Genomic DNA, 144179 nt, shown 5'->3' on the forward strand with positions numbered 1-144179 from the left:
CAGTCCAGAAAAACAGAAGTAGCATGGGAAGCATTTGTCTGAAGGAATACATCTAACAAATTGAAATTCCTTTTTGTCAGATCATTTTGGCCTGAAGGAATCACAGTGGTTTGCTGCATACTCTAAGCACTTCCAGATTGGAGTTGCCCTGTGGCACTTCAGGTTGCATAATCAATCTCTCTCAGTGCACTCTCTCCATTAGAGCTAGGACAAAACAACCAGAGTAACATTACACACCAACGCTGAAGACAAGGCTCCCAGCACACATCCATCTTTTACTGGCAGATTTCCATTAATCTAAAAAAAAAAAAAAAAAAAAAAAAAAAAAAGAAACGCTCCCCAGCTTTAATTGTTGGGTGTTACAATACGTTGGTGGAATGAACGCAGCACTTTAATCTGGAGCTCGTCGCCATGTTCAGCTTTGCGTTGCGCGATCAGCTCAAGCATGTTTTGTTCTTCTCAAAGTCCAAAGACGACGTGTCAAATCTTACGTCTAACACCACCAACACAAACTGTGTCGAAAAACTGACGGTGAATGTAGCAGAAGATCCGTCTGCCAGTAGCATTTATGCTAGCACGCGGTAAGCTAACCGTTTTATGCTAGCCAGCTTTTGTAGAGATAAAAGTAAACAGAAGCGGTAAATACGTGTTGTGTTACTCATTTCATTAACACCATAGCATCATTCTTATACTCAATATCTAACAAAGCACAAATGCTGAAAAGTGGTCCTGAACCCAGCCCAGTTCAATGTGATCCAGATAACATGATACCAGTCTGAAAACCATCAATGCTGGAATACCAGGAAAGGTTTTTAGCTGGGTTGAATGGTTTTACAATTGATAAGATCAATTGACAGAAAATAAAAAATAGGGTGGGGAAATCATTCATGGCTAATTTAAGTTCTATGAAATCAGAGTAAGTATGAGACTGAATCACATTGGAGAAAGTCCACCAAGATGATTCTACAGGACCACAACCTCTCTGCAGGACCACAGACTCTGCAGGACCACAGACTCTCTGCAGGACCACAGACTCTCTACAGGACCACAGACTCTCTGCAGGACCACAGACTCTCTACAGGACCACAGACTCTCTGCAGGACCACAGACTCTGCAGGACCACAGACTCTGCAGGACCACAGACTCTCTGCAGGACCACAGACTCTCTGCAGGACCACAGACTCTGCAGGACCACAGACTCTCTGTAGGACCACAGACTCTCTAAAGGACCACAGACTCTCTAAAGGACCACAGACTCTCTGCAGGACCACAGACTCTACAGGACCACAGACTCTCTGCAGGACCACAGACTCTGCAGGACCACAGACTCTCTGCAGGACCACAGACTCTCTACAGGACCACAGACTCTCTGCAGGACCACAGACTCTCTGCAGGACCACAGACTCTGCAGGACCACAGACTCTCTGCAGGACCACAGACTCTCTGTAGGACCACAGACTCTACAGGACCACAGACTCTCTGTAGGACCACAGACTCCCTAAAGGACCACAGACTCTCTAAAGGACCACAGACTCTCTGCAGGACCACAGACTCTACAGGACCACAGACTCTCTGCAGGACCACAGACTCTACAGGACCACAGACTCTCTGCAGGACCACAGACTCTCTGCAGGACCACAGACTCTCTGTAGGACCACAGACTCTACAGGACCACAGACTCTCTACAGGACCACAGACTCTCTGCAGGACCACAGACTCTACAGGACCACAGACTCTCTACAGGACCACAGACTCTCTGCAGGACCACAGACTCTCTACAGGACCACAGACTCTACAGGACCACAGACTCTCTGCAGGACCACAGACTCTCTGCAGGACCACAGACTCTTCAGGACCACAGACTCTACAGGACCACAGACTCTCTGCAGGACCACAGACTCTTCAGGACCACAGAGTCTGTGCAGGACCACAGACTCTTCAGGACCACAGACTCTTCAGGACCACAGACTCTAAAGGACCACAGACTCTACAGGACCACAGAGTCTCTGCAGGACCACAGACTCTTCAGGACCACAGACTCTCTACAGGACCACAGACTCTCTGCAGGACCACAGACTCTCTACAGGACCACAGAGTCTCTGCAGGACCACAGACTCTTCAGGACCACAGACTCTAAAGGACCACAGACTCTACAGGACCACAGACTCTAAAGGACCACAGACTCTCTACAGGACCACAGACTCTACAGGACCACAGACTCTCTGCAGGACCACAGACTCTCTGCAGGACCACAGACTCTCTGCAGGACCACAGACTCTCTACAGGACCACAGACTCTACAGGACCACAGACTCTACAGGACCACAGACTCTCTGCAGGACCACAGACTCTCTGCAGGACCACAGACTCTACAGGACCACAGACTCTCTGCAGGACCACAGACTCTCTGCAGGACCACAGACTCTACAGGACCACAGACTCTCTACAGGACCACAGACTCTACAGGACCACAGACTCTCTGCAGGACCACAGACTCTCTGCAGGACCACAGACTCTCTACAGGACCACAGACTCTACAGGACCACAGACTCTCTGCAGGACCACAGACTCTCTGCAGGACCACAGACTCTCTGCAGGACCACAGACTCTACAGGACCACAGACTCTACGGGACCACAGACTCTCTGCAGGACCACAGACTCTACAGGACCACAGACTCTCTGCAGGACCACAGACTCTACAGGACCACAGACTCTCTGCAGGACCACAGACTCTACAGGACCACAGACTCTACAGGACCACAGACTCTACAGGACCACAGACTCTCTGCAGGACCACAGACTCTCTGCAGGACCACAGACTCTACAGGACCACAGACTCTACAGGACCACAGACTCTCTACAGGACCACAGACTCTCTACTGGACCACAGACTCTACAGGACCACAGACTCTACAGGACCACAGACTCTCTGCAGGACCACAGACTCTCCGCAGGACCACAGACACTCTGCAGGACCACAGACTCTCTGCAGGACCACAGACTCTCTACAGGACCACAGACTCTCAGCAGGACCACAGACTCTCTACAGGACCACAGACTCTCTACAGGACCACAGACTCTACAGGACCACAGACTCTCTGCAGGACCACAGACTCTCTACAGGACCACAGACTCTCTACAGGACCACAGACTCTCAGCAGGACCACAGACTCTCTACAGGACCACAGACTCTCTACAGGACCACAGACTCTACAGGACCACAGACTCTCTGCAGGACCACAGACTCTCTGCAGGACCACAGACTCTCTGCAGGACCACAGACTCTACAGGACCACAGACTCTACAGGACCACAGACTCTCTGCAGGACCACAGACTCTACAGGACCACAGACTCTCTACAGGACCACAGACTCTACAGGACCACAGACTCTCTACAGGACCACAGACTCTCTGCAGGACCACAGACTCTCTACAGGACCACAGACTCTACAGGACCACAGACTCTACAGGACCACAGACTCTCTGCAGGACCACAGACTCTCTACAGGACCACAGACTCTACAGGACCACAGACTCTCTACAGGACCACAGACTCTACAGGACCACAGACTCTCTACAGGACCACAGACTCTACAGGACCACAGACTCTACAGGACCACAGACTCTACAGGACCACAGACTCTCTACAGGACCACAGACTCTCTACAGGACCACAGACTCTCTGCAGGACCACAGACTCTCTGCAGGACCACAGACTCTACAGGACCACAGACTCTACAGGACCACAGACTCTCTGCAGGACCACAGACTCTCTACAGGACCACAGACTCTACAGGACCACAGACTCTACAGGACCACAGACTCTCTACAGGACCACAGACTCTACAGGACCACAGACTCTCTACAGGACCACAGACTCTCTACAGGACCACAGACTCTACAGGACCACAGACTCTCTACAGGACCACAGACTCTACAGGACCACAGACTCTACAGGACCACAGACTCTCTACAGGACCACAGACTCTACAGGACCACAGACTCTCTACAGGACCACAGACTCTACAGGACCACAGACTCTCTGCAGGACCACAGACTCTCTACAGGACCACAGACTCTACAGGACCACAGACTCTCTGCAGGACCACAGACTCTACAGGACCACAGACTCTCTACAGGACCACAGACTCTACAGGACCACAGACTCTCTGCAGGACCACAGACTCTCTACAGGACCACAGACTCTCTGCAGGACCACAGACTCTACAGGACCACAGACTCTCTGCAGGACCACAGACTCTCTGCAGGACCACAGACTCTACAGGACCACAGACTCTCTGCAGGACCACAGACTCTCTACAGGACCACAGACTCTACAGGACCACGGACTCTCTACAGGACCACAGACTCTCTACAGGACCACAGACTCTCTACAGGACCACAGACTCTCTACAGGACCACAGACTCTACAGGACCACAGACTCTACAGGACCACAGACTCTCTACAGGACCACAGACTCTACAGGACCACAGACTCTCTACAGGACCACAGACTCTACAGGACCACAGACTCTCTGCAGGACCACAGACTCTCTGCAGGACCACAGACTCTACAGGACCACAGACTCTCTGCAGGACCACAGACTCTGCAGGACCACAGACTCTCTGCAGGACCACAGACTCTGCAGGACCACAGACTCTACAGGACCACAGACTCTCTGCAGGACCACAGACTCTCTGCAGGACCACAGACTCTCTGCAGGACCACAGACTCTGCAGGACCACAGACTCTCTGCAGGACCACAGACTCTCTGTAGGACCACAGACTCTACAGGACCACAGACTCTCTGTAGGACCACAGACTCCCTAAAGGACCACAGACTCTCTAAAGGACCACAGACTCTCTGCAGGACCACAGACTCTACAGGACCACAGACTCTCTGCAGGACCACAGACTCTACAGGACCACAGACTCTCTGCAGGACCACAGACTCTCTGCAGGACCACAGACTCTCTGTAGGACCACAGACTCTACAGGACCACAGACTCTCTACAGGACCACAGACTCTCTGCAGGACCACAGACTCTACAGGACCACAGACTCTCTACAGGACCACAGACTCTCTGCAGGACCACAGACTCTACAGGACCACAGACTCTCTGCAGGACCACAGACTCTCTGCAGGACCACAGACTCTTCAGGACCACAGACTCTACAGGACCACAGACTCTCTACAGGACCACAGACTCTCTACAGGACCACAGACTCTTCAGGACCACAGACTCTAAAGGACCACAGAGTCTGTGCAGGACCAAAGACTCTTCAGGACCACAGACTCTAAAGGACCACAGACTCTACAGGACCACAGAGTCTCTGCAGGACCACAGACTCTTCAGGACCACAGACTCTCTACAGGACCACAGACTCTCTGCAGGACCACAGACTCTCTACAGGACCACAGAGTCTCTGCAGGACCACAGACTCTTCAGGACCACAGAGTCTCTGCAGGACCACAGACTCTTCAGGACCACAGACTCTACAGGACCACAGACTCTACAGGACCACAGAGTCTCTGCAGGACCACAGACTCTTCAGGACCACAGACTCTCTACAGGACCACAGACTCTCTACAGGACCACAGAGTCTCTGCAGGACCACAGACTCTGCAGGACCACAGACTCTTCAGGACCACAGAGTCTCTGCAGGACCACAGACTCTTCAGGACCACAGACTCTAAAGGACCACAGACTCTACAGGACCACAGAGTCTCTGCAGGACCACAGACTCTTCAGGACCACAGACTCTAAAGGACCACAGACTCTACAGGACCACAGAGTCTCTGCAGGACCACAGACTCTTCAGGACCACAGACTCTTCAGGACCACAGACTCTCTACAGGACCACAGAGTCTCTGCAGGACCACAGACTCTGCAGGACCACAGACTCTTCAGGACCACAGAGTCTCTGCAGGACCACAGACTCTTCAGGACCACACACTCTAAAGGACCACAGACTCTACAGGACCACAGAGTCTCTGCAGGACCACAGACTCTTCAGGACCACAGACTCTAAAGGACCACAGACTCTACAGGACCACAGACTCTACAGGACCACAGACTCTACAGGACCACAGACTCTCTGCAGGACCACAGACTCTTCAGGACCACAGACTCTAAAGGACCACAGACACTACAGGACCACAGACTCTAAAGGACCACAGACTCTCTACAGGACCACAGACACTACAGGACCACAGACTCTAAAGGACCACAGACACTACAGGACCACAGACTCTAAAGGACCACAGACTCTCTGCAGGACCACAGACTCTTCAGGACCACAGACTCTAAAGGACCACAGACACTACAGGACCACAGACTCTAAAGGACCACAGACACTACAGGACCACAGACTCTAAAGGACCACAGACTCTCTACAGGACCACAGACTCTACAGGACCACAGACTCTCTGCAGGACCACAGACTCTCTGCAGGACCACAGACTCTCTACAGGACCACAGACTCTACAGGACCACAGACTCTCTGCAGGACCACAGACTCTCTGCAGGACCACAGACTCTCTGCAGGACCACAGACTCTACAGGACCACAGACTCTACGGGACCACAGACTCTCTGCAGGACCACAGACTCTACAGGACCACAGACTCTCTGCAGGACCACAGACTCTACAGGACCACAGACTCTCTGCAGGACCACAGACTCTACAGGACCACAGACTCTACAGGACCACAGACTCTACAGGACCACAGACACTCTGCAGGACCACAGACTCTCTGCAGGACCACAGACTCTACAGGACCACAGACTCTCTGCAGGACCACAGACTCTCTGCAGGACCACAGACTCTACAGGACCACAGACTCTACAGGACCACAGACTCTCTACAGGACCACAGACTCTCTACTGGACCACAGACTCTACAGGACCACAGACTCTACAGGACCACAGACTCTACAGGACCACAGACTCTCTGCAGGACCACAGACTCTCCGCAGGACCACAGACTCTCTACAGGACCACAGACTCTCAGCAGGACCACAGACTCTACAGGACCACAGACTCTCTGCAGGACCACAGACTCTCTACAGGACCACAGACTCTCTGCAGGACCACAGACTCTCTACAGGACCACAGACTCTCTACAGGACCACAGACTCTACAGGACCACAGACTCTCTGCAGGACCACAGACTCTCTACAGGACCACAGACTCTCTACAGGACCACAGACTCTCTACAGGACCACAGACTCTACAGGACCACAGACTCTCTACAGGACCACAGACTCTCTACAGGACCACAGACTCTCTGCAGGACCACAGACTCTCTGCAGGACCACAGACTCTCTGCAGGACCACAGACTCTACAGGACCACAGACTCTCTGCAGGACCACAGACTCTCTACAGGACCACAGACTCTCTACAGGACCACAGACTCTCTACAGGACCACAGACTCTCTGCAGGACCACAGACTCTCTACAGGACCACAGACTCTACAGGACCACAGACTCTCTGCAGGACCACAGACTCTCTGCAGGACCACAGACTCTCTACAGGACCACAGACTCTCTACAGGACCACAGACTCTACAGGACCACAGACTCTCTGCAGGACCACAGACTCTCTACAGGACCACAGACTCTCTACAGGACCACAGACTCTCCGCAGGACCACAGACTCTCTACAGGACCACAGACTCTCTGCAGGACCACAGACTCTCTGCAGGACCACAGACTCTACAGGACCACAGACTCTACAGGACCACAGACTCTCTGCAGGACCACAGACTCTCTACAGGACCACAGACTCTACAGGACCACAGACTCTACAGGACCACAGACTCTCTACAGGACCACAGACTCTACAGGACCACAGACTCTCTACAGGACCACAGACTCTCTACAGGACCACAGACTCTACAGGACCACAGACTCTCTACAGGACCACAGACTCTACAGGACCACAGACTCTCTACAGGACCACAGACTCTACAGGACCACAGACTCTCTGCAGGACCACAGACTCTCTACAGGACCACAGACTCTACAGGACCACAGACTCTCTGCAGGACCACAGACTCTACAGGACCACAGACTCTCTACAGGACCACAGACTCTACAGGACCACAGACTCTCTGCAGGACCACAGACTCTCTACAGGACCACAGACTCTCTGCAGGACCACAGACTCTACAGGACCACAGACTCTCTACAGGACCACAGACTCTACAGGACCACAGACTCTCTGCAGGACCACAGACTCTCTGCAGGACCACAGACTCTACAGGACCACAGACTCTCTGCAGGACCACAGACTCTCTACAGGACCACAGACTCTACAGGACCACGGACTCTCTACAGGACCACAGACTCTCTACAGGACCACAGACTCTCTACAGGACCACAGACTCTACAGGACCACAGACTCTACAGGACCACAGACTCTCTACAGGACCACAGACTCTACAGGACCACAGACTCTCTACAGGACCACAGACTCTACAGGACCACAGACTCTCTGCAGGACCACAGACTCTACAGGACCACAGACTCTCTACAGGACCACAGACTCTACAGGACCACAGACTCTACAGGACCACAGACTCTCTACAGGACCACAGACTCTCTGTAGGACCACAGACTCTCTACAGGACCACAGACTCTACAGGACCACAGACTCTCTACAGGACCACAGACTCTCTGCAGGACCACAGACTCTCTACAGGACCACAGACTCTCTGCAGGACCACAGACTCTACAGGACCACAGACTCTCTACAGGACCACAGACTCTCTACAGGACCACAGACTCTACAGGACCACAGACTCTCTACAGGACCACAGACTCTACAGGACCACAGACTCTACAGGACCACAGACTCTCTGCAGGACCACAGACTCTACAGGACCACAGACTCTCTACAGGACCACAGACTCTCTACAGGACCACAGACTCTCTACAGGACCACAGACTCTACAGGACCACAGACTCTACAGGACCACAGACTCTCTGCAGGACCACAGACTCTCAACAGGACCACAGACTCTACAGGACCACAGACTCTCTACAGGACCACAGACTCTCTACAGGACCACAGACTCTCTACAGGACCACAGACTCTCTGCAGGACCACAGACTCTACAGGACCACAGACTCTCTACAGGACCACAGACTCTCTACAGGACCACAGACTCTCTGCAGGACCACAGACTCTCAACAGGACCACAGACTCTACAGGACTAAAGACTCTCTGCAGGACCGCTGACCTCCTGACCTTTGACCTGAGGCAGTGGGCGCCATGGCGACGTGACGCGGCCGTGTGAGATGCCAGAAGCAGCGTTTCTTCTCTGCTGTTCGTCTTCAGAACAAACTGGAGATTTTAGAACAAAAGTAGCAAAGAAAAACAAGACATGTCTCCTGTCCAGACGCTCCCTGTGAGGGACGTGAGACACGTCTCCTGTCCAGACGCTCGCTGTGAGGGACGTGAGACACGTCTCCTGTCCAGACGCTCACTGTGAGGGACGTGAGACACGTCTCCTGTCCAGACGCTCACTGTGAGGGACGTGAGACACGTCTCCTGTCCAGACGCTCGCTGTGAGGGACGTGAGACACGTCTCCTGTCCAGACGCTCACTGTGAGGGACGTGAGACACGTCTCCTGTCCAGACGCTCACTGTGAGGGACGTGAGACACGTCTCCTGTCCAGAGGGACGTGAGACACGTCTCCTGTCCAGACGCTCGCTGTGAGGGACGTGAGACACGTCTCCTGTCCAGAGGGACGTGAGACACGTCTCCTGTCCAGACGCTCCCTGTGAGGGACGTGAGACACGTCTCCTGTCCAGATGCTCGCTGTGAGGGACGTGAGACACGTCTCCTGTCCAGACGCTCGCTGTGAGGGACGTGAGACACGTCTCCTGTCCAGAGGGACGTGAGACACGTCTCCTGTCCAGACGCTCGCTGTGAGGGACGTGAGACACGTCTCCTGTCCAGACGCTCACTGTGAGGGACGTGAGACACGTCTCCTGTCCAGACGCTCGCTGTGAGGGACGTGAGACATGTCTCAGGTGATTCCGAAGCCGACACACACACGTCAAAGACAGAAAAGAGACGATGCTGGTTTTCAGAGGTCTGTCTCATCCTGAGTCCTGACATCACGTGACAAGCTGAGTCAGCAATATGGATGAAAGTTCACACGTGACTCAGACAGTCGTCATGATCCAGATCCTGCAGGTGTCATGATGAGCAAAAGCAGATCAGAATTCCTTTCACACATTTCACTCAACTTTTACACGCGACATGAATCTTACTGGGCGGAAACCCGTGCAGCCAGTAAAACACACTGGTTTAGACTTTCCCTCATCCAGAATCCACTTCCACGCCATGTCAACCCTGCAGACTAGAAGTCTCACACCGACAGTCCGGGTCGCGGTGACCTGCAGCAGCAGCTGGCAGGTGCGCGCGCAGAAAGCTTTAAAAAAGGCAAACATCAAACAATCCTGCGTGTTTTCACAGCAAACAGGAGCTCAGGTGTGCGTTCACCGCAACATCACGCACACATTTCCCACCTCTGACCCTCTCAGTGCGTCTCCAGTCACCGTCAGAGGCAGCGTGCGCGAGCCTGCGCGGAGCCTTACCGGCTGTCCCGGTCTCCCTGCGCGCACCGGAGAGGCCGCCTGGTCCCGGTCCCGGTCCTGGTCCCGGTCCTGGTCCTATCCACAGGCTGTGATGCGTCATGTTTTACAGCGTGTGCTCACGGCTCGCGCACGTTCAGAGCGGGCTGTCTCCTCTGAGGCTGAAGCCAACATGAAAAATCCATCTAGAAGCGGCGCAGCTTCAGAGTGAGAGGCGCCTCCTCCTGCTCCCTCTGTGCCTCCTGTCAAGGCCTCCTTCAGCACCCTGAGCGAGAAAAGGAGAGTGGATGGTGAGGAGTCACATCCCGCGCGCGTCTTGGTTCGCAGTAAAATGTAAAGCTGAGGAAACAGCTGAGATCAGACCTGTGGCTTTGGGGTTTTTACGCAGATCAAACAGTTAAATGTGAGTCTGAATCTGTGGAAAAGACTCAGTTTAGATTCTTTCACTTGTAAATTCTCCCAGAAAGTTTAGTTTAATAAACTACAAGCAAGAATTCTCAGGATTATCTCAGTTTTAGTGTTTTTCAGGGCGACTTTGCAGCGTTTGGGAGGGACGTTTGGCGGGCGGGAGAGGGGTCCATGCCGGGGAAATAAACTTCAGCCATCAGGAGTTTGTTTGCGGCGACATAAACAGTCCAGCGGAGAGAGAAGCAGCAGGACAGACAGACAGACAGACAGAAGTGTAAGAAATGTTTACTCTCTATCTACTTGTGTGAGTCACGTCTCCGCATCGCGCGCTGACATGAAGCCAGTTTTTCAGGCACGACTCCCCTTTTCTTACCTCCAGCAACCTGTTCAGTCTTGTCTCCAAACTCTTGGTGGGGTTAATGCGTAAATAATAACAGAAAAATTCCCCTCAGCCTGAAAAGTCAAGGTCGACACTGTGAAAAGCGTTCGGGTCGAGCGCGCGCGCGTCCACGCCACGGGGAAGCCTCCTCTTTTACGTGTCAGCTGTGGCTGAGACAGTCAGCGACGATGCACCGTAGTTGGAAACGTTTTCCTGTCAGAACAAAATGTCCATGCGTCACGCCTTTACGCGGCTCCGGTCCGCGTCTCCAAGAACGCGCGCGCGTCCTTAATTACGCTTAAAAACTGCCAATCTTCTCATTTGGACTCTGGTATCCAGTTCCCAGCACGCGCCGCTGTCCTTGCGTCCACAGCAGGGTACCACAGGGCTCCTGAACGCGTCGCGGGACTGGAGGTTTGTGCGTAAAAGCGCGCGCCTCTCCGCCTGGCAGGGACTGGATGAAACCGGAGCGCGTGCGGCCTCACAAAGCGCTGAGGATTGTCCTTCCCATCCACATGTCTCAGATGTCTTTTTGTTCCTGGGAGCAGGGAGGGAGCAGGGAGGGGGGGTTGTCACACAGGGCGGTCATGGAGGCTCCAGTGGAAGAATTCAGCTACAGGCAGCCTCCAACAGACTTTACCCGCTCCAACGGATTCATGTGGAGCATTTCACCTTTAAATGTGCAGACAGTGAGCGTGGATTGGCCCATGTGCCTCATCACTGGGCAAATGTATCATGGCCAACCTATACCAGGATAAGGCCATCAGACTGGACGAAGGGGGTTCTGTAAACCCTTTCCTGGTGTAACTGCTCCGCCTGAGGTCCATGTGGGCTCCTGGCTGAGCGCCCAGCAGCTCCAGAAGCCCAAATGGTCTGCCGTCTCCACGTGCCTCTGACTGTGTCACCTGCTGTGTAGCCTAAATGATGGGTACAGACCCAGGCCGTGTTTACAGGTCTGTCTCTGCTTTATAGGTCACCCGACTCTCCCCTGCAACTCGCTCACCTCCACCCACCCCCCCACGGACACATGGTGAAGCCTTAAAGCCGAGGCACTCCCTGCAGGGCAAACAGCGAGGACAAAGGCTGAGTAAACAGCTCCTTAGCTTTCTTCTCCGGGTCCTCTCTCTGCGCCGAGGCAAAAACAAATGCAGGGAGGATCCTGCTCTCTGCCACGGCACTATTTATAGCAGCAAGCAACAATGCAACAATGCATACAGCTGAGGAGCCTGACATGCAGGAATGTTCCCTCAGATAATACCGACGAGCTCCACGGTGGAGGAACCCGGATCTAAACGTTGTGACAAACACCTGAAGCGCTCTGGCTGCCAGTCAGACTCCAAACGGTGACGAATGAGAGGAAAGGTTCATCTCTACATGAATCAGCAGTGAACGTCAGTCTGGGAGCTGGTGGCAGCGTTTCAGCAGCGGGTACCACCGATACACCCCAGGGTGCTTGTGGGAAGTGTGCCTGCATCATCCATCAGTGTGAGCCATGCTGAGGAACTTGTTCTGCATTGTAAAAGGGATTTGCTGCATGACACTGTTTGTACACCCACAGTTAAGCCCCATGCAAGCAAAATACACATCTACCTTCAGCACAAACACACACACACACACAGGCGCGCTGCCTCTCTGGCAGCAGCAGCATGACGGCTGCTGTGGAATTTTTCATTTCCTCATAAGAATATAAAACTGAATTTATGAGGAGAGCATTTTTTTTAATGAGAAAATATGAGTCTTTTTTTATTTGATCAGTTTTTCATGTGTTGAAACTCGACTCTGTTCTTTAACACGCCCCCCCCCCCCCCCCCCCCCCCCCCCCCCTCGGGATGTGCACAGAGGTTTCCATGGATACAGGGTGCAGGTTCGGGGATCTGGAGCCGCTGAGCCGGTCCAAGTTGAGGTCAGGATGGGAGCGATAGCAGCGAGTGGGTGGTGATGAGGAGAGTGTGGAACGGCTGTGATCCTCCAGATGTGATGTAAAGGAGGGTTAAAGGTCACTCCTTTACATCCTCCATGCTTTCTCCAGTTTCCCCAGTGAAGGCACAGGTCAGCGCTTGTCCTTCCTCTCTGTCCTTTTTTCCCTGCTTTTCCATCTAAAGGTGGTTTTCTTTTCTTGGGCCTCTTCCAACCTCAGAGTTTGTTTTCACTCTTCGAACGGGGAACTGTGTTTGGCCCCGCCCAGGTCAAATCTGCAGGACCGCCGCTGACTGAGCTCCAGCTCGGGAAGAATCTGCAGCCACATCTCAGAGTGTAAAGCTGCTTTCCTGCAAGCAGCGTCCAGATTCACTCCGTCATCTCTTCATGCAAACAAGTCTTAAAGCAAAGCGTCAGCGTGCGGCTTCATTAGGACCAGACAGACAGACGAGGGGCGGAGCTTAACAGCAGCCTCTCCTGCTTGAAGTCACTTTTATTCTAAAATATCAGGACGCTGAGTCTAACCATTTATATTTGGATGGATTTATGATCTTTTCCTCCCAGTGGAAAATAAATAACATGTCAGAGGGAGAAAGTGAGACATTTCATCATCTGATGGAAAATATGAGCCGATTGTGAATCTGTAAAAAGTAGTTCCTGGTGTTTAGCATTGTGTAGCATCCCCTCCTCTTCGCAGATGTGGAAGCTGCTTATGTCATAGGCGAAAATGTGACCCCAGACCGTCACCATCAGGTTTCCACTTTGCCTCAAAACGTTTTAAATTAGCTTTGCGCCAGGGAAGACGGTGTTTCTGGATCCTGTTCACATACGATGGAGCTTCAACCTGCACGGATCTGTGTGGATTTCAGGCTGAACTGTTTGTAAAAACACACTAAACCAGTTTTTAATGTCGATGAACAGCAGTGTCCACCATGCATACAGAGATTCCTTCAAAATTATCTGACGACATTCTACGCTGTTGACAGAGAAGATTTTTTAGATGCAGTTAAGCTCCATCCATCTTTCCACCTGAGAGACTCTGCTTCTGAAATGCTCCTTTCATACCCAGTGATGTTCCCAGTTAAACCAGTAAAAGCTCCTCCAGGTGTTCTGCTGCCATCAGATTCACAATCAGCTCATTATTTTCCACAGAATGATAAAAAGCCTCAGTTCATCACCGCATCTCCTGGGAAGAAATGTGACGTAATGAGATTAATACGTTATCAGACCGGACTTCTTTCAGAACGGAGCTTTTTATTCTTCTTTAAAGTTAACTAACTGGTATGATACTAACATGACACCAACTCACATCACAAGTTCATTTTGTGGCTCTTTAGAAAGAAAGTCAACTAGTCTAATTACATAGAGCCAGTTCCACTGTAATCTGATTACACTGTGACAGCAGATGGCTGGATGAGCTCGCAGACAGGTCAGGCTTCAGTGTCACAGTCCAGGATGCTTACTGCTGGGGAGCCTCATGTTATGCATTATAGATCAGGTATCAGCTGTCGGCTTGTTTCAGAGCTTAGTTCAGACAAGATGGAGCTTTTCTGGGAGCAGCCTGCAGATCCAGACTCCCCTCTGCCTACTGGACCTCCTCCTCTGCTGGGTTCATGTCCCACACGTCTCTCACTCATTCTGCCTCTGTCTGTCAGGCTTCGTGTTTGTAGGTCACTTTTCCTGCTCCGCAGCATCAGGAGCGAGCCATCCAGCTGTGGAGCCATCCAGCTGTGGAACCATCCAGCTGTGGAACCATCCAGCTGTGGAGCCATCCAGCTGTGGAGCCATCCAGCTGTGGAACCATCCAGCTGTGGAACCATCCAGCTGTGGAACCATCCAGCTGTGGAGCAATCCAGCTGTGGAACCATCCAGCTGTGGAGCAATCCAGCTGTGGAACCATCCAGCTGTGGAACCATCCAGCTGTGGAGCCATCCAGCTGTGGAGCCATCCAGCTGTGGAACCATCCAGCAGTGGAGCCATCCAGCTGTGGAACCATCCAGCTGTGGAACCATCCAGCAGTGGAACCATCCAGCTGTGGAACCATCCAGCAGTGGAGCCATCCAGCTGTGGAACCATCCAGCAGTGGAACCATCCAGCTGTGGAGCCATCCAGCTGTGGAACCATCCAGCTGTGGAGCCATCCAGCTGTGGAACCATCCAGCAGTGGAACCATCCAGCTGTGGAACCATCCAGCTGTGGAACCATCCAGCAGTGGAGCCATCCAGCTGTGGAACCATCCAGCAGTGGAGCCATCCAGCTGTGGAACCATCCAGCAGTGGAACCATCCAGCTGTGGAACCATCCAGCAGTGGAACCATCCAGCTGTGGAACCATCCAGCAGTGGAACCATCCAGCTGTGGAACCATCCAGCTGTGGAGCCATCCAGCAGTGGAACCATCCAGCAGTGGAACCATCCAGCTGTGGAACCATCCAGCTGTGGAACCATCCAGCTGTGGAACCATCCAGCAGTGGAACCATCCAGCTGTGGAGCCATCCAGCTGTGGAGCCATCCAGCAGTGGAACCATCCAGCAGTGGAACCATCCAGCTGTGGAGCCATCCAACTGTGGAACCATCCAGCAGTGGAACCATCCAGCTGTGGAGCCATCCAGCTGTGGAGCCATCCAGCTGTGGAACCATCCAGCAGTGGAACCATCCAGCTGTGGAACCATCCAGCAGTGGAACCATCCAGCAGTGGAACCATCCAGCTGTGGAACCATCCAGCTGTGGAACCATCCAGCAGTGGAACCATCCAGCAGTGGAACCATCCAGCTGTGGAACCATCCAGCTGTGGAACCATCCAGCAGTGGAACCATCCAGCTGTGGAGCCATCCAGCTGTGGAACCATCCAGCTGTGGAACCATCCAGCTGTGGAACCATCCAGCTGTGGAGCCATCCAGCTGTGGAACCATCCAGCTGTGGAGCCATCCAGCTGTGGAGCCATCCAGCTGTGGAACCATCCAGCTGTGGAGCCATCCAGCTGTGGAACCATCCAGCAGTGGAACCATCCAGCTGTGGAGCCATCCAGCTGTGGAACCATCCAGCTGTGGAACCATCCAGCTGTGGAGCCATCCAGCTGTGGAACCATCCAGCTGTGGAGCCATCCAGCTGTGGAACCATCCAGCTGTGGAACCATCCAGCTGTGGAACCATCCAGCTTTAGGCCCACCAAAGTCACGCCTCACCGACACCAGCGAGCTCCGGCTACACCGACTCGACGGTTCTCCAGCCGGTGGGATCCGGATCTCAGGATCTCCCAGAGGCAGCTGGCCGGCTGGGGGCGGTTGTTCCTGTTAGTCTAGCGGACGGGGGGGGGGGGGGGGGGGGGGGGGTGCGCCTGCACCTCCTCAGCTGACCGGGCTCTTATTCTCCACGACAGGTTCCCCACCCCTCCTCCTCTCAGAAGAGTTGCACCGGAGAGGCCACGACCTCCGGGCCTGAAATTTAAACTCCTCGTAAAAAGACCTGGAAAGGGAGGAAAAAACCCATTCAGACACCTTTTTTTTCTTTAACAGTGTGTTTACTTAGTGCTGTGTGAGCTGAGATGAGGGGAAATAACATCCCCGTTGCAGCGCTGCGTCCTACTTTCTGTTTGCCCTCCATGCGACACACCTACAGGTCTGCTGCAGCTCACACCAGACAGATTCTCCGGTTGCGTTCAGGCCTCGGAACTCTGCTCATGTGCAGATGAAACAGAAATGACCTGGTTTAAATGAAGACAAACATGGCAGGAACATGTGTAGCTTGTACAACAATCACTAAATCGCTTTTCTACTTTTTGAAGAACACATGTATATTTTTTTAAATACATTTTAGCTAAAAGGAGGATTAATGAAGTTTTTCTGTTGTTCTTTTACAGGATTTTAAATCCCAGAACAGCTGGGATGTTGTGTAACGTGTAACATAAGACGTGAAAAGTTTCCTCTGACAGCATGGACGGCGTGTCCTGCAGACTAAAGAGGAGAGGGAGCATCCAGCTTGTTATCAGCCTGCATCTCTGATGGGATGGGGTTGCATTAGTGCCGATGGCGTGGGCAGCTTCCACATCTGGGAAGCTCCATCAATGCTGAAACATCTGCTCCCATCCAGACAACGTCTCTTTCAGGGAAGACCTTCCACCATGCTGGACCACATCCTGATGGTGGAACAGGAGAACCGGTCCAGTAGGGCCACGCTGGACCACATCCTGATGGTGGAACAGGAGAACCGGTCCAGTAGGGCCACGCTGGACCACATCCTGATGGTGGAACAGGAGAACCGGTCCAGTAGGACCACGCTGGACCACATCCTGATGGTGGAACAGGAGAACCGGTCCAGTAGGGCCACGCTGGACCACATCCTGATGGTGGAACAGGAGAACCGGTCCAGTAGGGCCACGCTGGACCACATCCTGATGGTGGAACAGGAGAACCGGTCCAGTAGGGCCACGCTGGACCACATCCTGATGGTGGAACAGGAGAACCGGTCCAGTAGGGCCACGCTGGACCACATCCTGATGGTGGAACAGGAGAACCGGTCCAGTAGGGCCACGCTGGACCACATCCTGATGGTGGAACAGGAGAACCGGTCCAGTAGGGCCACGCTGGACCACATCCTGATGGTGGAACAGGAGAACCGGTCCAGTAGGGCCACGCTGGACCACATCCTGATGGTGGAACAGGAGAACCGGTCCAGTAGGGCCACGCTGAACCACATCCTGATGGTGGAACATGAGAACTGGTGTCTGTTTCTGTTCTACTGGGAATAAAACATGGATTCATGAGTTTTATAAACCATTTAATTATGGTTTTATTAACCTTTACATAGTTCCAGCCTACCTTTTTAACATGGATAATATGAACATACACGGTAAAATCTAATTATTTGGCTTTACGTGAAATTCTATGCAACTGAAAAAAGAGTGACTAAGAACAGTTTAGTTTGTCAAAGTTTTAGATTTAACTATAAATTCATGGGATTGCAGGTAAAAATTCAAATTTATCAATGTCATATAAATAGGAATAAGTGCTTTGTAAAACTATGTTTTTATCTTTAACATGATGATTTCATGTCAAACCAAACTCATAGCAGCTCTATGATGCTATGTCTAGATTTCAGAGCTTTCTACAGTGTTTGTGTTGAATACTCATCAGACATATGAGCGCCGCCGTTTTTTTTATCACCTAAACCAGCAGTTTTCCAGCACTCGCTACGTTCGGTTTCCATGGCAACGTAAACGATTGGTTTTACGTTGCCAGTTTTTTTCCACTTGGAAATTTTAGTGATGTCACGGGGAAGGGACTCAGTGATTGGTCATCTTCTGTAGACTCTGCACGTCCACTGGAAGAAAGCCACGCCCACTTTCACTGCTCTGTATAACTACTCCTAGCAGCTGACCAATCAGATGCAGCTTGCAGGATATGGGGAGGAGCTTTCTCTGTTGGCATGTTTCTGGCAGAGGCGGATCTGAGAGGATCAATACAAAATAAATAAAGGTTTTGAAAATGATTAATTATTTCTGGCCCTTCTGGACTTGCATATTAGAATACATAATAAATTATAAATAATAAAATAAAGTAGACTGAAAAGTGCGACATAGAGACGCTTTAAAGTCATTTGTGCTCTGTGAGAACATGAGGAGGGCGGAGTTTCCACTCAAACTGATGTCAGACATGTTTGTGTTGGTGCAGCAGCTGCCTGGATAACTGGATGTGAACACTGTTTCGGTCCAGTTACTGGTGAGTAGAATGTGTTTTTCCTCTGGTGAAACTGGTGAAAGGTGGATTATTGTTGATATCAGGTCAACATGGAGACCAGAACATGTTTTCCTTTGAGCTTTGCAGCTACTGATCAATACTGACAACAGATGATGTTTTTTTTTCCCTTTTTAACCATTTTTAAGAGAAAACTTTTCGATATTTTACTGTGATGATTGGAAAATGGATAAAGCCGTTTGTTTTGGATGTTTTATGAAATCAAAGCCTTTTCTTATAATTTTAAACAGTATTGTTTCATTTTAAGTTAAATGCCAAAGTAAAGGTTTTATGGGTTCATACATTAAATTGGCTAATTATGTCCCGCCATCATCACTATTCCACATTTATTTATTTTAATTATGCTGATTCAACTTCATTTTTTAAAACATTTTGTCTCCAATGTTCATATAATTTATTTCAGATTAGTATTACTAACTAGATTAAAATGAAGTTACATCTACATAATTAATCCTCTTAAAAACAATGTTACATTTATTGTAAAATATTTATGAAGACAATTTCAGTGAAACAGAAAACACAGTCAAAAATAATTTTAGTTCATTTTTATTTGAATTGCTGATAACAATCAGATCAGAGTAAATCAACACTTTCCACGTCTGATGACAAAAAGAAAGCTTTACAAACCGATCAATGAGAATACATTCCGCTGTAGGAACAGACCAAGAGTGATGTGTGTTCAGTCAGTCTGAACTTTTCCAGCATGAAACACAGAAACATGAAAACCCAAAACAAAGATGGCGTCTGCTGCACATCTAGCCTGCAGGTCCGAACCACTGGACCCAACCTGGGCTCCTAAACCTCTGATAACATGGCGGTTCTGGTACCATGTGGTCCTAGATACTGGTCATTTCTGGATACCGGGGGTTTCTGGGTATGGTTTAGTTCTAAGTACTTTGTAGCTCAGAGTACCATGAGGTTCTGGGTACTATATGGTTGTAAATACTAACCATATGGTTCTGGTTTGAATGTGTCTCTGGGTACCATTTAGTTCTGGATACCATGTGGTTCTGGGTACCATGTGGTTCTTGGGACCGTTTCGATGTGGATACTTAGAGCATCTGGAACTCATTATTTCTGTCTTAAAGACACAAACTTTCTGCCTGAAAGTTTTATTTGTAGTTTTTGGGGCGGACCACGTAGAACCACCAGTACTGGGTTCAGGTCTGATGGACCTGCAGGCTACAGCTTCCAGGCGATGCGTTGAGGCACCGGGAGTACCTCCTACACCGCCCAGCACCGCCACATGACCCAGAGGTGTGTGTGTTCCATGTAATGTACATGTAACACGTCACGGAGACGATAGCAGCGGAGAACAAAGAAAAAAAAGTGTTTTGATAACGTTCATGCACGTGAAGCTGAAATAAAATACAGATATTTGTCATATAAGATGCTCTGGTGAAGCAGAGCTGAATACGCACCATCACTATGTAAAGCTGAGGACATGGTTCAGCTGATAACACACATTCAGACCTTCTCAGATTCCCAAACAGGGACCAGGACCAGAACCAGGACCAGGACCAGGACCAGGACCAGGGACCAAGACCAAGACCAAGACCAAGACCAAGACCAGGACCCAGGACCCAGGACCCAGGACCCAGGACCCAGGACAAGGTCAAATAACTGGCCGGAGCTTCATCTCCATAGTGCAAGAGGCCCGGTCACCACACACACTCTCTCACACACTCTCCATGTAGAGAGACGTGTCCTTGTAGAGGAGGGGCGTGCATGGCGGTGGAACCGTAGACGAAGACGGTCTGAAACCGATTCCAGGAAGAACCTGCCCGCCGAAAGATCCAGAACCCTCTGAACAGAAGAACCAGGCTGAGAGCGGTGAAGATCACAGAGCAAAATAAATAACAGAAGCCCGAGGCGGCGGCGGCGGCAGTGGGGGCGGGGCTTGAAGTCAGGAGGATGCAGAGAAATGCATCGTGGGAATTTACATTTTCTCATAAAAATAATCCTAATTTCTCCGTCAACTTGTCACCAGGAACTTGTTAAAGGATGACTGAGGTCGGTGCTTTCAAGCCGCTGCGCCGGAGGAGGATATTACCGACTTCGAGAAGCGACTCGAAGGTTGGCGTTGAAAGAAAGTCGTGAAAATACTGAGAAATAAATAAAATAAAAGAAGAAATGAGTGGGATTTTAATTAAATAAAGTGGAGATTTGAAGGGAAGTTGACACTCTGATTGTTTTTATTCTGGTTGCCATGGCGCCAGGCAGGCGGCGACGTGTCATCCTCTGGAATAAAAGCTGACACAGCACTGCAGTGAGTAAAAACACAGTAAATCATCTGATATTTACACTGAGTGTTGTGAATACATTCAGGCAGCAGAAAGGAGATGGGGGGGGGGCATCTCCCCCCTACGAGGTACGTTTGGCACTGCTGAACCCAACCAACCCACCCTCTGCTCCAACCTCAGATTAAGCGGAGAATGAAGCCAAACTTGGACTCATTCTGGGGGGTTGAAGTGGTTAAAGCGGGAGTCCGGCACGGCTTCGACCAGATCCAGTCCTGAAGTCCATTCCGCCCCCTCCCGCCTGTGTGAGCAGCAGTCTTTGGTTCTGAAGGCACGTGAGTGCGTCATATGATAGTCTCCTGTGATGCAACGACCCGGCGACCGGCGGTTGCTGCGAGCGCCGTCGTCTCCACGGGCCAATCCGCCTCCCAGATTCCAGTTCGTGTCCTTTGGGAATACCAGAGGAAGACTGTGGGCGGAGAAAAGTCAGATGCCGTTGGTGAGATCTGCGATGACGTTGGCCTTTACCAGCTTACGGAGGAACTCCTTCTCCTTGGAGATGTTGTGCGTCCATGACTGCAGAGAGAATCAGAGGAAAGAAGATCACGCCAGGAATTTGCTAAACACCAGATTCTATTCTTATCCACTTTCACATGACCGGGTCAAACCTATAGACTATACATAAAGAGATGGGCGGAGCCTCAGTGACGTCATGGTGGATGATTGACAAAGCAAACATTGACAGCAAACTCAGAGCTTTCTGTAGCTAAGAGCTAACCGAGCTAACCCAGAGATAACAGGAGCTAACCAGCTAACGGAGGTAAGCGGGCTAAAGCTAAGTCACGTTGTTAACTGGCTAAAAACCGCGGTTGTTCTAGATTTTTCTTACTTGAAGCGGGAGATCAGGTACATGTCAATCAAAAGGACACGCCCCTAAATATGCCGAACTTTGAGAATAAATTACTTTTAAACGGGCGAGTTAGAAAAAAATTTAAATAAACCTGACCTATTAAACCTAAAATGGATTTTTGTACCAGGCTGTAAACATGTTTATTCCTGCTGTAAACATGTTTATTTCTGCTGTAAACATGTTTATTTCTGCTGTGAAGTTGGTCTTTTTAACATGGGAGTCTATGGGGATTTGTTCTGTTTTGCAGCCCCTAGTGGATGAAGGGGGGAACTACAGTTTTAGACACTTCTGCATAGGCTTCACTTTAAACCACCAGAGGCTCCGTCCATCTTTCATATAGGGTCTATGGGCTAACTATTAGCAGGCTAACCCTGGAGAACGTGGAACCGTTGTGGAGCGCTGCGGAGCGAGAGCGCCGAGCTTTCCACCATATTCCACCAGCAGACTTTGCGTCATGGCGCCACAGCTGGTGTAGAGCTGCTTAAAATGCTTCATAAAAAGGCTTTAAAGTGAACAATAAACCAGCAAATAAAAAGCAGGACCAGTGCGACCACGTCTCGTGTGCCGCTCTGTTGCGTCAGAGCAACACGATACAAAGCGATGCGGCTTTCCTCCTCCAAGGTAAATGCGTGTTTTCCACGCGGTCATTTATTCAGTCACACCGTCTCGCACAGAACGGCTTGGTGATGAGGAAACGATGTTTCACAATGCATCTAAAGTGGACATGTAGTCTTTTACTGGCAAAATCCACTGGTTTCCATCAACTGGTTTCCTGCCTGATCGGTCCGCTCTGGATTGACAAGGTTTCAAAGCAGCAAAAATAGAACCGACGCGTATTTTAGAGAAGCGGAAAGCGGTTACGCTTCAGAACCGCCGTGCCTGGTAGAACCAGTCCTTTTACTGGTGCTGCCGCGTCAGTGTTCCGCAGCTGCAGCGGCGTTCGCCACAGCAAACACCATGACTGCACCGTGACGGGACTTAAACTTTGTCATGATCAATACTTGGATCAATCAACGTCTTCATTACAGAGCGTCCTGTACAGGTCCTGGTCCAGGTCCAGGTTCAGGTCTTGGTCCAGGTCCAGGTCTTTGTTCTGGTCCTGGTCCTGGTCCAGGTGTTGGTCCTAGTGCAGGTTCAGATCCAAGTCCATGTCTCATTCCAGGTCCTAGTCCAGGTCCAGGTCCATGTCCTGATCCAGTTCCATGTCCAGGTCTCAGTCCTGGTCCTAGTCCAGGTCCAGGTCCTAGTCCAGGTCTAGATCCATGTCCTGATCCAGGTCCAGGTCCTGGACCAGGTCTTGGTCCTAGTCCAGGTCCTAGTCCATGTCCAGTTCCTGGACCAGGTCTTGTCCTAGTCCAGGTCCAGGTCCTGGACCAGGTCTTGTCCTAGTCCAGGTCCAGGTCCAGGTCCAGTAGCCGTTTCCTGTGTTTTCTCAGAGGAATCCAGACGAGTTCTGCAGGATTTATTCGTTCAGCAGGTTGAGTTGAAACGAGACTTCCACTTTCTTCCTTTAGTTTAGTTTTGTTGCAGTTTTACACATTTAGAATGTCGACAAACAAAAGAAAAACCTTCAACGTTTAAAATGTTAAATTAAATCCTGCTCTGCATTAAAAGATACGTTGTGAGTATTTTTACTTTCCGTGTGTGTGTGTGTGTGTGTGTGTGTGTGTGTGTGTGTGTGTGTGTGTGTGTGTGTGTGTGGAGGGGGGGGAACCGGGAGGTTAAAACGGCCGCTTGCTCGCTGTTGCATTTCCTGAACAATGAAACATTCATGTGGGGGTTAATAATGTCGTCCTGGACCTGAGATCCTGGACTGTGTTTAACATATTCCCAGAGTGCAGACATGACTGTGTGTGAAAACATGTCTGAAGTCAAAGCCAGGCGGCGCTTCCTCCCGCTGGCCGGGAGGTTTCAGGCGGACCAGCTGACGTGTAACCAGACCTCGGAGATCCTGTGTGGAGCGCTGCGGTGAAGAGATGAAGGAACCAACAGACAAGCAGACGAGGAAACATCCAGGAGGGATCCAGAAGAGGAGAGAGATCCATGAAACCTCCTACGATGGCGCCGTGGGAACAATGAGCTTCAGTTTTACTGAAAAGGAAACGAACCTCCTGAGGGAAGGGTCCCGTACCTCTAGTCACCATGGCAACCACTTTCAAGAAGAGGAGAGAGATGCATGATGGGAAAACACTGCTGCCCGAGTCCAGACAGACGGATCAGTGGATCCAGAGAGGTCGACAGCAGACCTCTGGCCATCCCAGCATGGTTTCCATGGTTACGCCTCAGGTAAACATGTCGTCTGCAGAGTTTCTGCGTCGTCAGGCAGATTCTCTAAAATCTGCTGAACAAATAATTCTCAACTAAATCCGTTCATTTAACTCACGAAATGGAAATAATGGGTGTGTGTGTTGGGGGGGGGGTAATATGTAAAATCACGTTTGTGGTTTCTCGTCTTGTGGCGCAGCCTGGAGTCACATGACCTTTATTCCCTCCACCCCCATGATCCTGATGTATCTCTGTTCTTGTCTGCTACGAGGCGGCGCCGGTAAAACTGTCTGCGTGCTTTAAGTTTTACTTTGGTTCTGTGTTATTATTCAGTCATTAATGTTACATGTCTGGATGTCAAACCTTGGACGAGCTGGCTTGAACTTTGAATTTCCCCCTCGGGGATGAATAAAGTCTCTTTGATTTGATTTGATCAGTAGAAATTAAAATATTTCTAAATATAATTAAATAACTTAAAATGGGTGAAAGTGTGATTTTTATTTTATTTATTTTTAGGGGGAAATATATTTATTTTTCCATCATATCATGAATTATCACAGAAGTCACACCACCTTTAGTTCCTACAGCGCTGAAGGTGACAAAGCTGTCTGCACTCTGAGTCCGTCGCATCCAGTCAGCCATTAATAAAAATAAAAAGTTCCAGTTTTTTATTTGTTATACTTGAAAGTCCCGTCCTTATTCTTATTTCTTTTATTCTAAAGTCAACGTTTCCCCTCCTGCAATAAAAAAAGTTCATTCCATCTGTTCTTACATTATTTTAAATTTATGACAAACAACTTTTTCTTTTTTTTTTAATCTCAATTCTATATTTCTATGAATTTTTTTAAATGAATTTACTTTGATGTATTAATTTAATTTCACATTTATGTTTGAATGAATTATTTGAACATATTTAATGTTAATTTATTTAATATTTAGATATATTTTGCTGTACTGAAGTAATTTTTATCTAATTTTTTACATGTATTTATATGTATTTAGTTTTAATATGAGTGTAATAAAAGCATGTCTTCATGGTAGCGTGGCGTTGCTACGATGTGTGGTCTCCCGTCTGACTGGCAGCGACTCGCTTTTCCCTTCTTTCAAACAGAGGAGCCCAAGTGTTCCCATCGACAGGCTGATGATGACAGTGTTGATGAAGATGATGATAATAAATGCCGAAGGTTTTCTGGGAGTTTAGACAAAGCTTATCATCATTCTGAGCTCATGGTTTACAAAGCTCCACACAGAGGTGACATTGCTGCTCCCAGCAGCTCCCAGTGTAAACATGGAGACGAAGGCGTGACGGAGAGGACACGTCTGTCGTGAAGCCGTTCAGCGTGATCGCTTGCATCATGACAGACTGATGATGTCATCTTCAGGTCGAAATGAGAGCGATCGATGCTGATGTGTTTTTATTATTACTGTTACTATAACAACCGTTTCACTGTCAATCACCTCTTCATCATCCTCTTCATCAGGACCTTCTAGTACCAGGTCCTCCTCTTCATCTGGACCTTCTGGTACCAGCCTTCCTCTTCATCAGGACCTTCTGGTACCAGGTCCTCCTCTTCATCAGCACCTTCTGGTACCAGCCTTCCTCTTCATCAGGACCTTCTGGTACCGGTCCTCCTCTTCATCAGCACGTTCTGGTACCAGCCTTCCTCTTCATCAGGACCTTCTGGTACCAGCCTTCCTCTTCATCAGGACCTTCTGGTACCAGGTCCTCCTCTTCATCAGGACCTTCTGGTACCAGGTCCTCCTCTTCATCAGGACCTTCTGGTACCAGGTCTTCCTCTTCATCAGGACCTTCTGGTACCAGGTCCTCCTCTTCATCAGGACCTTCTGGTACCAGGTCCTCCTCTTCATCAGGACCTTCTGGTACCAGGTCGTCCTCTTCATCTGGACCTTCTGGTACCGGTCCTCCTCTTCATCAGGACCTTCTGGTACCAGCCTTCCTCTTCATCAGGACCTTCTGGTACCAGGTCCTCCTCTTCATCAGGACCTTCTGGTACCAGGTCCTCCTCTTCATCAGGACCTTCTGGTACCAGGTCTTCCTCTTCATCAGGACCTTCTGGTACCAGGTCCTCCTCTTCATCAGGACCTTCTGGTACCAGCCTTCCTCTTCATCAGGACCTTCTGGTACCAGGTCCTCCTCTTCATCAGGACCTTCTGGTACCAGGTCCTCCTCTTCATCTGGACCTTCTGGTACCAGGTCTTCCTCTTCATCAGGACCTTCTGGTACCGGTCGTCCTCTTCATCAGGACCTTCTGGTACCGGTCGTCCTCTTCATCTGGACCTTCTGGTACCAGGTCTTCCTCTTCATCAGGACCTTCTGGTACCAGGTCCTCCTCTTCATCAGGACCTTCTGGTACCAGGTCCTCCTCTTCATCAGGACCTTCTGGTACCAGGTCCTCCTCTTCATCAGGACCTTCTGGTACCAGGTCCTCCTCTTCATCAGGACAGTTTAGTTGGTTAAATTTAGCACCTGGTGCACATCTGGCCTGTTTTCTGTTTTGATTTTGGTTAATTTGATTGAAAGACCAACGTACAAACCGACAAACCAGCTGTTTGTGTGGAAGAGACTAGAAGTATTGTAGAGCAGTCCAGGACCTGTTGTTTCCTCTTTTATCAGGGGAAGAAAACCATGTCGCAGCTCAGTTTTTCGCTGTTTCACACCAACTAAAAAGTCATGTTCAACACGTTTAATGAGTGAGTCTGATGAATAAAGTGGAGCATGAGGAAATAAAAAGTTCCAACTGACGCCCCTCTTTTCATGGACTGGGTCTTTGCTCTCACATCTGAAGAACCACCCAGCATACGAGGAGCCTGAATAACAGATCCAGTGTGATCATCAGGCTTCAAAGTGCCATACATATGGTTGGAACCTTTGAGAATTCTTGGACTAATATCACCATCAGCCTAAATACCGAAAGCTTTGTAGTGAATGTACTTTGGCTTGAGGCCAAATCCCCTCCCGCGCTCTCCTTCACAGGAGTGGTGGTCCCTCCTAATCAAATACTACAGTTATTTGCTTCTTTAGTTGTTCCTTTAAGGCAAAACATGCCGATAATTTGATACATCTGGAGTGAAACCGGCCCGATGTCCACTCACCTCTTTAATGGCGGACATCTTGACAGTCTCGTAGTAGTGCAGGGGAGCGTGGGGCGTGTTCATGTCGTAGCCGAAACCAGCCACTGCCACCTCGTCACAGTTGTGTAGTGCCATCGTTATGGCAACTGTTCCCAAAGTTGGAATGTTCTGCAGTAAAAACAGAGATGTGGTCACGCTACACTCACGCACAGCAATGGCATTTGTTAACAAGAGCAGACTGCATGCCTCCATCAAGGCTGAGGTTAAAAAAAACCTTCAGATCTGGAACAACATCACAAGTTAATCACTTCTTCACTTGATCCACGTCGAACCGACAATTAAACCTTCATGCAAATCAGTCCATACATCCTGCAAACAAACAAACAGCCACACAACCACATCTGTTCCTCAGACGGGGCAATTCATCCAATTTTATTATCAATCCGGCTCCTTACAATTATAGAAACAAGATGATGGAGATAAAACACGGAACCCTGCTGCTTTAACTTCCCGACTGCCAGGATGCATTCAACGTTTCGTTAAAACAAAAGTCTTTTGATTCCCAGAGTCAGAAACAACAAAAAGACTTTTTAAAGATAAAAGATGGCGTCGGCGTTCAGTCTTCACACTCACAAAGACACGGTCAGAAACACGAAGGGCTACATAAAGCATACCAAAAGCTACGTGGAGAACATGAACAGCAACGTAAAGAACATAACAGCAACGTGGAGAACACAAACAGCTACGTGGAGAACATGAACAGCAACGTAAAGAACATGAACAGCAACGTGGAGAACATGAACAGCAACGTAAAGAACACAAACAGCTACGTGGAGAACATGAACAGCAACGTAAAGAACACAAACAGCTACGTGGAGAACATGAACAGCAACGTAAAGAACACAAACAGCTACGTGGAGAACATGAGCAGCAACGTAAAGAACACAAACAGCTACGTGGAGAACATGAACAGCAACGTAAAGAACACAAACAGCTACGTGGAGAACATGAACAGCAACGTAAAGAACATGAACAGCAACGTGGAGAACATGAGCAGCAACGTAAAGAACACAAACAGCTACGTGGAGAACATGAGCAGCAACGTAAAGAACACAAACAGCTACGTGGAGAACATGAACAGCAACGTAAAGAACACAAACAGCTACGTGGAGAACATGAACAGCAACGTAAAGAACACAAACAGCTACGTGGAGAACATGAACAGCAACGTAAAGAACACAAACAGCTACGTGGAGAACATGAACAGCAACGTAAAGAACACAAACAGCTACGTGGAGAACATGAACAGCAACGTAAAGAACACAAACAGCTACGTGGAGAACATGAACAGCAACGTAAAGAACACAAACAGCTACGTGGAGAACATGAACAGCAACGTAAAGAACACAAACAGCTACGTGGAGAACATGAACAGCAACGTAAAGAACACAAACAGCTACGTGGAGAACATGAACAGCAACGTAAAGAACACAAACAGCTACGTGGAGAACATGAACAGCAACGTAAAGAACACAAACAGCTACGTGGAGAACATGAACAGCAACGTAAAGAACACAAACAGCTACGTGGAGAACATGAACAGCAACGTAAAGAACACAAACAGCTACGTGGAGAACATGAACAGCAACGTGAAGAACACAAACAGCTACGTGGAGAACATGAACAGCAACGTGAAGAACACAAACAGCTACGTGGAGAACATGAACAGCAACGTGAAGAACACAAACAGCTACGTGGAGAACATGAACAGCAACGTAAAGAACACAAACAGCTACGTGGAGAACATGAACAGCAACGTAAAGAACACAAACAGCTACGTGGAGAACATGAGCAGCAACGTAAAGAACACAAACAGCTACGTGGAGAACACGAACAGCAACGTAAAGAACACAAACAGCTACGTGGAGAACACGAACAGCAACGTAAAGAACACAAACAGCTACGTGGAGAACACGAACAGCAACGTAAAGAACACAAACAGCTACGTGGAGAACACGAACAGCAACGTGAAGAACACAAACAGCTACGTGGAGAACACGAGCAGCAACGTAAAGAACACAAACAGCTACGTGGAGAACACGAGCAGCAACGTAAAGAACACAAACAGCTACGTGGAGAACACGAGCAGCAACGTAAAGAACACAAACAGCTACGTGGAGAACACAAACAGCTACGTGAAGAACACAAACAGCTACGTGGAGAACATGAACAGCAACGTAAAGAACACAAACAGCTACGTGGAGAACACGAGCAGCAACGTAAAGAACACAAACAGCTACGTGGAGAACATGAACAGCAACGTAAAGAACACAAACAGCTACGTGGAGAACATGAACAGCAACGTAAAGAACACGAACAGCTACGTGGAGAACACAAACAGCTACGTGGAGAACACGAACAGCAACGTGAAGAACACAAACAGCTACGTGGAGAACACGAACAGCTACGTGGAGAACACAAACAGCTACGTGGAGAACACGAACAGCTACGTGGAGAACACAAACAGCTACGTGGAGAACACGAACAGCTACGTATATAATTTTTTTTTTTTTTATCTCCGATAGTATTTCAGATGTAATGCTCATTTTACATGATTTTTAACTCATTGCTCCAGTTGCCTCACAAATAAACTCTGTGGATTGTAGGAGAATGTTATAAAAATCCATCATTCTGAAACCAGAACTGGCAACTTTCTGGATCAAATGGTTCCAGCTTGATGAAGTGGTTGCTTGTCTGAAACCAAAGTTGCTGTAAGTGTTTCACAGGCTTCCACACAGTGTGGGAACGTGAAAGAGTAGTACCAGGTTTCTGGCTCCACGTTATGATGGAACCGGTTAGAGCCCAACTGATTTATCTGCTGGCCGATTAAAGAAGCCAAATATAGCTCTTTTCACAATCGGGTGGAGTTATGCTAATTAAATCCTTGTTTGTTCCTAATTTCTCATAAAATGGTGTGAAGTGTCGGAGTCCCTCTCCAATAGATGGACCTGACTACATTCAATCCTCAGTCCTCACCACTGTCTCTCAGTAACGTAGCTGAAATCAGGCAAATCAGGCAGAGCGGAGCTTCATCACAACTCAACATGTTTGCATTCATATTGCATTGCTAAAGTTGTTCTAACTTATCTTAAGTTAGTCCCTGTCTGTAGTACAGGTACACCTCACCTGATCTGAATGTCATCAAGAGGAAGATGAGACACACCAGACCCGACCATGTAGATGACCTGAAGGCTGCTATCAAAGCAACCTGGACTTCCATTACACCTGAGCAGCGCCACACGCTGATGGCTTCCATTGCCACGCCACATAAATGCAGTAATTCATGCAAAAGGAGCCCAACCAGGTACTGAGGGCATGGAAATGATCATACTGTTCAGAAGCCAGACATTTCTCTTTAAAACATCCTTTTTTTTCCATTTATCTTATGTCATATTCTAATTTTCTGAGACGCTGAATTTTGTGTTTTCATTATCTATAAATCACAATCGTCAACATTTCAAGAAATAAATGTTTGAAATGCTTCACTCTGTGTGTAATGAATCTATATAATATACAGGTTTCACATTCTGAAATGAGTGACGGAAAATATTGAACTTTTCCATAATATTCTAATGTTCTGAGATGTACCTGTGTATAGTTCCGCGCACTGATACCAAGTGTGATCTGTGTGTGTGAGATGCAGTAAGTGCGTTCGATCTGTAACTTAAAGAACCATAAACATCTCCATAAACAATCACAAAGCTTCCCTGTTATTCCACAGTCCTCTCAGACAGCAAGAGATTTTTACAGCATCTGTTTGTCAGCAATAACATCGATGTAGTCATGCTAACCTAGCATAGCTGACAGTGTAAAGCCAGAAAGTATCTGCAGAAATAAACAAGTGTACAAAGTATTTAAGGGTACAGAACGATGTTCTTCACTCTGTTTGTCGCGTGTTGAGACGTAGTTTCAGAGGAGCAACGTGAACACTGTGAGGAGGTTTAATTAATGCAGGACTGAAATGTGAAAATGATTCATATTACTGTCTTCAGCAACTGTTGTGTTTAGCTCAGAAAATACTATGACGTGTGCATTAACTGTGTCCCAGATTACCTATTCTGATGCCTGAGAAAAGACCCCCTCCACACACACACACACACACACACACACACACACACACACAATCAAAACTATCGTTTCTACAGAACAGATTTATATTTACAGAAAAAAGCCCTAAACCGCCACCGGCACACAGTAAATATAAAGTTTCATGAAGTTCAGCTGAGGTTTTCCACTCCTGTTGATCCTTCCAGATTTCCCTGACATGGTTCAGACAGCAGCAGGATTCTTCTTCTGCCAGTGCTGGAGGGTCTTCTTCCTCTCAGTACTGGTCTGTAATCAGAAAGCTTTCCTGCCAGCATCAAGCCGCTCGGCCTGTTTCTGCTCCTCCCGTCTGCTTCTGTCTTTGTTCTGCTGCTAACTGACTTTGAGCGCATGGTGATTAACTATTACCGTTACGATGTGACCCCTGCAGACCCCCACTGCAGCACCGTGGTCCACAGGGTTCATGTGCTTCCTAACAGCCTTGGGCACCTTCAGAGTTGCAGAAAAGTATTTAAAAAAAAAAAAAGAAGAAGAAAGAAAAAGTTGGAAATAAATGCAGGTGGAGGGAGGCCCCGTTTAAATCATTACCCTGATTTGCAGCCCTCGGGGTAGGAGGAGCTGAAGCAGCAGCTGGCCAACCTCCTCCTGCCTGGTCCGAAGCAGATTACTTTACACGCGTGCAACCACACACACACACAACATAAACACCAGCGAAACAAATAGAGCTTCTCATTCATTTTCTTGTGCATAAACACACGCTATGATGGAGGAAGAGTAAAGTGTAGGGAAAGAATGTGCCACATCATACAACTCTGCAGCTTTTAGTGAAAACACACACAAGCAGATATTCACATGTTCAACACATGTTGCAGAGGGGAGTTCACGCAGCGGTGCTCTGGTGGCCCCAGAGGGTGAAGTCAGGGTGATACGCCCCTCGTACCCCCTCCAATTCTGAAACTAGACCCCCTTTCTACTGACCACCAACACATAGATGTGTGCTGCTTCTCAGTCTGAATTATCTTGAAGAATATTTCAGTGAGGATCACTTGTTTGCATTCAGGAAACAACAAAGGATTTCTGATTTAGTTAAGAAGCAAAGACTTAAGATTAAATTTGCAACAAAAATAACTTTAACAGAATAAGGCCCTTATCTGAGGCCCCTTTCATCAAGAGAAGAATTTTCTCCCATATAAGATAAAGCAGACATCCTTTAAATGACTCCAGACACTAGGTTGTGCAATGTTAAAAGACAGACACACATGCAGTGAAGAGGAGCTGCGACACCCAAGTTACTGGTTCCCAGTTGTCCCAGTTGAACAAAGCCAATGTATAAAAGAGCGAGCGTCTTACCCCTTTCCCCATGACGCCGTTGTTGAATGGCAGGCCTATGAACTGGAAAGCCGCCTCCTGGATGAAGTAGGGATTGAGGATTCTCATGTCCGCTGGATCCCGGGGGACATAGTGAGCCACCGACTTCCAGAAACCCTCTGTGCCTCTCTGGAGCGTTGAAAAGGAAGCAAAGAAAACAAACATTCGTTTTAAACATCAACTTTTTACCTTTTTCACACAGAAAACAGACACATGACACCTCGGCCGGGGAAATTCGCCAAGCATAGCATCAAAGTGGGATTATCCTCTGCAACACTGACATAAAACACAGAAGCTAACCCAGAGCCAGACTCCTTCCACTCATTAGGGAAATGGCTTTTTGGCCTTTAATGGATGAAGTAAGCCGGTCAGACATCAGTAATTATGACCTGTCAGTTGGGAAGTCTAACAGTTTATGAGGGCTGCAGCTGCCCCAAAGTGTTAGCAAGGCCACACGGTTCAGTACAGGCTGTTCAAATGGAAATAAAAACACAATGATTAGCAAACCTCATCAATTCATATTTTATTCTCAGAAGAACATAAACAACATATCAGATGATGAAACTCAGACTCTTCTCCTGTGATGCAGGATGTGGTTCAGCATGGTCCTGCTGAAATCTGCAAGACCTTGTGTGGATGGGAGCAGATGATGCTCTAAAACCTCCATGTTCACATGTGGACAAAATTATTAGTGCCCTTCGGTCAATGAAAGAAAAACTCCCAATAGTCCGAAATAAGTTAAATCTGACTAAAGTAATGATGTGTAAGATTACTATGAAATTCAACCAGTGAAAGTCAGACACTCCTTTTCAGCCATGCTTCAATAGAATTATATATTTAAAAAAAAATTTGTCCACATCTGTACTTTTCAGCAATGATGGAGCTTCTAGATGTGGAAGTTTTATTAAAGCTCTAGTAGGTAACGTTGCTCAGAGACATGTTCCTCTGGGTGAAGTGGTTCCTCGTCCTGATAGTAGTCTATACATTCTGTAATCATGAACAATGTGAAATATAGTTAGACCCCTCAGTTTACTGTAAATCTGTAAAAACTCTGACCAATCCAAATGTTCCGACCCAAATGGAGTTGTTCATTTCTTATATTTCCTAACGTCTTCTCCCGGCTCCCCTCCTCCCCCTCCAGCAGTGCATACCTGATAGCCACACCCTGCATATAAACAGCGTGTTAGGATGAAAATACAAAGTAGTGAAGAAGAAACTCAGAAGGCAAACATGGCTGAGAAAATGCAGGAAGGATTTCCCGATCCGGCTCGGTTTATTTGCCTCCTCCTGCTAAACAGCTGAGAAAGAGAAAATCGTTGGTGGAAAAAGCTGCGAATAAAAAAGCCTCGGATCACGCAAGGAGCAGAACCAGAGGGGGAGGAGCCAAGCCAGGGGGAGGGGCCAGTACAAGGGGAGGAGCCAAGACAGTGGGGGAGGAGCTAAGACAGGACACCACTTTCACATCCTGCTAGCTCCCCAACATTACCTACCCCAGCTTTAAGGATTACACCATGGTCAGTGATAACACCAATGCCAGCTGGCTGCATTATTTTTGTATACATGCACGTGTCGTTTGGTGAGTTAAAATTAGTTAAATCACTCCGTTACAGGTGTCACCATATTACCTTGTTAATCAGCTGGTTCAGATCAGCTGGTTTTTGATAGATGAATGAGAGAAACGTGCTTAACAACGGTTGTTTGGCATTAAAACTACATCATGGCCAACATAAAGTAGTTCACATGCTTTGACATATTTAGTAAGTTTAGTAAAAAAAAAAAAAAACAAAACAAAACAAAAAAAAACATTTGTTCTAAAATGCATCTTGGTGTTTTAGGCTCCCTGTCGTGCAATAAAACTGTGTAATGCACGGCTCCTTTTTGTTTATTCCTTATTTATTATTAGCTTTTATTTTGGCAACATTTTTAAAATCTATTTATTTAATGATTTTATCAGCTAATTTTTCTACGTTACTATGTTTATTAGGTTTGTGAATGCTTTTATTGTATGCATGAGCAACTGGTGTTAGGAATTTCTACAGGCATTAATAAAGTTAGTTTGCTTATCGATCCCTCTCTTGATCTCTAATGGCGGTTTAACCTGCATGTGTGTGTTTCAGGGTGAACCGTGTTCACACACACACTGAAGTCTGGGAGTCGTCCTGAGTCCATGCAGTGATTTTCAGTAGAGAATCATGTCTGCAGCAGATCACCAGCATCCATCCTTGTACCATATATACAGAGATTCTTCTTGAGTCTCTGAATTTTCTAATGAAAAAATTAGAAAACATTGTAAGTGGAGAATCTTTGAGATCTGAGGAACAACTGTCACAGATGTGTTGCTGCATTAGTTTCATAATCAGCTCATATTTCCATCAGATTGTAAAATGTCTCATTTTCATTTGTTCATCATTTCCTGGGAAGAAGATGACCTGATGAGATTTAGAAATAATTAAGTTTTTTAGATAAGAAGCAGACAAGTTGTGTGCAAATAGATGAGGAAATCACTCAGTTTCAGCTTTGTAACTTACTTTGTAGGGCTCCTGTGGCCTTCAGTTTACAATAAGCTGGACAGGAAAGTGGTCAGAGAAAGATAGGGAGCAAAAAGAAATATGTCTGGACCTGACCCTTATGTAAAGCTGAGAAGTCACATATCCCTAACTAGAACTTGATCCAGCATCAGTGGTTAAATGACATTAGAGGGGAAATGGCTGTAAAATCCCACCCTGACCTTAATGCATTTACTGGGAGACCTCAGGTTGTTTTTAGCTTGAGCTGTCATCATCAGCTGCTACAACAGCCTGTCAGGCAAAGCGGTCAAAATGCCAACACAGAAAGCAATTTAATATCTAAATCTGACTTTTTAAACACACAAGATGAGTCAACTCCTTCCCAGCCGTAGCTGCAACCGTGGAAGTACATGAAGAAACGAGCAGTACGTGATTGACTTGCCTGATGGTGTGACTTCCTACAGCCGTGAAGCCATTACAGCCAGCAGGTCTCAATGGAAATCACCTGTTCAAATAGTCAAGTACCCGCCCAGCCACCTTTGATAAAGCCATGCACGGCTCTGTGGGAGAGTGCGTTGGCAGAAGCAGCAGCAACAAGTCTGCTGGCTTTGTGGCTCCACGGCGGCGGCTCTGTTTGAACCCCAGCCATGTACAATACCGTTGGCAAGCTGTGACAGGAAACTCATCTCTCCTGTCAACACAGCTTGTGTTTGCCAAGAGTGTATTTAACAGCACTGTTTGGAGTTTTTGTGCGTTCCCCAATAAAGAGTGATGCATTTTTTTCTCTCCTTTCTAAGAAAGAGAGCAGCTCATGACACACAACACACCTCTTTGCTTTACAGAGCAATGACCTAACATGTACACAGGCACAAATGTCACTGGGCGGGGATCTTTTCTGAAGATCTTCAGATCAGTACAAGTGAAATGTGACAGCAATTAGCATGTAATGATTCAGAGATGATGTGAGGGGGGTAGGGAGCGAGGGGCCGTGCGTGCTGTTATGAGTTCAGGAATGTGGGAAGTTGCTGACATTAAAAAGAACAGCAACTCAAAACATGCTACATGGTTCTGGTAGCTGAATATTAACCCTCCAAACTACAGCAGTAGAGCTTTAACCTGAATATTAACCCTCCAAACTGCAGCAGTAGAGCTTTAACCTGAATATTAACCCTCCAAACTACAGCAGTAGAGCTTTAACCTGAATATTAACCCTCCAAACTACAGCAGTAGAGCTTTAACCTGAATATTAACCCTCCAAACTACAGCAGTAGAGCTTTAACCTGAATATTAACCCTCCAAACTGCAGCAGTAGAGCTTTAACCTGAATATTAACCCTCCAAACTACAGCAGTAGAGCTTTAACCTGAATATTAACCCTCCAAACTGCAGCAGTAGAGCTTTAACCTGAATATTAACTTTCTAAACCACAGCAGTAGAGCTTTAACCTGAATATTAACTTTCTAAACCACAGCAGTAGAGCTTTAACCTGAATATTAACTTTCTAAACTACAGCAGTAGAGCTTTAACCTGAATATTAACTTTCTAAACTACAGCAGTAGAGCTTTAACCTGAATATTAACTTTCTAAACTACAGCAGTAGAGCTTTAAACTAATTATTTATTGTCAACACTGCCGCAGTAGAACTTTTAACTTGTTTTTTACTTTCCAATCTGCAGCAGTAGAACTTTAAATTTGAATATTTACTCTTTAAACTGCAGCAGTAGAGCTTTGAACTGATAATTTACTCTTCAAACTCTAGCAGTGGAGCAGTAAAGCAGTAAATAATCTGTGGTAGCTGTTACAGTCTAAAAAAAAATCCGCCCCTAAAGCTGCTATAATGCGTCTGGAAGGTTGGAAAGCTTCAGCCTACAACATACAGTTGAGCAGCAGTGTGTACCTTAGAACTTGCTAGAAGGAGGAAATGACCATTTCCTCTTTGTCTGCAACAGCTTTATGCTTAAATTGAGTTCGAATTATTCAATTTAAGTGTGTGCAAAACAGTGTGTGCTCCAATGAAGCACCTGTTAAAACAGCCATTCACTGGGAGGGTTAACTATCGCCCATTTAAGGAGGTGGACACCATCACACAGTCAGAAGACAAGTTAGTGGTGCAAAGAAAGGATCACTAAGCCCAACATCAAACAGTATTTTTTTTATTGGATTTATTTCAGGAATTGGTGAATTATTCACTGGTTAGATAAAACTAGGATTATGCAGCCTTTAAATGATGTGCTATCAAAGTGTGTGTTGCTGTTGTGGATGGAGAGAAGTGTAAATATTTACACCAGCTATGTGTAACATTGCCAGAGACCACCCATTTCTCACTCTCAGCAGCACCAAGGTGCTTGTGCTTTTACATTTAGTAGATGACATTACTATAAAGCCTTGTTCTCTGGTCTTCCAAAACAGAGACAATTCTAAATCTACAGTTACTCCAGGACTTGGTATGATGAGTTCTGGTGAGACTAGGGGCCGGGAACACATCACACCAGTTTCCAAATGGCTGCAGAGACTGTTGATGTTTTAAAGAAGCTCAAGACTTTATAGTTCTGTTTACAGCTGAACTTTGTTTATATATTTTGGTTGTTTAGTGAAATTTTAGGTGTTTATTTATTATTTATTTATTTATGCTTATTTTTCTGCTTTTTCTTCGACGCTTTTTAATTGTTCTAATTTGTTCTTGCTGTTTTTAAGTTTATTTTGTTCTTATTTTAACTTCTTAACTCCAGTGTTTTCCTCAGCATTGAGTCATTGCCGTGGAGTTAGTCCTGCTCAGGGTAGTTGGTGGGTCCTGCGCTGCAGCCCTGGCTGTGGCGTGGACTCCTGCCTGCCCTGACCTGAGTGGTTGCCACGGTGACACGCTCACCTCAGCGTTAAGCCGCTGTCTTCTGCAGCAGACGCTGCTGAGTATATGCACTTTCAGGTTAATTACCAAATATCTTCAGACACAATAACACATTGATAATCGCTTCCGCTTTAATCACGAGTTGCTAAAGAGAGAGAGAGAGAGAAATGGTGCCATGTTTATGAGGACAATACATTTTGTGGGATGAGCAGCTGAGCTTATGTGTGTTGCACCCACGAACAACCTCCCAAATTGTCTCTGCCAGTGGCAAACATCTATCTTCATGCCTCTGCATTGAGATTACCTCCAACAAGGCCCAGCCCACACTATCACACTGTTTCCCTATCATTACAGCTTTTGATCTGTGCAGGCAGAATCTGGACTGTTTCTGAGCACAGATAACGAATCTGCAGAGATGATACACAGCTTTTCTCTGTAAATTAATTTAGCAGATGCTTTTAACCAGTGTCTTACAGTGAGGTTGTTGCACTGAAGGAGTTTCCAAAAGGCTTTTAGTTCTGAGGAGTGAGACCACAATGCCTGAGCTGCAGAGCTCAGCTCCGTCAGAAGAGGGAAAATAAATAAATCAATTTGTAAATTCAAACATGTTCAGGTTTTCATTAGTCTTGTTTGCAGTCTGTGAATGCTACGCTCAAATATTCATAATTACTGAAGAGAATTTTCTGCTGGACTGCGCCAGGTTGTCAACAAGAGCAGAAGGTTTGCATTTTGTCTTGTGACTCCACAGCTGCAGGAACATCACAGCTACACAAACCATCACACAAAAAGAGCTTAAAGTCAAGGCCTGGATGAAGACAATGCCGCGGAGTGAGGAGAAAACCCACTGTAAGCAAAGACAAGCTCCAACAGACTGAAGAAGGAAGTAAAAACAAAACCCTGCTGAACATCGACTTCGAAGCGACATGATGCCGTGTGACATTTTCCTGCTGCATAAAAATTAAAAATAAACCCCAGTTTCACTTCCTCACTAAAAAATGTAAAAAATCCAGAATTAGAAACGTCTCGGTTTAAAGGCTCAGTTTTATCGTTTTCAGCGTGGCTTGGTTTCATTGTGGCTTGAAGCACAAGCCAATGAAATTGGACTCACCTTTAAACTAAAATACATCTCAGTGTTGAGCGAAGCGGGGCGTTGGGTTTATGGCTCCTGGGGGGGCTGAGCAAAAACTAAAGCAGCTCTATCGGGGGCCAGTTAAAGCACTCCTCGCTGTAAATGAACACAAACTTCTGCTTCATGACAGGTCAAAGTAGTAAAACTGAACCATCTTGTTGGGTTTGCAGATTTTCTAATGGTGTTTTATTTGACAGAAATCTATGAATCAGTTATAAACCCCATGAATCCATTGTTTCTTCCAAACAGGAGATCAACAACATATCAGACGATGAAACTGACATTTTACTGTCTAATGGCGAAGTCGAGCTGCCTGTGAACCTGATGCAGCAGCACATCTGTAAAAACGTCGTTCCAGGATGATGTTTAGTGCTTTATGGCATCCCCTCTTCCCAGATGTGGAAGCTGCCCACGCCATCGGCACTAATGCAACCCCATCCCATCAGAGATGCAGGCTGATAACAAGCTGGATGCTCCCTCTCCTCTTTAGTCTGCAGGACACGCCGTCCATGCTGTCCACAAACTATTCCACATCTTCATCCAGGTTACAACCTCATCTCTGCTCAGGGAAGGGGGCAGCAACATCAAAGATATAAACGAATGTGGTATAAACACAAAGTTTATTACCCAACAAAAAAAACCAAACAAGACCAAGGACGAAACAGCCCTTAAGGTCAGAACAGCTTAAAGTACTCAAACACCACAAGACCTTCCAAAAAGTCCTCTATAAGAACTCATGGAAACCATGTGGCAACCAGCTCTAATCATAAGCACAGCTGTCCTGAATGTTCATCAGCAGCCTGGTTATATAGTGGAGCTGAGTGGGCCAATCGCATGCCATATTTCCCAAATCCAACCAATCGCGGTTGGGTGATGGCACAGTCGGTTGAGTTTTGATGGAGTCAGTCCTGGCTTTTCCCAAATAAAACAAGAGGCCAAGGCCGGAGGCCAGAACAATCCAGGTTTCCACTTTGCCTCAGAACATTTTAGATGAGCTTTGGTCCAGAGAAGACGGCGTGTTTCTGGATCCTCTTCACATATCAGATCTGAACAGACATGCACTGCGAGCACCTTTACTTCACCAATGCAACAACACGAAGTGAAATACTCCAAACTACCTCTTGCACATGTAGCCTACATTTGTATTCAGTGTATATTTTCAATTGTGTTTACAATGTGTTTCTATTTTTTTATTTAGCTTATATTTCTACTTATTTATCTTCTATTTTTATTTATACTTTTATATAGTTTTTATTAGTAAATTGTTGTATTTCCTTCTCTCTGCCACTCCCGACACCTCGGTTCAAATTTCGCATCTCTGACATGTGAATGTGAGCTGATATGAAAATAAAGTTCCTTGAATCCTTGAATATGATGGAGCTTTAACCTTTTTACCAGTGATTTATGGAATCTTCCTGAGTCCATGCACTGGTTTCCAGTAGAGAATCATGTCTGCCCTTAAAGCAGCAGATCACCAGCATCCAGCCTTGTCCCATGCATATGGAGATTCTTCTTGAATCTGTAGATGATGTTCTACATGGTAGATGGTGGATCTTCAAAGTCTGAGGAACATTTCCATAAATGTTTAGATCTCATTTGTCACAGATTGATGAAGCTGACAGAGTCTGCCTGGACCGGTGCATTCACATCAGGATAGTCCGCTAGACTTGGTCCAAATGGGGATTCGGCTCAGTTGTGGGGGGTTCCACGCGGACGGAGACCGCATTCACGCTGCACTTTGGTCAAACCAGCCAAACCATTAGAATAATATATCCCCATTCCCACCAGAGGTGGCGCTGAACTGGTATTTAGCAGAAGAGAGGACCAGACCGGCATGAAGAAGAAAACTCTGTTTCCTCCACCTGCCAGTTAAACATGGAGACCAAACTATGGCTGTTTTGGGTTTTTATTGTGTCTTATGCAAGTATCCTGCAGAAATCCACTGCAACAATGGACGCAGTATGAACACCAGGCGAGGCAGAGGACCCTTAACGCCATCGCTATGGATTTACCCACAATGCAATGCTACGCCACATGCAGGAAGGGACTTTGTTTTTGTAGTCCTCTTCCTGTATTTGGTCCACTTGAAACGGGTCGAGACCTGTGTTAGTAGGCAGACCGAGTCCACTTCTTTGGTCCGAATCAGAATTCGTTTGGAGCGGTCACATTTCCCCAAACGAAGCGACTTTCCAAGCAAACAGACTCGGATTCGAATAAAAATGTAGGGGATGAGCCCTGAAATACTTCTTTTACACCCAGTTATGTTACTGACCTGTTCCCAGTTAAACCAGTAAAAGCTCCTCCAGATGTTTTCCAGCCTTTTGTTGCTCCTGTTCCTTCTCTTTACAGATGTTGCTGCATCAGATTCACAATTAGCTCATAGTTTCCATCAGTTTCATCTTCTGATACGCTGTTTATCTTTTACTGGGTAGAATGGATGAGTTGGAGTTTCTAAAACATTAAATTCTGCTTTTATTTACATTCGCGTCCCAACTCTTTAGGAAATGGGGTTGTGCTTCCTTCCTTGACTGGCAGCTATCATAGAGTTTGGCTCTATCTGGGTTGTGGGTAAAGCACTGGGTGAGGATGTGGTTTCATGTTTATGAGAGGACGACTCCATAACGAGGTAGACTGGAATCCAGAAAGCACAACTTTAAGCAATTTAGAAGCAAACATGCCAAACAAGCACATGTCAGGTTGTCTGGAGGTCTTAAGCAGTGGGTAGACTTCAGAATTTACAAGGTGCAGAGTCTTACCACACAACTACTGAAGAGGAACAGTGTCGGAGAACATGTTCATAGAGGGGAGAGGAAGGCGGGAAAGGTCAGGTGCACAGCGGGGGATTACAGTCAGATCAAAAGCTGTGAAATTCAGAAGTGCGGTTATTTCAGGAACCCGAAAACTCCCCGTTTCGCTCTCTTGAAACATACCGCAACCTTTGGCCTCAATGGGGTCGCAGTGGTTTCTCAGTTCCCTGAGGTTATCCGGTGTGTGAAACCACGTTCCCATGACAACCAACCTGAGAACTGGTGACACTGTCAACCTGAGCACACGTATGTTCAATGTCGTGGAACAATGGGTGACATCCTGGCGGGCTCTGAATCGACTAAAACACAAAGAAGAAAGAAGTTCTTCATCACATACCATGAGAGAAACCCGATCCAGGTTAGGTGAGTTCTTTCTGAATCACAGCAACATCCGGACACCGTCTCGGTCTTCTGCTTCTAAATCTATGTTTACAAGTATGTAAATATTTACATATGCATGTATGTACGGTATGCTGGACTTCTCCACATGTTTGGCCTCATAAAAAAACCACATATTGGATGAAACCAAGCAGAAACCTGAACATTAGAAACGTGTCATTTCATCACTGTGCAGTGTTTTATAATTCTGACCTGGATAATATTTTAGTCCTGCCTGTATTACAGGAGAAGTACTCTCTTCCTCAAACTCCATCCAACCAGCAGCGAGCAGGCAGAGCTCCTGTAAACAAGCAGCAGATACGAGCAGCGACTCCAGCTTCTAACCTGTGTTTACCAGCAGCTGTGTATCCTGTACTGCTTCTGTTTAAAAATAACTCCAAATGTACAAACAACTGGCTGCGTGAGCATTAACCGTAAGCCCGCGCCGTCGACGGAGGCTAAACAATCCAAATTGAATACAGGGAAAGGAGAAGCCAATGGTGGAGATCATGTTTGAGCACACGTGTAAACATCATGTAACCTGGCTGCTGCTGCATGTGTGGGGTCAGATTTTCATGCAGTGAAGCTGAGCTGCAGAATAATCACGTAACAACGTTGTAATGATGGAGCCAGGCGACTTCTGAAGCTGCCGCTCTGATTCCCTACGAAGACTCAAAAACTGATCACGCTGGGAAGTCTGGATTTAGGCGGAAATCGTGCCAGCAAGTCCGAGGCTTATGTGTGTTTGTTAGTGAGAACCAACAGAGCTCTGAATGGCACATTGGGAAATTGCTCCATGTTAAAGGCTACAACAACTCAAAATACTGAAGCGAACTCGTCCACCAGCGAGATAAATCACTGTGTACCACCCACTAACACCAGAAATGACAGAACGGAGAGGCTGAAATGAGAAAGAGAAAAGAATACACTTGCATGACCACAGAAGGCCAATGAAAAGCTTTTTATGTGTCTTCCAGCTGCTAGTGTGCAGTTCACACAAAGATCAACAGCTGTCAAAGCTCTGTCACGTTTTCCTCTGGGACTCACAAAAAATGGTCAAAAGAGGGAAGCTTGTTGTGACTTGATGAAGATTTGCTGAAGTTCGGGATGTCTCTTTCTCCACACTGCTGTCTTTAACGGCTTCAAACGTCTCCCGTCTCATATGAAGCGGAACAAAAGCTGCTACAATAACTATTTATGAGTCAGTGTTTATGGAAATATTTCTCTAGAGTTCCCAGAAGGTACATTTAGATCCACAGATAGCTGCTCCTTTATGTCTCCAGTGCATTAGTCTTTGCCGTGTCTCAGCCATACACAATGAAGACAGAAAACCCGAATACCACCTTTTAAAAGCCACCGCAGCTCCGTTTGACAACCGGATTTTCATCCACACTTCCATCCCAACTAAATAAGGAAAACTAATGATCATTATATATATATATATATATATATATATATATATATATATATATATACTGTTTAAAAAATAAAGGAAAACTAAAGTAACACGTTGTAGATCTGAATGAATGAAATATTTTTATTAAATACTTTGTTCTTTCCATAGTTGAATGTGCTGACAACAAAAACACACAAAAATTATCAATGAAAATCAAATGTATCAACCCATGGAGGTCTGGATTTGAGTTATACTAAATGAAAGTGGAAAAACACACTACAGGCTGATCCAACTTTGATGTAATGTCCTTTAAACAAGTCAAAATGAGGCTCAGTAGTGTGTGTGGCCTCCGTGTGCCTGTATGACCTCCCTGCAACGCCTGGGCATGCTCCTGATGAGGCAGTGGATGTTCTCCTGAGGGATCTCCTCCCAGACCTGGACTAAAGCATCCGCCAACTCCTGGACAGTCTGTGGTGCAACTTGGCGTTGGTGGATGGAGCGAGACATGATGTCCCAGATGTGCTCAACTGGATTCAGGTCTGGGGAACGGGCGGGCCAGTCCATAACATCAATGCCTTCGTGTTGCAGGAACGGCTGACACACTCCAGCCACATGAGGTCTAGCATTGTCTTGCATTAGGAGGAACCCAGGACCAACCGCACCAGCATATGGTCCCACAAGGGGTCTGAGGATCTCATCTCGGTACCTAATGGCAGTCAGGCTACCTCTGGCGAGCACATGGAGGGCTGTGTGGCCCTCCAAAGAAATGCCCCCCCACACCATTACTGACCCACTGCCAAACCGGTCATGCTGGAGGATGTTGCAGGCAGCAGAACGTTCTCCACGGCGTCTCCAGACTCTGTCACGTCTGTCACATGTGCTCAGTGTGAACCTGCTTCCATCTGTGAAGAGCTCAGGGCGCCAGTGGAGAATTTGCCAATCTTGGTGTTCTCTGGCCAAACGTCCTGCACGGTGTTGGGCTGGAAGCACAACCCCCACCTGTGGACGTCGGGTCCTCATACCACCCTCATGGAGTCTGTTTCTGACTGTTGGAGCAGACACATGCACATTTGTGGCCTGCTGGAGCTCATTCTGCAGGGCTCTGGCAGTGCTCCTCCTGTTCCTTGCACAAAGAAGGAGGTAGCGGTCCTGCTGCTGGGTTGTTGCCCTCCCACGGCCTCCTCCACGCTCCTGATGTACTGGCCTGTCTCCTGGTAGCGCCTCCATGCTCTGGACACAGCAAACCTTCTTGCTTCAGCTCGCACTGATGTGCCATCCTGGATGAGCTGCACTACCTGAGCAACTTGTGTGGGTTGTAGACTCCGTCTCATGCTACCACTACTAACTGCTGTTGTCATCGGAACTGAGAAGTGGTCAGTGTTGCTTCCTAAATGGACAATTCGATTTCACAAAAGTGTGGTTGACTTGGAGTTACATTGTGTTGTTTAAGTGTTCCCTTTATTTTTTTGAGCAGTATACATACATATACACACACACACACACACACACACACATTATATATATATATATAATATATATATATATATATATATATATATTATATATATATATATATATATATATATATATATATATAATATATATATATATATATATATATATTATATATATATATATATACATATATATATATATACATACACATATATACGTACGTGTATAAAAACAACAAACATACAAAGGGCGTGGTAGCATGGTACCATGTTATGGCGTTAATGCATTAATGAATTATCACCATTTATTTATACACACATCAACACACTTTCTTTTTTTTTTTTTTTTTTTTTAAGTCTTAGGTCACTGGCTCCGCCCACAGATTACCTCAGGAAGACCCTTGCAGGTAAAATACCTCCACCTCTCATTTTCTGTCTGGAACTTCCGAAGAAAAGGAACTGGCACATCTGTCCAGTCAAACTCCTGTAACTGGGCAGAAAACTGCGATTTTGTATGATAAACTGATTTCAAAGCACAATGAGAAATACAACTTTCTTTTTTAACCTAAATGGTTTCATCCTTCTGAATGTAAGGTTAAGAAGTAGGACAGCTAAGACATATCTTATGGCTGTATTTTCTAAAGGTGAAGCATAAATTCAGACTTGTTTTGTCACGCTGGAGTGGAGGTGAAGACCTAAATGCAAGAGACAAGAGCCACAAATGCAGAAAAGCTGTCTTTAATTTAAAAAAAACCCAAAACTGATGGTATGCAGAAACAGCAGGTAACGAAGACTAACTAAATGAACCAGCAATGAGGAACCCAAACCAAGGGGTATAAATCCACAGGAACAAAACAAGACAAAGGTGAAGTGAATGAACTAAACGAGACCAGGTGAACTAACGAACAGGAACTAAACAATGAAAACTACAAGCTAAAACAGGAAACCAGAACTAAGATAAACACATGAAACGTCACATCAGGACATGTTTTGTCTCTGGTTCGGTGAATCATCGTCATGGCGACATTAAGCTGTGATATCTATGAGATGTGCTCTCAGTAGCCGTTTGTCCCTGTCCATGTCGCCGGGGGACACGGGAATCCACAATGTGTTTTCATATTTTTTCCCACACGTTTACCTGGTCATGTTATTGTTTACGGTCCCAACTGTGTTTGTTGGTTGTAGAAATGGGTTTTAGTTGAGGTTATAGACTTTCTGTGGATACCACACAGCTATAGTTACATTTCAGACCTGACATTAGACCTGGGAAGCCAGATATTAACCTTTTAATCCCAGGTACTGGATGGTGCATGAGGCTTATCTTACCAGACAAGGTAAGGATGCAATGCTAGAGAAGTTACAGGACAGAAATCTGGATAATTTATCACTAAAAGTTCATGGATGGAAGTTACTGTGCATGTTGAGAAGATTTATCTCAGCTTACAAGATTCTAATCCTGCTTTCTGTCCGTTTTCACCATAAGGCTGGAAATTAATCAGATTATTCCCTCTGTGTTTAGAGTGAAGCAGATCCACACAGCGTTAAAGTTGCAGTGTTTCGCACAGACCAGGTAGCACCCTGGGGCCGGTGAGGGAATCAAGTGTTGTGGTAGTTGGTGGAGTTGGTCATCAGGGTGTATGCATAGTGTGCACAGCTGGTGGTGTTCAAATGCACTTTCTGAGCTGCCATATTAAATACAAACCTGTCTGTTAATCTACTGTTCCTCGGACTCACCTGAGATGATTTTAAAGCTGTGAAATTATTCAACTCAATCCTAATTTTTTAAATTAAGTTTTCTAGGAGATGACAACTAAAACCATTTTTACCAGTAAAAACAGTTTTATCGCAACCAGGAGTTCCCGTGATAGACACAAAGTTGTAGTCATAGACACTAAATTCGAAGAAAGTTACCAAGAAAGACAACGAGTTCCTGTGAAAGACGAGTTCCCGTGAAAGACAACGAGTTCCCGTGAAAGACACCGAGTTCCCGTGAAAGACACCGAGTTCCCGTGAAAGACACAGAGTTCCCGTGAAAGACACAGAGTTCCCGTGAAAGACACAGAGTTCCCGTGAAAGACACAGAGTTCCCGTGAAAGACACCGAGTTCCCGTGAAAGACACCGAGTTCCCGTGAAAGACATCGAGTTCCCGTGAAAGACACCGAGTTCCCGTGAAAGACACCAAGTTCCCGTGAAAGACATCAAGTTCCCGTGAAAGACACAGAGTTCCCGTGAAAGACACCGAGTTCCCGTGAAAGACATCGAGTTCCCGTGAAAGACACCGAGTTCCCGTGAAAGACACCGAGTTCCCGTGAAAGACACCAAGTTCCCGTGAAAGACATCAAGTTCCCATTAAAGACACCGAGTTCCCATGAAAGACACCGAGTTCCCATGAAAGACACCGAGTTCCCGTGGAAGACACCGAGTTCCCGTGGAAGACACCGAGTTCCCGTGGAAGACACCGAGTTCCCGTGGAAGACACCGAGTTCCCGTGGAAGACACCGAGTTCCCGTGAAAGACACCGAGTTCCCGTGAAAGACATCGAGTTCCCGTGAAAGACACCGAGTTCCCGTGAAAGACACCGAGTTCCCGTGAAAGACATCGAGTTTCCGTGACACCGAGTTCCCGTGAAAGACACCAAGTTCCCATGAAAGACATCAAGTTCCCATGAAAGACATCAAGTTCCCATTAAAGACACCAAGTTCCCATTAAAGACACCAAGTTGCCATGAAAGACACCGAGTTCCCATTAAAGACACCGAGTTCCCATTAAAGACACCAAGTTGCCATGAAAGACACCGAGTTCCCGTGAAAGACACCCAGTTCCCGTGAAAGACATCAAGTTCCCGTGAAAGACATCAAGTTCCCATTAAAGACACCGAGTTCCCATTAAAGACACCGAGTTCCCATGAAAGACACCGAGTTCCCGTGGAAGACACCGAGTTCCCCGTGGAAGACACCGAGTTCCCCGTGGAAGACACCGAGTTCCCGTGGAAGACACCGAGTTCCCGTGAAAGACACAGAGTTCCCATTGAAGACACAGAGTTCCCATTGAAGACACCGAGTTCCCGTGAAAGACACCGAGTTCCCGTGAAAGACACCAAGTTCCCGTGAAAGACACCAAGTTCCCATGAAAGACACCAAGTTCCCATTAAAGACACCAAGTTGCCATGAAAGACACCGAGTTGCCATGAAAGACACCGAGTTGCCATGAAAGACACCGAGTTCCCATGAAAGACACCGAGTTCCCGTGAAAGACACCGAGTTCCCGTGAAAGACACCGAGTTCCCGTGAAAGACATCGAGTTCCCGTGAAAGACATCGAGTTCCCGTGAAAGACATCGAGTTCCCGTGAAAGACATCGAGTTCCCGTGAAAGACACTGAGTTTCCGTGAAAGACATCAAGTTTCCGTGAAAGACATCAAGTTTCCGTGAAAGACATCAAGTTTCCGTGAAAGACATCGAGTTCCCGTGAAAGACATCGAGTTCCCGTGAAAGACACCGAGTTCCCGTGAAAGACACCGAGTTCCCGTGAAAGACACAGGTCCTATGAAAGACACAGGTCCTATGAAAGACACCAAATTCCCATGATTGACAGAGTTCCAATGAAAGACACCAATTTCCCATTAAAGACACAGAGTTCCCATGATACACACCAAGTTCCCATGATTGACAGAGTTCCCGTAATAGACACCAAGTTCCAGTGAAAGACACAGAGTTCCCATGATAGATACAGAGTTCCTGTTAAAGACACTGAGTTCCCGTGATAAATATGCAGTTCCCAGGATAGACATGAAGTTACCGTGACGAACATTCAGTTCCCGTGACGAGCATGAAGTTTCTGTGACGGACATGATGTTCCTGTGTGATGAGAAACGTGTCTGATTTTCAGCAGGTTGACGTGTTTCCTGCAAACCAAAACGTTTTCTTTATTAAACAGAACTTCTAAAGGAAAAGGACATATTGTTATAACGTGCAATTAATTGCAAACTTTCATGCAACTAATTATTGTTAAATATTGTAATTGTTCCACAGCAGCAGTAAATCAAATGAAATACGTTTATCTGGCATTTTAAAAACATTAAAATAAGTCATAAATGTAGCAGTGACATCTCTTGAGCGGTGCTTTCTCCTTGGATAAACCTCCGACCACTCCTATATCATGTGTGGTCCAGGACCTGAGGAGACCACACAGTGTAATCTGTCTCACATGTCTGAGACTGCCATGGCTGACTGGGCACCACAGGAGAAGGCCACCGGTCACAGCAGAGTAAGCCAAGCAGACGAATGTCAGTCCCACCTCACTGAGTCATCAGCAGCAAGTTTCACTGGGAATGCTGCATCCCAGCATGCATCTACCAGCCTTTAGGATGGTCACATTGAACCTACCTTCCTGTAAAATGATCTCATTCAATATCAGTCTGATGAGGAACCTGTTGACATTGACTGATAAGAAACGTCCTGTAGCTCAGAAGTGAAGTACTCACCTTTTCCCTCATGTATTGCTTTAAACTCTGCCGTGTTGGGAGTTAACGCTTCATGCACCAAACATGCAACAAGCACCAGACCGAAGATCTGTTACCAATTTGTGAAGGAGAGATACCACAGGTCTTTCCTTCCTGCAGTGGTCAGACTTCAGACTTAAGTGTTTACATATTTATATAAATGTTTATGTACATATTTATTTAATGTACATATTATTACTCAATATTTAAATGTTTTTTTTAAAACATCACCTGCGTTCCTCTGTGTACTGCACCTGCACTGTTGCAACCACTGAGGGATCGATACAGGTTTTCTTTTATTCTTTCCATCACTACCTGGTGGACATCGGTGAACCGAGCTTCCTCCTCCTCCTCACTTCCACAACCCATCAGGAACTCACAAGTCCCTCCTGGAAACACATCTGTACACACTGGCTTTTCATTAATTCCTGTTCTCCTACATAAAGCATCTGGGTGGTTAACCTCTTCCAGCCCAAGGGACTTTAGAAGGTTTTAGCTTGAAAAAACACAAATAGAATTGAATATTTCTCTGTGACTATACACTCTACATAAACCATTGTGGTAACAGATTAAAGTTAAGACTTCTGGGATTTTATCTCAAGTGAAATTATCACAACCGATGCTACTATTTTAACATAATTGAAAATGGAACATGAGAGCATTTTTATATTTTTTTTCCTTGCCTAAATATTTACATTTCATCATATATAAAAGCTTTAAAATGTAGCTTCTGTAGACAAAAACACCAAGAAAAACATGCCTCAACATGTAGACAGTGCAAAGTTTCATGGAACTGAAGCCGAGTACAACAAAGTTACAGGGATTTTAGTAAAGAGGTGGCCAAGTGGTTTTCAAGTCTGCACAGTTTGACAGAATTCGGCACAGTGCGGCACAGTTTGGCGTCATGTGTGAAAATGGAGATTTTTTTAGGTATTGCATGGCAGAAATGATCCAACTTCATTTGCAGGCGTTTAAATGTTGTTTTCTGAATATCTGTAAAGAATTCCTCAATTATTTGTCACCCCATTTATATAAAACCATCAGAATGATGATGTTTGACCAAGCGGCAACCTCCGGTAGTTAAAAATTAAGTCTATAGGGAATTACATAAAACTGCAGTTCCTTCTTCGTCCACTAGGAGCAGCAAAACAGAGCAAATCCCCATAGACTCCCATGTTAAAAAGACCAACTTCACAGCAGAAATAAACATGTTTACAGCCTGGTTCAAAAATCCATTTTAGGTTTAATAGGCCATATTTACCTTCATGACAACTGTGAGGGGAGTAAATTTTTTTTCTAACTCGCCCGTTTAAAAGTAATTTAATCTCGAAATTGGGCATTATTAGGGTTGTGTCCTTTTGATTGACAGGTACCCGATTTCCCGCTTCCCACTTACCTCCATTAGCTGGTTAGTTTCTGTTAGCTCCGGGTTAGCTTTTAGCTACAGGCAGGTCAGAGTTTACTTAATGTCAATCATCCACCATGACGCTCAGAGCCCCCCCTTTCTGCTCCACCTCTTTGCCCATATTTGTATTTTCCGAGTGAGACGACACGCATGCCCCTGTCAAGATGGTGATGGTAGGAACCGCCCACCGAGCTTCAATTCAGCTCTTCAGAAACCTACGGGTGACGTCACGGAGGCTCCGCCCATCTTTTTATATACAGTCTGTGTTTGACTCACAACAAGAAACATGTTTGCTAGAAAACACTATTTACAGAAGAACAAAATAAAACTAAGTTTGTGGTAATCATGTTGCGTGATGACAAACGCAACATATTCATTGAGTCATCTTCCGTTTATATTCAGCATTCCAGTTTCCCCAGCCCGCCTGCTGGAGGCCTCGGCATCAGATGTGGAATCTTGCACGCACAACTCGATTCGACTGACTTTTAAATAATTTCCAGGACTGTTTCTAGAGAGCAGCATGTCTTCTGGAGTCCTGTTGTTCTATTGTTTGTGTTTTTTTCCTAATAAAGAGTGAAAAGCAGATGTGACACTGACTACCACGGTGGGTGTGTGCGGTGGACATATGTGTAATACGCTCTGCAGATGTGCGCACAGGTTGCATATTTTTGTGTATTACCTTCACACCAGGCTCTAACTTTGGCTATGATTGGCCAATCAGTATGACGACCCCCATTTTGAAGCGATGCGGTAAATCACACCAATGTTATCATGTTTAATTCAAATTGACCAATCAACACCAGTAAAGTCGGAAATGTTTGTGACGCAGAATGACTGGGACCTGTCGTCCAATCAAACTGATGTTACCGGGAAGAAAATGCTGATTTTGAACGGCTAACTACTCCCAAAACTAAATGGGAAATGTAGTTGTTTTACTAAATGCAGTTTTTTTGTTGGTGGATTAAAGTTTTGAAGGCAAAACAGCAAAGGTAAGACAGAATAAATTCAGCCTTCTTTTGACTCTGGTTTAGTTCATCTTGGTCACAGCATGATGAAACTGGTATGTTTGGAATCTGTGGGATGTGTGCTTTCAGTAGAGGTGTTGTTTGTTCGTTTCCATGGCGCTGGGTGGACCCGGGGTCCATTATTTCTGTTTACGTATTTCTGCAGGCTTTGTGTACTTGGTGTTTTCATTGTTTATTACGTTTGGTGGTTGTGGTAACGAGTATTATGAGCTTTTCGCTAAGAGTCTGGACTTTCTGTGGACACTACATGTCTATTTTTTTAAATTTTCTTTTAATCACTGTGCTCACATGAAATTACACCCATGATAACAGAAAGTTTACTCCTGCAGTCCCCAGTGATAGTGAGGTATTAACAGACGAACGTACGGACATGATGAAGCATCACTTCCACTGTCACTTGGTGACCAATCATCATCCTCAGGAGGCAAGTATTACCCTCCAGGATCAGAAAGGCTGCATGCTGAGAAAAACCGCTATGTGACCATGTGCCTCTTTGTCAGTTCGTACAGCATCTTTCTGATACAATTGTTTTATTAGTTTTAAAGTTTCAAATATGAAAATAATGAATGACTAAACCTCTGTTCCTAAGCTGGAAGCAGGAGCTAAATGGAGTTTAAAAGGATATTTAAATCTCCTTGAACTTATTTGGTGGAGCCTCCTCATAGATATAATATAAACATTATAACCTCCAGAAACATGCAGCATTTACCAGATTGTGTGCAGCTTTGCATGAAGACTTTGCCTAATATCTACTCTAGTTAAAACAAAAAGCTCTTTTCTCCTCGAACTCCATGATCCTTTCGGCCCTTTAAACTTGATGACGCTGTTGGTGGAATGAGCGTTGGGTCCTTTTAAGAACGCTGTCACTTGCACCTTAAGAGAAATCTTGATTTAATGCATTTTGAGGAAATGGCCTCTGATTATAAACCCATGAGAACCATTCTTCCCTCCTCAGCAGTTCAAAGGGGGTGGAGCCTGCCGCCAGAGGCCAGATCAATTACCCTTAGCAGTCATTTCCACTGTCCATCCTTCCAACACAGCAGAAAATCTGGACGCCATCAGAAGCCGGAGGGCCATCAGACTGCTATTTTCCTCCATTTTACCTACTTTCCACTGATTCTTCCTGTCCAGAAATGTTCCTTTCATCCTTTTACTTGTCAAATCAAATCAAATGTAGCTTTATTTATAAAGCCATTTTCCTACATTTGTCCTTTAATCCAACACTCCTCAGTTTCAGTTTGTCCTTCCATGTCCTAACCATGTTCTATTATAATTCTATTGTCCTTTACTGTTCTAAGCAGTGTTGTTTTGATGTTGATCACCAAGCAGCAATGCCAGAAGATCTCCCAGCAGTGAGGAAACAGAAGAATCCTGCAGCGCAGCAGTTTGACTGTTGCTGGTTCTGTTGATCTGCATGTTTACAACAATCGCTACCAGCATTTCGCAAATCTCACAGTTTATTTACTGCAGACGGAAGCAGACGCATCAGCAGTGGAGACTGCAGGTTCTGGATCAGGTGCAGATATTCATGACGGCTCTACGTAAAATCTGAAGCCGTACATTCGTCCTCCACCTTCAATTCATCTGGATTTCAGTCCGTTCAGCCCCTGCATGTTGCCTTTTCATGAGTAAATCCAAACATTTTCATCCTTCTTTTATATAAATGTTGGATTATATTACCATGATATTTTACCTGTTATTGTTTAAAGAGAAATCTGCTCACCACATTTTGTCACTTCACAGTCATTTAAAAGGAAAACGATATTTTGGGCATAAGTGTAATTATTCACAATTAATCGCAAAATTTCATATGATTAGTCATGATTCAAGGTTTTTAATTGTTGCCCAGCAGTAAACACACACAGAGGGCACAGCGAACCGCGTGGTAACAGCTGGTGGTCTGGTGCTTGTTGGGATTTTACGGTTTACAGGATGCAGACTGGCGGCCATGTTTCCATCAGTCTGTTTCAGGACAGCTTGGACCTGGTCATTACCAAGATGCATGAGGAGAGGAGGAATAATGGATCAAATGTTAGCGCTTTGAGGGTTGTCTGCAAAAGTGTACATAATAAATATCATCCATTATTATTAATTATTATTATTAGGAATGTTTTCTTTATTATTTATTACTATAAATTATTGTTTTTATTATTATTATTATTATATTAGAAATGTTATTTTTATTATTGTTGTCATTATTAAGTATTTATTATTATTATTATTATTATTATTATTATTATTATTATTATTAAGAAAATTATTATTATTATGATCATTATTAAGAATAGCGGAGTATCAGAATATGTGATTAGCTAAAAGACGTGTCTGCTTGTATTAAACGTGTGATTTAACTGAGGCGATCGTGATGTTGCAGGTTTATGTTCAGATGACGGCAGCTGAGTTTACGGTGTGTTCGTGGTTTTTCTCTACACATCAGGATTTGTGGATTTCTCTGCATCTCCGAGCCAATATGCACCGCTTCATCAGCACTTATTTAATACTCAGAAAAGAATGTTATTATAATACTAGAAGGTATTATAAGGCCTTGAGACTTTGATAGGTTTTTTTCTAAAATAATAAACATACAGCATTTTTTAGCTGAAGGCAGATGCTGGTGGGAGAACTCTGATTTCATGGACGAGCATGAAGAAGCATTTTGTACAGTGAAGTGTACAAATATGGTCATCTACTGATCAGGGTTCAGTCTGTCTGTAAACGACTACATGTTTCACCGTGTCTACTTAAAAGAGACTGAAATATGTCCTTACCAGCTTTTCCTTGAAGACCATGTGTTTGAGCCACTTGAAATCAAGCGGCTTGAAAGCAGAGAAGACAAAAAGCGAATCTCTTTCATAGTTTTCAGGTTTCTGAATGGCTCCCTCTGGATATGTGATCCTCATGGTGGTTTTGGTCCCTACATCTCTCTTGTAACCAAGTACTGGGGCTTCATTCAACCTGCCAACATAAGAAAAGCACAAATGAATAAAATAAAAATGAAATCAACATTTCATAAAAGGTCATGATGAAAAATTGTCACGGAAATTAAAGGAACTTCTTAAGTTTTATGATGTCCATTCCTGGACCTGTCGTAGTTCTGCAGCATCCAGAGGATAGAAAACTACGTTGGACACGTTACGTGATGCTGCACACACTGTTTCACATGCTAGCACATGGACATAAACATGCTGGCACCATGGCTGACTCATCTTATACATGCAAGAAGAGGAAGACAAGAGGTGGAATGACAGACAACTCTTCCATGAAATCTCCCTTCACGTCTAATCTGGCATCATCTTCATCACGCCTCTTTTCTGAGACCTCTCCAGCCAGTAAAAGTCCGTCCATGATTATATATATTTATATGTTTGTTTAATATTTATTTGAGACACTTTGGTAATAAAACCTTTATAAGCTTAATAAAAAGTTTCATTTTGAACAGCTTGGGTTTGTGGTGTGCCTTGTGATCTTTGCAATGAAAAAAAAAAGTATCTTGGCTCAAAAAAGGTTGAAAAACTGGTCTAAAGACACACAAATGCATCACAGACTACCTGAAGAAAGACAAACAGAGGTTTGAGGATGTCTTGACATGATGATGGAAAATCTGTTTGGAGATCTTTAAAGTGTGGAGGACTCAGAATATCACAGAACATCACATGATGGTGAGGAAGTTTGGGTGAAATGCAAACAGAAATGTGTTTGCAAGCTGTAATATCTGCAGAATGTTTCTGTAATATCTGTCCACGTGGGAGACAGCTCAGACTCCAAAAACCTGCAACATTTCACACTCCGACAGAAAAACTCAAAATACACTAAAATTTATAGAGAGGCTCATTTTCTATGTTTTTCATTTCCTTTCATTAAAATTCTTCATCAGGAACCAACTGAAATGTGTGACTTGTTAAAGTCAGCACTGTCCGAAAATGTAAATAAAAACTGAATAAAATGATTTATAAACCTCATCAGGGTTTGTTTTACTGCTGCCATCACAATCAGCCCATATTTTCCATCAAATTGTAAAATGATTGTTTCATCATCTGATATGTTGTTCATCTTCCACTGGGAAGAAAGATGGTTCACAACATTCTGACGTTATTTACATTTCATTCAGAGTAAGAACTAAATTGCGGGAGGAGACCCCGGGAAGACCCAGGACATGCTGGAGGGATTGTGTCTCGGCTAGCCTGGGAACGACTCTGGATCCTCCCTGATGAGTTGGCAATGTGGCTGGAAAGAAAGAGGACTGGGCTTCCCTGCTTAGGCTGCTGCCCCCATGACCCGACCCCGGATAAGATGGATGGATGGATGGATGGATAGATAAATCAATGAATCAATGGATGGATGGATGGATGGATAGATAAATCAATGAATGAATGGATGGATGGATAAATCAATGAATGAATGGATGGATAGATAAATCAATGAATGAATGGATGGATAGATAAATCAATGAATGAATGGATGGATGGATAGATAGAAAAATCAATGAATGAATGGATGGATGGATAGATAGAAAAATCAATGAATGAATGGATGGATGGATAGATAGAAAAATCAATGAATGAATGGATGGATGGATGGATGGATAGAAAAATCAATGAATGAATGGATGGATGGATAGATAAATCAATGAATGAATGGATGGATAGATAAATCAATGAATGAATGGATGGATGGATAGATAAATCAATGAATGAATGGATGGATGGATAGATAAATCAATGAATGAATGGATGGATGGATAGATAAATCAATGAATGAATGGATGGATGGATAGATAAATCAATGAATGAATGGATGGATGGATAGATAAATCAATGAATGAATGGATGGATGGATAGATAAATCAATGAATGAATGGATGGATGGATGGATAGATAAATCAATGAATGAATGGATGGATGGATGGATAGATAAATCAATGAATGAATGGATGGATGGATGGATAGATAAATCAATGAATGAATGGATGGATGGATGGATAGATAAATCAATGAATGAATGGATGGATGGATGGATGGATAAATCAATGAATGAATGGATGGATGGATGGATGGATAAATCAATGAATGAATGGATGGATGGATGGATGGATGGATAAATCAATGAATGAATGGATGGATGGATAAATCAATGAATGAATGGATGGATGGATAGATAAATCAATGAATGGATGGATGGACGGATGGATAAATCAATGAATGGATGGATGGACGGATGGATGGATAAATGAATGAATGAATGAATGGATGGATGGATAGATAGAAAAATCAATGAATGAATGGATGGATGGATAGATAGAAAAATCAATGAATGAATGGATGGATGGATGGATGGATGGATGGATGGATAGAAAAATCAATGAATGAATGGATGGATAGATAAATCAATGAATGAATGGATGGATAGATAAATCAATGAATGAATGGATGGATGGATAGATAAATCAATGAATGAATGGATGGATGGATAGATAAATCAATGAATGAATGGATGGATGGATAGATAAATCAATGAATGAATGGATGGATGGATAGATAAATCAATGAATGAATGGATGGATGGATAGATAAATCAATGAATGAATGGATGGATGGATAGATAAATCAATGAATGAATGGATGGATGGATAGATAAATCAATGAATGAATGGATGGATGGATAGATAAATCAATGAATGAATGGATGGATGGATAGATAAATCAATGAATGAATGGATGGATGGATAGATAAATCAATGAATGAATGGATGGATGGATGGATAGATAAATCAATGAATGAATGGATGGATGGATGGATAGATAAATCAATGAATGAATGGATGGATGGATGGATGGATGGATAAATCAATGAATGAATGGATGGATGGATGGATGGATAAATCAATGAATGAATGGATGGATGGATGGATGGATAAATCAATGAATGAATGGATGGATGGATAAATCAATGAATGGATGGATGGATGGATGGATGGATAAATCAATGAATGAATGGATGGATGGATAGATAAATCAATGAATGGATGGATGGACGGATGGATGGATAAATGAATGAATGAATGAATGGATGGATGGATAGATAAATCAATGAATGGATGGATGGATGGACGGACGGATGGATAAATGAATGGATGGATGGATGGATGGATAGATAAATCAATGAATGGATGGATGGATGGACGGACGGATAGATGGATAAATGAATGAATGGATGGATGGACGGACGGATGAATAAATGAATGAATGGATGGATGGATAAATGAATGAATGGATGGATGGATAAATGAATGAATGGATGGATGGATAAATGAATGAATGGATGGATGGATTGATGGACGGACAGATAGATGGATAAATGAATAAACGGATGAATAGATGGATGGATGGATGGATGGATGGATAGACAGACAGACATAGTAACAACTATTTGGGAAAGTCTTCTTTAATAAGCTTTGAAGCTGAGTTGAATAATAAGTATGAACTATGAAAGGTGAGGGACAACCTGCTGAGGCTTCTTACCTCACCACAACATCATAGTCATCTATACGGGAGCCCAGAGACTTGTTGAACAGGATCCCACCGTTGCCCACAATGATGCATCTTTTACAGCTGAGACTGGAAAGAGAGACATTAGGACACATCTGTAACATGGACATTAAGGAATTTCAGGTGGAAGAGGGCGAGGATGTGTGAATACCTGTCCAGCTCTTCTCCAAGTCCATAATTCTTTGTAGTTGTTAAAATGTTGTCTATTATTCTCTCTGCAGAAAAACAAACACGTGGACATGGATGCATTAGTCCTGTGCTGCAACATTACATTAGCTAAAAATACTCCAGATGGTTTTTTCATCCAGCTGGAATTGTGTTTAAACATATAATTCATAATGGTGTACTAAAAAACAAAGGTAAGTCACTTCAAACAAGGAAGTTTAAAACCACAGATGAGCTGATGTTCTGCAAAAACATCTTTTAATAGATCAGCACACCTCAGTATACCTGGAGACACGGTAGTCCAGGTGGTCCTGAACACCTATCTCCATTCATCCAGCTACAGATCGTGACAGCAGCTACAGGATTATGGAGGAGAAAAGAGCCGTGAACATGCCAAGTTCAGGAACTCCCATAAAAGCTCTTAGAGAGGAATGCTGTTGTCAAACAAGCACATTTTCCTGGTTAAGACGTAGATGTTGAGCTGGTGTCTGATCATACAGGGGAGGATGTTTAGCCATAGCATGCATACCTGACGCCTTCGTGCTTCCAGTATTAGATGCTTCAAATAGTCTGCTCCTCTTCAGTATTTTTAGGTCTGGTATTTATAACTTCTCTTGCATCTCAATGTTCAGATTCCTTTCTAACATATTTTAGGTGTAAACATGACAAACCATCTGTTTATCATCTAACATGCTGTTAAATGTGTCTGGTTCACTTTCTGGAGAATAATCACCACAGAGCACGTAAATATCCAGCTAATTTCAGAACTGCAGAGATTTGGGATTTCTATTGTACAAACATTTGATTGTTTTCTTGAATTGTATATTCTTTCTTTACCTGCCATGTAAATTAGCTTCTTAGCTACAATCTAGCATGTTTACATTTGTTGTTATGTGTTCATATCAAATAATCACATAAATGAAATTCCACAAGGCCTTTTATCCTTGTAATGGTACTATAGTAAGTACTGCTTTCATAGTGACACCTACGACGTCCACTCGTCTTTCACACAATTACAGAACAAATATGAACTCTCCCTTTTCAGCTACTTGCCGTTTCCTACAGGCTGAGCATTCCAAGGGCCCATTGGAAATCTCTGGAAGCTCGATCACGTCGCCATGACACCTCAATCACTCGCATCCACAGTCCAACGGAAGCTGGAAGCTGAAAAGTGCCCACGATAATACTACAGTACTGGTAGGACTGCCTGTGTGAGGGCAGAAGTTAGTGTAGCCTGACAGCAGTTGTTTGGAAGGACAATGAAATATTTTCATGACTGTACTTTAACGGTACTACAGTGGTATTTTAAAGCTACTTAAGCAGTGTTTTAGCACTGTTTAACTAGTAGTTCTGCAGCATTTAGTGGTACTTAATATTCTAGCAGTACTGTGGTCTTTTCGTGTCTTCTTGAATGATCTGTGCTGTCTGGCTCTGTGTGTTGATTGGAGACTAAATATTGTATCACCACAGTAAAACCGCCATAGGGCACACAGTGGTGAGGACGGTTCAGACTGGTTACAGCTCCTTTCACCATGGCCAACCATCCTAATGATTAAGCCACATTAGAGGCGGGTGGAGCCCAGGCTCATTGTTTGGATGTGGTGTCGATGTCTGGCGTCAAGCATCACCTCAAGCAGCATAAACACAAGGCCGAAGACCACACCTGGATCCAAGCGGGTGAAAAGTGATTAATCACAGGGGGCAGTGCTCTCCTTCAGAAGACAACATAGCAGCTAATTGTTATAAGAACGTGGTAAACATTTCAGCCAAGTATGTCTGGCGGTGGAGCCAAAGACAGATGACTGAAAGTTCAGACATTAGTCGCCAATGGAACTCTTGAAATGAAGACTATCTTTAATGGTAATACAGAAGAACAGCAATGGCATTCCAGCAAACATCAACACAGACACATTGCTGGAAAGGGAGTAGACTAAAGTATATAAATAATCCTGGTGTGAGAGAATGGAACTTCACTTTCTAAATAAAAATGTTCCTGGTTCATGTTCTCAACCATAAAACAGTTATGTCACTCTACAGACCACGAACATGCCGCTCTCTCCAAGGATTTCGTACACGTCGCTCTCTTCACCGACCCCGTACACGTCGCTCACTGTACAGATCTCATATAGGTCGCTCTCTGTATAGACCTTGTACAAGTCGCTCTTTCTACAGACCTCGTACACGTCGCTCTCTCCGCAGACCTCGTACACGTCACTCTCTCTATAGACCACATACATGCCGTTCTCTCCAAGGATTTCGTACATGTCGCTCTCTTCACCGACCCCGTACACGTCGCTCTCTGTACAGATCTCATATAGGTCGCTCTCTGTATAGACCTTGTACAAGTCGCTCTTTCTACAGACCTCGTACACATCGCTCTCTACCGATCTCGTACACATCGCTCTCTCCACAGACCTTGTACATGTCGCTGTCTTTACCGACCTTGTACACATCGCTCTTTGTACCGACCTTGTATATGTCGTTCTCTACAGACCTTGTATATGTCGTTCTCTACAGACCTTGTATATGTCGTTCTCTACAGACTTTGTATATGTCGTTCTCTACAGACCTTGTATATGTCGTTCTCTACAGACCTTGTATGTGGCATTCTGTCTACAGACTTTGTTCACGGCGCCGTCCACAGACCTCTACAGAAGCAGTGTTGTGTTTTGGCTGTCAGGCTGAGGAAAAGTCACACTGAAGAATGTTTCTGTCAGTAAAGGTAAACGAAACAATGAAATAGCTGTCCCAGTCAGTTAAAGCCAGGCTCCAGTAAGTTTTGAGATCTGTTTTATAGCAAACTGCAAGATGATTTGCTGCAGTTCACAGCAGTTTCCAAAAACTACAAACAGCTATCTCCAAAACTAAATTAGACAGATGGAGACAGCGAGATGTTTATAGTTTCAAGGTCAGGAACCGAGCCAACTCCATGGGATCAGTCAGAATGATGTTGATGTTTTAAATGAATGTTTGCACATCATTTCAGCGTTGGTAGTAGTAAATGAAAATCTGCCTGAGAAATTAAAGTTTTTGCCTGTGTGGAAAAGAATTTAATGTATCAAAAGATTTGTATTTGTGAAAAGTATGCAAAGTAAAAAAAACTGAACAAGATTTTTGACTGCAACTTTACAGCCCTGTTATAGTGCAGATGGCTTTGTTACCTTCCCCGTCACTGCCAGTTCTTAATGAAGCACCACTGTCTGACCTTAAAAATATAAGTATGACTCATTCTGATGGGACGCCGACATTCATCATGTACATTCCTGGAGTACTTGTTGCCCTGCTAGGTCCCAAGCATGGAAAACCACACCTAACTTCTTTTCACAAACCAGCAACAGGATTTTAACATACTGGCCGTTTAAACGTGCATCAGGGCTGATTCTTCCAAGAAAGATGTTATCAAATAAAGAAAACAAAAGAGAAAAAAACAAAGCAAAAGAGAAGACAAGACATCAGACAGACTTTTACTGGCTCAAGAGATCTCAGAGAAGAAATGGGATGAAGATAATGCAGAATTAGACATCATTAAGTCGTGACTCAGTGGATGGCCAACCTAAGCCTACATGGGGAGCAGTCACATTTTAACCCTCTAAATAGGGGTGGATTATTTAATTGTTTCAATTTGTTATAATTCAATTCATGTTGATTCAATTACAATTTGTAAAACTATCATTTTTCACAATATTTAAATGACAGAAAGGCAGCTATAAAGTGAGGCAGGAACATAAAAGCTGTGCATGTAGCCCGGACACTAGGGAGATGAACTGGTCAACCCCTTTAAAGCAAGAATCCTCAATCCTGGTCCTGCAGGTTTTCTAATTGTCCACACTGCAACAGACCTGCTTAAAATCAATATGAATACAGCAGACATGTGCAGATCTTGTCTGAGTCTGAGTCAGGTGAGTTCCAGCAAGGACACTTGGAAAACGTGCAGCTGTACAACAGGTTTCCTCCTGAGCATCGAGGCACCTCTGCCTGCACTTCATCTGACCAATGGTCGCTACACCATGGCGTGTCTGGTTGTGGTGCACACAGTTCTTTAACTCTGCGCTCTGGGTTGGGAAAAGGAGTGATCAGCCCCATCCATCAGTAACTTCTTCCCTTTGGAAGGTGCCGGCTCAACTCGAGTCTACATGTGCCATGTTCACCAGCAGGGACAGATAAGCCACTCAGCTTAATGATGGAGGATTTTGATGGGAGACCACATCATTTTAATTGCAATTATTCATTTAAAACTTTATTAGTATGACAGCTTCTGTACCACTTATTAATTGGTTTTATAACATGTAGAGCTGCTTCGTTTCAGTACATATTTTATTGGTTGACGTTTTACGTGGTGGAGGAACAATATCAAAAACGCATTTTCTCTTTTTTGCAAATGCTGTCAATGTACAGGGAGGGCACTGGGACAGGGAGGGGCACTGGGACAGGGAGGGTACTGGGATAGGGAGGGCTCTGGGATAGGGAGGGCACTGGGATAGGGAGGGCTCTGGGATAGGGAGGGCACTGGGACAGGGAGGGTACTGGGATAGGGAGGGCACTGGGACAGGGAGGGTACTGGGATAGGGAGGGCACTGGGATAGGGAGGACACTGGGATAGGGAGGGCACTGGGACAGGGAGGGTACTGGGATAGGGAGGGCACTGGGACAGGGAGGGTACTGGGACAGGGAGGGTACTGGGATAGGGAGGGCACTGGGATAGGGAGGACAATGGGACAGGAAGGGCACTGGGACAGGGAGGGTACTGGGATAGGGAGGGCACTGGGACAGGGAGGACAATGGGACAGGGAGGGTACTGGGACAGGGAGGACAATGGGACAGGGAGGACAATGGGACAGGGAGGACAATGGGACATGGAGGGCACTGGGACAGGGAGGGCACTGGGACAGGGAGGGTACTGGGATAGGGAGGGCACTGGGATAGGGAGGGCACTGGGATAGGGAGGGCACTGGGATAGGGAGGACAATGGGACAGGGAGGGCACTGGGACAGGGAGGGCACTGGGACAGGGAGGGTACTGGGATAGGGAGGACAATGGGACAGGAAGGGCACTGGGATAGGGAGGACAATGGGACAGGAAGGGCACTGGGACAGGGAGGACAATGGGACAGGGAGGGCACTGGGACAGGGAGGACAATGGGACAGGGAGGGTACTGGGATAGGGAGGGCACTGGGACAGGGAGGACAATGGGACAGGGAGGGTACTGGGATAGGGAGGGCACTGGGACAGGAAGGGCACTGGGATAGGGAGGACAATGGGACAGGGAGGGTACTGGGACAGGAAGGGCACTGGGATAGGGAGGACAATGGGACAGGGAGGGGGCTAGGACGGGGAGGGGGCTGGGACATGGAGGGTACTGGGACATGGAGGGCACTGGGACAGGGAGGGCACTGGGATAGGGAGGGGGCTGGGACAGGGAGGGGGCTGGGACATGGAGGGGGCTGGGACATGGAGGGGGCTGGGACAGGGAGGGGGCTGGGATAGGGACGGCACTGGGATAGGGAGGGGGCTGGGACAGGGAGGGGGCTGGGATAGGGACGGCACTGGGATAGGGAGGGGGCTGGGACAGGGAGGGGGCTGGAACATGGAGGGGGCTGGGACAGGGAGGGGGCTGGGATAGGGAGGGTACTGGGATAGGGACGGCACTGGGACATGGAGGGGGCTGGGACAGGGAGGGGGCTGGGATAGGGACAGCAATGGGATAGGGAGGGGGCTGGGACAGGGAGGGTACTGGGGCTGTAGCTGACTCATTTGTGTATATGTGATCGTGACAAGGTGAATTAATAATATAAATATCCTATATATATTGCTAAATATTTACTAGCACTGATTAAATGTTGGTTAACTCTGTGGGGTTTGTGGCGTTTTCCTCTTTCTTGGTCTGGTTGTGTCTTAATTCTCAGACCTTTGAGCTTTCTGACTGAAGCTCGGCCTCTAAATTACCTAATGTGTCTAAATTAGGTACAGACACGTGATGGGCTTATTACAGAAACTAGAGACTCCGGGTTTCGTTATTTTAAATAAATAAATTAAGAAACACTTATTTTATCATCCGGTGTGACACGTGGGTCAAGTTTTTTCGTCTGGCATTTATAAAATCATCTCTCCTGTCCAAACCTGTTGCTACACACACTAAATATACGCGTGAAGGTTGATTTTATTTTGCCTGATATGTGTTTGAGAACAGAGTGAATGTAGTGACAACAAGTCATGTATGACTATGGTTTACATGCACTGCACCGGCGCATTTGATGCACCGCCCCACAATTCCAGTGAACATTTCTAGACCCAGCCCTACGCAACCTGCAGGAAACATTTGAAAACATTTGAGGGTCCCGGGTCGACCTGCGCGCCACCAGCTGACATCATGCATGATGTCTGAACAGGACGAAGTGAAGTCAGCAGTATCCTGTAGATTCCCGGCGTATTTTACTGAGCAACAGGTTCATTTATACCGATCACAAACTAAACGGCAAATTGCTGCTGATGGAACTGATGCGCTCCGACTGGACAGCACCTCAAGGATCGTGCACTTTCACGGGGCTGTTTGGTCAACGTCAATCCTCTTTTTTTTTTTGTTTATACATTTATTTAACTGCTATATTTTGTTATAGCCTTTGAAAATACAGATATTATATTTAATGAAGGTTTAATAATGTTCGTATATAGTTTGCACATGTTCTTGGGCCCCTATACGCCGTGGGCCCTTGGGATCTTCCCAACCCCCCCCCAGCAGCGCCTCTGCTTTTGAAACTGATACTCCAAACATTCATGACAGTAATCTCTACCTTCTAATTTACTTTAAAAAATACATTTCACACCAATTATTTTTTTCTTTTACACATGCACATGGTTTGTTTTTTTTTTTTTCTCCACCAAGCTGGATTTGTGGGTGGGGGGTGGAGGGGGTCATCTAAAGGCCTGAGGGACAGCGAGCAGCTTTAGGACATCGGATGGAAGTTGACATGTCCTGGTATGTATGTGAATCAGATCAGTGAGATAAGTGGCTGCTTGTCCGTGTGGGGAAAACCACAAAGTGCTGCATTTCTGAGCTTCATGCTATTCACGCTCATGTCCCATAAAATCCACTCTGTCTCTGCAGTTTATCAACTTCAGTCACAGAGCAACGATGCTGTGGATAGGACGACACAAGGGAAAACAGCATCAATTTCAGCTTAAAATGAAGAAAAAATAAACATTTCCTCTGAGACAGAATGAAAGCTGCATAACTGCTTTTAGGTTGACATGTGCCAAAGATGCTGGCTGGCAAAATAAAAAGTAAAAATAAACTTCCCACCCACCGCCGCCACGCCAAGCTCTCAATTTAGAATCCTTTGTGGCGCTCTATTCAAGATCCACACGTATGATCTCTCCACATGAGTACCGGTGAAAAGGAAAAGCCACGGCCACCACCGTGCGTGGAGAAAACAGAAACCAGGTGTAGAACTCTCCTTTCATAGCCACTGCATGTGTTCAAATGACAGCAGAGCACAAAGGTAACATTCTCTGCGTGGAAGGATTGGACATATATGAAAGAGATTAATGTTATCTCCTCTGTTCCCATGGCACTGTGTACTGAGTCCATATCTGAAGCGCTGCAGCGTGTTACTGTCAGGGAACGAGTATAAACACTGTGTGCTCAAGTATTTCAATTGGAAAGTTGGAGGACATCAAGTTCCTTCTCCTGTGATCCCATTCCCCCGGCAAGCTTTCACTGAGACATGAAGACAAACAGAAGCTGCATCAGCTCATGGATAAAAACACATCAAAATAAAATAGTCTTGACTTTATAGAACAAAATCATTTAAAATACCAGAATTTCCAGCATGGAAACCAGTTTCATTTGGAGGAATCTTCCTAATGAAACACTGGCATTACTGGTAAAGTAGGAGACCATGGAAAAAAGTTTCAAACAAGCTACTCCAAATCCTCTTCTTCAGGTTTCACCCTCTGCAAGGCCAGATTGTCCAATGGGCATTATGGGCCCACGCCCACTTGGGACCCATGTGGGGCCCATGTAGGACAAACACCAGCAGTTTGGACATGAAACATAATGTACATAAAAGCCAGATAGTTACACCACCGTGTCCAGTGTGTTGCTATTGGTTCCACTGGCTGAGAGATGTTAGAAATGTAGTTTCACAGTGTATCATTCCCACTTTTCACCATGTTGCGGTGGGGAAGGGGGCCCCTGGAACACTCTGAGCCCAGGGACCTGTGCACTTTTAATCCGGCCCTGCCCCGTTACTTCAGGCCAGTTCGTTCCACAGGTGTCTCAATTTTTTTTATTTTTCTGTTCGAGCATTTAATTAAACATGGTGTGAAGAAGATTTGAAGCATTTTAATGCTCCTGGACAACATCTCCTACCCTGCCTATCTACCTACTTTTATTTATTTTTGTGTGTGTGTGTGTGTGTGTGTGTGTGTGTGTGTGTGTGTGTGTGTGTGTGTGTGTGTGTCTTGTCCAGCATTTAAGCAAGCAGACTGATGTTCTGGATGACGTGTTCTGCTGAGCAAATCCACTTTGCCAAGGGCAGCTTTATATATTCATCCCCTTGATTTTCTGGATTCTTATTTTATTTTTTTATTTGTTTTCGTCTCACAGTGTTTATTCTACTGGACCGGACCGGAGAGGACAGGACTTACCCACCTTTAAAGAAAGAATGATTTTAAACTGGGGTGACTGGGAAATGAAACTATGTTGTTTTAATGAAAGTAACTGGGAAGTTTTTGTCTCTAAGCTCTCCAGATGGGGCGGTGCATCCCAACATGATATATAAACATGACGCAATCACGTTGACTTTTAAATAACATTGTAAAAAGGCTGAATGTGGTTTTAAATCATTAAAATGGTTAAAAACGAGAACCATTAACTCTGTGGTGGTGTTTTTAAAAAAAAACCTGTGGTGTCTAAAGGTCAACAAGTCTGAGAACACAAGTTTTTTTATTAAGTAAAAATTGTACATTTTAGTGCATGTTCTTTCTGTCTTTATCCTCGCGTGACTCTAGTCTCACTCTGCACATTAATCACCAACCGCTCCTGTGCGGCGGATTTCAGGTGCTCTGCTGTCACACCGAGCATGGCTGCTGCTTGTCCCAGACTTCACTCTGCAGATTAAACGTCTGATAAGACCTGAAAGAAGCAGCGTCTTTTGCCAACTGGGATCCAGACCCGACATGAAATCAGTCCCCGAGCATGCAACGGTGTGAGGATGAGATGAGGTCATGGCTACTGTTTAGTTGCTGTTCCACGCATTTCCAGCAGTCCGTTCATAAAGCAACCCTGGGAATTTGTAAACAGTATTACTGACAAAAGATTGGCAGAATATGATGGATTAGCCGTGTGATCCTGGCATGACTCCGGATGTGGGATTGACGACATGTTAACGTGTTCGCAGCTTCACCCGCTGAAGCGCTTTGATGACGGGCTGTGTTTACGTCTCATGGACAGTACACACCGGTGGATGACAGCAATGCTAAACATCTTTACCTTGTGTTTTGAAGCCAAATGGAGGCAAGTAGTTGCTGACTTTTCCAAAACGTTTGAAGTTCCGATCAAGAAACATGGGCGCCGGTTTCACGAACCTGCAGGGGAAAAGCCAAGAGAAAGTGTTTGTTAGTGGAGGTCATTTTCCTTCTTCCACACAGCCATGATTCCTCTTCACATCTGCAGCATCTGATACATCATCATCATCGCTCCAACGGACTTGAATCTCAGTTCCTACAGGCTGAAACACTCAATGGAACAGAACCAACCAGACTTTAGAGGTTTGTGTTTAAACAGGACTGTTTCTGTATGATGAAGAGAACACGCTACGCTGCAACCAGAAGCCGGTACATTAGGAAAAAACATGGCTGTGACCAACCAACTCCCAGCACGGCCTCTTCCTAATCCTGTCTATGCATGTCTCTGCTTTGATTTACAGCAGCTCCAGAATCAAAAGAATCCATTTCCTCTTAGTCACGCCTGTGACCCGAGAACCGGGCCGTGTGTCACGTCTGCGAGCATGGCTTCAGGATGGATGTGTGTTTTTATGACCTGCTGTGATAGCTAGATGGATGCCAGAGTCTTTCTTCTTCTTTCCTGATGTTTATATTCATGGCTCTTTGTGCACATGCCTCTATAAGACACCGAACCCCTCACAGCAGCGTGGCGGCCTTACGGAAACCCAACAAGATGCTGTCTCATGACTTACACAGCCAGAACCAGACCGCATGCTTCCTGCTGTTGGGAGGATGGTTAGCACTGAGCAGCAGTACGCCGACATTCTCCATAACCATAAATTTCAGCTCTGCTAACTCGCAGAGATGTGAAAGCAGAAACGAGAGCTTCTTGGAAATAATCTTATTATCATAACATGATGATGAACACACATCTCTGAAACAGATCTGCACTCGTAGACCTTCCGGTTCGGCTGAGGGTCTTCCGAGCACCCTTACCAGCCTTCATTAATCTCCACCTGTAAGCAGGAGAGTAGAGACAGACTCATCCTCCTCGCATCAGCTGACAGGACTTCTGCCAAAACAAACCCGGGACTTCTGGGGCCATAAGAGCCTATAAATAACAAAGAGCCGCTCCGCTCCACGTCGCTGAGCTCGGACCACCGGTCAGTCCCTGACATCCTCACAACGCAGAGAGACGAAGGTGAGGGGGGATGCTAAGGGTTTCTAAAACAGTCAGGAGGCCAGGTGGGGGGGGGGGGGGGGGGGGGGGGGGGGGGGGCATTGTGCTAATTTCCTTTGCTGGGTCCATCTCTCACATGCAATATTTTCATAACCGTGACACTTTGAGTTCACGGCCAACACTTGATTTAAGGCTGCTGGGTAAGGGAGGGGGTGCTCGGCAGCAGGGCGAGGACCTTCAGAGAACACAAACATCAAGTAAGCAGGAGATGGCTTGGAGAGGGGGGTTAAGTAAAGTAGTTTCCTCTAAACGTTAAATGTTCAGAGCAGCAGAGAAAGTTCGCTAATCACTCTGGACAGACATCATCTTACACCATGCATATTACTATTATTAATCCTGCTGACTGACCGGGCTGGACGGGGTAATAACCAGCGGTTACCAGGGCAACAGGCCAGACTTTGAACTCATATCCATCTAGGCCATGTTTCATAGTTCATCATTCTTTGGAAAGGCTGTTTACTGCTGAAGTCCCATCAGGAAGGAAAGTGTATGTGTGGGATGAGCAGCTGAGTTGAGGATGTGTGTTGTTTCCATGACAACGCCATGGTCAGCCAATACTACACACATGGCTTGTCTTTCGTCTGTGGTCATAAATAAATCAGGTGGATTCCACATGAAAAAGTCATGGAAGGAACTTCCTCTGGATTAAGTTCCTTTATTTCAGAATGAAACAGTTTTTCATTTACGCAAGGTAAAGTTTTTATACATGATGCTTTTATTGTGAAATTAGTTCAACTGACCCAAGTAAATAAAGCTGGGACTAAAAATAACAAGCCAGAGAAAAAACTGTCAAAGTAAACTGGTAGAAAATATTATTTACTGAGATATATACAGAAAACATAATCAGAAAAGAGTGAAACGAAATAAGATACAATTAAAGCAATAAATTTTGCACTGATAAATGAATAAAGTTGGTTTAAGACCAAGTCTGGAATATCAGAATTGGGTAAAACTGAAATGGAACTAATCCAGGATTTTCTGTAGTGCATTTCTTCTTTAATCTCAGAGCCAAAAAATGTCAGAACGAAATAAAAATACAGATTATTTACAAAATTATCATCAACTGTTCTTTAAAATGTCTTTGCCCTTCTTGTCTAGTTGGTCCGATTCCTAAACAGTGTTTGTTTCATGTTGGGCAACATCCACATCAGATTGTTGAAGTGAAGTCCCAGAACTGGGTCAAGTGGTCCTCGCGGGGCCACTGAGGATCATCTATGTGGAAAATTACTCAGCTCGCGACGCTCATGGGACAATGTCCTATAGATCACGCTCGGATGTCGACACAAACAAAGGCATGGAGACGGGGCCGGCAATCAAAAGGAACTCCATCAAGCCGTGGAAGATTGTTTGGAGGGGGGCGGTGGGGGGGGCAGGGCACTCGTGATGAGTCAGGACAGGAAGTTGGTGTCAGACTCAGTGATATGATGGAGGAAAGATGGCAGATTGTACCAGAGGGTGGAGGGACAGAGGCTGCATTGTGTAACAGGGATTACAAGGACACAGTCAAGTGTTTGTGGTGGGAAGAAGATGGGAGATGAGATAGGACTGGAATGAGGGGCTTCCTGCAGGCTGAGGAGGGACATCATACATCTGAAGCCTAATATCATACATGTTGCTGTGTACACACGTTAGAATAATCTGATATTTTACGTCATATGTGTTCCCAGGTTCACATGATGTAATTATTTTATTGTTTAACATCATACGTGTTGCTGTGTTCACAAGTTAGACAATATTTGGTTCAGTATAATACACATAGCCATGTTCACATGAAAAATCTGAAGTTTTACATCATATATGTTGCCATGGTCATATGTTAGAAAAATCTAAAGTGTAACATCAAACTCTTCACTGTGTACACGTGTTAAAATAATGTAAAGTTTATCATACATGTTGCTGTGTACATGCATTGAAATAATGTGAGGTCTAACTCCATACATTTTGCTGTGCTTATGCATTAAAATAATGTAAAGTCTAACTTCATACATGTTGCTGTGTACATGTGTTAAAATAATGTGAAGTCCAACTTCTTACATGTTGTTGTGTACATGTGTTAAAATAATGTGAAGTTTATCATACAAGTTGCTGTGTACACATTAAAATAATATGAAGTCCAACATCATACATGATGCTGTGTACAAGTGTTAAAACAATGTGAAGTCTATCATACAAGTTGCTGTGTACACATTAAAATAATATGAAGTCCAACATCATACATGATGCTGTGTACAAGTGTTAAAACAATGTGAAGTCTATCATACAAGTTGCTGTGTACACATTAAAATAATATGAAGTCTACCATCATATATGTTGCTGTGTACACGAGTTAAAATAATGTGAAGTTTATCATACATGTTGCTGTGTACACATTAAAATAATATGAAGTCTATCATATGTTGTTGTGTACATGTGTTAAAATAATGTGAAGTTTATCATACAAGTTGTTGTGTACACGTTAAAATAATATGAAGTCCAACATATATGTTGCTGTGTACATGCATTAAAATAATATGAAGTCCAACTTCATACATGTTGTGTACATGTGTTAGAATAATGTGAAGTCTATCATACAAGTTGCTGTGTATACGTTTAAATAATATGAAGTCCAACATCATATATGTTGCTGTGTACATGTGTTGAAATAATGAGAAGTCTATCATACAAGTTGCTACGTACACATTAAAATAATATGAAGTCTAACATGATACATGTTGATGTGTACATGTGTTAAAACAATGTGAAATCTATCATACAAGTTGCTGTGTACACATTAAAATAATATGAAGTCCAACATCATACATGATGCTGTGTACAAGTGTTAAAACAATGTGAAGTCTATCATACAAGTTGCTGTGTACACATTAAAATAATATGAAGTCCAACATCATATATGTTGCTGTGTACACGTGTTAAAATAATGTGAAGTTTATCATACAAGTTGCTGTGTATACATGTGTTAAAATAATGTGAAGTCTAACTTCATACATGTTGCTGTGTACATGTGTTAAAATAATGTGAAGTCTAACTTCATACAAGTTGCTGTATACATGTTAAAATGATATGAAGTCCAACATCATACATGTTGCTGTGTACATGTGTTGAAATAATGTGAAGTCTAACTTATTACATGTTGCTGTGTACATGTGTTAAAAAAAATGTGAAGTCTAACTTCATACATGATGCTGTGTACATGTGTTAAAATAATGTGAAGTCTAACTTCATACAAGTTGCTGTGTACACGTTAAAATAATATGAAGTCCAACATCATACATGTTGCTGTGTACATGTGTTGAAATAATGTGAAGTCTAACTTATTACATGTTGCTGTGTACATGTGTTAAAAAAAATGTGAAGTCTAACTTCATACAAGTTGCTGTATACATGTTAAAATGATATGAAGTCCAACATCATACATGTTGCTGTGTACATGTGTTGAAATAATGTGAAGTCTAACTTATTACATGTTGCTGTGTACATGTGTTAAAAAAAATGTGAAGTCTAACTTCATACATGATGCTGTGTACATGTGTTAAAATAATGTGAAGTCTAACTTCATACAAGTTGCTGTGTACACGTTAAAATAATATGAAGTCCAACATCATACATGTTGCTGTGTACACGTGTGTAATAATAATGAACAGCATGACATGAGTAGAGCACTCCTCACTTGGGATAGATGACGGTCATTTTGGCTGCTGCGTATCCCGGCTTGCACGCCCCTTCGCTCAGGTTGCCATACTTGTATATCAGCTCTGGCGGCCTGTAGTCACAGAAACACAGGAAGCGTTTATCAACACGCCTCAGAGGGGCATCTTCCCAACAATGGCGTTCCGTTCCAGCTGGGTCTACGAGCCAGACAAAGCGCAGAGGTCTTGTTTAAATAATCACACAACATAGAAGCTCCAGATTACCACATGATCATTAATAATCTGATGTACACCATCACTCCAGTTCAAATAAACAAGGAGAGGGCTGTTTGCACCATGTGAGGTCCAAATCAAAGCTGGCAGGAAAACTGTGTAATCTGAAGCTCTTCCTTTCTCATTTATCTCAGGCCTGCTTGGTCTTCACAGCTGGGAAAGAAAGAAAGAATCCACAGCAGGAATTAATTAGCTGTGTCCTGAAGTTTACTTGGAATATAAATGCGCTTACATGGCGTAATTAAGGACACTGTGGATGTAAATGAAGATGCTGTGTTGGATAAACTGTAATGTGTGGATGTGTGAGAGTGAAGGTGGTACATGATTGTATCCGGTGTGCATGGTAAGAAAGGAGCACAGGTAACCGGTCTAACAGGTAGTTATACACACCAGCTGACAGAAACACATCCCTCCAACAAACAGTCGTTTACAAATGACTGCAGTCGTTGCTGGGAGCTGCCACATCTCTTCATCCATCATGTTTACATGCAAGAGACCAGAATAATCCAAAATAACCCAGAATAACCCTGAATAATCTAGAATAACCCAGAATAATCCAGATCTGCAGCTGGAATGTGGAATAGTTTGTGGACAGCATGGACGGCGTGTCCTGCAGACTAAAGAGGAGAGGGAGCATCCAGCTTGTTATCAGCCTGCATCTCTGATGGGATGGGGTTGCATTAGTGCCGATGGCGTGGGCAGCTTCCACATCTGTTGAGAGGGGATGCTACACAATGCTAAACGTCACTTTTTACACATTCTAACACCTGCTAAGAATGCTAAACATGTGTCGTTGCATCAGATTCACAATCAGCTCATAATTTCATTACATGATAAAACATCTCAGTTTTATCATCTGACATGTTGTTCATCTTCAACTGGGAAGAACAGGCGAATTCATGAGATTCTGCTTTTATTTACTTGTTAGCCAACTAGCCCCACCTTTTTTATGATTTAGGGTTGCCGTTAGAAACATCCCAGAATGGAAAATAAATTAAAATGCATGATAATAAGTGTTAAACATGTTTACTTACAGCTTTGCGTCCAGCTGCCGCAGGAAGCCCTGCTTATCGTACACTAGAAAATACAAAAAAGAAAAACTCATGAGTCCATAAAGCAGATGGATGAGAGAAGCATCTTATAGTCATCCGTACATTACATCAACTAGCAGCTGAGCAGCTGTAGTTGTGAACATGTGCAGCTTTCACAGGAAATGCAAAAAAAGTCAAAGCATTATGATTAAGGTTTTGTGACAAACAAGCGAGTTTAAGGAGAAGCCGGCCAAAAGGATCTGTTGAGATTTAAAAAAATGTACAACAAAATGTTAGAAAGCAAGTTAGAGATCACCTATGGACAGCCAGTAGGTGTCTGGTGAAGGCAGAAGACAGAGGAGCACAGAAAACCAGGAGGAAATGAAACGTTTTCTTTTTCATTCATCCAAAATGACTGATTCCAGTTTCTACTGCAGCTTTTACAGCAGGGATTACAGAGTTTACTTCTTTCTGTCAGTGCAATGATGTGGCTGCATTAGCATGAGTCTAAGCATTAGTTGAATGTAGAATTGTGCAGAATTACTCCTGTAGTTGTGGATCTTGTCTTCAAAGAGAAGCTGGAGGAAAAAAAGATAAAAGAAAGAGACAATGGGGATGTAGAACGACTGAGAAGGGAGGATCCAAGCACTGCCTGCAGGAAGGCAAGGTGAGCGACTGTGTGCATCGTGTTGGCAAGCAGAGAGCAGCCAGGTGAAAGAGACAACTGAAGCTTCGGGGTCGTACTGCGGGAAAAAATAAAAATATCGATCTCAGAAGCATCTGAGGATTAAAACTCCTGCAGGCTGCTTCACTGCCATCTGTTACCAAGCCGTGACAACAGAGGGCAGTGTCGTCAAACACTTCCATACCGAGCGGACACGACGACATAAACATGAGATAAAAAGTGATAACTTGCATAAAAATGGGTAATGTGTATTATCAGTGGTGTGAGGTTTGATGTTTACATGAAGACATGGAGGATAGCTTCTTCTACATCTTCTATCCTCCTCATGTCATACATAGGCGAGTCAGGATTACTACACATATGTGGAAATGTACACTTATGTACACTTAACCCTTTATGGGGCCAGTGACTATTTTTGTTTTCTTTCATATTCAGCATGAAACTATTTTTTTTTCGTTAATGTAACAACAGAACGGAAGTCTTGGTACATACAAGGTATTTCATTGAGTGCCCTATAAAGGGTTAAAATAAATCAAGAATCCTGGAAGTTGGAATGAATTTGGAAATGAGTAAATAGTTAAAATAACTTATTAAAATAATTGAAAACATCTAAATAAATACACACTACATATGAAATGAAGAAAATGTTAATCATTTTATTTTCTATGTAAGTTAAGTTTTATGTGACAATGAAACATTTAAAAGTTTTCATAAATCAAAAAAAACATTTAGTAAAACTACATCTTAGCCAAAAATTTGCATATTCATTTACATGTATTTAAATATAACTTGCTTATGTTAATGGAATAAAAAATCTAAAATAAACCAATAAAATATATAAATCTAGAATTGAAGCTAAAATAATAAAAAATTTAATTATTTTCCTGCAGATATGTGCGGCAGTAAAGATGTTTCATTACATATGAGGAGCTTATACATGTGTGGAATAAAACAAAGGGGAGTACTGGGCGCATCTTATTGTACTGGTCTCGTCCCAATAAATAAATGAGTTGGCAAGGCCTGCTTTAGAGAACGGTTGGACTGGTGGGGCTGCAGATGTACCTGAGCCTACTATCCGTCCAACGCCGATGTCCACGTCCATCTCTGAAACACAGAAGACTCTTTTAGAAGCATTTGTGGAAATTTACATTAGGAGCTGGACTTACTGGAAATGTTCAAGTAGAGATAAAAGGAAGAGAGGGGGATAAAAAAGAGGTTAGTGGCTTCAATCCCAGGAGGCTGAATTATCATTCTAAGCAGAAATCTTTATTCAAAGACTGAAAGCTTCAATGAAGTAGAAAATGAAGAGAAGCCTCCACTGTGTGTATGGGATTATTATAACAAAGGTTATTGAGAAGTACCCATAAGGGCTGCACAAGTGAATGAACAAACGTCTTAATATAACAAAATATAAAAACAAAGGGGATAAAAGATAATGCAAGCTGTGACTGTTGCGTTAGCAGAGTTCTATTCCACGGGGAAAAAGAAAATGATCATGAAAAAAGCCAGTTAAGTGATATTTTTCAGGCAGCATATGGACAGTCCCAGTGCCTCTACCTTTCATTCTTTTCACTTCTGCACCTTTAGTCTTGACTACAGCTGACCCATCTGCATCTTTCTCTGGAAACACAAGGGGTTAAAACTGAAATAAGATCATAATAAGAGAGCTGTGGATGCAAGTAGCAAATACGAAGGAGGGACGCAGAGCGTACGGTGGACCAGTAACACCGCAGAGTGTACGGCGGACCAGTAACACCGCAGAGTGTACGGCGGACCAGTAACACCGCAGAGTGTACGGCGGACCAGTAACACCGCAGAGTGTACGGCGGACCAGTAACACCGCAGAGTGTACGGCGGACCAGTAACACCGCAGAGTGTACGGCGGACCAGTAACACCGCAGAGTGTACGGCGGACCAGTAACACCGCAGAGTGTACGGCGGACCAGTAACACCGCAGAGTGTACGGTGGACCAGTAACACCGCAGAGTGTACGGTGGACCAGTAACACCGCAGAGTGTACGGTGGACCAGTAACACCGCAGAGTGTACGGTGGACCAGTAACACCGCAGAGTGTACGGTGGACCAGTAACACCGCAGAGTGTACGGCGGACCAGTAACACCGCAGAGTGTACGGCGGACCAGTAACACCGCAGAGTGTACGGCGGACCAGTAACACCGCAGAGTGTACGGCGGACCAGTAACACCGCAGAGTGTACGGTGGACCAGTAACACCGCAGAGTGTACGGTGGACCAGTAACACCGCAGAGTGTACGGCGGACCAGTAACACCGCAGAGTGTACGGCGGACCAGTAACACCGCAGAGTGTACGGCGGACCAGTAACACCGCAGAGTGTACGGCGGACCAGTAACACCGCAGAGTGTACGGCGGACCAGTAACACCGCAGAGTGTACGGCGGACCAGTAACACCGCAGAGTGTACGGTGGACCAGTAACACCGCAGAGTGTACGGCGGACCAGTAACACCGCAGAGTGTACGGCGGACCAGTAACACCGCAGAGTGTACGGTGGACCAGTAACACCGCAGAGTGTACGGTGGACCAATAACACCGCAGAGTGTACGGTGGACCAGTAACACCGCAGAGTGTACGGCGGACCAGTAACACCGCAGAGTGTACGGCGGACCAGTAACACCGCAGAGTGTACGGCGGACCAGTAACACCGCAGAGTGTACGGCGGACCAGTAACACCGCAGAGTGTACGGCGGACCAGTAACACCGCAGAGTGTACGGCGGACCAGTAACACCGCAGAGTGTACGGCGGACCAGTAACACCGCAGAGTGTACGGCGGACCAGTAACACCGCAGAGTGTACGGCGGACCAATAACACCGCAGAGTGTACGGTGGACCAATAACACCGCAGAGTGTACGGTGGACCAGTAACACCGCAGAGTGTACGGCGGACCAGTAACACCGCAGAGTGTACGGTGGACCAAAACATAAAGAGTAAAGTTTGACAAATGCAATCCACTGACAAAATATTTGTCAGTTTTTTGCAAAACAAACACATCAGGAACATCTCCATGCTTAAATATATGCCATATATATTTTTAAAAGCTCAGAAAAGTGACCACTTCCTAGATCCTCACCACCTTCTTCTGGGTCTTCCTCATCCTTAGAATTTTACGGAAGGTGTTCCACCACTGTGACCAATAGGTCTGGCTATTATATAGCTGACACATCTGTTGCTCCCTGGTTTATGCCACACCTACCAGGTAAGGTACGGTTGTTCTGGAAACACAACAGATCAGACAAATCCAGCATCAACCAGTCTCTTTTCTGAGATCTCCCCCAGTGAGATCAATACCTCTATGTTTTCGTCCTGTCTCTTCTCTAAGATCTCCTATTGAAAACCAAGCTGAGGTCATGAAGACATCAGTTCCTCCAGGAGATGCTGTCGTTCACTGTGGATGAGGTGTAAAATCATGACACACGCCTGTGTCCAGATCACGCTAGGTTCATGCCCACTGCACATGTACACATTAGCAATATTAGCTTAGCACGTTTGTTAAACAGCTGTGAAACACAAATGTTTTACATAACTCAAAGATAATCTGAGTCAATACTGAACGCCATTTATTTAGTGGTTTACTCAGGAGAAATGCTTTTCCACCCGATCCCGACTCTGAATGGAAGTAAAACAGCACCGTGAACCTTATTATTCCATATGTAAATAAATCCTTGTACGATCAAACAGATGCCAGGTAGGTATCTTCAGGTAGATAGCAGAATTCATGTTCCCACAGAAAGTCATCCAGCAGCTTCAGATCATCACACTCCCTACAATGTTTGACTGCTGCTATAATGTAAGGGCTGTGATATACTTGCTGCTAGCGAGTCTGCATACCTATCATGGCTGACATGCGTTCCTAGCGTTCATTTAGCACGTAAGCTGCTCCTATTGATGCAAGGTATGTGTTACATGCATGACTTTCAATATTGACTTGACTGCTAGAGACACTCATGGAACCAAGAGCAGGACCTCAAGAACAGAGGTAAGCATTATGGCGGACAGTTTTTAAGGGCGCCACTCGAGCCTCGTTTGCAACTACCAGCATCTTAAGATTTTTCCCATTGCACGGTGACAAACTCATGCATTAACTGTTGGCAACAGATTGCTAAACTGTGCATGGTCAGACTGGCCTTTTCACTGCTTTAGAGTCCAAGGACTGTTTACTGCCCTCTAGCAGTGATTTCCAGGATTGAATGTTTTGGCAGCATCATGCTTCCGTTGTTAGCAGCAACAATGTACAAAGACCATAGACTGTAGGGACAGAGCCTCGATGGCGTCACCTGTAGGTTTCTGAAGAGCTCAACTGAAGCTCATTGGGTGATCCTTCCTGTAGCTAAGACCTAATCGAGCTAGCCCAGAGCTAATGAGAGCTAATCAGCTAATGGACATAGCCGGGCTAAAGCTAAATCATGCCTTTTCACAGCGGATTTTAGGGTACCTGTCAATCAAAAGGACACGCCTCCTAATTAGGCCAAATTTTAAGATTAAATCACTTTTAAATGGACGAGTAAGAAAAAAATTCGCTCCTCCCACAGTTGTAATGAAGGTAAACCTGACCTATTAAACCTAAAACGGATTTTTGTCCCAGGCTGTAAACATGTTTATTTCTACTGTGAAGTTCGTCTTTTTAACTTGGGAGTCTTAGGGGATTTACTCTGTTTTGGAGCCCCGAGTAGATGAGGGGGGAACTGCAACCTTTGGCACTTCTGCATAGGCTTCCCTTTTAACCACTGGAGATTGCTGCTCGACAAAGACGTAGCAGAATATTGCTGTATGTTTGCGTACTCTGCTACTATATCCCAGCTCTTGGTGTTATTCCAGATCGATTGGTAGGCCAACCCTCTGCTTTGTCACTACAGAGTATGTTGTTTGGAAGTCCTGGGAATCATCGAGGTGCCTTCTTTCTGGACTGTCTTTCAAATAGTTGAATCATGAAAACAGACCTCAGTTGAGGTAGGTGAAACCTGCAGAGCTTTAGATGTTCTGAGATTAGGGCTGGGCGATATATCGAATATACTCGATATATCGTGGCTAGTCCCCTGTGCGATATAGAAAATGCCTATATTCGTCATATTCAAGTATCCTGTGGTCACGCAGGTGTTTTTAGCTGTGGGCGGGGTTTCCTCCCTCCTCCTCGACTCTCCACCGCTTTGCACAGAGAGTTAAACCAAGCGCACCTCGTTACGTACATAACGTGAGCTACGTGCTACGTCATGAGAGGCAGCGTGTAGCCGCTGTTGCCAACTTTCTCTTTAGCGACTTTCTCGCTAAATCTGGCGACTTTGTGAAAAGCGACAAATTTAGCGACTTTTACTGGAGTTATTAGAAACTTTCCTGGTGTTTTGGCGACTGACTTTAAAGCGCATATTGTAAAGTTATTGTCAGAAGGAGAGTCTCTCCCCGTCCTAAAGCACTCAGTCGCTCCGGCTGCAGCTGCAGCCAGTCAGAGGAGCAGAGAGGACACCTGCACGACTCCACCTACAGTCACAATGAACAGCCAAATCCGCCACTGATCCCGCTCTGGATTACAGAGTGGGACGTAAATTACAAAGTTTTTCACGTCACGCAAAATAATTAATTCTATTTGATTACATTCACAGCCTCTGTCACTTACTCACCTCATCCACTGTGTGTGTGACACAAGCATATTTATCTAGCTCGTCATGTCTCTAGAAAGTACAGAAAGGAGTGGGAATCAAACCCTGAATTAAAAACTGGCTGAAGCCGTTTATTGGAGACGATACGAGGACATTCTGCCTGTATTATAAGACTGATTTCTATGATAAACTCGATTAAACTGCGATTAAAAAAAATACACGACAACTCAAAAAGGTATCCATAAAGCAAAACCTTATAATAGTTCATCATTTGAAAAGTCCCCCCTAGAGCACCTATTTTCATACGTTGCATTTATTACATCATGCAAAGTCACTTTATTTTGTTTTAAAATGACATGTTTCTGCCGCTGCTTTAACTGTTCAATAAATACGGTTTTGATCAGTTTGCTTCGTTACAATTTCATCCTTTTGGCATGAATGTTTAAAATCAGCATATCTTAATGCAGTATGAACAATTATGTTTTAATGGAGACACAAAATCATCTTACTGATGTGATTGTATGCACTAAAGCATTCATTCAAGGCTGAGGTAAATATCGAGATATATATCGTATATCGTGACATGGCATAAAAATATCGGGATATTACTAAAAGGTCTATCGCCCAGCCCTATCTAAGATCTTTGTAGGGCTGGGTGAATAAATCAGATTTTAATCTCAGTTCGATCTGGGTTTTCAACAATGATAAAAATAAAAGGGTGTGATTATTTTTCTCTCTGCAGTTTCCTCTCCTGCTGTCTTCAGCTGCTAATCGAGCGTCTCTGGCGTTGCAGCGCTGTGCTGTAAACTCCTCCCACAGCCGCTTTGCTGTCATTCAGACACTGTTGCCAACTTGGAGACTTTCTCGCTAAATCTGGAGACTTTTTTTTGTTAAAAGCGACAAATCTAGCAGCTTTTACTGGAGTTATTAGAGACTTTTCTGGTGTTTTGGCGACTGACTTGAAGGCACATATTGTTCTGCAGTTACTGTAAGGAAGGAGCAGCGGGAGCCTCTCCCGTCCTAAAGCACTCCCAGGCGGCCAGTCTCAGTCGGCTCCGGCTGCAGGTCAATGTAGAATAACTGCAGTAGGTTGTGGAAGTTCACCTAAACATAGTTTATACCATTGTCAGTGACAACTGGCTGCATTATTTTCCTATACAGAGTTCGGCCAGTTAAACACTGTAATATCCCTCCGTTACGAGGCGTTACCATAGCAACGCGTTAACCAGCTGGTTCAGATCAGCCGTCTTTTAACAGGTGAATGAGAGAAACGCGCTGCAGCCTGACAGCGGTTGTTTGGTATAAAACGTACATCCAGGCCAACGTAAAATAGTTCCTATACAAGCGGTAAAAGCGTATGTATAAAGTATGTATAAAGTGTCTCTATCATGCACAGTTCAGTCTAATTTATTTTAATATGCAAGTCCAGAAGGGCAGAAAATAATCAAGCATTTTCCACAAACCCCTTCATTCATTTTGCTTTAATCCTCTCAAATCAGCCTCTGCCAGAAACAAGCGAACAGAGAAAGCTTCGTCCTATGCCTTTGTCTGATTGGTCAACTGCTAGGAGTAGTTGTCGGAAGGGCGCACATCAGCTGTTTTCCTCGTAGAGACACGTAAATGACTCGCACTAGTGGGTGACGGGAAGTTTCCCTCGCCTCAAGACACCATTACCGAGCCACCGCTACACACAGTGGCTTCACTTCTTCAGCTCCATGTGCACACACAGCGAGACGTGTAAAGAAGAACATTATTATAGAAATAATCACCAATATTCTGCATTAATTCCATCACTATAAACATAATATCACATCAAAGCTCCTCACCGGTCTGTAGCTCTGCATCGGAAACTATCTGAAATAAAATTATCTGGAACTACGTGAGATTTCCTCTACAGACCACCGACCTCATGCATAAGTTAATCATGTTGGAACAGCAAAACCACACATGCAAAACATGAGGACCTAATCTATGTGTCCGGAGGGGGTTGTAGATTAATGGATCCTCTACTATACGATCCATTCTAGGTACGTCCAATTCAAACACCTAAACACTTGCATCCCTTATCTTAGCATGGTTGTTAGCCAGAATGTCCACCAGAGGGCAGCGCAGAGGTCACCTCTGGTGTAAATTCCTACAACAGACATGGAGATGACGGAGATGAAAAAGATGATAAATGGGCCTGAACACACCTGGAGTGAAGATACAGATGTTTAAATTCAGTTTCTATCTGAGCTGCTGATGAGATTCACAGACAAGGTTTTATGGAAATTCAGACACTGAAGGGTCTTTACAATTCACTGTTCATGTTGGTCGATCCCGGGATTAATTGTGAAATCCAGCAGTTAAAACATCACCAAGAGATTTCAGAGAAAAATACTCAAAAGAAACAAAGTCTGCACCACGTCGCTGCGTCTGCACCACGTCGCTGCGTCTGCAGGACATCGACGCGTCTGCACCACGTCGCTGTGTCTGCAGGACATCGACGCGTCTGCACCACGTCGCTGTGTCTGCAGGACATCGACGCGTCTGCACCACGTCGCTGTGTCTGCAGGACATCGACGCGTCTGCACCACGTCGCTGCGTCTGCAGGACATCGACGCGTCTGCACCACGTCGCTGCGTCTGCAGGACATCGACGCGTCTGCACCACGTCGCTGTGTCTGCAGGACATCGACGCGTCTGCACCACGTCGCTGTGTCTGCAGGACATCGACGCGTCTGCACCACGTCGCTGCGTCTGCACCACGTCGCTGCGTCTGCACCACGTCGCTGCGTCTGCACCACGTCGCTGCGTCTGCACCACGTCGCTGCGTCTGCACCACGTCGCTGCGTCTGCACCACGTCGCTGCGTCTGCACCACGTCGCTGCGTCTGCACCACGTCGCTGCGTCTGCAGGACATCGACGCGTCTGCACCACGTCGCTGCGTCTGCACCACGTCGCTGCGTCTGCAGGACATCGACGCGTCTGCACCACGTCGCTGCGTCTGCACCACGTCGCTGCGTCTGCAGGACATCGACGCGTCTGCACCACGTCGCTGCGTCTGCACCACGTCGACGCGTCTGCAGGATGTCGCCGCGTCCGCAGGACGTCGCCGCGTCCGCAGGACGTCGCCGCGTCCGCACCACGTCGCCGCGTCCGCACCACGTCGCCGCGTCCGCACCACGTCGCCGCGTCCGCACCACGTCGCCGCGTCCGCACCACGTCGCCGCGTCCGCAGGACGTCGACGCGTCTGCACCACGTCGACGCGTCTGCAGGACGTCGACGCGTCTGCAGGACGTCGACGCGTCTGCACCACGTCGACGCGTCTGCACCACGTCGCCGCGTCCGCAGGACGTCGACGCGTCTGCAGGACGTCGACGCGTCTGCACCACGTCGACGCGTCTGCAGGACGTCGACGCGTCTGCACCACGTCGACGCGTCTGCAGGACGTCGACGCGTCTGCAGGACGTCGACGCGTCTGCACCACGTCGACGCGTCTGCACCACGTCGCCGCGTCCGCAGGACGTCGACGCGTCCGCAGGACGTCGACGCGTCTGCACCACGTCGACGCGTCTGCAGGACGTCGACGCGTCTGCAGGACGTCGACGCGTCTGCACCACGTCGACGCGTCTGCACCACGTCGACGCGTCTGCACCACGTCGCTGCGTCTGCAGGACGTCGCTGCGTCTGCAGGACGTCGCCGCGTCTGCACCACGTCGCTGCGTCTGCACCACGTCGCTGCGTCTGCACCACGTCGCTGCGTCTGCACCACGTCGCTGCGTCTGCAGGACATCGACGCGTCTGCACCACGTCGCTGCGTCTGCACCACGTCGCTGCGTCTGCACCACGTCGCTGCGTCTGCACCACGTCGCTGCGTCTGCACCACGTCGCTGCGTCTGCAGGACATCGACGCGTCTGCACCACGTCGCTGCGTCTGCACCACGTCGACGCGTCTGCAGGATGTCGCCGCGTCCGCAGGACGTCGCCGCGTCCGCAGGACGTCGCCGCGTCCGCACCACGTCGCCGCGTCCGCACCACGTCGCCGCGTCCGCACCACGTCGCCGCGTCCGCACCACGTCGCCGCGTCCGCACCACGTCGCCGCGTCCGCAGGACGTCGACGCGTCTGCACCACGTCGACGCGTCTGCAGGACGTCGACGCGTCTGCACCACGTCGACGCGTCTGCACCACGTCGACGCGTCTGCACCACGTCGCTGCGTCTGCACCACGTCGCCGCGTCCGCAGGACGTCGACGCGTCTGCACCACGTCGACGCGTCTGCAGGACGTCGACGCGTCTGCACCACGTCGACGCGTCTGCAGGACGTCGACGCGTCTGCACCACGTCGACGCGTCTGCAGGACGTCGACGCGTCTGCAGGACGTCGACGCGTCTGCACCACGTCGACGCGTCTGCACCACGTCGACGCGTCCGCAGGACGTCGACGCGTCCGCAGGACGTCGACGCGTCTGCACCACGTCGACGCGTCTGCAGGACGTCGACGCGTCTGCAGGACGTCGACGCGTCTGCACCACGTCGACGCGTCTGCACCACGTCGACGCGTCTGCACCACGTCGCTGCGTCTGCAGGACGTCGCTGCGTCTGCAGGACGTCGCCGCGTCTGCACCACGTCGCCGCGTCTGCACCACGTCGCTGCGTCTGCACCACGTCGCTGCGTCTGCACCACGTCGCTGCGTCTGCACCACGTCGCTGCGTCTGCAGGACGTCGCTGCGTCTGCAGGACGTCGCTGCGTCTGCACCACGTCGACGCGTCTGCACCACGTCGCTGCGTCTGCAGGACGTCGCTGCGTCTGCAGGACGTCGCCGCGTCTGCACCACGTCGCCGCGTCTGCACCACGTCGCTGCGTCTGCACCACGTCGCTGCGTCTGCACCACGTCGCTGCGTCTGCACCACGTCGACGCGTCTGCACCACGTCGCTGCGTCTGCACCACGTCGCTGCGTCTGCACCACGTCGACGCGTCTGCACCACGTCGCTGCGTCTGCAGGACGTTGCCTTGCAGAGTCTAAAAGCTCCACTGCAGCCGTGGATCTATAATACAATCAGGACTATAAAGAGATTATTGTGAGCTGATCCTTCCAGCCAGACTCCAGCTTATCTGACCTGAGCGGCAGGCAGGACACTCTGCCCACATGTTCACCTCTTTAACCCCTGACCTCAACATCTGGAACCAGAACAGCAACAACTGCTTGTTTTCCTCCGTTTCAGCGCAGCATGAAAACAGTTTGGTGTTAAACGTGGAGACATGCCAGGTTTCACTGCGCCATGGAAGACATGTCAGGATGAGCTCCAAGTAATAACATGCACACATGGCGATACTCCGTCAACTCAATATATTTGACGTTTTGTCTCATCAAGTCGATTTCATTTGTTCTACACTTTGTTTTGTCTCCAGCGTGTTGGAGTGGGACGATAAAGTTTTACCACTTTGTAAGGAGGTTTATTCTCCTCATGATACACTGTGATGTTTTCTGTCCTGTTCGTCCTGCAGTCAGTTCAGCCAGGTCAGTCCTGTACAGCTTCATCCTGCTCTGTGAAGACTTCAGTCTGCATGAAACAAGCGTGGAAGATATTCTCTTGCAGATCTAGGTTGCTGTCAGACTTCAGTCTTTTCCATCAGAGACCAGAAGTCCCAGAGTCACAGTGTTGATGTTGGATTTGTAGCTTCTTTTAGCCTTGAAACCTCCTCCAGATCTCCCAACGTCTCCCTCTTCCACCACCAGGACCAGCAGGGTGTCGCTCTGATGGTCATGTGACCCTCCAGCTGATGGAGAGTCCATGAGGTGAGTACACCTGGTTTAAACAAGGATAAACTCCCCAGGTAACCTTACCTGGCTGAAAACCATATTTATTCCAGCACATCAGAGCAAATCAGGAAGCCTCAGATTTAGGTTTGGAGGAAATTTCTGTTGTTTAAACATCAGCACAAAAACTTAAACCGGCAGAGACGAGATGGAAATCACCTCCCCCAAAACTAGCCATGTTACTACGGATACCAGCTCCACATTTTATCCCTTCAATAGTTCCTGGACTGCACCTTCCTGCAGCGCAAAGTACTCGGAGTAACGTCTGTCCCCGTCTGCAGCACCTGTCCTCCACCTCCTTTCTTCATCATCACCTCTGCTCCTGTGTTAAGATTCATTCTCAGGGGTTTAAGGAAGCTTCTGGTCTTCACACACATCAAACTACTCATGTCAACCTTTGCATATGCATATTATATATATATATATATATATATATATATATATATATATACACACACACACACACACACACACACACACGTATGGACGTGCGTACGTCGTACACACATACACACACATATACAAATAGTTCTATTAATTTTGTTTGCCTTTTTATTTTTGTGCAAATATTTCCTCTATGATGCAGTCCAGTTGTCTCTGTTTGCTGGTTACTGGGAGTGATCAGCTGGGATTACTGGGAATGCATTTTCTGCCAGACCTGAATCTTGAGTTCATCTCTTCCTGAACATCCAAACATTTGGTGATTACTGTTTTCAGGAAACACCGGGGTTTCTCAGGCTGTTGATCTGTTTTACAAACGTCTATCAAGCCAGACCCTCTGAGTCCCTCCACACAACAAAGTCTTCTGGCCCCCCCTGCTGGCCTTAAACGTCCAACTCGGGGAGGACACAGTGACACACATCCACCACCAGGTTGTCCCATCTACCTCAGAGTTGCAACATTTCTAGGTTAGAGTTGGAGACGGATCGTCCACAGACCTGGTCTGGACACCTGTTTAATTAACAGCCTGAACACTAATTAGACTTTTCTCCCACGGCTCTGCAAGCTGGTAACAAGACAGAACACGCATGTTGTTGTTACAACCACACACACACACACACACACACGTGTTTGCCAGCTAAAGAGTTACAGAAGAAGCTTTTCGAGATCCAGGACTGGTTTTTGGAGTTGGCAAAGTGTCCAACATGGCGCTGTTTCCGCCACATCCAGGCCTCCAACTCTGAGAAAATTCCATCTCACATCACACATAACAGAAGCAGCGGTGAAATAAAATAAAATAGATCATTTCATTTCATTTCATTTAAATATTAAATTAAATGTTTTAATTTTGTTTCATTTCCTTTTTATATCATGAAATATAAAATAAAATAAATAATTTAAATTCAATTTAGGATTAAATTAAAGGAAAATAAATATTTTCCTACATTAAATTATTTATTTTAATTTCTTTTTATATAAAATAAAACAAAATGAAATGAAATGAAATAAGCTGATGGTTGTGTTTCTGTGCTCATTAAACAGATGGATCATGCTGCGGCAGCTGGATTTTGGCACATTTCAGACTGGAAACGGGACTTACGGGACTTCTGGCCCCAAACTGGGAGGTGCAGCTTCCCAGATGAGTAGTAAATGAAGCCCAGGACCAACATGGGACACAGGAGAAACAGCAGCTTGTGTGTGGGCTTCATGGTCTTCATTCACATGGTACCATCCAGGTCATCACCTGGAGATGGACACAAGGAGAGACAGACGTTGGGTTACACATCGCCCACAACTCACCTGTCTGCCATCGCACATGTTACACACCTGCACCTGCTGATTAGCTTCAGCTTCTATGTAAAATACCCAGAATGCACCATGGCTGCCCAGCCAGGAGGTCACTGGTTCCACCCTCAGCTTGGGAGGATTCACACAACGGCCTACCATGTTCTCCCCACGGGTTCTCCGCAGGTACCTGTGTGTTCTCTCCGTTTACTCCACCTTCCTCCCACCGACCAGAAACGTGGCGTTGGTTTAACTGGTCTGTCTTGGAGTGAATGGTTCGTCTCTCCATTCTATACTGGTGCACAGATGGACTGGTGACCTGTCCAGGTGGACCTGACCATGTTCACCCGTCCAGGTGGACCTGACCATGTTTACCCGTCCAGGTGGACCTGACCATGTTTACCCGTCCAGGTGGACCTGACCATGTTCACCCGTCCAGGTGGACCTAACCATGTTTACCCGTCCAGGTGGACCTGACCATGTTCACCCGTCCAGGTGGACCTGACCATGTTTACCCGTCCAGGTGGACCTGACCATGTTCACCCGTCCAGGTGGATCTAAGCATGTTTACCCGTCCAGGTGGACCTAAGCATGTTTACCCGTCCAGGTGGACCTAAGCATGTTTACCCGTCCAGGTGGACCTAAGCATGTTTACCCGTCCAGGTGGACCTAAGCATGTTTACCCGTCCAGGTGGACCTAAGCATGTTTACCCGTCCAGGTGGACCTAAGCATGTTTACCCGTCCAGGTGGACCTAAGCATGTTTACCCGTCCAGGTGGACCTAAGCATGTTCACCCGTCCAGGTGGACCTGACCATGTTCACCCGTCCAGGTGGACCTAAGCATGTTTACCCGTCCAGGTGGACCTAAGCATGTTTACCCGTCCAGGTGGACCTGACCATGTTCACCCGTCCAGGTGGACCTGACCATGTTCACCCGTCCAGGTGGACCTAACCATGTTCACCCGTCCAGGTGGACCTGACCATGTTCACCCGTCCAGGTGGACCTGACCATGTTCACCCGTCCAGGTGGACCTAACCATGTTTACCCGTCCAGGTGGACCTGACCATGTTCACCCGTCCAGGTGGACCTGACCATGTTCACCCGTCCAGGTGGACCTGACCATGTTCACCCGTCCAGGTGGACCTGACCATGTTCACCCGTCCAGGTGGACCTGACCATGTTCACCCGTCCAGGTGGACCTAAGCATGTTTACCCGTCCAGGTGGACCTAAGCATGTTTACCCGTCCAGGTGGACCTGACCATGTTCACCCGTCCAGGTGGACCTGACCATGTTCACCCGTCCAGGTGGACCTGACCATGTTCACCCGTCCAGGTGGACCTGACCATGTTCACCCGTCCAGGTGGACCTGACCATGTTCACCCGTCCAGGTGGACCTGACCATGTTCACCCGTCCAGGTGGACCTGACCATGTTCACCCGTCCAGGTGGACCTGACCATGTTCACCCGTCCAGGTGGACCTGACCATGTTTACCCGTCCAGGTGGACCTGACCATGTTTACCCGTCCAGGTGGACCTGACCATGTTCACCCGTCCAGGTGGACCTGACCATGTTCACCCGTCCAGGTGGACCTGACCATGTTCACCCGTCCAGGTGGACCTGACCATGTTCACCCGTCCAGGTGGACCTGACCATGTTCACCCGTCCAGGTGGACCTGACCATGTTCACCCGTCCAGGTGGACCTGACCATGTTCACCCGTCCAGGTGGACCTGACCATGTTCACCCGTCCAGGTGGACCTGACCATGTTCACCCGTCCAGGTGGACCTGACCATGTTCACTCGTCCAGGTGGATCTAAGCATGTTTACCTGTCTTGTATTCAGTCTGATATTTTACAGGTTCAAATAAAGCTTCTGATACATTTACTCTCTTTTTTCTTTTCCTTTTTTATAGGAAACTAAAACAACGCAGCATGAATCATGTTGGATACCAGGAGGAATAAGGAGACGTGATGTAGGAGGGACGCATGGATTTACTATTAATGTGTTAACATCAGGGTCAAGTCGCAGTTTCTACATAAAGAGGTCATGTTGTGGGTTTTACAAGAGCCGGTCGGGTTTGGTCATCCTAGCAGGCTCTGGTGGGTAAAACTGGACCCGTGCAGGACTCTGGTCTCCTGGCGATGCTTTACTGTGTGTCTGTAGAAATAACACACACATCAACAGACACCAAGTCTTCTCTTATCTGCATGTCCTCCTCTTCAGTCTGAAACAAACACAACAGAATCTGTTTGTGCGTTCCAGTTGTCCTCAGAATTCTAAGAAGTTTTAGCCGGAAACAACAAATAGATCTCCAGACTCCGAGTCGGGAACTCCTAAGTTTCAGAGGACCCCGAGCTTCCAGATTCTGGTTCCCAGAATCACTTCTTTTTTCTTTTTTTTAAAAAATTAAAACTCTTTACGTTTTGTGTTGTTACGTTTCCACGTAAACAGCAATGAGTTGTTTTTATCAATGTTTACATTGCTGTGACGGCTTGTTCATAAAAAAAATGTTTGGTGTGTTAATCATAACCAGCTGGTGTTGGCATGGTGCACATTTCTATAATGGTTTTTTGATTTTCTTCTCTTACACGACATTTGTTGATGCTCACAGATTGGCTCTGCAACATAGCCAGCACAACTGGAACAGCAGCTACCTGGTAATGGCCGACTCTCGGCCGCTCGGAATACCAAGACAACTGGAACACACCACTTTTTCCATATTTACACTTTTTCCTCATTTCCACTTCTTCCTGCTACTATCTACCTGCTGTCCTCACTGCAGCACCTCCACCTCAGCTGCATCCCAAACGTCTTCTTGGCTTTATTCCAGCCATAGAGGATCATTATTTTCCTGCTTTTCTCATCACTTGTTGATCTTTGGCTGCTCCTGATTGGACGTTACCGTCAGTTTAAGCTCTCTGATTGGTGGAAAGTCTGACAGGAAGTGTCTTCATCATCATGTCCAGGTGAAAATAGAGGTCTCTTAGCAACATGGTAGTGATGGTGATGAAGATGTGATAAATAATGGTGGATTTACCATCTAGAGTCTCTGAATAAACACTACATGTTGTGTCTGGATTGTAAACCTCCTGGACGGATAGAAACGCTGGAAAACCTCCATAGACCAGCTGGAGGGTCACATGACCAGCTGGAGGGTCACATGACCATCTCAGTTCCAAACTGCTGGTCCTGGTGCTTGAGGCGGTAGACCTCTGAGATCTGGAGGAGGTTTCAGGGTTAAACGACATTCCATAAATGATCTTTCAAATCTTGTAGAAAACCTAAAATGGCTATACTAAGGAAAGCGATTAGGAATAAAAAAATCAGAAAAAGTCAGCAGCTATTTTGCTTTGGTGACTGATCGTGTAGCTTACCGCCACTTATCTGTAAACACCGTTTTCCTGACAAACTAACACCACACCCGAGTGCTGACAACAGGAGGAAAGTTCACAGCGTTGTTGCTTTCTCCACATAACATCAAATAAAACAATGGCACAGATCAACGAATAAGTTATCGTAAATTTAGCATGTAAACTCTGGGGTAACTGTTGGTGTCTGTCTGGTCTGCTTTGACAGATATTTCTCCTTTTTTTTTTAGCTTAATTTAAAGCCTTGAAGTAAAATAAAAGCAACCTTTCTAAACTAAATGACGTGCTGTGATGCATTTCCATCTGGGCTTCCTAAAAGGCTGTAAAGCTGAGTCTGACCTCAATAATCTGCAGAAACAAAGCATTTTAACAATGTTTAATCCGCCTCAGCAAACTAGTTTGAATCCAACCTGAAGCCCATAAAACCTGTTGATAGGTTGACCACCTCCCTCACTAATACTGGTCTAAGATAAATAACTCTATACAAACATGTTTACAGGTAAAATCAAGCTGATAAATGGACATTTCTTCAGATTATTGCCTCTCCTCCAATTAAAACAAACCATAATAATAATAATTATAATAATAATACATGGTTCCTGTTTACATCTGACTAAACATTATTAACTATTTGCAGGCTTCACGGCTTTATTTAAAGATTTTCTTTATTAATATTATCCTCATATAACCTGACAGTGAAAAAAGGAAATGTAGGCGAGTTAATCGCAGTAAAAACCAAACTTCCCCCACATCTCATCCTTTCAGACCTCAGGACCCCCTTTGTTCTGCTTATTTCGGCCTACAGACACTAAGAAGTGGGGTTTTTTTTTGTGTGTGTTTAAATAAATGGAGTGACATGAGGGCGAGCTGTTAATCAAACGCCGGGATGAAGTCAGCTAGCAGGACAAACATAACGGGACTTCTATTCTTCCAAACTATTAAGCTCATTTATCTTCACCCGACGTCCTATCATTACACCATCACACTGAAACAGAGGGAAAATACGTTTTAAACAGTGTGAGGAAGCAATGTAGTTGGAAAATGAAGGAAAAGTGTGTTTTCTGCAGCTTGTGTTAGCACGTCGCTAAGCTAATGAGGCTACGTATGCCCGCAGCAGGCCCGCGGCGTCACATTCTGCACGCGCTTTAACGCGCGAGACCATACATTTAATATCTTTAAAAATAATGACATGCAACAACAACAACACATTTTATACAGTCTAAAGAAGGTTTGTGATGCGTATACTGGCAGATAAATATAGGAACAGCGGTTTACTTTAAGGTCGGGTTAGAGTCGCGTCGGAGCCTAAAAACATCCCGATAAAAGCAGACGTTTTGCTCCAGAAACAACCAGCTGTTTTCACATTAAACGTCCATATAAAAGCAGACGTTTTGCTCCAGAAACAACCAGCTGTTTTCACATTAAACGTCCATATAAAAGCAGACGTTTTGCTCCAGAAACAACCAGCTGTTTTCACATTAAACGTCCATATAAAAGCAGACGTTTTGCTCCAGAAACAATCAGCTGTTTTCCCATTAACCATCCTGATAAAACGACATGTTACCTTCCGCTTTCCCTCACAAACAACCAGCTGTTTTCACATTAAACGTCTTGATAATAACGAAACGTTACCTTTGCTTTTCCCTCAGAAACAACCGGCTGGCTTTACATTAAAGACGCGCTGGTCGGTGAAGCCATCACGTCTTTCTTTCACTCCAAACCATCTTTAAAAACAGATCTGTGGAAGCCACAGGCTCGACTCGTGCTTTTTCAGTCTCCCTTAGCTCCAGTTCACATGAAGACGTAGAAGACAGAACAAGCAGCCAGCATGATGTTCAGCAACAGCAGCCTGAGCCCACAGGATCCGTGAGGGTGGTCACATGAGGTGGTCTCTGGGACTTAGGATGGCCCTCCTGTTGATGAAGGCATCTTTTCATCTGGTCCAGCACAATGGCGCTTCTGCACATCAGCTGCTAGAACTGTGTTTCTCGATTCCAGTCCTCAGGACCCCCTGGTCTGACCTGAATGAAGCAAATCGCTCCTTATCAGACTGCAAAGATGTTGATGAGGAAGTTCAATAATGAGACTCTCAGACGCTTTGGAGAAGGAACATGTCTAAAACATGCAGGGCGGGAGGGGTGGCATGAGGAATTAAACTGAAAAACACCGTGCTAGTAGAACCACAAATTCTCTGTCTGTTTGAAGGGGGTAGGTTTAAAGGACTAATCTGGTTTCTGGCTGCTGTTCACACGAGAAAAATCTTTTCACCAATAATCTGGATCGGAAACTAGTTCTGATCACAGTATGGTGGTAGTTTGGATCCTGATGTGGGCTAGGGGGTCAGGTCTCGTCTACAGTCTGGTGGTAGACTGGATCCTAGTGTGGTAGTAGGGGATCAGGTCTGGTCTACAGTCTGGTGGTAGACTGGATCCTGATGTGGTTGTAGGGGATCAGGTCTGGTCTACAGTCTCGTGGTGGTAGACTGGATCCTGGTGTGGTAGTAGGGGATCGGGTCTGGTCTACAGTCTCGTGGTGGTACACTGGATCCTGGTGTGGTAGTAGGGGATCAGGTCTGGTCTACAGTCTGGTGGTAGACTGGATCCTGGTGTGGTAGTAGGGGATCAGGTCTGGTCTACAGTCTCGTGGTGGTAGACTGGATCCTGATGTGGTTGTAGGGGATCAGGTCTGGTCTACAGTCTCGTGGTGGTAGACTGGATCCTGGTGTGGTAGTAGGGGATCAGGTCTGGTCTACAGTCTGGTGGTGGTAGACTTGATCCTGATGTGGTTGTAGGGGATCAGGTCTGGTCTACAGTCTGGTGGTAGACTGGATCCTGGTGTGGTAGTAGGGGATCAGGTCTGGTCTACAGTCTGGTGGTAGACTGGATCCTGGTGTGGTAGTAGGGGATCAGGTCTGGTGGTGGTAGACTGGATCCTGATGTGGTTGTAGGGGATCAGGTCTGGTCTACAGTCTGGTGGTAGACTGGATCCTGGTGTGGTAGTAGGGGATCAGGTCTGGTGGTGGTAGACTGGATCCTGGTGTGGTAGTAGGGGATCAGGTCTGGTGGTGGTAGACTGGATCCTGGTGTGGTAGTAGGGGATCAGGTCTGGTCTACAGTCTGATGGTGATAGACTGGATCCTGGTGTGGTAGTAGGGGATCAGGTCTGGTCTACAGTCTGGTGGTGGTAGACTGGATCCTGGTGTGGTAGTAGGGGATCAGGTCTGGTGGTGGTAGACTGGATCCTGGTGTGGTAGTAGGGGATCAGGTCTGGTGGTGGTAGACTGGATCCTGGTGTGGTAGTAGGGGATCAGGTCTGGTGGTGGTAGACTGGATCCTGGTGTGGTAGTGGGGATCAGGTCTGGTGGTGGTAGACTGGATCCTGGTGTGGTAGTAGGGGATCAGGTCTGGTGGTGGTAGACTGGATCCTGGTGTGGTAGTAGGGGATCAGGTCTGGTCTACAGTCTGGTGGTGATAGACTGGATCCTGGTGTGGTAGTAGGGGATCAGGTCTGGTCTACAGTCTGGTGGTAGACTGGATCCTGGTGTGGTAGTAGGGGATCAGGTCTGGTCTACAGTCTGGTGGTGGTAGACTGGATCCTGGTGTGGTAGTAGGGGATCAGGTCTGGTGGTGGTAGACTGGATCCTGGTGTGGTAGTAGGGGATCAGGTCTGGTGGTGGTAGACTGGATCCTGGTGTGGTAGTAGGGGATCAGGTCTGGTGGTGGTAGACTGGATCCTGGTGTGGTAGTAGGGGATCAGGTCTGGTGGTGGTAGACTGGATCCTGGTGTGGTAGTAGGAGATCAGGTCTGGTGGTGGTAGACTGGATCCTGGTGTGGTAGTAGGGGATCAGGTCTGGTCTACAGTCTGGTGGTGATAGACTGGATCCTGGTGTGGTAGTAGGGGATCAGGTCTGGTCTACAGTCTGGTGGTAGACTGGATCCTGGTGTGGTAGTAGGGGATCAGGTCTGGTGGTGGTAGACTGGATCCTGGTGTGGTAGTAGGGGATCAGGTCTGGTCTACAGTCTGGTAGTGATAGACTGGATCCTGGTGTGGTAGTAGGGGATCAGGTCTGGTCTACAGTCTGGTGGTAGACTGGATCCTGGTGTGGTAGTAGGGGATCGGGTCTGGTCTACAGTCTGGTGGTAGACTGGATCCTGATGTGGTTGTAGGGGATCAGGTCTGGTCTACAGTCTCGTGGTGGTAGACTGGATCCTGGTGTGGTAGTAGGGGATCAGGTCTGGTCTACAGTCTGGTGGTAGACTGGATCCTGGTGTGGTAGTAGGGGATCAGGTCTGGTGGTGGTAGACTGGATCCTGGTGTGGTAGTAGGGGATCAGGTCTGGTGGTGGTAGACTGGATCCTGGTGTGGTAGTAGGGGATCAGGTCTGGTGGTGGTAGACTGGATCCTGGTGTGGTAGTAGGGGATCAGGTCTGGTCTACAGTCTGGTGGTGGTAGACTGGATCCTGATGTGGTTGTAGGGGATCAGGTCTGGTCTACAGTCTCGTGGTGGTAGACTGGATCCTGGTGTGGTAGTAGGGGATCAGGTCTGGTCTACAGTCTGGTGGTGGTAGACTTGATCCTGATGTGGTTGTAGGGGATCAGGTCTGGTCTACAGTCTGGTGGTAGACTGGATCCTGGTGTGGTAGTAGGGGATCGGGTCTGGTCTACAGTCTGGTGGTGGTAGACTTGATCCTGATGTGGTTGTAGGGGATCAGGTCTGGTCTACAGTCTGGTGGTAGACCGGATCCTGGTGTGGTAGTAGGGGATCAGGTCTGGTCTACAGTCTGGTGGTAGACTGGATCCTGGTGTGGTAGTAGGGGATCAGGTCTGGTGGTGGTAGACTGGATCCTGGTGTGGTAGTAGGGGATCAGGTCTGGTGGTGGTAGACTGGATCCTGGTGTGGTAGTAGGGGATCAGGTCTGGTCTACAGTCTGATGGTGATAGACTGGATCCTGGTGTGGTAGTAGGGGATCAGGTCTGGTCTACAGTCTGGTGGTGGTAGACTGGATCCTGGTGTGGTAGTAGGGGATCAGGTCTGGTGGTGGTAGACTGGATCCTGATGTGGTTGTAGGGGATCAGGTCTGGTCTACAGTCTGGTGGTAGACTGGATCCTGGTGTGGTAGTAGGGGATCAGGTCTGGTCTACAGTCTGGTGGTAGACTGGATCCTGGTGTGGTAGTAGGGGATCAGGTCTGGTCTACAGTCTGGTGGTGGTAGACTTGATCCTGATGTGGTAGTAGGGGATCAGGTCTGGTGGTGGTAGACTGGATCCTGGTGTGGTAGTAGGGGATCAGGTCTGGTCTACAGTCTGGTGGTAGACTGGATCCTGGTGTGGTAGTAGGGGATCAGGTCTGGTGGTGGTAGACTGGATCCTGGTGTGGTAGTAGGGGATCAGGTCTGGTGGTGGTAGACTGGATCCTGGTGTGGTAGTAGGGGATCAGGTCTGGTGGTGGTAGACTGGATCCTGGTGTGGTAGTAGGGGATCAGGTCTGGTGGTGGTAGACTGGATCCTGGTGTGGTAGTAGGGGATCAGGTCTGGTGGTGGTAGACTGGATCCTGGTGTGGTAGTAGGGGATCAGGTCTGGTGGTGGTAGACTGGATCCTGGTGTGGTAGTAGGGGATCAGGTCTGGTGGTGGTAGACTGGATCCTGGTGTGGTAGTAGGGGATCAGGTCTGGTGGTGGTAGACTGGATCCTGGTGTGGTAGTAGGGGATCAGGTCTGGTGGTGGTAGACTGGATCCTGGTGTGGTAGTAGGGGATCAGGTCTGGTGGTGGTAGACTGGATCCTGGTGTGGTAGTAGGGGATCAGGTCTGGTGGTGGTAGACTGGATCCTGGTGTGGTAGTAGGGGATCAGGTCTGGTGGTGGTAGACTGGATCCTGGTGTGGTAGTAGGGGATCAGGTCTGGTGGTGGTAGACTGGATCCTGGTGTGGTAGTAGGGGATCAGGTCTGGTGGTGGTAGACTGGATCCTGGTGTGGTAGTAGGGGATCAGGTCTGGTGGTGGTAGACTGGATCCTGGTGTGGTAGTAGGGGATCAGGTCTGGTCTACAGTCTGGTGGTAGACTGGATCCTGGTGTGGTAGTAGGGGATCAGGTCTGGTGGTGGTAGACTGGATCCTGGTGTGGTAGTAGGGGATCAGGTCTGGTCTACAGTCTGATGGTGATAGACTGGATCCTGGTGTGGTAGTAGGGGATCAGGTCTGGTCTACAGTCTGGTGGTGGTAGACTGGATCCTGGTGTGGTAGTAGGGGATCAGGTCTGGTGGTGGTAGACTGGATCCTGATGTGGTTGTAGGGGATCAGGTCTGGTCTACAGTCTGGTGGTAGACTGGATCCTGGTGTGGTAGTAGGGGATCAGGTCTGGTCTACAGTCTGGTGGTAGACTGGATCCTGGTGTGGTAGTAGGGGATCAGGTCTGGTCTACAGTCTGGTGGTGGTAGACTTGATCCTGATGTGGTAGTAGGGGATCAGGTCTGGTGGTGGTAGACTGGATCCTGGTGTGGTAGTAGGGGATCAGGTCTGGTCTACAGTCTGGTGGTAGACTGGATCCTGGTGTGGTAGTAGGGGATCAGGTCTGGTGGTGGTAGACTGGATCCTGGTGTGGTAGTAGGGGATCAGGTCTGGTGGTGGTAGACTGGATCCTGGTGTGGTAGTAGGGGATCAGGTCTGGTGGTGGTAGACTGGATCCTGGTGTGGTAGTAGGGGATCAGGTCTGGTGGTGGTAGACTGGATCCTGGTGTGGTAGTAGGGGATCAGGTCTGGTGGTGGTAGACTGGATCCTGGTGTGGTAGTAGGGGATCAGGTCTGGTGGTGGTAGACTGGATCCTGGTGTGGTAGTAGGGGATCAGGTCTGGTGGTGGTAGACTGGATCCTGGTGTGGTAGTAGGGGATCAGGTCTGGTGGTGGTAGACTGGATCCTGGTGTGGTAGTAGGGGATCAGGTCTGGTGGTGGTAGACTGGATCCTGGTGTGGTAGTAGGGGATCAGGTCTGGTGGTGGTAGACTGGATCCTGGTGTGGTAGTAGGGGATCAGGTCTGGTGGTGGTAGACTGGATCCTGGTGTGGTAGTAGGGGATCAGGTCTGGTGGTGGTAGACTGGATCCTGGTGTGGTTGTAGGGGATCAGGTCTGGTCTACAGTCTGGTGGTAGACTGGATCCTGGTGTGGTAGTAGGGGATCAGGTCTGGTCTACAGTCTGGTGGTGGTAGACTTGATCCTGATGTGGTAGTAGGGGATCAGGTCTGGTGGTGGTAGACTGGATCCTGGTGTGGTAGTAGGGGATCAGGTCTGGTCTACAGTCTGGTGGTAGACTGGATCCTGGTGTGGTAGTAGGGGATCAGGTCTGGTGGTGGTAGACTGGATCCTGGTGTGGTAGTAGGGGATCAGGTCTGGTGGTGGTAGACTGGATCCTGGTGTGGTAGTAGGGGATCAGGTCTGGTCTACAGTCTGGTGGTAGACTGGATCCTGGTGTGGTAGTAGGGGATCAGGTCTGGTGGTGGTAGACTGGATCCTGGTGTGGTAGTAGGGGATCAGGTCTGGTGGTGGTAGACTGGATCCTGGTGTGGTAGTAGGGGATCAGGTCTGGTGGTGGTAGACTGGATCCTGGTGTGGTAGTAGGGGATCAGGTCTGGGTGTCATAAATGTCTGTAATAGTAAATAATAAACATTTTGAAGTAAACATTGTGAAGGTAAACCGAGTGTTTACATGGCCGATAAGACGTTCAGTCCCAGCGGGTTTTTCCTGCATCACATCGCGGCTCTCTGCAGCTCAGGATGAGGCAGCAGATCCGTACACCTGTCCCTCACACCTTCTCAGCTTACACTGATTATTAACTTTTCCTTGTGTCTGACGCTGACGTGGCCTTGCGTCGTGCATGCGCAGCTGTAGGGCTGTAAGCCAGCGCAGGGTGGGGGGCGAGCAGGGCTCCATCTGCAGGCTGCAGCCCACTTCCACACAGATCTATTCATATTAAATCAAGCAGGAAATAGAATCGTCCCCCCGCTGTTCTCCATGTGGGGGTGAGGAGAATCAGAGCACACGCTGAGGCAGTTCCCAGCGCTGGTGATGGGATGGTCGAGTTGGCAGAACACTACTCCCTCATTTCAGAGGGGACGTTGACACACAGAGAAAAGAAGACAGGATGTACTTTTCCAGTTTCATGTCTCACAAGTTGACTGGTTTTCTGTTGATGTTCGGTTTTTCCAGAGAGGATAAACGATTTGTTCTGTCATGTGAAGCTGCCTGATCATAAACTTCACAAGTAAATCTGAGTTGAAATGGACTTTATTTGCTCTCCAGTGCATTATAAATGCTGACAGTCGTCCTCAAACGCATTCACAGCCTCCCATTAAAGAAGCTAAAAAACAGCTAATCAGCTAAATAGGCTAAAAAATAGGCTAAAATCTTAAAACATTAAGATTCAATACAAATTTACTTTTTTGAAGAAAATCAGTTTATAAACTAATGTTTAGTGGAAGAATCCTTCAGTCAGGTGTTTTCTGCACCTGTCAGACTGGTTAGGAAACCGGCGAGGAGACTGGTGAGGAGACTGGTGAGGAAACCGGCGAGGAGACTGGTGAGGAGACTGGTGAGGAAACCGGTGAGGAGACTGGTGAGGAGACTGGTGGGGAGACTGGTGAGGAGACTGGTGGGGAGACTGGTGGGGAGACTGGTGGGGAGACTGGTGAGGAGACTGGTGAGGAGACTGGTGGGGAGACTGGTGGGGAGACTGGTGGGGAGACTGGTGAGGAGACTGGTGGGGAGACTGGTGGGGAGACTGGTGAGGAGACTGGTGGGGAGACTGGTGAGGAAACTGGTGGGGAGACTGGTGGGGAGACTGGTGAGGAGACTGGTGGGGAGACTGGTGGGGAGACTGGTGGGGAGACTGGTGAGGAGACTGGTGGGGAGACTGGTGGGGAAACTGGTGGGGAGACTGGTGAGGAAACTGGTGGGGAGACTGGTGGGGAGACTGGTGGGGAAACTGGTTAGGAAACCGGCGAGGAGACTGGTTAGGAAACCGGCGAGGAGACTGGTTAGGAAACCGGCGAGGAGACCGGTGAGGAAACCGGTGAGGAGACCGGTGAGGAAACCGGTGAGGAGACTGGTGGGGAAACTGGTGAGGAAACTGGTGAGGAGACTGGTGAGGAAACTGGTGAGGAGACTGGTGAGGAGACTGGTGAGGAAACTGGTGGGGAGACTGGTGAGGAGACTGGTGAGGAGACTGGTGGGGAAACTGGTGAGGAAACTGGTGAGGAGACTGGTGAGGAAACTGGTGGGGAGACCGGTGAGGAAACCGGTAATGAGACTGGTGAGGAGACTGGTGAGGAGACTGGTGGGGAAACTGGTGAGGAAACTGGTGGGGAGACTGGTGAGGAGACTGGTGGGGAGACTGGTGAGGAAACTGGTGAGGAAACTGGTTAGGAAACTGGTGAGGAAACTGGTGAGGAGACTGGTGAGGAGACTGGTTAGGAAACCGGCGAGGAGACTGGTGGGGAAACTGGTGAGGAAACTGGTGAGGAGACTGGTGAGGAAACTGGTGAGGAGACTGGTGAGGAGACTGGTGAGGAAACTGGTGGGGAGACTGGTGAGGAGACTGGTGAGGAAACCGGTGAGGAGACTGGTGGGGAGACTGGTGAGGAGACTGGTGGGGAGACTGGTGAGGAAACCGGTGAGGAGACCGGTGAGGAAACCGGTGAGGAGACTGGTGAGGAGACTGGTGAGGAGACTGGTGGGGAGACTGGTGAGGAAACCGGTGAGGAGACCGGTGAGGAAACCGGTGAGGAGACTGGTGAGGAGACTGGTGAGGAAACTGGTGAGGAAACTGGTTAGGAAACCGGCGAGGAGACTGGTTAGGAAACCGGCGAGGAGACTGGTGGGGAAACTGGTGAGGAAACTGGTGAGGAGACTGGTGAGGAAACTGGTGAGGAGACTGGTGAGGAGACTGGTGGGGAGACTGGTGAGGAGACTGGTGGGGAAACTGGTGAGGAAACTGGTGAGGAGACTGGTGAGGAAACTGGTGAGGAGACTGGTGAGGAAACTGGTGAGGAGACTGGTGAGGAGACTGGTGAGGAAACCGGTGAGGAGACCGGTGAGGAAACCGGTGAGGAGACTGGTGGGGAGACTGGTGAGGAGACTGGTGGGGAGACTGGTGAGGAAACTGGTTAGGAAACCGGCGAGGAGACTGGTTAGGAAACCGGCGAGGAGACTGGTGGGGAAACTGGTGAGGAAACTGGTGAGGAGACTGGTGAGGAAACTGGTGAGGAGACTGGTGAGGAGACTGGTGGGGAGACTGGTGAGGAGACTGGTGGGGAAACTGGTGAGGAAACTGGTGAGGAGACTGGTGAGGAAACTGGTGAGGAGACTGGTGAGGAAACTGGTGAGGAGACTGGTGAGGAAACTGGTGAGGAGACTGGTGGGGAAACTGGTGAGGAAACTGGTGAGGAAACTGGTGAGGAAACTGGTGAGGAAACTGGTGAGGAGACTGGTGAGGAAACTGGTGAGGAAACCGGTGAGGAGACTGGTGAGGAAACCGGTGAGGAAACTGGTGAGGAGACTGGTGAGGAAACTGGTGAGGAAACCGGTGAGGAGACCGGTGAGGAAACTGGTGAGGAAACCGGTGAGGAGACTGGTGAGGAGACTGGTGAGGAAACTGGTGAGGAAACCGGTGAGGAGACTGGTGAGGAAACTGGTGAGGAGACTGGTGAGGAAACTGGTGAGGAAACCGGTGAGGAGACTGGTGGGGAGACTGGTGAGGAGACTGGTGAGGAAACTGGTGAGGAAACCGGTGAGGAGACTGGTGAGGAGACTGGTGAGGAAACTGGTGAGGAAACCGGTGAGGAGACTGGTGAGGAAACTGGTGAGGAAACCGGTGAGGAGACTGGTGGGGAGACTGGTGAGGAAACTGGTGGGGAGACTGGTGAGGAAACTGGTTAGGAAACCGGCGAGGAGACTGGTTAGGAAACCGGCGAGGAGACTGGTTAGGAAACCGGCGAGGAGACCGGTGAGGAAACCGGTGAGGAGACCGGTGAGGAAACCGGTGAGGAGACTGGTGGGGAGACTGGTGAGGAGACTGGTGGGGAGACTGGTGAGGAAACTGGTGAGGAAACTGGTTAGGAAACCGGCGAGGAGACTGGTTAGGAAACCGGCGAGGAGACTGGTGGGGAAACTGGTGAGGAAACTGGTGAGGAGACTGGTGAGGAAACTGGTGAGGAGACTGGTGAGGAGACTGGTGAGGAAACTGGTGGGGAAACTGGTGAGGAGACTGGTGAGGAGACTGGTGAGGAAACTGGTGGGGAGACCGGTGAGGAAACCGGTGAGGAGACTGGTGGGGAGACTGGTGAGGAAACTGGTGAGGAAACTGGTGAGGAAACTGGTGAGGAGACTGGTGAGGAGACTGGTTAGGAAACCGGCGAGGAGACTGGTGGGGAAACTGGTGAGGAAACTGGTGAGGAGACTGGTGAGGAGACTGGTGAGGAGACTGGTGAGGAAACTGGTGGGGAGACTGGTGAGGAGACTGGTGAGGAAACCGGTGAGGAGACTGGTGGGGAGACTGGTGAGGAGACTGGTGGGGAGACTGGTGAGGAAACCGGTGAGGAGACCGGTGAGGAAACCGGTGAGGAGACTGGTGGGGAGACTGGTGAGGAGACTGGTGGGGAGACTGGTGAGGAAACTGGTGAGGAAACTGGTTAGGAAACCGGCGAGGAGACTGGTTAGGAAACCGGCGAGGAGACTGGTGGGGAAACTGGTGAGGAAACTGGTGAGGAGACTGGTGAGGAAACTGGTGAGGAGACTGGTGAGGAGACTGGTGGGGAGACTGGTGAGGAGACTGGTGGGGAAACTGGTGAGGAAACTGGTGAGGAGACTGGTGAGGAAACTGGTGAGGAGACTGGTGAGGAAACTGGTGAGGAGACTGGTGAGGAAACTGGTGAGGAGACTGGTGGGGAAACTGGTGAGGAAACTGGTGAGGAAACTGGTGAGGAAACTGGTGAGGAGACTGGTGAGGAAACTGGTGAGGAGACTGGTGAGGAAACTGGTGAGGAAACCGGTGAGGAGACTGGTGAGGAAACCGGTGAGGAAACTGGTGAGGAGACTGGTGAGGAAACTGGTGAGGAAACTGGTGAGGAGACTGGTGAGGAAACTGGTGAGGAAACCGGTGAGGAGACTGGTGAGGAGACTGGTGAGGAAACTGGTGAGGAAACCGGTGAGGAGACTGGTGAGGAAACTGGTGAGGAGACTGGTGAGGAAACTGGTGAGGAAACCGGTGAGGAGACTGGTGGGGAGACTGGTGAGGAGACTGGTGAGGAGACTGGTGGGGAAACTGGTGAGGAAACTGGTGAGGAGACTGGTGAGGAAACTGGTGAGGAAACCGGTGAGGAAACCGGTGAGGAGACTGGTGAGGAGACTGGTGAGGAAACTGGTGAGGAAACCGGTGAGGAGACTGGTGAGGAAACTGGTGAGGAAACCGGTGAGGAGACTGGTGAGGAGACCGGTGAGGAGACCGGTGAGGAGACTGGTGGGGAGACTGGTGAGGAAACTGGTGAGGAAACCGGTGAGGAGACCGGTGAGGAGACCGGTGAGGAGACTGGTGAGGAGACTGGTGAGGAAACTGGTGAGGAAACCGGTGAGGAGACCGGTGAGGAGACTGGTGAGGAGACCGGTGAGGAGACTGGTGAGGAGACCGGTGAGGAGACTGGTGAGGAGACCGGTGAGGAGACTGGTGAGGAGACCGGTGAGGAGCATGCAGAAAGCACCAGAAAGGAAAAACCTGTAAGATGGTTTTAGGAACATAAACAGATCCTGGTCCACCCCTGACTGGTTTTCTTCATGCTTCCATGCCGCACCGCTTTGTGAAAGGTTCGGCTTTACCAAGCAGATCATGTGACTTCAGAGAGACTGTTCTGAGCGGAAACAGCGCATGACGCACGGAGAGGCTCTGCGCAGACAGGCAGGAACCTCTTAGATGTATTTATTGATACTATTTATACTAATTAAATATTAACTCTGCAGTAAGAAATTCACCAAAGCGACTGAGGAGAACTGTAACGTGCAGAAAGCTGCTGAGATAGCGAAGATAAGCTACCGTTTCAGGTTGTTATCGACCACGATGGAGCTTCTGTATCGTCACTACTCATAATGACGCTGACCTGAGACCTGCTCTGATTGTGATCAAAGAGGAAATCCTTTCGATGAGCATGAACAGGACAGGAAGTAGTCAAACTGACTGATGGGTTTCAAGTAGGGTTGACAGAAGACCTTTTGAGCAGAGATGTTACCGGAGAACATGAATGTTGTTAAAAACCTGCTCAAAGCCAATGTGGATGCTGAAAACAAAGACCAATGCATATATGTAGGAGATCTGCAGCATGTAGATAGCTCTGATACCCCACTCTCAGGGTGGGAAGTGTCAGCTGATATGACAGGCTGAACACCCAGACCTCTGTTATTTAGCTTAGGCTAGTGGTTCTCCACTGGTCTGGTTTCCAGACCCACTATCATCCCTTAATTACTGAAGTCACATAAAATTCTGGGTAAATCCACAGCGATGGCGTTAAGGGTCCTCTGCCTCGTCTGGTGTTTATACTGCGTCCATTGTTGCAGTGGATTTCTGCAGTATACTTGCATAAGACACAATAAAAACCCAAAACAGCCGTAGTTTGGTCTCCATGTTTAACTGGCAGGTGGAGGAAACCATAGACATCATATATACGTAGACGCCGCATTGTATCACGCCGCCTATACGAGCTGACGTCTCATCGCGCCGCCATCTTGGATGGGTCTCCCATGCGCCTCCAATGCATTTATTTTTAAGGTGTAGGTCCAACCACAACAAGAACTCCACGGATTTTTACCTGTTTTTCCTCACAGTTTGGTTTGTTACAAAGGGCAGAGATATTGTTATGATACAGATCACTGTAAAACATAAAAAAAACAACGTGCTATTAAGTTAAAATATTTTGATAAGTCAAATAGTTAGGGATCATTAGCTATCTAACTATCCCTTAGTTATGCTGCAATAGGTTTAGACTGCCGAGGGACATTTCCTGGTACACAAGGGCTGCTAACTTTCCAAAAAACCTTGGAGTAAGATTTAATGAAGACAATCCAAATTTTTATATATATATATATATATATATATATATATATATATATATATATATATATATATATATATATATATATATATATATATATATATATATGTGTGTGTGTGTTGTGGAGAGGGTGTGAAGAATCCTCCATCATCTTCATCAGCTTGTGCAGCATTCTTCTTTGGACAATCAGCTCCAGCGGCTCCAGAGTTACTCCAAGCACAGAAGCAGCTTTCTGGATCAGTTTGTTGATTCTCTTCAAGTCTCTGGTTCTGATGCTACTACCCCAGCAGATGCTGCAAAGCTGACTGCACTCTCCACAACAGACTTATAGAAGATATGCAACATCTTGGTGCAGACGTTAAACCATCTCAGCTTCCTTAAGAAGTACAGTCTGCTCTGACCTTTCTTGTAGATGTAGTCAGTGTTGCATTTCCAGTCCAGTTTGTTGTCCAGCTGAACTCCAAGATACTTGTATCCCTCCACCACCTCCACCTCCTCTCCCAGGATGGAAACAGTGCTTTGTTTATTCTTCTTCCTCCTGAAGTCAACAATCATCTCTTTTGTTTTGCTGCTATTTAATATGAGATGATTGTCACCGTACCATTTAACAAACTGACTGACCAGTTCTCTGTACTCTGCTGCTTGTCCATCCCTGATACACCCCACAACTGCAGAGTCATCAGAGTATTTCTGCAGATGACAGGACTCAGAGTTGTACTGGAAGTCTGAGGTGTACAGAGTGAAGAGGAATGGCCAGAGTACAGTTCCTTGTGGTGCACCAGTGCTGCTGACCTCCATCTCAGACACACAACCTTTCAGTCTCACAAACTGGGGTCTGTTAGTGAGGTAGTCATAGATCCAGGTGGTTGTGGAGGTATCCACCTGGAATTTATGGAGCTTCTCACATAACAAAGCAGGCTGAATGGTATTAAAAGCACTGAGAAATGAAAGAACATGACCCTCAGAGTGCTGCCTGAATGGTCCAGATGAGAGTGTGCTCTCTGGAGCAGGTATATGATGGCATCTTCAACCTGAAAGTGAAAGGGTCCTGAAAGGTGTTTACTTGCACAGCACTGGGACTCTTATTTTGTCTCAGACTGGTGTTGAAAAGTATATATATATATATATATATATATATATATATATATATATATATATATATATATATATATATATATATATATATATATATATATATATATATATATATACCTACGACTATGGCACCGGTACCAAGTCGTAGGTGAAAGACAGTTTTACTTAATAAATGACAGTGTAGAAAACATGCATTTGATCTCTTTTCAGCAAGCGCTGTGTGTTTATTCTGAGATTCCCTTCCTGTCTTACAGTCTCTGTCGTTATTTCTTGTCACAATTTAAGCAGATCCAGTGTCATTTGTAATGAATGTAAATAAATCTGTCCATGGGAATTATTTCCCTACAACCCATGCAGAAAGACCAGAGAGGCCTATATGTCCCTCACAGCAGACATTCAGACCTGAAAACGCAGGCAGTGTCTCTTAATAAAGGTTGCAAAGCCCTCACAGGATGTTTCGTTCCGGTGTAACACACCATGCACAGATGCACGGTGAACCCTTCATGGTACTGTCCCATTAAGTCACTACCATGTAAGTTAGTTTTTCCTCAGATGTTCCAGATGAATGCAGTGAATGTTGCCATGAAAGGTTGTGAAGAGCATCTGTCGACTCCTTCTGTAACACTTCCATACTACTGTGTGATCAACAAGCGAAGCCTGCAGGGACAATGGAAACGTTCTCCAGTACAAGAGCACCTCGGAGCCTGCAGTGGTGGGCTAAATGTCACAGAATACCACTCCCATTTGGACCCCAAAGAAGGAAAGCAAAATGCTTTAATGAATGTCACTCTGAAGACTCTGAGCTGGATGTAAAAATTCATCACAGAAAGAATAAAAAGAATGATTTTAGAACAAACTACTCGGTCTTTAGGAAATTAAATCATTAACTTTCAAGTTAGACATGTTCAACTAAAATTCCAGGTTAAGCCCAAACATGCCAATAACTGTGATTCTGAGCACCTCCAGGCTTTTGCATGTTGTTGTAGCAGACTTTTTAACCCCTTAACCATCGGCGGCCCGCCCGCGGGCCGTTTTCCCTATTTTTTTTTATATCACGCTCGTACAACATCTCAGACGTTTCCTTTTTATATAAAACTGCGCATGATGCACCGGTAGGCTCTCCCCTTCTGATTGACCCCATTTTTGACCAACTGGATTGATCCATGGTCGTTCCATAGCCAATAATACCCACTGAGTGTCAACTAGGTGGTCTGACCATCACATACGTTTCCACTTCCAGACCTCGCCCACCAGCTCTGATGCCAGTTCTGACCCCACTGCCGTAAAGCCAATAAAATTCCCGTCACGGCGATGAGCAGCTTCTGTGTGTGGGATGTAAAACGGCTTCAGGGGTCCGTGCGTAAACATTTGTGACAACATGCGTACTTGTGTGCGTCCGTGCACAAAAGCAGAGGAAGTCTTTCTGTCCGCTTTTTCTCCGTATGAACTTTTGCAAAACACGCCAAAAAGCAGAAATACAGAAAGCAGGAGGTGGAGGAGTCGTTTACACGGAGGGACAGTGACGTTTACAGAGGAAGAGTCTCTGACTGCAGAAGAAGATGTGGTTCCTGAAGGAGAAGAGCATGAAGGGGAAGCACAAAGCTCTATGCAGCTTGTTTACTTTGTGCGTCGGGATGGGGGAGGAGGGCCGTTTCTTTCCGTTGTTTCTTACTGTTGCCGTATCTCCAGCGGTTCTGTTGGGTCTGCTAAAGACGTGGGACCTGGTTTGTTAGAAAACTTGGGGTCTCGGCTCTAAAACGTCAGACCCCGGACCGGGGGAACCGTTCATGTGGGTTTCGTTCAGTCCGAGTGTGCGTGAAGCAAAAAGAGCAGCGATGAAAGAGACGCAGCGGTTCAACACCTCTATTTCCCTCCAGTTGTAAACATTTGTTCATAAATACAAAATCATAGAAAGAAAATAAGCTGCTGCTGATTTATCTGCGTGTGTGTGGACCGCTTCCATACTCTGTGTGCGCATGCGTGCAGCGATGCGTGTCTGTTAGAACATACACTTATTACAGTCGCAGGACTAATGTGGGATAAAAACTTCTTGTCTTTATTATTCTGTCATCTGATTGTGATGGAAACCCAGCAGCTCTTCAGACCACCAGGACCCCTGCTCATCATAACAGCTTTATGAGCTCTTCAGCTTTTTTTAAATTTTTACTTTAAAGACTCTTTATCAGGCAATAGTTCAAATCTAATGTAAATATGTAAATTGTATTGTGTTCTGGTGTTTTTATTATTACATTTTGTTTACATTACATAACATGGCATTATATTGTTTACATATATAAAAATGATGACCGTAAAACTTATTATAACTCTTTTATTATAATGCACAATAGAAAAAAATAAGCTTTTAGGGTGTTTATGCACCACCTGGTGAATTCCAATAGTTCTGATAGTAAATATGATTATACAACTAGATTCCTCTTGATGCCACCTTTCATTAGAGTCTCATTGATGACTGTATGTTGAAGTGTTCTGGAGTTGTAGCTTATTGAAGTTGGAGTGTCCAAAGTGGCCATTTGGAGACTCCAAATGGCCATTTTGGGGAGCGTATGAACATACTTACAGTAAAGCCCTCATAGAATAATAATTCTGGCTGCTATTGTCACCAAATTTGAACTTGTCATAGCAAAGGCTTCATGCTACAGCCACATCTGATATTCCAGTCCATCTCTCCATCTCTCCATGAGCATCATGTTGACAAAGTAGAAGAGAAATTCAGACGAGGGAAAAAACCAGAAATTTCCTTATGTTCCAACTTCAATAACTTTATGCTGCTTACAGTTACAATACATTTGAAAGCTCAGGGTAAAACTTTAGAGTGTTTTCTTTATAAAGAGACCATGCTTTTGAATCTACTCCAAAGTGTTCAAGAACAGCATCTAATTTAATTTAGGTCTGTCTTTTTCAGGTGTATTTGGCATTTTGGAGCGTGACTGTTAAGCGGTTCACAGAGCAAGACCTGCAGATTGAGACGAGAAGCACGGATGAGTTGTGTTCTCCACAAAGACGATGTGAGACCAGGCTGTGATGGAAACAAACTGACACCATATGATGCAGGACTAATCTGTTTGCTGTGGGTTGAACTTGTTTACACAAAACGCTGAGTGTACAATGGAAAATACCAAAACACAATGAATACCTGAATATTATTTTAATATTTAATCCCAACATTAAACATTAAAACACCTTTGTGTTTATGAATTATTATATTATATTATATTATATTATGTTAAATTATTTTTCATTTCATTTAATTTTCAAACCGCTTAATCCAATCCAGGGTCGCTGGGAAGCTGGAGCCTATCCCAGCCGGCTTTGGGCGACAGGCAGGGTACACCCTGGACAGCTTGCCAGTCCATCGCAGGGCATGTTAAATTATATTATATTATATTATATTATATTATATTATATTATATTATATTATATTATATTATATTATATTATATTATTTTATTTTATATTATTTTATATTATATTATATTGATTTAGAAGAATATATGACAGAATATTTTAAGGTTTCTGTTGGCTCACAAATTTAATGCAATAATACATATTGGTAAAAATATATCAAATAAAATTAAATAGAAATAAAACAAAAATTGCATGTTTTAATCTATCATTTTGACTGATTATGACTAAGGAACAGCAAAGATGTGTCATATTGTCTGATTTGACCATGTTTGTGTGGAATACCATGAATTCTTTTAGTCCTGTACTACATTTAAAAAAAAAAAACTAAAAACCTAATTAATCACAACATGATTTTTCACCGATATGGGGCTCTAAGTTTTAAATCACATATTTACATGCAAAATGCTCATTTTAAAGTACTGAATTATGAGGAAAATTATAGTAAGTTAATAGTAGTTTTCTCATTACACATTAACAGGAATATTAGCTCTGTGTCATCATAACATATAAGCTAATAAAATAAACTATTTAGGAGTAATAATTTTAGGATTTACTCATTGAAAAATAAGAAGTCAGCAGGATTAATTTAAAGCTGTGTGGAGTTTGCATGTTCTCCCTGTGTATGCGTGGTTCTCTCCGGGTACTCCGGCTTCCTCACGCCATCCAAAGACATGCATGTTAGGTTAACTTGTTACCTTAAATTACCCCTAGTAGTGAGCGTGAGTGATTGTTTGTCTTTGTGTGGTCCTGCAATGGACTGGCGAGCTGTCCAGGGTGTACCCTGCCTTTCCCCCACACACTCAAAAGTAGAGGTACCAGCTTGTACCTAAAAAGGTACAAATGCTTGTCGCTGGGGGTGTACTCTTTTGAGAGACATTTCTGTACCCTTCAGTTCTGGTCTATTTTTGTACCTCATCAAGTTCAACCTCACCTTATCAAGTTATGTTTTTTTTATGTTTCCACAGCATTAGGCCAGGTCCATTCCACTTAGCAATATTATCTTATCTTTAATCTAGAAATAATCTTCAAAAACTCAAAATACTGACCAGCCGTACACTTAGTTTGCAGCATCTGACCTTCATTGTCTGGTGTAGTAAATGACTGTTAGTAGTACTACTGTAGTAAATGACTGTTAGTAGTACTACTGTAGTAAATGACTGTTAGTAGTACTACTGTAGTAAATGACTGTGAGTAGTACTACTGTAGTAAATGACTGTTAGTAGTACTACTGTAATAAATGACTGTTAGTAGTACTACTGTAGTAAATGACTGTTAGCAGTACTACTGTAGTAAATGACTGTTAGCAGTACTACTGTAGTAAATGACTGTTAGTAGTACTACTGTAGTAAATGACTGTTAGTAGTACTACTGTAGTAAATGACTGTTAGTAGTACTACTGTAGTAAATGACTGTTAGTAGTACTACTGTAGTAAATGACTGTTAGTAGTACTACTGTAGTAAATGACTGTTAGTAGTACTACTGTAGTAAATTACTATTAAGTAGTACTACTGTAGTAAATGACTGTTAGTAGTACTACTGTAGTAAATAACTGTTAAGTAGTACTACTGTAGTAAATGACTGTTAGTAGTACTACTGTAGTAAATGACTATTAAGTAGTACTACTGTAATAAATGACTGTTAGTAGTACTACTGTAGTAAATGACTGTTAGTAGTACTACTGTAGTAAATGACTGTTAGTAGTACTACTGTAGTAAATGACTGTTAAGTAGTACTACTGTAGTAAATGACTGTTAAGTAGTACTACTGTAGTAAATAACTGTTAGTAGTACTACTGTAGTAAATGACTGTTAAGTAGTACTACTGTAGTAAATGACTGTTAAGTAGTACTACTATAGTAAATGACTGTTAAGTAGTACTACTATAGTAAATGACTGTTAAGTAGTACTACTGTAGTAAATGACTGTTAAGTAGTACTACTGTAGTAAATGACTGTTAAGTAGTACTACTGTAGTAAATGACTGTTAAGTAGTACTACTATAGTAAATGACTGTTAAGTAGTACTACTATAGTAAATGACTGTTAAGTAGTACTACTGTAGTAAATGACTGTTAAGTAGTACTACTGTAGTAAATGACTGTTAAGTAGTACTACTGTAGTAAATGACTGTTAGTAGTACTACTGTAGTAAATGACTGTTGGTAGTACTACTATAGTAAATGACTGTTAGTTCTACTACTGTAGTAAATGACTGTTAGTAGTACTACTGTAGTAAATGACTGTTAAATAGTACTACTGTAGTAAATGACTGTTAGTAGTACTACTGTAGTAAATGACTATTAAGTAGTACTACTGTAGTAAATGACTGTTAGTAGTACTACTGTAGTAAATGACTGTTAGTAGTACTACTGTAGTAAATGACTGTTAAGTAGTACTACTGTAGTAAATGACTGTTAGTAGTACTACTGTAGTAAATGACTGTTAAGTAGTACTACTGTAGTAAATGACTGTTAGTAGTACTACTGTAGTAAATGACTGTTAAGTAGTACTACTGTAGTAAATGACTGTTAGTAGTACTACTGTAGTAAATGACTGTTAGTAGTACTACTGTAGTAAATGACTGTTAAGTAGTACTACTGTAGTAAATGACTGTTAGTAGTACTACTGTAGTAAATGACTGTTAAGTAGTACTACTGTAGTAAATGACTGTTAGTAGTACTACTGTAGTAAATGACTGTTAGTAGTACTACTGTAGTAAATAACTGTTAGTAGTACTACTGTAGTAAATGACTGTTAGTAGTACTACTGTAGTAAATGACTGTTAGTAGTACTACTGTAGTAAATGACTGTTAGTAGTACTACTGTAGTAAATAACTGTTAGTAGTACTACTGTAGTAAATAACTGTTAGTAGTACTACTGTAGTAAATGACTGTTAGTAGTACTACTGTAGTAAATGACTGTTAGTAGTACTACTGTAGTAAATGACTGTTAGTAGTACTACTGTAGTAAATGACTGTTAAGTAGTACTACTGTAGTAAATGACTGTTAAGTAGTACTACTGTAGTAAATAACTGTTAGTAGTACGACTGTAGTAAATGACTGTTAAGTAGTACTACTGTAGTAAATGACTGTTAAGTAGTACTACTGTAGTAAATGACTGTTAAGTAGTACTACTGTAGTAAATGACTGTTAAGTAGTACTACTGTAGTAAATGACTGTTAGTAGTACTACTGTAGTAAATAACTGTTAGTAGTACGACTGTAGTAAATGACTGTTAAGTAGTACTACTGTAGTAAATGACTGTTAAGTAGTACTACTGTAGTAAATGACTGTAGGTAGTACTACTATAGTAAATGACTGTTAAGTAGTACTACTGTAGTAAATGACTGTTAAGTAGTACTACTGTAGTAAATGACTGTTAGTAGTACTACTGTAGTAAATGACTGTTAAATAGTACTACTGTAGTAAATGACTGTTAGTAGTACTACTGTAGTATATGACTGTTAGTAGTACTACTGTAGTAAATGACTCTTAAGTAGTACTACTGTAGTAAATGACTGTTAGTAGTACTACTGTAGTAAATGACTGTTAGTAGTACTACTGTACTAAATGACTGTTAGTAGTACTACTGTAGTAAATGACTGTTAAATAGTACTACTGTAGTAAATGACTGTTAGTAGTACTACTGTAGTAAATGACTGTTAAGTAGTACTACTGTAGTAAATGACTGTTAGTAGTACTACTGTACTAAATGACTGTTAGTAGTACTACTGTAGTAAATGACTGTTAAGTAGTACTACTGTAGTAAATGACTGTTAGTAGTACTACTGTAGTAAATGACTGTTAGTAGTACTACTGTAGTAAATAACTGTTAGTAGTACGACTGTAGTAAATGACTGTTAAGTAGTACTACTGTAGTAAATGACTGTTAGTAGTACTACTATAGTAAATGACTGTTAAGTAGTACTACTGTAGTAAATGACTGTTAAGTAGTACTACTGTAGTAAATGACTGTTAGTAGTACTACTGTAGTAAATAACTGTTAGTAGTACGACTGTAGTAAATGACTGTTAAGTAGTACTACTGTAGTAAATGACTGTTAAGTAGTACTACTGTAGTAAATGACTGTTAGTAGTACTACTATAGTAAATGACTGTTAAGTAGTACTACTATAGTAAATGACTGTTAAGTAGTACTACTGTAGTAAATGACTGTTAGTAGTACTACTGTAGTAAATGACTGTTAAATAGTACTACTGTAGTAAATGACTGTTAGTAGTACTACTGTAGTAAATGACTGTTAGTAGTACTACTGTAGTAAATGACTGTTAGTAGTACTACTGTACTAAATGACTGTTAGTAGTACTACTGTAGTAAATGACTGTTAAGTAGTACTACTGTAGTAAATGACTGTTAGTAGTACTACTGTAGTAAATGACTGTTAGTAGTACTACTGTAGTAAATGACTGTTAGTAGTACTACTGTAGTAAATGACTGGTAAGTAGTACTACTGTAGTAAATGACTGTTAGTAGTACTACTGTAGTAAATGACTGGTAAGTAGTACTACTGTAGTAAATGACTGCTAGTAGTACTACTGTAGTAAATGACTGTTAGTAGTACTACTGTAGTAAATGACTGTTAAGTAGTACTACTGTAGTAAATGACTGTTAAGTAGTACTACTGTAGTAAATGACTGTTAGTAGTACTACTGTAGTAAATGACTGTTAAGTAGTACTACTGTAGTAAATGACTGTTAAGTAGTACGACTGTAGTAAATGACTGTTAGTAGTACGACTGTAGTAAATGACTGTTAGTAGTACTACTGTAGTAAATGACTGTTAAGTAGTACGACTGTAGTAAATGACTGTTAGTAGTACTACTGTAGTAAATGACTGTTAAGTAGTACTACTGTAGTAAATGACTGTTAAGTAGTACTACTGTAGTAAATGACTGTTAGTAGTACTACTGTAGTAAATGACTGTTTAGTAGTACTACTGTAGTAAATGACTGTTAGTAGTACTACTGTAGTAAATGACTGTTAGTAGTACTACTGTAGTAAATGACTGTTAGTAGTACTACTGTAGTAAATAACTGTTAGTAGTACTACTGTAGTAAATAACTGTTAGTAGTACTACTGTAGTAAATGACTGTTAGTAGTACTACTGTAGTAAATGACTGTTAGTAGTACTACTGTAGTAAATGACTGTTAGTAGTACTACTGTAGTAAATGACTGTTAAGTAGTACTACTGTAGTAAATGACTGTTAAGTAGTACTACTGTAGTAAATAACTGTTAGTAGTACGACTGTAGTAAATGACTGTTAAGTAGTACTACTGTAGTAAATGACTGTTAAGTAGTACTACTGTAGTAAATGACTGTTAGTAGTACTACTATAGTAAATGACTGTTAAGTAGTACTACTGTAGTAAATGACTGTTAAGTAGTACTACTGTAGTAAATGACTGTTAGTAGTACTACTGTAGTAAATAACTGTTAGTAGTACGACTGTAGTAAATGACTGTTAAGTAGTACTACTGTAGTAAATGACTGTTAAGTAGTACTACTGTAGTAAATGACTGTTAGTAGTACTACTATAGTAAATGACTGTTAAGTAGTACTACTGTAGTAAATGACTGTTAAGTAGTACTACTGTAGTAAATGACTGTTAGTAGTACTACTGTAGTAAATGACTGTTAAATAGTACTACTGTAGTAAATGACTGTTAGTAGTACTACTGTAGTAAATGACTGTTAGTAGTACTACTGTACTAAATGACTGTTAGTAGTACTACTGTAGTAAATGACTGTTAAGTAGTACTACTGTAGTAAATGACTGTTAGTAGTACTACTGTAGTAAATGACTGTTAGTAGTACTACTGTAGTAAATGACTGTTAGTAGTACTACTGTAGTAAATGACTGGTAAGTAGTACTACTGTAGTAAATGACTGCTAGTAGTACTACTGTAGTAAATGACTGTTAGTAGTACTACTGTAGTAAATGACTGTTAAGTAGTACTACTGTAGTAAATGACTGTTAAGTAGTACTACTGTAGTAAATGACTGTTAGTAGTACTACTATAGTAAATGACTGTTAAGTAGTACTACTGTAGTAAATGACTGTTAGTAGTACTACTGTAGTAAATGACTGTTAAGTAGTACTACTGTAGTAAATGACTGTTTAGTAGTACTACTGTAGTAAATGACTGTTAGTAGTACGACTGTAGTAAATGACTGTTAGTAGTACTACTGTAGTAAATGACTGTTAGTAGTACTACTGTAGTAAATGACTGTTAGTAGTACTACTGTAGTAAATGACTGTTAGTAGTACTACTGTAGTAAATGACTGTTAAGTAGTACGACTGTAGTAAATGACTGTTAAGTAGTACGACTGTAGTAAATGGCTATTAGTAGTACTACTGTAGTAAATGACTGTTAGTAGTACTACTGTAGTAAATGACTGTTAGTAGTACTACTGTAGTACATGACTGTAAGTAGTACTACTGTAGTAAATGACTGTTAGTAGTACTACTGTAGTAAATGACTGTTAAGTAGTACTACTGTAGTAAATGACTGTTAAGTAGTACTACTGTAGTAAATGACTGTTAAGTAGTACTACTGTAGTAAATGACTGTTAGTAGTACTACTGTAGTAAATGACTGTTAAGTAGTACTACTGTAGTAAATGACTGTTAGTAGTACGACTGTAGTAAATGACTGTTAGTAGTACTACTGTAGTAAATGACTGTTAAGTAGTACGACTGTAGTAAATGACTGTTAAGTAGTACGACTGTAGTAAATGACTGTTAGTAGTACTACTGTAGTAAATGACTGTTAAGTAGTACTACTGTAGTAAATGACTGTTAAGTAGTACTACTGTAGTAAATGACTGTTTAGTAGTACTACTGTAGTAAATGACTGTTAGTAGTACTACTGTAGTAAATGACTGTTAGTAGTACTACTATAGTAAATGACTGTTAAGTAGTACTACTGTAGTAAATGACTGTTAGTAGTACTACTGTAGTAAATGACTGTTAAGTAGTACTACTGTAGTAAATGACTGTTAGTAGTACTACTGTAGTAAATGACTGTTAAGTAGTACTACTGTAGTAAATGACTGTTAAGTAGTACTACTAGCGAGTGAACAACGTGACGTGTGACGTGACATTGTGGGTTACAGCAAGCGTTGTGCGTCTAAACCGGTGCTTCTGGTCTCTTAAAGACCAGTATTGTACTTTTGATAGAACATTTCTTTAAAATGTACCTATAGGTACAGAAATGTCCTTATCTTGTACCTCTATTTTTTAAAGTGCAAAGACTGCTGGGATAGGCTCCAGCTTCCCTCTTCATCGGACTAAGCGGTTAGGATAATGAATGAATGAATGAATGAATGAATGAATGTATATTATAAACACCGCTCAGAAAAATAAAGGGAACACCTAAACAACACGATGTAACTCCAAGTCAACCAGACTTCTGTGAAATCAAACTGTCCACTTAGGAAGCAACACTGACTGACAATCAGTTCCACCTGCTGTTGTGCAAATGGAACAGACAACAGGTGGAAATTATAGGCAACTGGCAAAACACACCCAATAAAGGAGTGGTTCTGCAGGTGGTGACCACAGACCACTTCTCAGTTCCGATGCTTTCTGGCTGATGTTTTGATCTGAATGCTGGCGGTGCTTTCACTCTAGTGGTAGCATGAGACGGAGTCTACAACCCACACAAGTGGCTCAGGTAGTGCAGCTCATCCAGGATGGCACATCAATGCCAGCTGTGGCAAGAAGGTTTGCTGTGTCTGTCAGCGTAGTGTCCAGAGCATGGAGGTGCTACCAGGAGACAGGCCAGTACATCAGGAGACGTGGAGGCCATTATGTACCAAGATGAGATCCTCAGACCCCTTGTGGGACCATATGCTGGTGCGTTTGTCCCTGGGTTCCTCCTAATGCAAGACAATGCTAGACCTCATGTGGCTGGAGTGTGTCAGCAGTTCCTGCAACACGAAGGCATTGATGTTATGGACCGGCCCGCCCGTTCCCCAGACCTGGATCCAGCTGAACACATCTGGGACATCATGTCTCGCTCCATCCACCAACGCCAAGTTGCACCACAGACTGTCCAGGAGTTGGCGGATGCTTTAGTCCAGGTCTGGGAGGAGATCCCTCAGGAGAACATCCACCGCCTCATCAGGAGCATGCCCAGGCGTTGCAGGGAGGTCATACAGGCACGCAGAGGCCACACACACTACTGAGCCTCATGTTGACTTGTTTAAAGGACATTACATCAAAGTTGGATCAGCCTGTAGTGTGTTTTTCCACTTTCATTTGGAGTAGAACTCCAAATCTAGATCTCCATGGGTTGATATGTTTGATTTTCATTAATAATTTTTGTGTAATTTTGTTGTCAGCACATTCAACTATGGAAAGAACAAAGTATTTAATAAAAATTCATTCAGTTCTACGTGTTACTTTAGTGTTCCGTTTATTTTTTGGAGCAGTAATTTTCAAACAATATGTAGTTTCATTCTAAAAGCGCATTGTATGCAACAACAACATTTATTTCACTGTGGGAGGACCGTCCCCTCATTCTCCGACCTACTGGTGGACTTAATAGACATGCAGTTGTCTACACACAGAGAGTGTGTGCTGTGATCATGTCACGTTAAACGCTGTACAAAGTATCTGCCAACAGTCACTAAATCAGGAGGTTATTTTCTGTAGAAGTCAGTCAGTCCGTCAGAGTTTGAGGTACTTTCACCCAAACACATCGTCTTTCATCTCTATGGAAATAACGCCAACCCACAGGATTTCCATGTACCTTCCAGTTTAAGTACACACAAAGCAGTGACGGCTGAACGATGATTCAGCAGATTAAATCAGCAGGTAAAAAGGCTTTATCACTGTTATTCTGGATAAATCCCAGCATTTACCAGAGTTTTAACCATTAATAGTCCTGACGGAGCTGCAAGATGACTGTAGCTCCACCAAGACTTCATGAAGCTCCATCAAGACTGAATAAAGCTCCATCAGGACTGCATGTGGCTCCACCAGGACTGCATGTAACTCCATCAGGACTGCGTGAAGCTCCATCAGGATTGCATCCAGTTTTCATGGGTAAAGATTTAACACACCTCGTTCAGCCGTCACAAAACCAGCAAACATCTTCTCACAGCAATATAGAGATAAAACCATTGATTTTCCATGTCTATCTCTGCCTGAAGCATCTCATGTTACCTTCCTGGAGAGCACTGAGGTTATTTTAAGCTCAAAGTCAAGGTTTTATCCTTGGCCCACAACGCATCCCATATTTTTTTCCAAGTTCTACATTGGGGCAAAGGAAGAGTTTAAACAGAACCATGTCTGAATATGTAGGATGAATTCTGATGAACAGGTCTGGTATTTAGACCCTGTCTGACTGAACTGAGCGGCTCTACCTACCCATGAAGAAAGATGAGTGATGGAGGGAGGACTTACCTTTTCCAGCTGTTATCTGGACAGATTAAACAAATAACATGAGGAGCATCTGAATGACTGAACAAGCACTTACAGTTCTCTCAGCGCTCTGCAAACATTAACTAGCCAGTTAGTTAACCAGTAACAGGAGACGTTTACCCACACATGATGGATCAGGAAACACAAGCAGACCTGATTGATTACTGAGAAAGCTGGATGTTTATGACTGATTTATTAACAATCAATACTCTGTAATACTCTACTGGCTTTTACACACCTACTGAGAATATCTTTTCTGAAACATTCACATGGTAATATTTCTTATCGAGTCAGTGTCAAGGCAAAGGGAACGTTCACATCAGACATAAAATTCCATCCAGAAGTTTTGCGAGTTTTGTTGTTTTTTAACGGAAGTGCATTTTTCTTTCAATTCAATTCAATTCAACTTTATTTATATAGCGTCAAATCACAGCAATGCCATCTCAAGACGCTTTACAGACAGAGGGGAAAACATAACGCAGGCCAATTCATAACAGCCTATATAAGGAAACCAACAGATTGAGTTGAGTCCAACTCAATCTCCCATCCTGAGCAAGCACACTGGCAACAGTGGGAAGGAAAAAACTCCCTTTTAACAGGAAGGAAACCTCCGGCAGAACCCGGCTCAGGACAGGCAGCCATCTGCCTCTGCTGTGTGGGGGGAAGAGGACAGAAAGACAACAGACAACAGGAACTGCTACTCCCGGCTACTTTTTCTAAATGTTGGCACCCGATTGATACACAATGGACCAATCAGATAAGGCATGTTGACAGTGTCACAAGAGCAGCTCAAGCTGTGCAAGGTCATCATGTAAACTTTACATGTCCTCTTATTTTTCTCTGCTTCTAAGCTAGCAGCTCGCTTCTGAAGCAGATCCTCAGATTGTCCCACAGACATCCTAAAGTCCATCCTGAAGCTTCAGCTCCTGGACTACACAAGTTCTCCTCTCTTTTGTAAGACAGGAAGAACCTGGTGCCTTTTCTTTTCTTTAGCAGCATCAGCACAACAATGTTGTTCTTGGACGTGGAATCCATCTTTGTTTTTGCCACCTTGCCAATTTGTTTTACAATCTGCTTCAATTATTTTTAATTTCACATCATACTTCCTGCACATAGACAAAATGTCCACGTTTCACCAATGCAAAATTTTATGGTGTTTATTCAGATAGGTGTTTAAATACCAGAAATACTGAATACATGTATTAATGTTAGTTATGTATCGTAAATACACTGACTCTTCATCATGCCTTTCTTAATTCTTGGTGTGGTAGATTCAACAAGGTGGAAGTAGCCCTTATAGATTTTGCTCCATATTGTCATAAAGCATAACACAGTATTTGCTGCGCATCACAATGAAAATCTCTAGTTCCACCACATCTTCACCATGAGAATCTCCTGTTCCACCACATCACCATGAGAATCTCCTGTTCCACCTCATCACCATGAGAATCTCCCGTTCCACCACATGATGAGAATCTCCCGTTCCACCTCATCATGATGAGAATCTCCCGTTCCACCTCATGATGAGAATCTCCCGTTCCACCTCATCATGATGAGAATCTCCCGTTCCACCACATCACCATGAGAATCTCCCGTTCCACCTCATCACCATGAGAATCTCCCGTTCCACCACATCACCATGAGAATCTCCCGTTCCACCACATCACCATGAGAATCTCCCGTTCCACCTCATCACCATGAGAATCTCCCATTCCACCTCATCATGATGAGAATCTCCCGTTCCACCTCATCACCATGAGAATCTCCCGTTCCACCTCATCACCATGAGAATCTCCCGTTCCACCACATCACCATGAGAATCTCCCGTTCCACCTCATCATGATGAGAATCTCCCGTTCCACCTCATCATGATGAGAATCTCCCGTTCCACCTCATCACCATGAGAATCTCCCGTTCCACCTCATCATGATGAGAATCTCCCGTTCCACCTCATCACCATGAGAATCTCCCGTTCCACCACATCACCATGAGAATCTCCCGTTCCACCTCATCATGATGAGAATCTCCCGTTCCACCTCATCATGATGAGAATCTCCCGTTCCACCACATCACCATGAGAATCTCCTGTTCCACCTCATCACCATGAGAATCTCCCGTTCCACCTCATCATGATGAGAATCTCCCGTTCCACCACATCACCATGAGAATCTCCCGTTCCACCTCATCATGATGAGAATCTCCTGTTCCACCTCATCATGATGAGAATCTCCCGTTCCACCTCATCACCATGAGAACCTCCCGTTCCACCTCATCACCATGAGAATCTCCCGTTCCACCTCATCACCATGAGAATCTCCCGTTCCACCTCATCATGATGAGAATCTCCCGTTCCACCTCATCACCATGAGAATCTCCCGTTCCACCTCATCACCATGAGAATCTCCCGTTCCACCTCATCATGATGAGAATCTCCCGTTCCACCACATCACCATGAGAATCTCCCGTTCCACCTCATCATGATGAGAATCTCCTGTTCCACCTCATCATGATGAGAATCTCCCGTTCCACCTCATCACCATGAGAATCTCCCGTTCCACCACATCACCATGAGAATCTCCCGTTCCACCTCATCACCATGAGAATCTCCCGTTCCACCTCGTCATGATGAGAATGTCCCATTCCACATCATCACCATGAGAATCTCCCGTTCCACCTCATCACCATGAGAATCTCCCGTTCCACCTCATCACCATGAGAATCTCCCGTTCCACCTCATCATGATGAGAATCTCCCGTTCCACCACATCAACATGAGAATCTCCCGTTTCACCATGAGAATCTCCCGTTCCACCTCATCACCATGAGAATCTCCCGTTCCACCTCATCACCATGAGAATCTCCCGTTCCACCACATCACCATGAGAATCTCCCGTTCCACCACATCACCATGAGAATCTCCCGTTCCACCTCATCACCATGAGAATCTCCCATTCCACCTCATCATGATGAGAATCTCCCGTTCCACCTCATCACCATGAGAATCTCCCGTTCCACCTCATCACCATGAGAATCTCCCGTTCCACCACATCACCATGAGAATCTCCCGTTCCACCTCATCATGATGAGAATCTCCCGTTCCACCTCATCATGATGAGAATCTCCCGTTCCACCTCATCACCATGAGAATCTCCCGTTCCACCTCATCATGATGAGAATCTCCCGTTCCACCACATCACCATGAGAATCTCCTGTTCCACCTCATCACCATGAGAATCTCCCGTTCCACCTCATCATGATGAGAATCTCCCGTTCCACCACATCACCATGAGAATCTCCCGTTCCACCTCATCATGATGAGAATCTCCTGTTCCACCTCATCATGATGAGAATCTCCCGTTCCACCTCATCACCATGAGAACCTCCCGTTCCACCTCATCACCATGAGAATCTCCCGTTCCACCTCATCACCATGAGAATCTCCCGTTCCACCTCATCATGATGAGAATCTCCCGTTCCACCTCATCACCATGAGAATCTCCCGTTCCACCTCATCACCATGAGAATCTCCCGTTCCACCTCATCATGATGAGAATCTCCCGTTCCACCACATCACCATGAGAATCTCCCGTTCCACCTCATCATGATGAGAATCTCCCGTTCCACCTCATCATGATGAGAATCTCCCGTTCCACCTCATCACCATGAGAATCTCCCGTTCCACCTCATCACCATGAGAATCTCCCGTTCCACCTCATCACCATGAGAATCTCCCGTTCCACCTCGTCATGATGAGAATGTCCCATTCCACATCATCACCATGAGAATCTCCCGTTCCACCTCATCACCATGAGAATCTCCCGTTCCACCTCATCACCATGAGAATCTCCCGTTCCACCTCATCATGATGAGAATCTCCCGTTCCACCACATCAACATGAGAATCTCCCGTTTCACCATGAGAATCTCCCGTTCCACCTCATCACCATGAGAATCTCCCATTTTACCATGAGAATCTCCCGTTCCACCTCATCACCATGAGAATCTCCCGTTCCACCTCATCACCATGAGAATCTCCCGTTCCACCTCATCACCATGAGAATCTCCCGTTCCACCTCGTCATGATGAGAATGTCCCATTCCACATCATCACCATGAGAATCTCCCGTTCCACCTCATCACCATGAGAATCTCCCGTTCCACCTCATCACCATGAGAATCTCCCGTTCCACCTCATCATCATGAGAACCTCCCGTTCCACATCATCACCATGAGAATCTCCCGTTCCACCTCATCACCATGAGAATCTCCCGTTCCATCTCATCACCATGAGAATCTCCCGTTCCACCTCATCACCATGAGAATCTCCCGTTCAATCTCATCACCATGAGAATCTCCCGTTCCACCACATCACCATGAGAATCTCTCGTTTCACCATGAGAATCTCCCGTTCCACCTCATCACCATGAGAATCTCCCGTTCCACCTCATCACCATGAGAATCTCCCGTTATTGAAACAGCAACAGTGGAGAGGGTGATGCCAAAGCTCTGAAATGAATCTGAACAGTGGTCACTCTCCACTGGATCCTATGCACTTTGTGACCAGCCACCAGTCCAGTTTAAATGTGTGTTGGACAGGAAGAGATGCGAACAAGTTGTGTTTTTCAACCTGAACAAGATGTTCCCACATGATAAACCACCGGCTGACAAATTACACTTTCTATTCTGATACAGTCTGTGGATCAAATCCACATCCTTTTCACTGATGCCCCTACTGGTATCCCTCAAGGGTCAGTTTCTGGTCCATTCTTATTTTCACTGTCAATATTACTGTAGCGTTGTACCAATAGCAGTAATTCTATTTCGCTGATAGATTTACGTTTAGCCACGTCTTTGGTTGCCATTAACAGACAACATGTATTACCTGCTGATCAGTAAAGTTTGTTTAGAGTCTCAGTTCTGCTCACTCAGGCCAAATCTAGGTGAAAAGCTGCTAAAGACTTCTGGGGAACGGCTGCAGGCAAGTTGGTCGAAGTGGAGTAGTTTGACCAACTCCAATGGTGGTGAGCAACTGGTCCAGACACCACTGATTACATCCAGCTGAATTTCAGCCTGCAGGACTTAGCCATGGTGGCTAACAGCTAGCATCTGCTCGTCCAGCCTGGACAAAAGCTGAAGGCTAAGGCCTTGTCGTGGCTTTGCTGACTGACCATTTTAACCATTCTTGCTAAATATTCTGCAGCAGTAAGGAGACATTTCTGGGGGCAGAAAAATGTGAACTTTTACAACATGCATACTTGAGCTAGGCCTGGAGATCAGAAGCTACAAGCAGATCCGGGAGCCACAATGGAGGTGTTGCCTCTGAATTTAGTTTTAGAAACATGGAGATTATGCAATGTGTACTTCAATGTTGAAGAATTTTGCCACATTTGTTAAAAACTGGTAACATATATGATTTTTTTTTCTTTTATAATTCATTTTGAGTCAAGCACAACTGAAAAGTTCTGTTGCAACAAAAAATACACAATGTGGTAATCACGCCACATGACTTCATGTCCCCTTAAAGGACATCTGAAATGTGGGTTATGCAACACTATTTCATTTCTATGTAAATAAAAGTTATGTAATGGAAACTAGTCACAGCCTCTGTTTCAACTTATGATCTTAAAAGGTTTATGCTCCATCAGCAAGAGGAACCATGTTTTTTTAGGCTGGTTGCTCTAGATCTGGGACACCAGACTGCTCAGACGGCCATGGGCTGAATCCATCATGTGACCCAGCAGATCTCCGGGCAAATCTGATGGCATAGATTGCTGGAGCTGGCCACAACACTGGCTGCTTAATGAGGTGGCGATGGGAAATCTCATCAGGAATAAAGGTCATGATACTGTTCATAGTCTTTATGGCAGCATGTGATATTAGCATGATGTGTAAGAAATACATAACAGAGGACAAAAACATCACTGAAAGCGTTTCAATAGTGACCAAAGAAAAGATTATCACGGGATACTACTTCTAGATTTTCTAACCTGAACCAAGTGACATTAAAGCCTACAGTCTTAGTTAGGCTCAACAGTAACTATCTGGATCTGGAACCATTTTAATCTAGAACCATCTGGATAGAACCAGCTGGGTCTGGGATCACCTGAATCTGGAACGATTTGGATCTAGAACCATCTGGATCTAGAGCCATCTGGATTGGGAACTATCTGGACATAAAACCATCTGGATATGGAAGCATCTGGATTTGGAAGTATCTGGATTTGGAACCATCTGGATTTGGAACCATCTGGATCTAGAACCATCTGGATCTAGAGCCATCTGGATCTAGAGCCATCTGCATCTAGAACCATTTGGATCTAGAACCATCTGGATTGGGAACTATCTGGACATAAAACCATCTGGATTTGGAAGCATCTGGATAGAACCATCTCGATTTGGAACCATCTGGATCTAGAACCATCTGGATCTAGAGCCATCCGGATTGGGAACTATCTGGACATAAAACCATCTGGATATGAAAGCGTCTGGATTTGGAACCATCTGGATCTAGAACCATCTGGATTTGGAACCATCTGGATCTAAAATCATCTGGATTTGGAACCATCTGGATCTAAAATCATCTGGATTGGGAACTATCTGGACATAAAACCATCTGGATATGGAAGCGTCTGGATTTGGAACCATCTGGATCTAAAATCATCTGGAGCTAGAACCATCTGGATCTAGAACCATCTGGATATGGAACCATCTGACTATCTTCATTCTTTTTTCAGAGTTTCAGCATCAAGAAAGCCCATAGTTTGGTTCAAATGCGTGGACTAAATATGTAACTGCCAAAACTCAGTCAAATGACCATCTAATCAAATAAAATCAGATAAAATCAAATCTGATTTGGATATCACCTTATACATGAATCCGTGCCAATCGCTTTACTTATAATAAAACCACAAGAAACACAGATATTCACACACATAGAGAACACACACTGCAATCCAGTGTTGCGAAACAAAACTCTAAAATAATCGTCTGTCTCTCTAAACAACAAATAAAATTTTAAACATTTAATGAATGAACATCTGGCTTGGCACACCTCAAGGAAACGCGTTTCTGTGGATCCAGTGGCCAGCTCACCCATGACCACAAGGAAATTCACATTATCGATATCCAGGAGGGCTTTTTTTTCTTCTTAATTTCTTTCACTTCCAATATTAGCCCCCCTTTTGTACCAGTCAGCAACTGACATCAGGTCCAGTTCCAGTAATGATGCTCCTGTTATACCCTGTTGCAGCACCCTCACCAACTAATCTGCTGATTACAGAATCTTCTCTCCTTTAAAATCTCTTCCAACTTCTTTTTCTTTTGTTTCCAATCCATTAGACCTGATCAGGGAAGACGCTGAACATGTCTTGTGTGTTTCATCTTAACTTCTGTACATTATACTACATGTAGATTTTATCCAAGCAGCTGCTGCTACAACCATGATGGGAACCAAATATACTGCACATCATTTATAAATATGGAGACCACAAGGTGATTTCTGAGGGACAAAACTCGCTTTTATGGTCAAAATGATGACATTTCATGGTAAAACTGAGGGAACAGGGCTTGTTAATGCATATAAAGCAAACATGCATGCACATATATGCTGCTGGTGTTCTTTGTCAGCTGATCTAATCTACAGATTAGCAGCTAATGAAATACTGCTGAGTTTAGTGCGTGAGTGATGCTCATAGGAAATGAGACTTTATCAGCGGCCATGTTGTGGTGAGATCTGTGCAGAAATACGTTTCTAGCCTGAAGTCTGGTTTTTCTAGTCACTCAAGATAAACTCGTTCTGTCTTCCATGTTTACACCTGTAAATTCTGTCCAGACAGGACTGTTTTGCTGATGTTTCAGTTTACAACAGACCAGTAGCTGATTTCACTGGGACAGACAGGCAATTGGTTTAACTGGAAAAAGGTCAGTAACATGACTAGTTTAACTGGTCAGGTTCAACATAACTGGGTCAGAAAGATAACTGTGTATAAAAGAAGCATTTCCGAGTCTCCCAGACTGAGAGATAGAAACAGCTTCACCAGTCTCAGACAAACTGGGTCTAAATGTTCAGAAAAATGTTCTTTAGAATTTGAAGATCCTCCATCTACAGTGTAGAATATCATCTACAGATTCAGAGAATCAGAAGGAATCTCTGTATGCTCAGGGACACGGCTGGATGCTGGATATCTTCTGCATTAAAAGTAGACGTGATTCTCTACTTTTCTGGAAGAGTGGTCTGTAACGTCCTCTCCTCCTTCCCTCCAACGCTCCACATCACCAGCCTACTAATCACCAGTCTGCAGCCTGACACCAAACACCTGTGCACTGGTTCATCATTCTCACCTGTTCACAGCCCTACATCACAACCAGCCAGTCAGTGTGTTTTCGCTGATCTGACTGCAGTCCTCACTGCATACCAGCCAGCACGTGCCACAGGTCCTCGGTGCTCTTCTTTTGGTGAATAAACTGTCACTACTCACACCTGCATCCTCCTTCTGCGTGCTCTCTGACGTGACATGGTCATGCAAATGCTTTAAGAAAGTCAACGTTTATTTTTGCCATCTTTTGCTTTATGCTAAACCAGGAATGATGAGAGTTGCTGCTTTTGTTCGGACTAATGCAGACTTAACAGTTTTATCCGGATGTCCAGACATCGGTCCAGGTGGAGAGTGGCAGAAAATGAGTGTGTGTTGGAAGGTGCGATGTTGGATTTCTGCTCAGCAGGAGTCTGTGTTTAATATCAGCTCCAACAGAGATCACCATGGAGGCCAGACCTGAGAGAGCTGCAAGAGAAACCTGGGCCAGAAAGAGGCCCTGGGCCAGAACAAGAGTCCAGGTCAGAACGAGAACCTGGATCAGAACAAGAGTCCCGGCCAGAAGTCTGGGTCAGGAGTCCAGGTCAGAACCCCTTTTGCAGCAAAAACTCAACCTGAGACTTCGTCATTCCTTTTTATAAGGTTTGCTTGATATGTTTTATAGGTCTGTCATCCCGACGTCGATGTCATGCTCAATGACCGAAGGACAAATGGGGATGTCGTTGAAGAATGATGGGAATGAGTGAACTAACGATTTGGATCTACAACCATCTGGATCTACAACCATCTGGATCTAGAGCCATCTGGAAAGAAACATCTGGATCTAGAACCATCTGGAAAGAAACATTGGATCTAGAACCATCTGGATCTACTGCCATCTGGATCTAGAACCATCTGGAAAGAAACATCTGGATCTAGAGCCATCTGGAAAGAAACATCTGGATCTAGAGCCATCTGGAAAGAAACATCTGGATCTAGAACCATCTGGAAAGAAACATCTGGATCTACAACCATCTGGAAAGAAACATCTGGATCTAGAACCATCTGGAAAGAAACATCTGCATCTAGAACCATCTGGAAAGAAACATCTGCATCTAGAACCATCTGGAAAGAACCATCTGCATCTAGAACCATCTGGAAAGAACCATCTGCATCTAGAACCATCTGGAAAGAACCATCTGCATCTAGAACCATCTGGAAAGAACCATCTGCATCTAGAACCATCTGGAAAGAACCATCTACATCTAGAACCTTCTGGAAAGAAACATCTGGATCTAGAGCCATCTGGAAAGAAACATCTGGATCTAGAACCATCTGGAAAGAAACATCTGGATCTAGAACCATCTGGAAAGAAACATCTGGATCTAGAGCCATCTGGATCTAGAACCATCTGGATCTACTGCCATCTGGATCTAGAGCCATCTGGAAAGAAACATCTGGATCTAGAACCATCTGGAAAGAAACATCTGGATCTAGAACCATCTGGATCTAGAACCATCTGGAAAGAAACATCTGGATCTAGAACCATCTGGATCTACTGCCATCTGGATCTAGAGCCATCTGGAAAGAAACATCTGGATCTAGAACCATCTGGATCTAGAACCATCTGGAAAGAAACATTGGATCTAGAACCATCTGGATCTACTGCCATCTGGATCTAGAGCCATCTGGAAAGAAACATCTGGATCTAGAGCCATCTGGAAAGAAACATCTGGATCTAGAGCCATCTGGATCTAGAGACATCTGGAAAGAAACATCTGGATCTAGAGCCATCTGGATCTAGAGCCATCTGGATCTAGAGCCATCTGGATCTAGAACCATCTGGAAAGAAACATCTGGATCTAGAACCATCTGGATCTACTGCCATCTGGATCTAGAACCATCTGGATCTAGAACCATCTGGAAAGAACCATCTGCATCTAGAGCCATCTGGAAAGAAACATCTGGATCTAGAGCCATCTGGATCTAGAACCATCTGGAAAGAACCATCTGCATCTAGAGCCATCTGGAAAGAAACATCTGGATCTAGAGCCATCTGGATCTAGAACTAAGGACTAACTAATCATGTTGGTCGTGCGTCAAATGTTGAAGCAGGGAAGGAAGTTTCATGTTCGAGTTTGGGAAGGGGGATTTTAAAGATGTCAAACTCAACTTGACAACAAGCCATGTGGAACAGTTCCAGTTGAATCAGATGTGTTGTAGAGGTGAAAAGTTTAATTCCATGAAGACTGGATTTGGAGATTCCTGAAATACAGGAAGTGACTACATCACAAAGGTCTCTGTGGGGTCAGCGAACGGCCGCATGCGTAAAAACAACCAACATGCATGTGGGCTGGTGTCTGGTGCATGTGGTGCAACGGAGAACGATCTCGCGGTAAGACGAGGAAAGAGTCACTCTGCCCGTCTGAGTTATAAACACATTATCATGTTCCAGAAAGTTCCCACCACCAGTAGATGCAAAATAAACCGGTAAAACTATGTTCTAGATTGATGCCTGCAGTCCATGAAAACGTTCCAACACTGTGTTCTTTCTTCGAGGACACGTCCTGGTTTAAACTGTAAATTTATTCTCAAAGTAACCAGGATTCAAGCTTCCAGTTAAATCTTCTATATGGACACATGTTAAAACATAATGCTGGAACAGCAGGCTTTTCACACCATATGCTTTATTTTTCACACATCTCTGTTTTACCATGATAAGGGCCATGAAACCACTTTGCTGCTGGATAACATGTCCCACAGACAGAATAATGCAGCTGTTATCTCACAGCATCAGGAGAAAGAAGAGCTCACGTGCTCTGACAAGAGAGAGCAGAAGTCTCCAGAACTGCTTGTGAACACGTGTTTGAGTCATTTCACACATCACATAAAACACTGCAGATGCCTGAAGCAGCGTCATGTCATCAACAAAACTTCAGCTAAGCACTTTCTGGATTTTACTTTCCAGGTTCCAAACATGTTTTTCACCTGTCCACACAGGAGTGGTAACTCAACCGAGAGCACACCAACACGCCGACCTCCAGCAGAATAAAACCTGAAAACATCTGAAGACAGTTTGTGTCTAATGATCAGTTTGTACACTCAGCTCAACAAGCACGTAAACCGCTTCAACACGCCTAATTAAACGCGCTGCAGTCCTGACCACTAACTGGAAACCAAACGTGCTTTGATGATGTTTGATAAAGAGAGGAATCTGACCCCCCACCCCCCCCCACCCCCACCCCCCCCCAAAAAAAAATTCTGACTCACCTTCCAGCATCCGTTGCTCTCTGTAGCGCTTTATCTAATCCGTTCAGCCTCCCAGCTGCACTGCACACCAGTTATCATCTAAATCTTGCCACAAACAAACACGCCTGTGCCTCCTTTGCTCTAGTTTGTATTGCAGAAGCAGTTTCCAGTTATTTATAACCCAGGTGACATGAACCCACCCTCCTATACTGAGGCTTTCCCAGGGTGAAGTCAAATGTAGGCATTCTGTTGCAACACCACTGACATTTTATTGCAAGGAAACCCACAAACTTCCCTAATTTAAAACAAAACAAGGTGCACACGTACGATGCTGATTCAATATCATCAGAATAACAAGAAAAGAACATATAAAATAGTATAGAATGAAGCGGCATGTGAAGCGGCATGTGAAGCGGCGTGTGAAGCGGCGTGTGAAGCGGCGTGTGAAGCGGCATGTGAAGCGGCATGTGAAGCGGCGTGTGAAGCGGCGAGTGAAGCGGCGTGTGAAGCCGCTCTTGAAGCGGCGTGTGAAGCCGCTCTTGAAGCGGCGTGTGAAGCGGCGTGTGAAGCGGCGAGTGAAGCAGCTCCTGAAGCGCATGTGAAGCGGCGTGTGAAGCGGCGTGTGAAGCGGCGTGTGAAGCGGCGAGTGAAGCGGCATGTGAAGCGGCGTGTGAAGCAGCTCTTGAAGCGGTGAGTGAAGCGGCGTGTGAAGCCGCTCTTGAAGCGGCGTGTGAAGCGGCGTGTGAAGCCGCTCTTGAAGCGGCGTGTGAAGCGGCGAGTGAAGCGGCGAGTGAAGCGGCGTGTGAAGCGGCGAGTGAAGCGGCGTGTGAAGCAGCTCTTGAGGCGCCGAGTGAAGCGGCGTGTGAAGCAGCTCTTGAAGTGGCGAGTGAAGCGGCGTGTGAAGCAGCTCTTGAAGTGGCGAGTGAAGCGGCGTGTGAAGCAGCTCTTGAAGTGGCGAGTGAAGCGGCGTGTGAAGCGGCGTGTGAAGCGGCGAGTAAAGCGGCGTGTGAAGCGTCGTGTGAAGCAGCTCTTGAAGCGGCGAGTGAAGCGGCGAGTGAAGCGTCGTGTGAAGCAGCTCTTGAAGCGGTGTGTGAAGCGTCGTGTGAAGCAGCTCTTGAAGCGGTGTGTGAAGCGGCGTGTGAAGCCGCTCTTGAAGCGGCATGTGAAGCGGCGTGTGAAGCGGCGAGTGAAGCGGCATGTGAAGCGGCGAGTGAAGCGGCATGTGAAGCGGCGTGTGAAGCGGCGAGTGAAGCGGCGAGTGAAGCGGCATGTGAAGCGGCGTGTGAAGCGGCGAGTGAAGCGGCGTGTGAAGCGGCGTGTGAAGCGGCGTGTGAAGCGGCGTGTGAAGCGGCGTGTGAAGCGGCGAGTGAAGCGGCGTGTGAAGCGGCGTGTGAAGCAGCTCTTGAGGCGCCGAGTGAAGCGGCGTGTGAAGCGGCGAGTAAAGCTGCGTGTGAAGCAGCTCTTGAAGCGGCGAGTGAAGCCGCGTGTGAAGCAGCTCTTGAAGCGGCGTGTGAAGCGGCGAGTGAAGCGGCGCGTGAAGCGGCGTGTGAAGCGGCGTGTGAAGCGGCGTGTGAAGCGGCGAGTGAAGCGGCGTGTGAAGCGGCGAGTGAAGCGGCGTGTGAAACAGCTCTTGAGGCGCCGAGTGAAGCGGCGAGTAAAGCGGCGTGTGAAGCAGCTCTTGAAGCCGCGTGTGAAGCAGCTCTTGAAGCGGTAAGTGAAGCGGCGTGTGAAGCGGCGTGTGAAGCGGCGAGTGAAGCGGCGCGTGAAGCGGCGTGCGGCGTGTGAAGCGGCGTGTGAAGCGGCGTGTGAAGCGGCGAGTGAAGCGGCGAGTGAAGCGGCGTGCGGCGTGTGAAGCGGCGTGTGAAGCGGCGAGTGAAGCGGCGAGTGAAGCGGCGTGCGGCGTGTGAAGCGGCGAGTGAAGCGGCGAGTGAAGCGGCGTGTGAAGCTAATCTCATACAGCTGATCCCTCTTGTTTTCAGATCCGGTAATCAAAAGCGGAGTTCTGTCCTGGTTGTAAGAAATTCTCTGCCATCCATGACTTCATGCCTACAACTCAGTTAAAAAAGATATTAATGGCTTCATCAGGAGACATGGCGATGTAAAGCTGCGTGTCCTCAGCATAGTGGTGAAAAGCTGGCCGTGTCCCCAAGAGGCAGCACTGGTGAAGTCAGTAATGATCTTCTCATGGCCTCAGATAAAGGACTTCTGTCTGGACTCGTTCTTTTAGATCGCAGTTCTGCATTCGACACTATTGATCACAATATTCTGCTACAGAGGCTGGAACCTGTTATTGGGATTAAAGGGACCGCATCAGACTGGTTCCAGTCATATTTATCTGATAGACTTCAGTTTGTAAATGTAAATGATGAGTCTTCCTCACACACCAGGGTAAGTCATGGAGTTCCTCAGTGTGGAGTGTCCTCTGTTTTACATATGTTTTTTCAGGCTGCTCTCACAAATCATTCGTATAATCTCATACGAAAAGTAACACACAGACATTCGTACGTTTCCAACGTAATCCTGAGCAGGCGCTTTCATCACGTGACGTTTCAGTCTCTAGTTCTGTCCCCACGAGGAGCATTAAACATTATTAAGCATTATTGAGTGACATTATCCATATAGTATATGATCAATTGAATCTGAATTGAATTCAGAACCTGAGCAACAGATTGACTTATTTTGTTATAACAATTTTAAAACAGTGTCTATGTTACACAAAGTAAAACATTAAAGAACAAAAACAACCACTGCATGTGCAAAAACAGCAACAGTAGACAGTGAACTGTTACTTCGGTCTACTTCAGGTCATCAGAGAACACCCACGAATCATTCCATTTCCTGTGGCTAGAAGAAAGAGGACACTATCTTTACTTTTACAGACAAAACAAACAGCAAAAACAAAACAAGTTTTAGCTTTATAATGAATACAGGCCACAGTATAGAAAAATTCAATTTGCCTTATTTGTCAGTGTTACATAAGTCCCATGTACAATACAAACAAATCAATCAATAAATCAGTCAGTTCTGAGGTTGACTAATTTGCTCATTACCTTCAGGATGATTCGGTTTATAAGGAAATCCAGGCTGCTGCTCTTTGATTTGGAAATTATCTGTGAAAATAAATAAATTAGTGAATGTAATTACACAACATGTAATAAATTACCTGTCACAAATTTGAAAAAGTTAGGGTTTTTAAAAGTGCTAGTTAGTACTTTAACAACTTCTGCATCATGTATTTTATTTACATAAAATTATAATAAATATCTACTTACGTTGGAAGACGACAGAGGAAAACCCAGGGTGTCGACAGTATATCTGGGTGAACGGTATTGTTTTTAGAAAAAAAATCTCGACATTCAAAGAAAGTGCAAATTAATTCATACATCTAAAAATTATTAAATTATTAATTAAAATTTACTGCTTGTGGGCAGTTCTAAATATTTCCACTGAAAATAAAGGAAGTGTGATGTACATCCACATCCACAACTCATCAGAATGGCTGTAGTTCAATGCTTGAAACCAAACTGTGATATTATTTTGGATCTGCTAATTTTGCCCAAGTAAAAGAAAAATATTTATGCTTTCAGCTTGGATTCAGGTTCTGAATTCCAATATTGATCATATACTATATGGATAATGTCACTCAATACAGACGGCATCCATTTATTTTTAAAGACAAATATTCATGTATCATTATCCCATACAACGGATTAATTGTAATTAAGATAAAGAGAGAGAAAAAGGTCTGATTTTCTCCCAGATTTGGAAAACTGGCCCCATAAGACAGCCGTGATTGGACTGCAGTGGTCATGTGGTGCGGACAGCAGTGTACTTTATACGTTCATATCAAGTTGTGCTGCTAAACAATTATTTACAGTTTGTTTTATTTTAAACATCTAGCAATGCAGCTGATACCGATAAACTCAAGAGCTTTACAGTCATAATCAGCGAGACACGATGCATTTTACTCAGACTTCAACGTGTTTAATGCTCCTTGTGGGGTTTTTTTTTTCTTATTTTCTCCCCTTCCTATTGGCTGCACTGGGTGTCAATCATTTACTTCCCGCTAAAGCTGTATTTTTATGGATGGTTGGGCTACAGTATCTTCATTTCAGGCACATATTTTCTGTTTCACATCACAGATCATTTCGTTACTTAATAAATACTAGCCTGGCTGTCACTTATATTTGAAATATGAAGAAAAAGCGTCATAATACGAACCTATTTCCAATGAAATTGTGGAAGATTGACCAGGCCACATCCACTTGATGTTATAATTGTTTATATATCTCAGATAAGCCATCATATTTGCCTTTATCAACACATATCATTTATACGTTGGATACCCACTAGTTAAAGCATATACGTGTTTTCCAAACCCTAGTTTCAGAGTGGGTGTAAAAACTAGTCATGGCGTTTATTTGCTGTGCGCAGGCGCACTGGTTGCTCTGCTTGCACAGGCGCACTGGTAGCTAGAAATACGTAGCAAATCCTACGTAACTTGGAGCATAGTTTTTCGTAGATATTATACGAAGCAGTAATGAGAATACGTTGGGTTTTATCTTGAAGAAGTAGAGTACCAGATACAGTAAACATTTTGCACTCTCTTCTAAAGGTCAACTGTTCCAGGTACTCTACTTCATCAAGATAAAAACCGTATGAAAAACAGAGGTGACGAGGCTGCAGTATCAGTGGAGATGTTTACAAGTCAAATTGTACAACAGTCACGCACAGTATACTGTCCGACATCTAATAGCATCAGGAAAGTAAATGAATACACACAAATAAATATATATATATAAGGACGGGCCATCTGCTGCAGATGCGCACCATCTTCCCTCCTCCTGTAAAACAAGCCGTTTCTGCAGTGGGGGAGATACTTCATCCAGCTTCTGCTGCACACTGATGTTTCGCTTCCATGCAAAGACTCCAGAAGACTGACGGAGCAGTAAAAGTGAGACATGAAAATGGCTGGACAACATTCAGAGGACATGAAACCCAGCAGCCATCATGAAGGCATGAGAGGGCGTGAGAGTGGAGTAGGAACAGAAGGTCTGCACGCGCCTCAGGATCAACCTGGAATCAGATTCTTCGTCATCACTTTGACGTGTGAAAGCGTCTCTATGGGACGTTTCAGATGAAGATTGATGGAGACACGTTCAAACGTCCTGATTTTCTATTAATGTTGGAGAAAAGCTTGAACTGTTGACGTTTATCAAATCAAAATGTATTTGTAGAGCACCTTTCATACATGAAGCAACGCAAAGTACTTTACATGTACGAAAACAACAAGGAAAATAAACACATAATTCACACACACATGCTGAACACATCCCCCAATCCCATGATGCATGGCAAAACTCTGAAATGATCTTCTGTCTCTTTAACCCAAAAAGAAAAAAGATGAAACATCTGGCTCGGCAAACTGCGAGGAAACATCGTGGCAATCGTTTCGCACCAGGGGCCAGTTCACCCGTAACCATGGAGCACGTCACCACTGGATCAGCCACAGCTCAGGTAGGCCCAGATCTGCACCACAGCCAAATGGCTACAATACACCTGTTAAAGGCCATCGCCATAGCAACGACCTGGCAAGCTGAGCAGGTACAGCGCCCAGCGTGGAGGATCCACATGAGGAGAACACTGGAATGACAAAGCTTAAAGAGACCAGCAAAGAATAAACAAGTAAAAAAAAGGAGAGAGGCGCAGCCCGTGAGAGGAGGCGCAGGTAAGTGAGAGAGGCGCAGGTAAGTGATGTGGCAGTGACGTAAATTTTGCGAGACGGCAGATTTAGTCAAGGCGCGTGAAAACAAATATTCATTCTACATCATATTCTTGCCAATATAATCTTAAAACTGTTTCTGGAAGCAAATAATTAAAAAGTCTTATTCAAGGTAAACTCTGGAGCAAAGCGAGGAGGATCTCACCAGCTTGTCGGAGTTTATTGACGAGTGTTTCCACCGCATCGTCATGGGCAAGCCAAGCCAAACACCGACTCCGTCTGCGCCCAGATCCGCTTCAACCTCCAAGAGAAGCCGGAAAGAAGACTCACCCGGAGCGACGTCCTCTAACGGGGACGACACCTCGGACATCCTGATGTCCATTGACAAAAATCTCGCCAGCTTCGACGCTCGTCTGGGCCTGTTGGAAGTTCTCCACCGGGAGTTTCAGTCGCTGCGGGAGTCGCTGGAATTCAGCCAGAAGCAGGTGGAGTCTCTGGCCGCAGAGAACGCCAGCCTCAGGGAGACGGTGACTTCTCTCAACGAGGGAATGACTCGACTCACAGAGGAAAATAAAAAAATAAAGGAAACTGTGATCGATCTCCAGGCGCGCAGCATGAGGGACAACCTGGTCTTTGCAGGAATCCCGGAGCAACAAGAAGAGGATCCAGAGCAAACAATCAGATCCTTTATCCAAACCAAGCTGAAGCTACCCGAAGACGCGGTGAGGAACATCTCATTTCACCGAGTTCATCGCTTAGGTGGGAAAAGACCGGACAGCCGCAGACCCAGACCGATTGTAGCCAAGTTCGTGAGCTACAAGCAGAAAGAGCAGGTGAGGGATCGAGGTCCGGAACTCCGCGGGACCGATTTTAGTGTAAATAATCAGTTTCCCAAAGAGATTCTGGAGAGACGCAGGGTCCTGTTTCCCATCCGGAAGAAGCTCAGAGACGAAGGATCCCGTGCAGTCATCGCGGTGGACAAATTGTTCGTCAATGGACAGCTTTACCGTGACAAAAATACCACCCCCTGGCTCTACTAACCTCAGGTAATATCTATCACTCATACAGCTAATTATTGTTCAATTTACATGTTAATCTGCTATAAGCACATTAATTATGGTAATTCAGAACTGTACATTTACTGCCAGTCTTTGTAAATTTGCTGTTGTTGTTGCTTTCGTTTTGTTCTGTTTTTGTTTTTTGCCCCCCCCCCCCTTTAGGGCTTTTGTTTTTGCTCTTTTGTTTGTGCTATTTCTTTTTATGTGTAGTTGTAGTTGTTTGCTTTTCTCACTCCTTTCCTTTCTAGCTGCTCTTTCATTCTATTATGCCATAACAACAATAATAGGTAGGGTACGCACGTACATCCACATGACACAGACACTAAATGTCATGCACATAACACACCTACAACACAGAGCACGTTTAATCACATCAACACTCACCCCCAACTCTCACACACACTCTAAGCATGTGGACAGACATATAGGAACATTGTACACACAGATGAATTTATATACGCACACAATCTACACACAGCATGCATGCATTAATGTGGGCTTGCACACACACAAACACACACATACTTTTATAGAAACACTTCAGTAGCTTGAGCATGACCACCCTGAGGTTTGTTACGTGGAATATACGAGGAGCTGGTTCCAGGGAGAAGAGGTTGAAGGTGTTTAGCAGATTGAATGATCTACAGGCAGACATTGTCCTGCTACAGGAGACTCATTTATTAAAAACAACAGCTAACGTACTCTCTACAGTACAGTTCCCTCACGTGTACTCGGCCTGCTTCAACTCAAGACAAAGAGGAGTAGCCATTCTGATAAACAGGAAAATTCATTTTACTGCTAATAATATAATTTTAGACCCAGGTGGAAGATTCATAATAATGACATTATCTATCCTAAACATGAAGTTATGCATTGCAAATATTTATGGCCCAAACACTGATGACCCCTCCTTTTTTCATTCCTTCTTCTCCTTACTATATGATCACCTTGATAATACACTTATCATTGGGGGCGACCTCAACATGACCTTAAACTCTGGGATGGACAAGGGGGGCGGAGCAGGGAAACATAGGGTCTGGCAGTCAGCAAGAGTTGTTAAACAATATATGGAGGATTTTGGTCTTTGTGATGTCTGGCGCTCACAACACCTCACTGCTAGAGAGTACACTTACTTTTCATCTGTCCACCACTCATACTCCAGAATAGACTACTTCCTCACTAACAGCTCTATGATGAACAATATCTCAGAAACTAAAATCCATTCAATCACTATCAGTGATCACGCACCAGTATCATTTACCCTAATGAATAAGAAAACTAAACCATCTTATAGCAAATGGAGACTTAATACATCATTACTTAAAGATCCTGATTTTATCAGTTACTTCAAACGGGAGTGGTCTTTGTATATAGAAAACAATGACATACCAGGAACATCAGCATGTGTTCTTTGGGAGGCAGGAAAAGCAGTAATGAGAGGGAAAATAATTTCATTTTCATCACATGAGAAAAAGAAGGAGCGTTCAAAAATATCTGAACTAGAGCTTAAAATAAAATCACTAGAAGATGCCTACAAGGCTTCTCCAGAAGAGCAAGTGCTGAATCACATAAGAAAGGCTAAACTAGAGCTGAATGAAATAATTAACCAAAAAACCCAGTTTTTGCTACAAAGACTTCGCTTAGAGAATTTTGAACATAGCAACAAATCTGGAAGATTTCTCGCAAATCAATTAAAAGCAAACAAGGAGAAAACAACCATCTCCTCTGTTAAAGATTCAATAGGAAATATCCTCCATGACCTTGATGGAATAAATGACACGTTTAGGGATTTCTATAAAACATTATATTCCTCAGAAACAGATCCATCAGACAACAACATTGAGGAATTTCTCAGCTACCTCAATCTTCCAAAGTTACAACAGGATCAGGAAATGGTTTTGGACGCACCCATTTCAGTAGGGGAACTACATGAAGCTTTAAAACACATGCCCAGCAATAAAGCTCCAGGACCAGACGGTTTTCCAGTTGAATATTATAAAGAATTTTGGTCTATACTAGCACCCACTTTTTATAAAATGGTTTTAGAAATTAAGGAAAAAGGCCAAATATCTCAAAACATGAATTTGGCTAGTATTACAGTAATACTAAAACCAGGAAAAGACCCCAAACTCCCATCTAGTTATCGTCCAATATCACTAATGAACGTAGATCTTAAAATAATCAGTAAAGTGCTTGCTACAAGACTAGAAAAAATAACTCCACTTATCATACATCCTGATCAAACAGGATTTATCAAGGGACGACATTCCACCACTAATACGCGCAGACTAATAAATCTAATTGATTATGCCACCATACATAACCTGGAAACTACAATAATCTCTCTAGATGCTGAAAAAGCATTTGACAGGGTGAACTGGAAATTCTTATTTGCAACATTAAGAAAATTCGGGTTTGGCTCATCGTTTATCGACTGGATAAAGATACTGTATAGCAATCCAAATGCATGCGTCAGGACAAATGATCAAACTTCTCACAGCTTCAGATTGCAGAGAGGCACCAGACAAGGCTGTCCACTCTCCCCCTCACTTTTTGCAATCTTTATTGAACCCTTAGCAGCTAGCATTAGACAAAACAAAGACATTAAAGGCATTAACTGTAGAAATATGGAGCATAAGACCAGTCTTTATGCTGATGATGTATTACTTTTCCTTCAAAATTCACAATCATCCATCTGTCAGACAATCGCACTCATCAATAAATTCTCATCAATTTCTGAATATTCCATTAATTGGTCTAAAACCACCGTTCTACCCATCAACTGTTCCTTCCATAATACTCCTGACACTGCTTTACAGTCAGGAGATATTAGATACTTGGGAATAAACATCTCACCCAGACTGTCAGACCTTATAAAGCTAAATTATGTCCCTCTACTAAAAACAATTGAGGACGATCTCACACGGTGGAAATCTTTACCCATATCACTAATGGGAAGAGTTGCAACTATAAAAATGATGATTCTACCTAAAATCAATTATCTGTTTTCAATGATCCCCATTAAACCTCCCTCCACCTGGTTTAAATCACTGGACTCTAATGTTACTAGATTTCTCTGGAAAGACAAACCACCACGGATTAGTCTAAAAACACTCCAGAAGACTAAAGATAGCGGTGGCTTAGACTTGCCTAATTTCCAAAATTACTTTATAAGCAATAGACTACAATACATCTCTAAATGGCTTAAACCTAGCTATCTAGATGAACCATGGCTTAATATAGAAGAAGCTATGTGTGAGGATATGGCAATTTCAGACCTGCCATTTATCAGCACAGCTGTCAAACGCCAAAAATGCTTTAAAAGCATTAATATCAGCTCCTCACTAATGGCCTGGTGGGAATTTCTTAAACTAACCAAATCCTTGCTTATTCCATGCAAACTTACACCTATTTGGAACAATCCCGACATCCAGCAAAACCGGAAAATGATAAACTTCCCTCAGTGGAAGAATAAAGGAATAAAACAGTTAGAACATTTAATAGAAAATGGGAACTTTCTCCCTTTTGATACAATTACTTCACGATATGAAATCAGCAGCACAAAATTCTTAGAATACCACCAACTTAAATCTATTATAGGTAAGAAATACACCCCTGATCAATTAAACTTGCAGCTACCTATCAGGGCTGCAGAATTCTTAAATCTCAATGCCCCGAAACTGTTATCCAAAATATATAGATTACTATCAAAGCTAGACGATTCCATATGTCTCCCAACTTCTAAATGGGAAGCAGACTTATCCAGTAACTTTGACCAAAATGAATGGTCACAAATCTGTTCAAATACATTTACAATGACTAAGAATTCAAACATGCAACTAATACAATTTAAAATTCTGCATAGAACTCATTATACAGGACACAGGATGTTCAGGATGGGTCTGTCACAATCAAACATCTGTCCACACTGCACTGGCAACACAATTGACAGCTACTACCATGCTTTGTGGTCTTGCCCACCTGTCCAGGAATTCTGGTTTCAGGTATGTAAAGATCTGTCAAATTGCTTCAAATGTAACATCCCTACAAACCCCAAACTGGGCCTACTGGGTTACTTGGGTGAAATTAACATAGAATTTAATTCTGCAAACTTAATCCTCACCAGTTTATGTATCGCAAAGAAAACTATCCTTCTAAACTGGAAAAGCAAACAAAGTCTGTGTATCCAGCAGTTCAGAAATCTCTTATTAGATCACATCAGTGTCGAGATGATGTCTGCCTCCTCAAGAGATCAGTCGGCTGAACTTTATTCCCTCTGGTCCCCTGTGATCAGCTCCATCACTTAGTATGGGGGGAGAATGTGACCTTATTGCGCTCGGGGTTGGTGGCCGGTTGGGGTTCTCTGGGGGCTGTGGGTCTGTGGTGGGCTCCTGGGGGGGGGATTTTGACTGCTCCATTGCTGGAGTGGCTAGGTTTCTAGCCCTACTGTGGACCTGGATGGGCCAGCGGCTGGAGTTGCCGCGCAGCGGCGGGGCGAGGTCGCTGGCGGGGGATGGGTTGGCGGGCGTGACTCCGTAACGGGCGCCTGTGCCGCCGTGGGGTGGGCTGGGCGGGGTCCCGGGCTCCGGTGCCCGGGGTTGTCCCCTGTCTCTTGGGGGTGGGGGGTCGGCTTGTGCCGGGGGGGGGCTGGGCTGACCTGGACCTGCCGCTGCGGCGGCGGGCAGGTACATGCTCTGGTGCCTGGTTGCGACCCTGGGACTTGTTGAGTGGGGGGTGTTTGATAGTGTGGATGGGATGTGAGTGTGTATGGAGGGATGTGTGTAGGGGGTGTGCGTTGAGGACTGGTGGCGGTACATAGGTATGTGGATGTGTGTGGGTGGGGAAGTGTGATGATGCGTGTGTGGGGGGGGTGTCGTGGTGTCTGTGGGGGGGGTAGTGCCGTGTGTGTAGGGGAGTGGGGTGATGCGTGTATGTGGGGAGTGGCGGTGGTGCATGTATACGGGTGTGTGTATGGGGGGGGAGGAGGGGGGAGGGGGGGCGTGCTGTCTGTGTGTGTGTGGGGGGGGCAGGGGTGTATGTATGGGGGAGTGGGTGGTGCATGTGTGTGGTAGGTTGGTGGATAAGTGTAGATATGATGGATGGGAGTGGGGGAGATTTGGATGTGACGTGGGGGTCAGGAGGATGGTTTTAAGGGTGGGCTGAACGGGTGGCTGGGTGGACCTGAATGTGTCCGGAAGTGTGTGTGTGTGTGTGTGGCTGTAGGTTTGTGCTGAGACAGTGTGAGGTGCCGATGTGTGGACAAGGTGGGGACTTCATGTCCCCAGGTGGGGGTGTCCTCTGTGAGTGAGGGGGCGGTGGACAATCGGTCTGGGATTCCCCTTCTGCCGCCCCGCCTCCTCTTTGTCCTCGTGCCCCCCTTCTGCATGTGGTGAGTTGGTCCCCTCTTGGGTCGGTGATGACTCTCTGGTTAGAGTCGCCGAAGGCTCTGGTTACGGGGATGGCTGTCCCCGGCTTGTCCTGGTCCTTGGGGGGCCCTGGGAGTAGGGGGGCATGCCCAGTGCCGCTGGCGGCTCACCTTCTGGAGGAAAGCTCACTTTCCTCCAGACTTAAATCCCTCAACCCCTCTTCCTCCCCGCTCCCCATCACACACAGGCAGGGTATTGGGAGGTGTGCACGTGGCGCTGGGTGGTGAGAAAGGCCATCAAGGTGGTCTTGATCGCTGCACCCAGCCTCGACTCACCTCCCAGTTTTAATTACACTTAGACACCAAACACCAAAACACTGACGACTCACATGATTA

The 144179-nt window shown here is 45.4% G+C and overlaps 1 protein-coding gene across 2 annotated transcripts; it reads right to left on the minus strand.

Annotated features, from left to right (window-relative positions):
- Window positions 1-19626: 19626 nt before the first annotated feature.
- LOC306757964 (CMP-N-acetylneuraminate-beta-1,4-galactoside alpha-2,3-sialyltransferase-like) lies at window positions 19627-93951 on the minus strand. Of its 2 annotated transcripts, XM_079243160.1 has the most exons (13): window positions 93681-93951; window positions 88492-88635; window positions 77078-77140; window positions 76583-76624; window positions 74839-74881; window positions 73552-73644; window positions 68691-68785; window positions 59187-59250; window positions 59009-59104; window positions 55259-55445; window positions 33027-33173; window positions 27594-27740; window positions 19627-21880 (listed from the first exon to the last, which is right to left on the minus strand). In XM_079243160.1, exons 2-13 carry the CDS (start codon window positions 88607-88609, stop codon window positions 21791-21793), a joined length of 1185 nt encoding a protein of 394 aa, XP_079099286.1. In that variant the 5' UTR covers window positions 88610-88635; window positions 93681-93951; the 3' UTR covers window positions 19627-21790. The 2 variants fall into 2 exon arrangements, with proteins under 2 accessions (XP_079099286.1, XP_079099287.1); XM_079243161.1 differs by lacking the exons at window positions 76583-76624; window positions 77078-77140.
- Between the last annotated feature and the right edge of the window lie 50228 nt (window positions 93952-144179).

Source organism: Telmatherina bonti, assembly GCF_933228915.1.
Source record: "Telmatherina bonti genome assembly, chromosome: 7".
Classification (NCBI taxonomy): domain Eukaryota; kingdom Metazoa; phylum Chordata; class Actinopteri; order Atheriniformes; family Telmatherinidae; genus Telmatherina; species Telmatherina bonti.

Excerpts from the sequence above, each read along its gene's own strand:
- LOC306757964 (XM_079243160.1), bottom strand. The coding sequence starts at position 88,609 with ATGAAGACCATGAAGCCCACACACAAGCTGCTGTTTCTCCTGTGTCCC. Across the intron at positions 76,625-77,077 it reads AGAAGTGAAAAGAATGAAAG|AGATGGACGTGGACATCGGC; the intron begins GTAGAGGCACTG and ends TCTGTGTTTCAG. Across the intron at positions 59,251-68,690 it reads ATTTGGCTTCAAAACACAAG|AGAGAATAATAGACAACATT; the intron begins GTAAAGATGTTT and ends GTTTTTCTGCAG.